General features: G+C 38.7%; 1 protein-coding gene across 6 annotated transcripts; it reads left to right on the forward strand.

The window, feature by feature from the left end:
* The first annotated feature begins 210 nt into the window (after positions 1-210).
* stat5a (signal transducer and activator of transcription 5a) lies at positions 211-82768 on the forward strand. 6 transcript variants are annotated; one of them, XR_013799090.1, is made up of 21 exons: positions 211-429; positions 46050-46114; positions 55771-55905; positions 56003-56159; positions 56583-56672; positions 58448-58622; positions 59014-59144; positions 62340-62491; positions 62676-62831; positions 65399-65578; positions 65849-65936; positions 66554-66676; positions 67226-67318; positions 69738-69944; positions 74299-74393; positions 75514-75656; positions 75923-76078; positions 77144-77195; positions 78086-78190; positions 80625-82570; positions 82685-82768. XR_013799090.1 is itself a non-coding variant. In XM_079624023.1 (21 exons), the coding sequence occupies exons 4-21, from the start codon at positions 55778-55780 to the stop codon at positions 80746-80748; spliced, it is 2355 nt and encodes a 784-aa protein (XP_079480149.1). In that variant the 5' UTR covers positions 294-429; positions 46050-46114; positions 54179-54249; positions 55771-55777; the 3' UTR covers positions 80749-82768. The 6 variants fall into 6 exon arrangements, 5 of the variants coding, with proteins under 5 accessions (XP_079480147.1, XP_079480148.1, XP_079480146.1 ...); XM_079624023.1 differs by adding an exon at positions 54179-54249 and having other exon boundaries at positions 294-429; positions 80625-82768; XM_079624021.1 differs by having other exon boundaries at positions 80625-82768.
* The last annotated feature ends 32730 nt before the right edge of the window (positions 82769-115498 follow it).

A 115498-nucleotide genomic window follows, 5' to 3' on the forward strand; every position in this document is an offset into this window, starting at 1 on the left:
TAAATGTCATTCAAATCATAAACATATTTCTATTCTTCTCGGTCCCAATGCTCTTGCTATGAGCTCACTCATGTAGGCTAATGTTGTTCATTACGAATCGGAAGTGGCCGAAAGAGACGGTTCTCAGTCCGGTGATTTGAGCTATTCAGTCCAATACATTAAAGAATCGCTCAGAGAGATCTTGTTAAACGGTTCAGCCGATTCATTGATGCGATTCGACTCAAACGAACGACTCGTTCACGATTCGGACATCGCCAAAGAGAGCGAGAGAGTGAGAGGAGGGGTAGAAGAAGCACATGAAAAACTGCATAACCCAGTGCTGGTTGAGATAGACGGGGCAGAAAGGTTGCCTTTCTGGGTCATAGGCGCTAACTGGAGCTTTGCTGTACTTTTATGCGAAACGACAGCGGATTTAGAAGACCTGCCGAGGTACGTTTCATGCATTTGTGCGAATTCAGTACGTCTTAAATGTTGTTTGTCGATGTCAAATGTTGTTGTTTTAACAGCATATTTGTTTATAAACAAATCCACGGTTGATCCCGTTGAGGATTCACTGTGCTGCACTTTTCACGCTGAATTAAAGCTGTTTACGTTGCTCTTGTTGATTCTGAGATACATGACATGTCTGAAAGAATCTAATTTAAAAGGTTCCCGTTTAGACAGTGCGCGTCTGGCACCGGTGTTTCGCAAGCCCCTAGCTCTTGCACCCTGTTTTTTTATCGGATCACCAGGCTGAGAGTCCAGCCCCCCTCCAGCACGCCTGTCAAATCTGGACAGTCCAGCTCACATTTCCAGCTCCATTCCAAAGTCGAGCGGCTTCCAGAGAATGCGGCTCCATAATTCTGCGCGTTCGACCAGTTCGCATGTGAAGAGAATTCTGACATTTATTAAACGCTCCGGGAGAAAGTTTTCACCAGGCTGTTGAATGTAGCCTACCGTTATGAGGGGAGAACTTGAGCGCTGGTCTGTAAGCAATACTTATTTTGGGCTCGTGGTTGAAGAGCCAATTGGGTTTCTGTGGGTGAAAGTTAATTACGTTACGAAGAGTTAATGATTAAAACACCGAGACAGGTCTGTCGCCATGCATGATAGGCATGCATGATAGCCGACATTGTGGTTGTCACTGGAGATTTCAATAAAGAAAGCAATTGTGTTATTAAAGCCATACATCTTGCCGAATTGTGAACTGTCCTTTCGTTTTGAGGTGTCGCATTCATTTGGCAATGAGTCAGGCAAGTCGATTACAAGTCGTGCGTATGTAGTAGGCTACTACTCGCATTTAGATGAGTTTTAACCGTTATGTGAAGGGTATTGGGTGTTTTTTAATCATAGCGCAGTTTGTCAACATGTAAATGTAAATCTTTATTAAAAAATAATTTATTAGTTCCTGACACACGACCGTTACCCTTGTGAGAAAGTTGAAGCCATGCTCTTTGTTTTCCCCTTTGATATAATCTTCCACAGCAGATTTTTTTTATCTCCCATCATGCAATTTGTTTAGTTTCCGTTCAGCAGTGAAAGTGTGTGTGTGCACGCGTGCGTGCGCTTTTGTACATTCACACCGGCTGTAGTAGCTAGGCTATGTTACACATGTGCGTTTATTGTATTTTTGTTAATGTTTGTGAACACATTGCGTTTTAATATGCTCTTAAAGTGTACAGAACACGATATAGTTATGCATGATGCATCTGTCAGCTTTATAGACGCTACTAGAGCATTATATAAACCCTGTACCTGTAGCATATAGTTTTTTATTAAACGGTAAAAATCTATAATGTATTGTGGACATTTTTTTTTTGTGTGAATGTGTGGCAGGATTATTAAGAGCGAAAGCTTAAAGTCAAGCTTCATTTAAGAGCATGTTGAAAATGACCAGAGTACTTCTGAGTACTTAAAATACAGTAGGCTACTCTTCTGTAAATGTAAAAATGGCCAATCAACCATTATTTTAATATTGCAGTATTTATTATAAATGATTTAGGCCTATCCGTGCGCATCAGTAAAAAGATTAATAACAAATTAATGTGCCCATGTCATTTTTAATCAAAATAACCTCTCCTCCCCAGACATGGATTTTGACCTGCAAAGGCCCCAGGGCCAAATATCTCCAAGAGCCCCTCCCCACAGACCCCCCATTTTTTCAGTTCTTTCCATTTAACTGTAGAGAGTGGAAGTTATGATGATCATGAATATTCAAACTGTTCTCACTCTGAGCCATTAAATCCAGCCACAGATTCATAATGAATTTAAAATATTTGTATATCTCTAATGTTGCTTTTGCAAAGTTTCTGTCAAATGAACTAAAATAGATGGTTTAGCGCTAAAAGGCTGTGATTGAATTAAATACGTATTTATTTGAACTACTTTTTAAAGCTTTCCTTTCTTCGTGTTAAAGCAAGGTATTGGAAAAAGTACTAATTATTATAACTGCCCGCATCTTCCTTGAAGTTATAATACATGAAAGAAAGAAAGAAAGAAAGAAAGAAAGAAAGAAAGAAAGAAAGAAAGAAAGAAAGAAAGAAAGAAAGAAAGAAGGAAAAGAAAGACCAGTGTGCCGGCCCACCACCCCGTCATTATAATTTTTTCCCCGCCTATATTGACTCTTCTAAAAAAATGACCCAACAAAATGGGCCTAGAGAGATCTATAGAGTATGTTTTAGTACACTCCTGATTTTATATCAGAATATTTTTGTACATTTTAAAGTTAAATGCGTCAATTCGGTGCACCTACATTCATGTTCCAAATGTAACAGTAAAAAGTCTTTACACTGACTTGTGCCTGGACTTTAAAAGTGGACTCAAACCTCTTTTTTTTTATTTGTAATATAAGTAATAATAATAATAACAATGTTGTTATTATTATCCCTATAAGACAGATAGATCAAATAAATGTAAATTAAAAATCTATATTTCATAATAAGTAGTCTACCTATATTATATTATTTTACTTTCACTACTGGAAAGGAAAAATAACACTTGTCTTAATTTCTGCACTTGCTTTTTTGGGCGAAAAGCTGAAGTTTCTGTGAAAACAGGTTTACAAACGTGTCATCATTACAAATCTTGTGAAATGCTGTAATCATCTGACCGCAAAATGTTTTGTTATAATGTCCACAAATGTGAAAATAAAGCATACCTGTGCCTGCTGTGTTCCACAGGACATGCAGAGGCAAGGATCACAAGCTGATCGCGCGAGTGAGCAAAGTGTGTGCTTCTAATTTAAATGCCAATTCACACCGCACAGACAAACGACCAATAAACAAGTTAGAATCTAGAATTTAATGAAAAATAACTGTCATGTTCACACTGCCCCGACACCGAAAAACACTGAGTGACGCTGATGTTCAGTCGGGTGAAAACACACTGATCTCACAAAACCAAACAAACGTGTTGTTTGTTGCCGTTTGTCTGTGCGGTTTGAATTGGCCTTAAAACAGGATTGGACAATAGTCCTATAAGAGGTCTGTGGGCATTCATTTAAGGCCCGTATAGCAGTACCAGGATTGCCAGGGAGCCTTCATAGTTCAAGAGTCTCGTTTTAAAAGGCTGTAGGACCCGTATATCACGTCTTGGTTCATGTTTCATTTCAGTCATGTTTTCCACTGATTCCCTGTGTTAGTCATGTGATCCTGCCACGTGTTCCCCATGTGATTGTGTCATGTTGTCATTCAACTAATATTCAATGAAACTTTTGATTTCATTGTTGATGGGTTTTCTGTACCAAACTATTGTGCTGCCTTAAAGCCCTGGGGCCCCCGGAGTCCTGGCCCCATTGGCCAGGTCTGCAATTCATCCCTGTTCCTTCCAATCTCTTCTCTCCTCTTCTCTTCTCTTCTCTTCTCTTCTCTTCTCTTCTCTTCTCTTCTCTTCTCTTCTCTTCTCTTCTCTTCTCTTCTCTGATGATGATGTGATCACTCACATGGAATCGCAATAGCAAATGACAATTTATTTTGATTTTGAACATTTTCAGTTGCGAATGGACATTATAATCAAATTCAACTGTCCATAATGTGATTGAAAAGTGTTCTTTAATTGTGGCCTTTATTTAGTACCTGGCCAACAGGTTATTTGCAGGCAGATTATTGGTAAGCTGTACCTAGTTTAGCAAATGATTGATGACGACTCATCAAATAGCCACAGTAACAAGTCAGTTTTTTTTTTGTGCATTCCAAGAATCATTTGGACTTTCAAATCAATATTTTATTGCTAAACTGACAAACATACTTTAACATTGTCTTCTGTTGTCATGCAATGTGAACAATGAAAATGATGTTTGCTGTCAAATGATTTAATGCAAGTATGATTAGTAATTACCAATGCCATTAGCCAGAAATAGGCTATCCATTAGATATGAATCATTATATGAAGACCGGGAAGGACGAAAAGGGAAAATATTTGATACATGATTTACCATTCCTGAGTGTATATTAATAAATGACAAGAAACAGTCTGTCTGCTCAGTCACATTTTTGTTGCAATAAAGCACTCCCTTCTGGAAATGGATAATACATCCACGTTTGGTAAAAATGTCACTATAGTGTAACTGGCTGTGATGTCGTAAATTGATTAGATTAGATTTTTAGCCAAGTTTTTTTTTACTAAGTCTGAAGTGTGCCTTTGTTTTACATTGAGTCCCATGTTCTGTATCAGCTCCACTGGAGGAGGATTATGAAGTTTTGCATTTCAAGCTGGAGAAATATGGCACTTGATGAGCATTTAAGAGCCGCTTAAGCTGAGTGTTTATGTACTTGACCAGTGCAGTCATTCATTGATCTTACGTTGTACTAGCTGTACTTAAAGATGCGTTTTCAGTTGGCAGTAATTTAACACTTGAGGTGATTACTAAAGACCACACAAGCTTTGAAACAGCTGGCCTGTCCTGACAACAAAGAGTAAACACACAAATTGGTGGGTGTTTGCAACAAAAAAATCTGTATATGGTTAAGGCTGAACCATTTGGTTTCTTGTCAGTAAGGTACACTAAGGGTACAAATGTGTTATTTAAATGTTTAATGTATTTTCGTAATTGTTTCTACTTGCTAATTCTCACACTTACATTTACATACTGTATAATTATCTCTATCGTGCTAGAAAATTGTGTTTGTTTTGCTTTTTGTCTACTTGTAGAAAAAAGGGGCAGATCTCTTTCTCGCTCTCTTAGTTTGCGTCTCTTCCCACCACTGGAAGTGAGTGTGAAATGCCCGTTTAGCGAAATTGTTTGGCCAACCCTGACTATGAGAAATCAGGAATGTAGAGGATCTGGTGTGGGATTAGAGGTGAAACTCTGGTGAACCCCAGGTCTGTTGAAATATTATATTTCATAAATAATTGAACTTGAGGTGCATTTGGACATTTAACCTTGTTGGCACACAGTACGTTTGTTTACCTGGACTACACAACCTAGTTTGACCTGCTGCCAAAGTTTGTGCGGTTGATGCCCTCTTGTCTGAGTCGACGCACAGCGTTTGAGAGAGTTGACTGGGATGGGATTGCTGTACAGGGAAAGTTCAACGTGTTGACCAGCACACTGTGTACTTAGAGAAAAGGAAAAGATAGAAAGGCAGAGAGAGGTGACAGAAGGTCTGTAAACCGAAGTAGAGGGCAGAGTTGTGTTTTTTTTATTTGGTTACACATTTGTGTATTTTCTTGGAAATATCTTCTTTAAAGAGCACCTGGAAATATGAGAGCGAATCAAAGTTCTGTGCAGCAAGATCAGCACATTTGTCTTGTTTAATGGTTAGGATCTTTTTAACCAACATCAGTGGTCATGTACTTATGTCGTGATACACAAAGAAAGTTAAGCTTATTGTATTCGATAATAATGAAATTCATAAAGGCAACCATATGCTTCATTACAGCTTTTCAAAAAAAATTCAATCACTGTCGGCTTTAAATAAACCTGCAGGAGATATCACTGCCAAATGAGCGAAATGTTACTCTAGGTTTCCTTGATACAAGGCCAATTAATCCTATTCTGTAGCCTGGGAAAACCCCGACCACTTCAGGCAAATTTAGATTTGCTCTGCAAGTGGGTCTGGCAAAGAGCCCATTGAAACCCATTTCCAATCCGTCGAAATCGCGGCACCAATCAGAAACGTTGGGACGGGCTTTACACGATGACGACAGAGCAGCGACGGTCACGCAGATTTTGTACATTACAAAGATGGATGCCGCCGTGGAACATCACTCGTTCGAATCAGCTATCGCGTCTGTTTCAAGCGATTTAAAATTGTCATTTACAAAAACGGCAAAGTCGTCAGAAGCCATTGCTACATCTTCCTGAAAAACACAAACAGAGAATTGACCGTTCCCAAAAGCCACGCCCCTTAGTTATTGTTACTACGCCCGTCATTAAGTGATTGTTTTTAGAGTAATGAAGCAGACATATCCTCCAGTGCACGACAGAAAGTATAGACAGAATAGCGCACGGGAGCACATGCACAAAACAGTTTTGTAAAATTATATATCAATCATTTTTATTTGATCATATATCATTTTACAAAACTGTTTTGCGCATGTGCTCCCGTGCGCGCTATTTCAGTCGTAAAGTTTCGTAATTAGTAAGTCCGTGCTTTTTCTCTTTTTTTCTCTTGTTTGCTGACTGATGAGGGGGCCGCAGTGCCGTACGGTGTTAGTAGGCTACATGTAGCCTATTTTTTTAATTATAGTTGCAAGCAATCATAAAATACAGCATATGAAAAAAAAAAAAGGAAAAAAAAAAGGTGAGAAACGGACCTCGGGTCGGGCTTAAAATATAACCGTAATGTTCGGGTCGGGTCAGGTTAAATTATTTCGGGTACGGGCCGGGTTCGGGCTTAAGTTTTAAGCCCGTGCAGACCTCACTGCCATAGACGCATCGTTTCACTATCTTGCTGAAATCGCAATGTTTGACGGAGGTCCTTCTCCTTACAGTTGCTGAGCTAGGATTGGACGAGAACCGTTCGAGGGCGGGGTTTTGCAAACGGTAAATTGCTGAGAGTCTCAGATGTTTCTCCGTCGCTCTGATTGGTTTTAGATCTATCCAATTGCGCCCAGAGCCATTTGAGCGACGTCCATTGGTGACCCCCTGTGGAAATGAATTGTCTATGGAGCTTTGCCAGACCCTAACTCAGTTACAACTTTTCCAAGCTACCTATTCTGTATTCCAGCTTTCGGGATGACCGTTGTTGTGAAGCCTGTGGAATGTGTGCCTATTGATTATGTTGTGGGATTTACAATAACCAGAATCAAATGATGTTCTAAAGACTCTTATGAGCCGGCTCATTTTAGTGAATCAAACTGTATAGTTAATGATTGTCTGTTCATTTGACTGCTAAAACTGCAGTAATAGTGTGAAATATAATAATTACATTTGAACTTTTCTATTGAATATATTTGACAGTGTAATTTATTCCTGTGATCAAATCATTAGGCTACTCTAGTCTTCAGTGTCGCATGATCCTTCAGAAATCATTCTAATACGCTGATTTGTTGCTCAAGAAACATTTCATATTATTGTCAATGTTACTATTCTTATTGAAACAATATTATTGTCAAACCCAGATATTTTTTTGATGAATAGAGTATAATATAATAATATAATTTCTTTCCGAAGAAAACTAAAATTCTTACTGACCCCAAACATTTGAACGATGGATGATCTTACCACATTTGTGCTTGTCTAGTATTGGTGTTTAGTAATTAGTTATGGCACAACATTTTCAAGATTTGCTTTAAATATATTTGTTATTGAAATGATCTTGTCATGTGACAGTGGAAGTGCATTATCCCCCTACATGTTTAAACGCTAAAATAATTGTTAACGGAATCATATGTGTGGTGTTTTATTTGATATTTAATTTAAAATAGTCCTTTCAAAGGGCTGCCACTTTTTTGAGACGACTTTCCACTATATTTTATAATTACTGGTGGTATTTGCTCCCATTCACGGCCATCGGTAAGGACAAGGCACCAGTTAGGTGATGAGATCTGGTTTACATCAGGCAAAGTTCCAGTCCATGTCAAGTTCTTCTCATCAAACTCAGTAAATCATTTCTTTACTGACCTTGCTTTGTGCACAGAGACACTGTCTTGCGAACAGAAAAAGGCCGTCCACAAACTGTTGCCACAAATTTGGAAGCGAGCCAGTGTATCCTGTAGCACTAAGATTCAGATGGGCTGGCCAAACTCATTATTTAGATGTTTGTGCCCACATCCTTTTGGCTATGTGGTGTGCATATGCATGTTCGCAGAGCACTTGTGTTGTTTTAAACCCTACATTAATCAATTCAGAGAGTTTGAGGAAACGAAAGTAAGGGAAATTTAGTGAGTGATGGAGCGGTTTCCTCAATCCTTGTCCATTCTGAAACTAGTGCTGGGTTTGTGCAGTTACACTCAGCAGCTTTACAAGAAACTTTGTGGTGTATATTAAATGAATTCAAAGTGCACCAACTAGACTGTAAGCTCTTGAAATCTCTGAGAACAGCTAAACAGAATATATTTACAATTGAGCAACATCAGAGCATTGCAAGAGTTTGTTCTACTTTTTAGTTTCCTCTAAATCTATATTTAACTAGCTCTTTTATGCGCTTTCGCTTTCTGTTTGAGCTATCTCTGCGCTACTTTGCTGGAGTCTTCCTCGACTTTCTTTACACATTATCTGTTTGTTTTGGGTTTTTCACGATCTGCTAACTGACCTTGACTGCCATCCAGCGCTCGGGTAGACAGAAAGATAACAGAGCATCAGATGAGAAAGAGAGAGACTGCTGTGGTTAATGTGCGCCTGTTAGCAGTCACTCCCAATGAACTGGTGCTTTTTGTAAAAGAGAAAAGTCTTTGATCTTTAGTTCTGATGCTCATGCCTCTTTAGTCAGCCCTATACACTCATCAGTTCAGCGACCTATCAGAAGTAGCCACAGCGTATGGGGAGTAAACGTATAGTAAAATGTTCAGTGGTTTACACAGTGATGCCATATAAGAACCATTTTTGGTTCCCCCAAAGAACCCGTGAACAGGTCTTAATATAACCTTTTTTTTTTTTTTTTTTTAGTCAGAAGAATATTTAAAAAATCTAAGAATATTTTTCACAATAAAGAAACTCTTGTGGAATGAAAATGTTCCATGGATCATGTTAAAGGTTCTTCATGGAACCATAGATGCCGATGAAGAACCTTTATTTTTAGAGTGTACATTATTATGTCAACTATTTAAATTATTGTCTTGTTTAAGGTAAAAAAAATAAAAAATAAACTATTGCAAAACTGAGTTTCGACATAATATATAACAGGACGAAAGCAACAGATTTAGTCTGTAATGCTAAAGGAAAAGCACATTTTTAAAGATGTCTTGATATTTAGCCTATACTATCATTATCAGTCACTCTGGTTACAGGTGCTGCTCATTGTTGCTGCGAGTTTGAGAATGTGACTGACTTTAGTTACCGATAAAAGGTGTTCGAGCCATTCCTGTTGTCAATACGTTTGTCAAGCCCCACAGAGTTTGATGAATTATTATTGACTGGTTCTGTCCACTCCATAAATGTCCTCTGATTATTTATTTTTTTGCTCTTGCTGTTCACAAACTCACACAGGCAATTCATACCTAAATATAGACATAATTGAATTCAATAATTACCTGCCTTTTATCCTGAGTATAAGTGAATCATCTGAAAATCTGAAGGATTTTTTAATTTTTTGGAAAGGCAAAGTCTAAAGGCAAAGTTTTAATTCATTTTAGACCACCAACATGTTCCTGGAATATCTTTTATTTTCTCTTTTAATAAGCAACAGTAAATAAAAGTACTTTAGGAACAGAAAAAAATATAGACGTGCTGAAATGTAGGAATGTCATACACTACGGTTCAAAAATATGAGGTTGGTAATAATGTTTTTGAAAGAAGCCTTTTATGCTCACATTTATTTGATCAGAAATACAGCAAATCAGTAATATTGTGAAATATAATTTTTAAAAATTCAGTGTAATTTATTCCTGTGATGTCAAAGCTGAATTTTCAGCATAATTACTCGTGTCTTCATGATCCTTCAGAAATCATTCTGATATGATGATTTGGTGCTCCAGAAACATTTCTGATTATTATCAGTGTTGAAGACAGTTGTGCTGCTTAATATTTTTGTGGAAACTGTGATATTTGTTCAGGAATCTTTGATGAATAGAAAGTTCAAAAGAACAGCATTTATTTGAGATAGAAATCTTTTGTAACATTATAAATGTCTTAACTGATCTAATGCATCCTGAATAAAAGTACTGACCCCGAACTTTTGAGCAGTATAGTGTTTGTAAAATAATATATTTAAAAATTCATTCGTTCACCCTCAAAGAGAAAGTGCAGAGGACGAGTGACATTACTGTGACATTGATGTTCAGAAGACTAAAGAGCCGGAGACCTCCTGGGAGCTTCCCACAGGGAAAAAACCATTGACTGACTGAATGAAGACCAACCTGAATCAGTGAAGTGAAACTAAGTTTTGACTGGCCAGAATAGGGATGTGGAGTGGACTGCGTGCATTTTAGAGATCTACAGTATACTAGTATAGGTGAATCAACTGGATTTAAATGTGGCCTGGGTATTTGTATGAATATGAACTCAGTACATGTGATATACCTACTTTTATCGCTTGGTTGAATATTTATTAGTAATTTATATTGTTCGTTCTGTGCCTATATTTTAAAGCTCATTTCAATGTCATGGTTGTGAAACAAGCGTTTTTAGGAATTGTTTGTGAGACGCTGGGGGAGGGGCGACTGATGTCTAAGTTCAGGGCAGAGTCCTAATTAGATAATCTGACTATCAGGTTCATAGAGCAGTCAGTACAACTAAAATGCAGATGACCTAATGCAGTTACTTTTAATTTAATATCTATCTGTCTGCCTTTCTGTCTGTCCGTCAGCACACTTTTATTTGCTCGTTTAGTTTCCGCCTCTGTATGCATCAGTGTGCATGTGGCCAACATTTTAGATCTGTTCCAGTTGACTTGAATGAGTAAATCTCTACTGACTGCTCACTGTCCACCATGCTCTCTCTCTCTCTCTCTCTCTCTCTCTCTCTCTCTCTCTCTCTCTCTCTCTCTCTCTCTCTCTCTCTCTCTCTCTCTCTCTCTCTCTCTCTCTCCTCTCTCTCTCTCTGAGAATAAATCACTGATAGAGAGGCTGGCCATAAAGCTACAGTGTGAGAGCAGAGAGGACAGTGTTTCTGTCCTGCTTAAGCCTATTACAAGCTTACTAGCAGTGCCCCTTCAGCACATAGAAAGAGAGAACGCAAGACAGCGAGAGACAGATGTTTAGTTATTCATCTGAGAGTATTAAAAAGGTAAAAACACTCCATTAAGCTGTCAGCTCTGAGCTTAACATAATTATCATATATCAACAACAATTTGTGTGTGTGTGATAGAGAGAAACCAAAAAGTTGTTATTCACAATAATCTGGGTTCGAAAACATAAAATCATTCAGACATAAAAGAGTCATTTAGACAAACGGTTTATTCAGTGTTTTGTGAACCGGATCAACTATTCATTGAAAAGATCCCGTTCATTAATAGGACATTGCTCATGAACTACTGCAGAGTGTGAATCTCAGTCGGTACCTCACACAGCTATAATATGACTTCTATGACATTTGACATTCACAGCCCCAGTCCTCATTCATTATATTGAAAAAAAGGGGCTTACAATACTGTATATTATAGGATATCTTTTATATAAGCAACTTTTATGTTCCCCATTGAGATCTGACACTGATTTTAGGCATTTCAGTTAATGCCGAAGGTGTTGAATGTAGTAGGTTGCTGAAATAACCTCCAGTTCAATAGAAGGGGCTGAACTTTACTGTATGTTTACTGTATTCTTGGACCATGTATTCTTGGGTACCTCAAAGAAAGTCATGATAATACCATAGTACGTTTTTGTTAGAGAAATAAATATCATCGTTGAAGAATGAGGGCTAAGGATAGTGAGCGTCTGAGAGAAGTGCTGATGTTCCATTCACTAACCTTGTATACATATTTGTGCACAAAACCTTATTGTGAACTTTTCACACATTTAACTTAATTTGCAATTAAATATATTCTAAATGCAATTTAAATAAACAAATGGTTTTAAACAATTAAATTAAACAACACATTCTGTTTTGTGTTTCCTGGAGTCACAAACATCTAATAAAGGTCATGGCGTTTGCCGTTTGGACCAAGGGATTGTGGAAGTCCTTCAAGAGATTAACTTAACGCAAGACAATCTTACAGCAGCGCTGAGGATAATAATGAAAGCGGTACATGATCCATAAGCTTTTGTGATTAGCACTAGCTGCCCAGACGTGTTGCTGGTCTTCTAATCTGCCAACAGACATCAGCAGGCAGTTATGCAGATTGATTGTAATGCTCTTCTAATGATCTCTTCTCTCCTCTCCTTTTTTAGGTCTTCTTCTCCCATTAGATGACTTACAAAACGAAACAGTCTAGGCCTCAGTGCATTAAAGTTGAATGGTAATGAATGGTTAGTTAGTACAAATACTCTAATATGATGCCGTGTAAAACATGTATGATATAACCAGCCACAGTCTTGACAGAATCACCTCATGGCTAATTTAACGCCCCACTTACAGAGATTAAAAATGTTTTCTGATGAGAGCGTGTGCTGTGCTCAGGGACCGGGAAAAAGTTTCATTGAGGAGATTTAAACTTTTTTGAACTGTTTTGAAGATGTTTTGAAATGCATTTAATATGCAGACAAAAAAAGAATGACTTTTTAAAGCTTACCGGTACTTAATTTGTAGTCACATTCCTAGTGTAGCTTGTTGTGCTAGGTGCTTGGCTTTGCTAATGCTAGTAGCCCTAGCTAGCTGGTGCATTCACTTCAAATCTAGGTCTATTATTTATTAGATGCGTAATATGCCCCATAAATCAGTAACTGTGGGCCGTGAAATTTTATATCTGCAAACTCCCCCCAAAAATAGAAATAGAAATCACAAAATTATGCTACGAAGTACGAAGTGATCTACAATCAAATCTCGCATTGTGCGGAGTGCCATTTGCTTCTCCGTTTGGATTGGATGCTATTATAGTATAACTACAGCAACACCAGAAGCACATGATGTTTTGAAATGCATCAACTTTCCTTTGATTATATGTATGCACGTGGTCCGCTTAAGGGCTCTTTTAGTCCTCTTACCCCAAGCTCATAAAATGCATTTTGTTTAATCTGCCTCTACATATTCTCCCCCTCCCTCTCTTTCTCTCTGTCTCTTTCGTTATCTCTCTCTTTTGGCTTGCTGTAAACAGGTCAACACTAGAGTTCTGTCCTGTGCGGCAGCAGCCAATCAATTCTTTGTTGGTACTGGTGACTGTGCAGCTCAACCAATCAGCTCTCTCACACTGACATCCTCCTGCACAGATTGTGATAGGCTGGAAGAAGGAACAAACTCTGGCTTGAGAGGTGGTCTCTGTGATCTCTCTTATTTAGATTAAAAGTGTGAATTAAAAATTAATGTTAAGGCATGAGAAGGAGTAACGAGTGCCTGCGGCATCAAACATCAATGATTTATCACAGTAAAGTATCTCATATCTCACGCCAAAAGAAGAATTGAAGCTGTTTTTCAGCGATGAGGACTAGAGAATGATATGGATGCACAAAACGTGTGTGTGTGTGTGTGTGTGTGTGTGTGTGTGTGTGTGTGTGTGTGTGTGTGTGTGTGTGTGTGTGTGTGTGTGTGTGTGTGTGTGTGTGTGTGTGTGTGTGTGTGTGTGTGTGTGTGTGTGTGTGTGTGTGTGTGTGTGTGTGTGTGTGTGTGTGTGTGTGTGTGTGTGTGTGTGTGAGTTTACATGTATGTATATGAGTGCACCTGATTCTATAGATAAATATTTCAAATGGGCTTCTGTGTAACTTTCCTTAATACATTGAGTATCACTGCACCAATTAAAAATGTAATGCTCTCTAAGTCTTGGCACAATATGGGGGGAATGGGGAACTGAGAGGACCTAATTTGTCTTGCTTGTTTGTGTGTATACCATAGAAGAAGTGGTATCCAAATGTTCAAGACCACTGGTGAAAATGTTATTCATAAAAATCCCAAATATGTTGCATCATAATTTGATCATAAGCATAGTTATGTAAAGGGAGAAGTTGAATGTTTGTGTCTGAACAATGTGACAAAGATTTAGCTTTTTCAAATGTTTTTGAAAATATATCTTAAATCCCTTAAAAATATGTTTTTGTTGTTCCAAGCAGTAAACCTCACACAAATTAATATAAATGCATTTTGAAAATGCTTAAATTACAATACTAACTACTGTTCAAATGTGTGGAGTCTGCAAAAAAAAAAAAAGAAGTTTTTAAAAGAAGACTTAAAAAATACAGTAAAACAGTTATTTATATATATTTATATATATATTGCTTTTATTGACTCAGAAAATGGTTAATTTGCAGTGCTGAATCTGACTAGACATTAGTACATTAGTGGTGTTATATAGGGACACTAGGACAGTTTGCGGTTTGTTTGCTCTAACAGTTTTCACTCTGTTGTCCCTGTCCTCAGTTCTGATTACAGCTGACCTTGTGCTTTCAGAAGAGCTGTGGAGTGGAGTCCATTTTTACTTGTTTTTTGTTTGAATTTTTGATTACTTATATTATTTATTCCCTATAAAGGAGTGAATGTGTTTATGTGACATTAGGGTGACAGTGAATAGGACATATATGTAAAAAGTTCAATATACATTTCTCAGGTAATATGGTGAATTATCTTCTAGTGTGTGGGGGTGTGGAGGTGAGTTGTGTGTATACTATATATTGGTACTCTAAATTGTATGTTGTACACACAGACACACATAAAAAAGAGGTCTGACTAGTTGTCAGTGGCCCTTGTTGTATGTGTGTATGCTCCAGTGGACCAAACAGGTCATGCAATTGATTCATTTGGACGTCATAGCAACTAGTCTTGCTGTTTACACTATAACAGTGGAGAGCCGTTGAGAAAAGTGAAGATGTGCCACAGTATACACTTCTCTAGCACTTTCTCTAACTGCAGCACACAAACAAATAATGCCGAACAGACCGTTAATTCTGCTAATGCTAGCCTGTCCTGAGTGTTGGGTGCATTAGCTGAGATTACCTGGCTACACTTATTGTAGGCGAAGCTAATACTTTAGAAGCTAATCTGTGTTAGGGAAATCATGTGACTGATGTAAACGTTGATTCACCTGCCTTTGTTGTCACAATAGTCTCGCATCGTTTGCCCAGTCAAATTAACCTCTGCTCTTTGGCATCATAACAGTCAAATCAATGACCAGGTCATGTGCAGTACGTCACTAAGCACTCCAAGATTTTACAAATAATGTATCTGACAACATATATATTAATATAAGTATGTCATAATTTATCACCGATGCATTGAGAAAACAAGTGAACGAGTGAAACTAGCATATATAATACTTTAATATTTTGTATGTTTTTATATATTAAATATTTATCTATGCATATACTGTATATTAATATAAATATATTTAAATTATATTTTTATTTAAATATATATTATGTACAAACGTGTGAGCAAGACCCTGTTAGTTTTGCTTTTTGTAGGTGACCATCATGTATTTAAGAGCGCTGTTCCATTGATGGACACATTTCCGCAGGATTAGTCCTAATCTGCTCCGGGTGTGTTGACACGAATGTGGTTTGATCTAATGCTGGTGCCGTTCGTTATTTATTTGACACAGTGACTGGCATTACTAAAACATTAAAAAATAAGCAGACAACCTAGCTGTACTTAAAGTATGTCACAGTAAAACCTGTTTGGATCGTTTTGACCCAATAATCTGAAGTGTGCGTGTGCGTGTGCGTGTGCGCGTGTGCGTGTGCGTGTGTGTGTGTGTGTGTGTGTGTGTGTGTGTGTGTGTGTGTGTGTGTGTGTGAGAAGATGTGATCCGGTTACCATGAGAGACAGTGTGGGTAACTGAGGATGCAGCTATTTGACCTCTGGTACATCACAAACTGTTAAAGGTTAAAGTTCATTGACAAAAATTGTGATTGTGAAATTGTGAAAGTGTAAAGAAAAAAACTGATCATGTATCGAAACCAAACGAAGAACAGTCACATGTCCATAATGAAGTAAGATTCACTGTGGGCTATAGATATTCACTTTCAGTTTCTTGACCTGCAAAGACCTAGTGTGACACAGATCATTTAGACCATTAGATCATCATTTTTAGATTATTTTAGTGTGTATTTATTAGGGGTGTAACTATTCACTCGTTTTCTCAATGCATCGTGATAAATTATGACATGCACAAATGAATGAAGACGTTGTATGGCTTTGTCCCTAGCATGATTTTCAGCAGCCTATGGCTGGATCCGAAAACTTAGGGAGCTGGTTTGTTGCCTCGCTGCCTTGACTTTGCAGGCAGCGTTTATGTATTATGGTAGCTACCTCACGAAACAGACTTCTGAGGTAGCGTAACTTTTTAATGATCTAAGTGGTCTAAAACTAAGCGAATATTTAATAGCTACAATAGTAATTTCTCGCTAGAAATTACATAAAATTTGCACACAAACTGACCAGCAACCGCAACTTTCAGACGCCATCTTTATTTTTTAGCTCAAATGTCACAGAATGGAAAACACTTGATTGTGGGATATTAAAGACAGTTAAGGAAACATCTATGCCTTAAAAAATCCATCAGATGAAGGTATCTCAGGAGACAGGAAGTGAAGCTGACATTGGTTTCGGACGTGCCTTGGTGCCTTCCTACCTTGAAATGCGTCCTCCGAAGGCATCATTTATCAGTTTTCGGACGCAGCCCATGTTTGATATCTCCTCAGGACGGCCACTGCTATCTCATTGAGAAGATGACCGCTCTCTCACAATAGCACTATTCTCTCTAGTAAAACCACTGATAAAATCATGGAAATAGATAGAATCCCGCAAAATTAAGCTTTACTTGTAAGTATGAAGATACATTTCTATAGCTCAATACTGATTTTAAATTGTAATTTTGGCTACACCTGAAATGGGTCATATACTATTGTCATTACCTGAGATGTTGAAGTAAAACCATGCTTATTCAAGGACGTGCATTTATTGCATCGAAGCATAATGTAAGTGTCTAAAATGCCGCCCCTGTTCCGTTGAGAAAAAAGAGGGCTTTTTTTTACTATTCTGTGAAGAAAAGTTTAGGATTAGTTGGGAAAGTGCCAGATATAGGGTAGTCTATCCATTGGAAGGATTGTATATTTAATGCATCTGGAAAACTGTAATAAGGGTGTCTAGCCCATTAACACATAGTAAACATGAACTAAAAATACTTTTAAAGCCATTTTAAATCTTGGTTTAAATTTTGATTCAAATGTCTACCAATTTGTATAGGCTATTTAATAACGTGATGCAGCATATGAACTATCATCTAACAATGAACAAAGGGGTTTCTTTTGGGCCTCACTCTCTGACCCCATGAGAGTCGCTGTGTATTTCACACCCTGACTTAATCAATAATCGAATCGCCTTGAATCTCATTGTGAATTTTCTCAAATCGAATCCTTCTGAATTCGCAAAAATCGCTCTTGAATCAAATGAAAAACCTAAACCTTCGAATCCTTGAATTAAATCGATTTGCTCTCTACCCAAAGATTAACAGCATTTATGATCTTTGTGTAAAAAAGTGGTATATTTCTTTATGAGATGATGCAGGTGTTTGTGTTTCTGTGGAGGAGGGATGCACGTCTGCAGAAAAGGCACACAACGGAAGGGTATAGCAACCTCTATAAGAATAGTTCTATGGTGCTTCTTTTAGTCCTATTATGATTATAAATCAGTCTCAAGTGCTTCTGTTGGATTCAAATCAGTTTTATCTCACTTCCTGACTTCATCAGTGTGGGTGCATATAAGTTACATATCTCCATTCAGATGTGATCATTCCTGCAGTGTGTTCTCTCTGAGGGCTTCATCCTCCACAGCGGGAGCTTCAGGGGGTTAAAAGATGCAGGGGTCAGAAATAACAGGCATTCAGAATGCAAAGTTACATCAAGACAAAGGAGCTGTTGTTATTGTCTCACAAAGGCAACATTACTTGAAGGCTACTTATCCTGCATTCTGAATTGAATTCTTATTCTGAATAACTTTTAAAATGCAAACCAAAAATAAATGCTTTAAAACATTCAAACTTCATATAGATTTGGGACGAAATGATGGAGAGTTAATGACAGAATTTTTTGAGCTATCCCTTTAAAGTTTGAAACCTCACTGTGGACGATACTTTAATATTTTTCTTTCTTTTATTAGTTGTTTTGAAATGGCATTTTGACGTAGTTCTTTTCTGATCGGAATGACACCACATCATTGAAGTGCCTTATGCACAGTAAAGAGATGGAGATTAGCGTGCGTGCGTGTGTGTGCTTGTGCGTGCGTGTGTGTGTGTGCGTGTGTGTGTGTTTAATGCCCACATGTTGTGTGTTGAAAACAGACAGTATTTAGATGGATTTTAAATGAACCCAGATTAAGCTGTCCGTGAAAGTGCTGTCTAGATTCACTTGTGCTCAGTCAAACCTGAAGAACCATGCTGCATGTATGTTGGCTTAAAATAATTTGGGTATGTTTATTTTTTATGTATGTGTGCTTGATATTCTATATGATATATATTTTTACTAATTTCACACCAGATTAAATTCTGAATGGACACTCCATATTATGTTCCTGTGAAACTCGACTAGAGCTTTCAGATAAACCTGAATAACCAGTGGTGAGTGTTTTTAATCTTTGTATCGGTGTTTACAAGTTTGTGTGCCTGTTTGTGTTTGAAAACAGGAAACTGTTTTGTTGTAATTCTTAGTTGGATTTTTAAAATAGCATGAGTTTTATTGATTTCACTCTGTTGAATGAGCACACATTATTCCTTGTCAGAATGTTGAGTTTTCACTCTTAAATATTGTAATCAGAATAACCTGTGCTACTACTGTATATTTAACCCAGTCACTGTTACATGGATGATGGGTTCGATTAACATGGACGTAATCAACGTAATTACAACATTCACCTGCATGTTTGTTACCATTAGCTAAAGCAAAAATTATTTTTTATAGACTAAAATAGGATTGTAGTATCAACCACCAGGGCAAGTTACAACAAGGCATTATCAACAGTACGACAGACAGAAACAATAAGAACTGAGTTCAGACACCCAAGGCCTGACAGATCACTTTCACTTCAGACATTTACTAGATACATCTTCTGTATTTGAACTTTTTAGTAAATACTCATTAATAACAAGTAAGATTTGTTTTCCATTTACCTTTATTTATTTTTGTATTAATTCATAAAACACAGATCAAGTATGTAGTCGAGCTCATCTATGAGATGCTGAAACTGACATATTGTTCACTATTTAACAAGATACAACATACAATATTCATTAATTTGAATTGAAATGACTTAAGCATACAAGTTGACTTAAATTTAAGGCTGCAAGTTTTTTTTTTTTTTTTTACAGTGTACTAATATATATTAGGGCTGTCAAAATATTAATCGTGATTAATCGCATCCAAAATAAAAGTTTGTGTTTACATAATATATGTGTGTGTACTGTGTATAATTATTGTGTATAAATACACACACATTCATGTATATATTTAAGAAATAATTGCATTTATATACTGTATATAGATTTATATAATTTATATTATATATACATATTTTATATATAAATATAACCAATTTTTCTTAAATATATACATGATTGTGTGTTTTTTTATATATATATCTAAATAATTACACACAGTACACACACATATATTATGTAAACACAAACTTTTATTTTGGATGCGATTAATCACGATTAATCTTTTGACAGCCCTAATATATATATATATATATATATATATATATATATATATATATATATATATATATATATATATATATATATATATAAGTTGGTCTATGGACCACTGTTTGGATCTGACTGGGGGCAAAAATGCTTTACCCTGTATGAAATAATATAAAACTAAAAACGAGTTATAAGAAATGTGTATTTAATGTGAGCTCTCTCCACTCTATCAAGACAAATGAGTTGCAGAGTGCATAAAATACAGAGCATTCATTGAGAGTGTGTTTACCTCTGCTTAGGATTATTCTGGAGTTGCCGTGTGTTCAGGGCTCCCAGGCAAGAAACCAGACAGCATTGTTCATTAGTATTAATTAGGTCTTTCTCTGTTAGCGCTGCTTCCTCTCTGGCACTTCAACCTCACAGGTCCTTGTTACCACACTGTCACGCACATGTGTGTGTGTGTGAGAGAGAGAGAGAGAGAGAGAGAGAGAGTAAAGACTTAAAGGATAATCTTGAAGGTCCTTGTTGGCCTATTTGTATAAGCAAGTAAAGTTCGACAGGATTTGTAACCTATGGGCCTTTGTTACTATCACGTCCTATGGGCCCTTTTTCAGTGCACCTGAAAGTCACCTAAAAGGTCTGTGTGTGTGTGTGTGTGTGTGTGCGTGTGTGTGTGTGTGTGTGTGTGCGTGTGCGTGTGCGTGTGCGTGTGCGTGTGTGTGTGTGTGTGTGTGTGTGTGTGTGTGTGTGTGTGTGTGTGTGTGTGTGTGTGTGTGTGTGTGTGTGTGTGTGTGTGTGTGTGTGTGTGTGTGTGTGTGGTCACAATAGGACAAATATTTGCTAATATATTCACATTATTTTGGGCTAATCCTATTATGGTTTTTATGCAGACAGTAAAAGATTGTTCATCAAAGTCTGTCAGTTATCAAACGCCAGTATATTGAATCATTGCTGACTCGTGCAGTTTCATTATGTCTCAGAAGTTCAGCTAGTTTCTGTGAAACAGTGTCACATCTATTAGAGTTTGAGGCATCATTTAGAGCAAACGCTCCACTCATGCACTTTACATCGTTCTATTTGTAATGGATTTCTTGAATCAATTCTCTATTACAGTAGGCCTAGATAACAATTATGATATTTGTGGCTTTAAAGCAGTGCTTAGTTGGCTATAAATATGTGACGTGACTTTTTTGCAGATGTCATGCAAACATATCAACATCACTGTGATCAGATGGTTTCTTAACTGCTGCTTTCTCACCGCTGTTATTTTTGTTGTATGTTTATTTTGTTATTGAGAGGAAAGCGTGCATATTCATCTAAACGGCACTCTCATCGGTGTGGACGTCAGGATGTTAGTTAACAGTATAGCCAGGTATTTCAAACTTAGTTTTATCCATAAGCAAAAAACGCTTTCAATTTCCCTTTCAATTTCTTCTCATTCTTCGCTCCTTAACTTTGATGTTTACTGTGCATTTAGGCTATAGTTCACAACTTCATTAAAGCAATATTATAACTCCATAACCTTAGACCTATTGCTTATTTCCCTACTCACTAAGAATTTTCTGGATTGAGCGTGCGGCCCTGAGCGGATTGAGCAAGCAGAGAAAGGCGTTCAGAAAGAATATTGCCCTCCGCTTATGCTTTGGTCCAGTTATGACATTATGAACTGTTCACAATAAGGTTTATAATATTCATGTAGAAAATAGAAAGTGTGGATTTTAATTTCATACCGACTTTAAAATGTATAATCAAAGGCTTTAGTGAACTTGAATGATTGAAAATGTGTAGGTAAGATCTCTTGGAAAAAGAAGCGTTTCCTTTTTGATAAACAAGGGATTGGAGTGTATTTCAGACTGTGGTTTGCTGTCCATGTAACCTCTTCACACTGAATAACCAAGGAGAGGAAAATAGTTTTTTCCCCTATCTTGCTTGTTTGTAGCATGATTGTGTGTTTTCAAGTTGTTTTGCAAACCTGGTCTACCAAAGAGCTTTATTGAAATTCAATAGGCTGTGAAAATGACATCTATGAGGAGATGGGGCCCTTGTGAACCAGCCCTTTCCAAAGTGATTGTGTGTGTGTGTGTGTGTGTGTGTGTGTGTGTGTGTGTGTGTGTGTGTGTGTGTGTGTGTGTGTGTGTGTGTGTGTGTGTGTGTGTGTGTGTGTGTGTGTGTGTGTGTGTGTGTGTGTGTGTGTGTGTGTGTGTGTGTGTGTGTGTGTGTGTGTGTGTGTGTGTGTGTGTGTGTGTGTGTGTGTGTGTGTGTGTGTGTGTGTGTGTGTGTGTGTGTGTGTGTGTGTGTGTGTGTGTGTGTGTGTGTGTGTGTGTGTGTGTGTGTGTGTGTGTGTGTGTGTGTGTGTGTGTGTGTGTGTGTGTGTGTGTGTGTGTGTGTGTGTGTGTGTGTGTGTGTGTGTGTGTGTGTGTGTGTGTGTGTGTGTGTGTGTGTGTGTGTGTGTGTGTGTGTGTGTGTGTGTGTGTGTGTGTGTGTGTGTGTGTGTGTGTGTGTGTGTGTGTGTGTGTGTGTGTGTGTGTGTGTGTGTGTGTGTGTGTGTGTGTGTGTGTGTGTGTGTGTGTGTGCTTTTGTTTATATTACATTGTGGGAACCAAATGTCCCCACAAGGATAGTAAAACCTGAAATCACCTCCATTGTGGGGACCAGCCAGCGGTCCCCATGAGGGGAACGGGTTAATAAACATACTAAATTATATTTTTTGGAAAATGTAAAAATGCAGAATGTCTCCTGTGATGGTTGGGTTTAGGGATAGGGGCAGTGTAAGGGGATAGAATATACAGTTTGTACAGTATAAAAACCATTACGCCTATGGAATGTCCTCACAAAGATAGCAAAACACCCTTGTGTGTGTGTGTGTGTGTGTGTGTGTGTGTACTTGGTATACATTACATTGTGGGAACCATAATGTCCCCACAAGGATAGTAAAACCTGAGATCACCTCCATTGTGGGGACCAGTCAGCGGTCCCCATGAGGGGAATGGGTTAATAAACATACTAAATTATATATTTTTGAAAATGTAAAAATGCAGAATGTCTCCTGTGATGGTTGGGTTTAGGGATAGGGGCAGTGTAAGGGGATAGAATATACAGTTTGTACAGTATAAAAACCATTACGCCTATGGAATGTCCTCACAAGGATAGAAATGAAAGCTTGTGTGTGTGTGTGTGTGTGTGTGTGTGTGTGTGTGTGTGTGTGTGTGTGTGTGTGTGTGTGTGTGTAATTATAAAAGTATAAATGCGTCAGTGTGCACAAGCATGCAGCATTGAACAGTAAACCCTCTTTATATACGAGATGGGTAAAAATGGAAAAAGATTAATAAATAGATATTGATTCCTATTCACTTACATTCCTCTCATAAAGACATTTATTCTCTCCTGAGTCCTGATTATGTTTCTTTGCGGGTAGCCTAAATGCTGTTGAATTGAGATAGGCATGCAGTGGCTGATTGATTTAGAAATATGACGACGATCAAATGTTGCTTTGTAATACTGTCAGCATATTAAAGTTTAACTTCTACCATATCAAAACATTCATAAAAAATATATTGAAACTTTTTTTGTGTGTGCATGTGTGTGCATTTTGAGTAGGCATACATGGGTTATAATAATCACCTACTGTAACTGACTAGTCAATTAGGTGACCATCATGACTAATTTCTACTCAAAACACACAAATGCATGCACAAAAACAAAAATAAATACAACCTGCTCCAAAAATTATTTTCAACATTCATGTCCTGAGGACGGAAAAAAAAAAGTGTTCATTTATATATGCACATGTTAAAAGGGTTGGACAGTCTTTTAGCACCAGAACCTCAGCTGTCTCTCTGTGTTTCTAGAGGGTGTGTGTGTTTGTGTGTGTCGTTGGCCCCTCTGCTTTTTGGTTATATAAGAAGATTAACTCACTGCTCCCTCCCTCTCTTGTGGCACTACACACTCGCTCGTGCACAAATCACTCATGCGCTTGTTGGTACTGTTCTCATTCCTCTTCTAATGAAGTTCATTTCAGGTGACAACGGGAAAACCAAAAGAATTCGGTACCCCCTTCTCGTCAGGGATGTGCACCGTACAGAAATGAATTTCTTTATTAAATGAATCATTTCATTTAACACCAATTTCTTTTAAATTCCTTTTCATTTCCTGAATTAAAATAGAATTTCAATTGACGCCGCTACAGTATCAGGATGCTGAATTTGATTTTGAAGCTAGAAGAATTAAAATGATCTGAAATGAAGAAATTCTAAGAAATGATATATGATTGATTGCCAGTCATCTTTCATCCAGTATGAATGGTAATGTATTTTATGTGTCGCTATACATATTATAATCTGTTGCTAATGTTACACAAGCCATGCCTTCTAAAAATCAGTATACTTAAATGCTTTGAACATCTTAGAACGTCAGTGGAGACAGGCATATAGTTCATCATAACCTTGTAATATCATTATCATATACATAATTCACCGGCTATATTGCTAAATGCATACCCGGTTTTTCATATTAATAGAAAATGTACCTGGCTTCTCTTGAGACTCCCCTGCTTTAGAGCAGTTAATGATATGCCAAAGCCTGCTTCTCTCGTGACACGTGACGTGACAAGGTAGTTTGTGATGTCAGAAACACCAGCGATTTCAAACCGCGTCTTTTTTTCACTGCAGTTTTAAGGAGAAAATACTCAGCAATTTTGTTATGAATTTGTGCATGGTTTGCCTTAAGGCGTATTTAAGATTTTCTTAGATTTTCACCACAGGGGGTCTTTAGAATTTTAGAAATATTTCTAATAATATCTAATCATAAAGTGTGTTCTCCATAACAAGAAATTAAACATGGAGAATTAATAGGGCATAGTTATGGAATTATTTGTTTTATCTGAAAACAGGTTCCAATTCAGAATCCATCAACATGCTGTGGGTCAATACAAATTCCAGCTCATGAATTGAAAAGGAGCCAAATTTTCCATTCTGTCACAGTCAAACAGAGCTTGCACCAGTGGCGAGGCCAGTCATTTTAAAGTGAGGTCTGTATGCTCACAAATTATAACAAAGTGTAGACATTATGCAAGTCAGACAGTCACTGTGAGATAAACTAAGATGAGTGACAGCTTTTTATTGATTATAAAGGTACCACTCTTTGCACACTTTGGTCGATATAATCAATTCATAATTTGAATAAAACTTTTGTTTTTTATGCTTGACCACCGGCCATGTACCCGCTGTTTCGTGAGTGACATCTGCTAAAATCATGTATTTAAACGATTATTATTGTCATGTTTGAAGTTTTTTTTCTCCTTTCTCACAAAAAAGTGATCAATCTGAGAGGGATAGTGTCACTTATGTAGCCTCACCACTGGCTTATACACACATACACTAAACTATATTTTTTTTTTAATCTAATCTACCATTGTAACGTTGTGGTAGTTGTGGAAAGCACACGACGAAAGTGAAGGTGAAACAGTCTTTACTGATCAAACTCAGGCAGGACAGATACAACCACGTAAAACATTAACGAGAACCAACAAGCGACTGAACAGAACTGGGAGTGTAAATACACAGGATGAAATGAGGGAACTAACTTGGCACAGGTGGAGGAAGATGAACTAATCAGGGACTAACGAGAACAAGTGCAGACAAGACAGAACATAATTGTGACATTACGCCCACCCTTCGGAAAGGCGCGTTCTGTGATGACGAAAGGCTTGTTCGACTTGAACCGCCGCTGCACAGACCGATCGGTTTATGACATCAAAGTACCGCGATAGTGATTCAAAAGCATAAGGAGACATCTATTCTCGATTTGCTCTCACGGTTCTTTGATGTCATTCACCGATCGGTCTGTGCAGTGCTGGTTCAAGTCGAACAAGCCTAAAACCTTACAGGAGGTAGTAATGAGGCGGAGGCTTTGGTGGAGGGCGTGGAGCTGGTGACGGATGCTGATGAGGAGGAGTCGGTGGAGTTGCTGACCATGGTGGAGCTGAAGGTGGGAGGAACCAGGGAGGAGTCCTGACAGAGGGGACGGGCAGAACCCTGGGCCGATCGGCGGAGGCAGAACCATGGTGAGTGGTGGTGGAACAGAGAAGCCGACGGACCAGGGCGACTCCGATGGTCTGGAAGTGTGGCGCTGCTGCCTCGCGGGACTGAGGCGGCGATGTGGACTCGGAAGCCCCGGAGAGTTGACGATGTGGCCAACGGGGAGGTTGGAGGCAGGGAGAAGCTCGATGACGCCGTAGGGGTGCAGGGTGTAGGCGCTGCCGGTCCATGGTGAAAGCTGGAAGCATGGTGGACCGCCGGAGGCCAACCTGGAGTGACGAGGGAGCCCAGCTGAGTTTCCGGGCAGATGGAAGCGGAGGCGATGAGGGAGTGGTGAGCCGAGGCTATGGCGACGGGCTGACAGGCCGAGGTGGAGATATGGGCCTGGAGGCCCGAGGTGCAGTCGGGGACTCTGCCTCACGCCAAGCTGGTGGAGGGGAAGCTTGAGGCGAGGGCAGAGCCGAGGAGATGGACCACACCAGTGGTGCCGACGGATCCAGGAGACTGGCCGTGACCAGCGATGAAGACGGGACTAGGAATTCAGGCAAGGATACAGAAGATTTTCGGACGGGATCGGCGAGGTAGATGAAGACGCGAGGGTGGGGACTTGGGAATTGGATCCGTGGACCACAGGTCTATCAGGTCCGCTCCTGGGTCTGAGATGGACTGACCCGCATGCGTCGACTCCGGGGCTTTGATGTTCTCCAGCTCCTCTGTGGGTACCTCAAGCTCGCTGGCAATGAAGGAGAGGTTGCCATTCCGGAGCAACCAGGCCAAGTATCCCAGATACTTCCTGTTCTCCGGGAGGAGGACACGTATCGCTGGTGGTGAGTCCATCTTCTTTCTCGTTTTTTGAGCGGTCGGTTCTTCTGTAACGTTGTGGTAGTTGTGGGAAGCTTACGAGTCACGACGAAGGTGAAACACAGTCTTTACTGATCAAACTCAGGCAGGACAGAAACAACCATTTAAAACATCAACGAGAACCGACAAGGGACTGACTAGAACTGGGAGTATAAATACACAGGAAATGAGGGAACTAACTTGGCACTGGTGGAGGAAGATGAACTCATCAGGGAATAACGAGAACAGGTGCAGACAAGACAGAACATAATATTGTGACAACCATAACTGTTTATAATTTTATGATAAGATATCATCATATTTCATGACAATCTTCATTCTGAATATAGTAGATGTTGTTTGTTTCAGATACCCGGCATCTCATTGTTGCTCTTTGGAGATTCGCTTAAATAGGCATTTACTAGTGTAATAATCTGTTTTGTGAGTGTTTGTTTTCTAAATGTTCTGTCGATGTTCCAGGTCATGGTGAGTTGTTTTCCAGTATAAATTCCTGGGAACAGTAGCCTGACCAGATGGTCTTTGAAGTCAGTATCCTGACATAAACTCAGGAACCTCAACAAGGTGTGCGTGTGCGAGGGTGTATGTGTGTGTGTGTAGGAGAGGGAAGATTTAAATGGCAATCAGGTCAACTCACAGAAAAGGGTTAAATCCAGTTTATCCAGATCGGCCCAGTGTCCTGTCACACTGTGAACCTGCTTTATGTATCAAATGCATGTGTTTATGTCAGTGTTCTAATTAGGGATCCTTTTTATAGGCTATTTTATTGACAAAGTTGTTGTTATGCAGTGAATGATTATGTTAAAGTAAAGCTGTCTGTCTTAGAAATGGTTCAATGCTTTCAGGCCAGGTTAGTCAAGTTAGGGAAATCACTAACTAAAATGGAACCAGGTTAGACCAACTCTTACATCCACTAGGATATAATTTCAGTTTTACTTGATTATAAAAGGGGTTGGACTTAAAAGTATTTGTATCAAGTACAAAAGGAATACATTTTATTTTCTTGCCCCTTTATTAATATTTTGGCATTTGAAGGTTTAAACAAAATATAATTTCAATTTGAAAAAATATTTTAAAATAATTTAGCTGCATTGTTTACTATATTTGTTTACCATACATTTGATAGTGCCTTCTTATTGTCTAAATGACTGAATAACTTGTCTCATCATCAGATTTTATTCACTCACACCATCTCATGCTCTGAAAAGTTTTAAGTTTCTCTCATTCATCTCACTTAAGGGAAAAAAGAAGACTGAAACATAACCTTATGTTCCTGTTGTGTGACCTCTGTGTTGTTTTACTGTCAATCATTCAGTGTTCCATCACTATAAGAGTCTATTGCAGTGGACAGACTGCATACTCTATCAAACGAAGTGTAAACTTTGTTTGCTCATGCTCCTGTCTGTTTAGCACTTTTGCTTGTCTCTAGCCCGTCTGTGCTTAACATTCATTCAGATCAGTGAGCAACACAACTCTGTTCCCACAAAAAAAAACATTTTTTATATTCAGTGAGCAGTGTCATGTGAAAATAAGAATTGATTCTGTTGCGCAAGTAGTTTTGAGAATGCATAATCTCTTTGACATGCTCACTCAGGACAGATTTTTGTTATGGCTGTTAGGAATTTTGTTAGGAACAAATATCATTACAGATTTTCTCTGTTACAATAATCATAGTTTAAGGAATGCTTGTAGTCGCTCATTTTCTTGAATAAGATGCATGTGGTCATCTCTTGCAATAGTGATTCTCTGAAAAGGTAAATAAGGTATCATGACCTCCATGACAACTCGATTTTGACATTTTGGGAAACCAAAACCAAAGTTCCATGAAGGCAAGGCAATTCAGTTCGATTGGCCATCTTAGTAACATCTTCGGGCCGGGCTGCTATTTGGATGTAATGTTAGCATAAAAGTACAGCTTTGATCTACTTGAATCAGTAAAGTTTGAAACTCTCTAAAAGAGTCTATCTGTTAAGATTAAGTGTTAATAATATGACAACAATAATATGCTGCTATAATGCTCAAATCGTGTTAAAGAAACTGCTTTCAAATTGCTCTATTGTGCATATATTGGCTTTTGCAATTTGTTCGCATTTGTCCCACTCGTTTCTGACTGATTGCTTGTAAAACGCGGTGGTTGTTGTGTGATTAAAATAATGTTTATTTTTAGTGTTGACCAAGGTAAAAACCTGATAGTATTAGTGCACCTCTCCTAAACAAACTGTTTTGAGGTATCATTCTTGCCAAGTACAGTACATTTTATGTGCAGGACTAATAGTGATGCAGAGCTTAGAAAATATCACTTAAATGCTTATGAATTCATTTGATTTGCCAATTTTTTTTAAACAGGGCAGAGTAAGACTTAGTGCTTTACAAATAGATCAGAAGAACATCACCTCCAAGACCAAACGTAATGTCCCTCAACAGAAGATAAACCAAAACCCAAGACCCTGGCCTAAAGTAACAATATATTCTGATCTTTGCACATTGAAAAGTTGTAAATCTCAAGTTATTGGGAAATACAGGATCATTTGCATAATGACTGTTGCCCAAAGGAAATTGGGCAACTGTTGTACTTGTTTGGCAAGCTGCACTGATACTCAGTCCCCCTCTGATACTGTTTTTCTGACTAAACAGTAACCAGATGTTATGAAAAATGTGTGTTCAGTATTGGCTCACTTTGACTTTGTCTGAGCGAAATGGTGTTTTTTTTGTTTTTGATTTTTGTTATGTGAATAATGTAACCAGGGTCTAAGGTCTAAAAAGTTTGCTTTAAACTATCTGGTGTAAGTTCTAGTGAAGAGTCAAACTCCAGCATTGCACCTGGTGAAAAGAGCTTTTAATGTTCATTGTCTGGGTTTCTGGTGATGGATTCTTGATGGTTGGGTCTGGTGACTGCATGACCATTTTGTCATAAATGTGGTCATGATTTCCAAATTCTGTCTCCCTACTATAACACTAATGGATTCCTGAAACTTCAGCAATTAGTTTGTGGATTACCGAAATCACTTCCCACAAACAGCAGAAGATGACTCGGTATGCCATTGAATGGTGATGTGTGGTTGTAAAGCGCTCACATTTCTGTGTCACAACAACTCATAGCTTTGACCTTCTCAGTATCATTTGAGGAATTTACGAGGACATTCACAAACTTGACATTCACAAGTTTTCAATGGGATTTTTGTGTTTAAATATTTTCGTTTTCAGCATTCATTTGATATTTTAAGGGAACTGATCTCATAAAAGAAAGTTTTTTCATAACTTTTGTCAGTCAAAAGTGGTCAGTCTTTGTTGGACAGCATTAGATAATATAATGCCAAGATTAACAGCGGTAGATGGTCTATTTCATCACAGCTTCTGGCACAACTGTAGCCTGTAGAAAAAAATAATACTGGAACTAACATCACAGAATGACAAAGTTTTACACAACTTACCAAACATTGTAATACCACAGACAGGATTTATTGTAAGAAACTAAGCCAGGTTCAATTTGAATGGGAAGTGCAATAATCTATACAGTACATGATAAATTATCATGGAATCATTAGCCAATATTCAGTTGGTACTTCCACAAATATTAACAGTTGCAGAAAATGATCAACAAATCTGAGTAATGAAAGAGATGGATGGCCAATATTCCTGTAACTGCACCTTACTTTTCATTCTGGGTGAACGCTATAGTGAGTGAAGTTTTTTTTTTCTTTTCTTTTTTCTTCTTCAGTTAAGTGAATAATGACACATTCGGTTTATTGCAGTTCTACTTGGTGTCAATAGCGTTACATTTTATAATATTTATATTCATAAAAGATTCCTCAATTAAATAAGTCCAGTTTTTTATACTCTATGGTAAAGGATGCACAGCATGCAGTCTAAGTTTTAGCCTGCTGTATCTGTGGATTCTCTAGACTATCATCAGTCAGTGTTGTTGCATTCTGGGTGATTTACTGGGTGACAGACCTAATGGATTGGGTCTTGGTCTGGCTGGATTAAAGTGCGGCTGGAATTTGATGATTTCGCATATGGTGGCAGGCGCTCCCTGCTTCAAGGCAGTAGCTTGATACATGGCCTCATGTTAAACCGGTCAGGATTTTTCCCTGGGACTTTCTGTCAGTTGATTTTGCTGCAAGGTGTCTTTCTACTTAGGCTTGTTTAAAGACCGAGAAGGAAGGATTTTGGCATTTCCTATTATTAAATGCTTTTGTGTCATTTTACAGTTTCAACCAGTAATGATTTAAAATGGAAGTGTATTTTTCTGTGCCCAAAAATGAAATTGCAAAAATAACGACAGTTTTCAAATAGGTTTTTTTCAAACACACCCCATCTGCCATTTGTTAAACAAACAGATAGTCCCGCCCCACGATCTCACGCCATTGGTTGAGCGATGTTGCTGGGCTGGGCTGGTCAAACAACAGAGAAATGTTTTGTCATGTTTACTTACAGCTGTTCTGGAAATCAGCCTACAAATGGCTTACTTATTGTCTCTGCATATATAACTAGGACAGGAGCAAGTATTTTAAAATCTTAAAAGATTACACTTACACACAGCTTTGACTCTTTGTCATGTGTTTTTAAGTTGGATGTGTGAATACAACAAGGGTTTGCAAAAGCATGTAGTGTATTATATAATAATGTTCCTCTCTGACCAGGCCAGGACTCAAGCAGTGACTTACTAAATGGATAGAACACAGTGAAAAATTTGCTCTAAAAAGGCGTGGTAATTTTTGTGGCTGACCTTATTGCATATGCATTCAGGAGATTCCCTTTCAGATGCAAAATCTATGGGAGGCGAGTATTTAAATGAATCATGCAAGGTGGTTTACTAAGGTTTCGGCTAGTCAATTTACTTGTATTTGCACCATTATTTAACGCCCAAAAAAGCATGTCTTTAAGTCAGTAATTTGCGCAGCTCTTCATAGATTGCCTTGGTCATTATGTAAATGATCCGGTTGCGTCTGTGTTCTTTAATTTGCACATACAGTAGTCAGTACTATATCACGTGCAGTAGGGATGCACCGAAATTTCAGTGCCGAAAATTATTGTTTTTGGCGAAAGAGAAAAAAAGGCCGAAAATATGCCGCTGTGTTCGGCGATCAGGTTTCACACTCGCACAGCATGTTTAGTAACTTCACGAGCAGCTCCGCTTTTCCGCTTCGTGTGTGCGCTGCGCTCTCGTGTGTGCGCTGCACTTTCCCATATGTGTGTGCGCACTCTGCTCAATGTTCCGCTCCGTGTGTGCGCTGCGCCCTCTGCTCTGTCCATCATGGCCCAAACTCTCCACTCATGTACCGATCACGCTCAACAGAAAAGTCTGCTCTAATAGCGTGCCGACATGAAATTTCTGTGTAGTAGTTCTGTTTGCCACGGTTTGCAATAGCCCTACTGTGCTGTAACATGGTATAGCCGTTCTGTGCAAGGCTGGTAAAATGACACTACACTCTTGTTCACTGATCTGTTCACATACATGCTCTGAAAATAGCCTAATAGCTTTAATATTATATGAAGACTATAAAGTATAAGGTCATTATGTATAAGTACTATAGCCTACTTTATTTTGATAATCAGTCAAAAAATAAATCGGTTCAATATGAGTCTGTTGCATAGAACTGAATGAAGAATAATATTGATATATTTATATTTAATATAAATTTAATATAGGGCTATTTTCTGTCAAATTTTTGTGTTATTTTAAATAAAAGTGTGGTTGTTTTATTGGCTTGTATTTTTTTAAATTCAGATTCAGTAAAATTATTTTATGTAATTTAAAACTCTAATAATAATACAATCATTGAAAAAAAAGAGAAGAAAGTAATAATAATTTTTTCAAATTTATTTTCGGTTTTGGTTTCGGTTTTCGGCCTTCGGCCGAGTGCATCCTGTTTCGGTGCATAACGCGCATAACTTTCCACTCCCTGCTCCCTTCTGCCTTACACTCCCATCTTATATTTAGGTTGAAACTAGGAGTTAACCCAGAATCACATAATTAATTTCATAGCTGGCTCATAGTGACCAAGAAAATTCCATACTGTGTTGTGAAATTGTGTGCTGCCTAAAGCCCTTACTAATAATACACTGTTGAGAATGTGTCTAATCAAAATATGTCCTTTTTGTAATGGAATTGTTAAATTACATTTATTATATTGGGCTGATGCCATCTAAAGCAACCTATAAATGAGGGAAATTATGATTGTAATTGCTGCTTTACAAAATTTCAAATGACCTGAAAGTTCACATACTGTACTATGTAGCTCAATTAACTTTCTAACAACTAACTTGATTATCTTTTTAGTCCGACTTTATATAACTGTATTAGTCTATCAGCAACCACTGTACACTTTGAGTTGTGCACTTTTATAGCAGTGCACTTGTAATAGTACAGACTGTACTCTAAAAAGTACACTACTATAAAAAGCGGTCCTGATTTTCCTGTATGCAACACATTATATAAATATATTTTTAATAAGTATTTATTACTTTTATGGACCTTTTTACAGTATATGTTATATTCCAAACCCAATTTGTACTTTAAGATTGGAAATGCATTTTCTTGCCCTATAAAGTATTTGGCCATTTGAAGGTTTGAATCAAATATACTTTTAATTTAAAAAAAAATTCAAACCATGCTGGTTATGGTATATTAACTATGATTTTGAAATATATTTTGGCCAGAATTTTATGCATATGTTTTCCAGTTTCCTTCTACTTTTTAGCTTTTTTTTTGGTTCAAAATGTTGTCACTATTCAAGCATGCTGATGGCTATATCATTATTTATATGTATAGGGCCTATAATAACCTCAAAACAAGTTACTAATAGAGAAGTATCAGTTGTACTGTACTACTGAATGTTCCTTTAGCTTATAATCAGTTCAAGTGATTGCCAGAGCATGCTATATTGATCCTTTTACAGCATTAGCTGGTGTACATCTAGGAACTTGCTTCTCTTTTTTAGATTGACCTCTTCTTGACTACTCTTCTTACAGCGGCAACGGTCACAGATGCTAGCAGTCATCAGCAGATGACATGTGGTTCACAGCACTATAGCACTGACCTGCTCTGAGCCTTGAACCTGCAATTTGTTAGCATGCCAGCCACACTTACACCTTTGCTTTACAAGCAATGTACCTCCTTCTGCAAGCATCAAGTTACAAGCTGTTAGAAGCTGTTAGAAGCTTTTATTGGAAATGTAGGTACACTGATGAGTTGCCTGAACCTGTGCTCTCCCTCATTATGCTGGAACTCATCAAACTCAAACGTTTGTTACCCATATTTGAGTGAATGAAAATAGTTTTCAAAAATTGCTAATGTTTTACAAGCACCTTCCATTTCATACTGATGTAATAGTGTTATGCCTGATGTATCTTGACAACTTCTGGGTTACTAGGGTAAAATAGGCTTTTGACGTGCGTGTGACAGTCCTGAAATGAAATGTAAGCGTCACTATTATTATTTAGCATAATTGGAAACAAACAATCTATAATTATTAAACTTAAATTACAGTTCAAAGGTTTGTTGTTGGTAAGATTTGTTAATGTTGTTAAAAGAAGTATCTAATGCTCACCAAGACTGTATTTATCAGTAAAAAAAATCTTATATATACATATAAATAAATTATTGTGAATTATTATTATTATTATTATTATTAGAAATTTTTTATATGCTGAATTTTCAGCATCATTACTCCAGTCTTCAGTGTCACGTGATCCTTCAGAAATCATTCTAATGTGATGATTTGTTGCTCAGGAAACATTTATTATTATTAATGTTGAAAACAGTTGTGCTGCTTAATGTTTTTACGGAAACTGATATACATCTTTTCAGGATTCAAAAGAACAGCATTTATTTGAAATAGATCTTTTGTAGCAATGTTAAAATCTTTACTATTTTTTTTTTATCAGTTTAATACAGCTTTTCTGAATAAATGAAAGTATACATATATTTAAAAACAGGTGTGTTCTCTTTTGACTTAAGCCAGTAAGCAAACATAGCAACCGCCCAGAACACAATAGCAACTGATCAACTGACCAAATGAGTGGATGAGCACGCATCCACACTCATTCAGGTTTATGCTGAGGAGCCGAGATGAGGGCCCCGGGCCATTCAGCGGTGGTTCAGGCTTGTAGCAGGGGGGGCATAACGTCTCCAGTCTCTCCATCGGGAAAGTACAGGCAGTACAGGTATAACTGGCTCCAAGGGTCCCGCGAAGGGATGGTCAGAGATGCATGAGGAGGCAACATGTCCTCGAAACGTCACTTCTTGGCTCGTGGCAAATGTGGAAGGAGAGGCTGGGAACGAGGGAAAATAGTATCACTCACTGCCTGACCACGCCCTGTATGGCCCAGAGATTGAAGAAACTGCTCTTTTATTGAAAATATGGGTAATTTTGGAACAGTTTAAAGAAAAAAAGCAAATATTCTACACCCAGCCCTCCTCCGGGGGAAGGAGCAGTTTCCACCTCCTGGTTGAGAGCAGCTTTGCACATCTCTGGGCTGCCTGTAGTATCAGAGCCGCATCGATGAATGGACGTTTGGAGGGTTTAGTGGCCTGAGGGACGGGCTGCGTCACCATCCTGTGGTAAGCTCGACGGGGCGGTCGGGGTGTTGTCTCTTGTTCCGCTGGAGCAGATGTAGAATCTGCTCCAGCCCCCGGCAACGAGCCGGGGCAACGAGCAGACTGGGGGCCAGCCCGCGGTGACCTGGTGACAGAGGTGTCATGCTGGGGCAGGATGCGCTTGATCGCCTTAGGCTGCTTCTGGACTGCCGAGAACTGTTGGCCAAAGTCTTTGACAGTGTTGCCAAAGAGGCCATCTTGCGAGGCGGTGGTGTCAAGAAAGCGTACTTTGTCGGCCTCCTGCATCTCAGCAAGGTTCAGCCAGAGATTACATTCCTGGACCACCAGAGTGGACATCATCTGGCCGAGGGCCCTGTGCTTGACTTTTGTCAGTCGCAGTGCATAGTTCCAGCATCAACCCTGGCTCAGAACTACCCTTGTGCATTTCTTTGAGTGCTTTGGCCTGGCCGTCAACTCTGCATCCAACTCAAGTCTGAGCTACCATGCCCGAAGCTTCATCTTCTTCTGCAGAGGATAAATAATAGCCCATTAATGGAGCTATCGACATCTGATACTCACCTGGAGCACCAAATGACACGCTGGGTCCGCCGCAAGAAGGAACCATCCTCGAACGCCGTCTCAGCCCAGGCATGTGTGACAGTGATAGTGGCCGTCAGATGAAGACTGGAAATGACCGCATCCGGAAACACACGCACGGAAAGGCATCTTTAAAAATATGCTGGCCGACCTTGCTCTTTTAGGGAAATCTGCTCTTTGCGCTGAAGCACCCAGGGAAATTTCACTGCACTTCTGAATGAGTGCAGATGCTTGCTGCCATCTTGTATGCCCATATGTACGGGGGAGTGGCTCGGTATGCAAATTCCACTCACCAATTCCATTGTTGTTTTTTTCTAAAACTCAGAGGTGATTGGGGCTCCCAAATGAGACCCCATTAGTCAGTCGACATAACGTTGTAGTGACTGACAGATGCTGAACTTTTGATAAAACTATTAAATTATTTAAATTGCTAATTTTGGTGCAAATAATGGCACAACTCTATGACAGTTGTAATGTAATTCATATCTTTTAAAGGCTCTTCAGAATTTAAGATAAAAATTCTGGGTAAAGTTGCTTAAAAAGTAGGAAAAATAAATGATGATATCTGTTAGTTTTAATAAAAATCAAGCCCTGAAAAATGAAAGTGGCCAATGTTAAAGGTGCGTGCGTGCGTGCGTGCGTGTGTGCGTGCGTGTGTGTGTGTAAAACCCTACATTGTGAGGACCAAATGCCCCCACAAGCTTAGTAATATCGCTAAGTTTTTAAATGTTTTGTTCCCCATGAGAAAAACGTCTTATATAAGTCAAACAAGCTTATAAATCATACAGAATAACTGTTTTTAAAAAATTGTGTTTTACATTTTTTTTATGGGGATAGAATATACAGTTTGTACAGTATAAAAAACATAAAACATAAAAACACAATATGTGTGTGTGTATGCCAGTTTCTCTTTCTGACCGTGTCTCCGGCACGCTTTAAACTTAAGCGTTTTCTATGGCAACCAGTAGTTATGAAGTTACTTATTGATCATTTCGTATTAACAGCTCTCCTTCCACCAGCGTTCAGCGTTACACACCTGCATGTCCAGACAGCGCAATTTCCATTTCACTTTCTTTCTTCATTCTTGAGCTCTCTGCTCTATTTTTAACATTCATTCGCTACTACCTTCCCCAGTCTGTCTTTGTATGTTCTTTTGGAAAGTGCACTGAACTTGAATTTTTATCATTCAGGGAAAATTGGGCTTTTAGATGGTTATGTGCACCTTTGTTAAAAGTGTGCATGTAGAAATGTGTGCAGGACAGCTGTATTTTCCATGGAACAGAACTGGACCATCTGTCCATAGTTCAATTCAGCTGTTTGTCTTGCATGCATGTAAGATACTTTACTAACTGGTTGCTCCACCTACAGTACAGACTGATCTAGTTCAACGGAAGTTAAATGGAAATCACATACTGTAACACACAAACATGCAGATAGAGACATTTACTGTACCATATACATATATACTTTCCCCTTTCACACACGTATTCTAGACTCTAACAGAAACATGATCAGATGTTGTGCATTTAAAAACTGTGTGAGGTTTAAAATAAGCTTCACAAAGGACCTGTTAATAGACAGACAGACACAAATGCACAGAGACACTCCACATACCAGTCTTGCTAAGCATCTGTCGCTGTTCTCGCAGAACACTTTCAAAGTTTAATAGCCCTATTATGCTATTTTAAAGGCTCCTAATTTTGTTTTGAAGGTATCCAACAATAGGTTTACATTACATTACAAGGTCAAAAAACATCACATCACATCACCACAAAAATGATTCTCAAACGACTCATCCAATAATTCCGTCTCTCTAAATCCCTCCTTTTCGAGAGCATACTCTGCTCTGATTGGTTAGACCACTGTTGTGATTGATCTACCTCTTACCACACGTGTCGGAAACTAACCTCCCATTACCATAAAATAAATTAACTTCTGCTCCGGAGGCTTCCTAAATCCTCAGTGATTGTAGGCCTACACACTGTAAAGACAGTAACAATGGAGTCGATTTCACCTTATCAATCTGAGCGCGAGTCCGATGCTGAAACGTTGGAAGAACTAGTAATATATCTAAAAAAATAAATAAAAAATTATTTGGGCACTTTAAATTTAGAGCAAATGAAGATAATTAGGCTATAAAGTACTGAAGTTGCAAAGCTTTTGGCACAGTCAGCCTCAGCATCCCAATAAACAGTATGATGGGTCTCATAAATGTCACTGGTATGCTGCTCATTTGGCTGAGGCCCTTCCTATCAGTCAGACAACAGCTTGCTCTCAAAGTCCAAGTTGCTTGGCCACATTCATTGACATTTTCTGAATTTACAGAATTAAATTAAATCCTTGACTTGATGCCAAAACATATCAGCAATTTAAAAATAAAAAAATGCTTTGAAAATAATCACAATTATTGAGTAATGGGAAATTTAAGAATAAAAAAATAATTTTATGTTTATATATATTATTTTATTATTATAAATTATTTTTAGTCAAAGTATTAGTAAGTGTGTGAATTATTTAGTGACTTTCACTAGCTAACTAACCTTCAGATTGCTTTTTTGCTATGTCTTGAGCAGATTGCTCAAGACATTCTAAACTAAGAACTAAATGTTTTTGATAGATTTTTTGTATTTTAAATGGCAAAGCTTTAAATAATGACTGTACTTATGTTTTGTTGAATTAATTTAATTGATCCTAACAGAAAGTGCTATAGTTGCCTACCGTTTCTATGGTTACATCCTCCTCAGGCGAATGCTTCTTCTCTTTGCTGTGTTTAGTGCACTCTTAGTAGTTTCTGAAATTATACACACACATATATATATATCATATTTCAGCAGCTTTTTAAAAATGGAAATATTTAAATCTGTATTTAGTTTAGTAATGTGCAAAACATAGTTTTTTGTCGTTCATTTTGCTGTTGCTGGGATTAGTATGCGAGGTCTGGTTGTTTGTGTTTATTAATGGTGATATAATTTGAAACAGGCAACGAGAGAATATATGACACATATTTGTATCCACCCAGTTTCAAGCGCTGTGATGTTGCTGTCCACCTAGTCCCAAGAAAACAATCCATTCACTTGACTAATTAAATCAATGAACATCCCTATTAAAGTCACGTTGGCCTTGGTCTTAATAGGGCCCAAGAGAGCCGTGCATATTATTGTACACATTCTCTTTAAAGGAACACTCCACTTTCTTGGAAATAGGCTCATTTTCCAACTCCCATAGAGTTAAACAGTTGAATTTTACCGTTTTTGAATCCATTCAGCCGATCTCCGGGTCTGGCGGTAGCACTTTTAGCATAGCTTAGCATAGATCATTGAATCTGATTAGACCTTTAGCATCTCTCTCAAAAAAATTACCAAAGAGTTTAGATATTTTTCCTATTTAAAACTTGACTCTTCTGTAGTTACATCGTGTACTAAGACTGACAGAAATTAAAAGTTGTGATTTTCTAGGCCAATATGACTAGGAACTACTCTCATTCCTGCGTAATAATCAAGGAACTGTGCTGCTGTACCAGCAGGCGCAATGATATTATGCAGTACCTGAAAATAGTCCCCAGCTCGGTAACTTCTAACGTGACCGGCACAAAGTTTGTAATATCATTGCGCCTGCTGGTTTTTTGAGAGAGATGCTAACGGTCTACGATTCAATGATCTATGCTAAGCTATGCTAAAAGTGCTACCGCCAGACCCGGAGATCGGCTGAATGGATTAGAAAACTGAATGGATTAAAAATCCCAAAAGATAAATGGATAAAATTTATCCATTTATCCTGAATGGATAAAACTCAACTGTTTAACTGGGGAGTTGGAAAATGAGCCTATTTCCAAAAAAGTGGAGTGTTCCTTTTAAAGCATTACAGATGAACTGGGGAACAGCGCAGTGGAATCAATAAGTCAACATATGCTCTGAATAATATTGCTTAGCTATATAGTCATTAATCATTGATCATTTAGAGAAAATAGACTAATAGCGAGTTTCCCCATTTTGGCCTTATGTTATGTGTTCGTGGGATTCAGTAAAAGAGTGAATTAATCTGTTGCTTTGTGTTCCTCCTGTGCTTTAATGCTTTAATTATTGTATCCACTTCACAGAACACTTCAAGCTATTCATACTGTGTACGATATATTGTGTGTGTGTGTCTGTCTGTCTGGTGTAAGGATCAGTGAGTTTAAACACTTCACCTTCGGAATTCCATGTTCCATCCATCCATCCATCCATCCATCCATCCATCCATCCATCCATCCATCCATCCATCCATCCATCCATCCATCCATCCATCCATCCATCCATCCATCCATCCATCCATCCATCCATCCATCCATCCATCCATCCATCCATCCATCCATCCATCCATCCATCCATCCATCCATCCATCCATCCATCCATCCATCCATCCATCCTCTTAAAAATGTGAAAAGCCGATTCCATTCGTTGTGCTAATGGACATATGATGCAGGTAATCAGAGTGGATTCATTCAAACATGATGTCTTTTTTCGTGCTCATCCAAACAGAAACAAACAGCCTGTTAAGTGTTCATATTTTCTTGTGGGTGTGTGTGTTGTTTTCTTGGTGAGTAAGTGCAACCGGCTGATAGCCTCCAGGCCTAATGCACCTTTCACAAGTGCTTCATCGCCATGGCAACCGGAGGTTAGTGGTAGGCGTGGCGATTGCAGCGGTTGAATCGGCTGCTATTGTTACCTGCACAGGAAGTTTGATGCTCGCATTATCTTCTCACAGATTAATCTGCATTAGATGCGTGACATAATAATTCCTGTTTGTTGATTATGATTTTCTGACTTTTTCTTTTCAGTCTTGGAAATAGTCTTGGTTTTATATTGTTTTAGGGTATTTTAGAGACCAAGGTATTTATAGATGTCATGAGGGCCTCTCTGGAGGGTTTGTCTAACTTGATCAGATATGCAATGGCAGATGGTATGCAAACACACACACACACACACAAATTCATCAGCTCACACACAGGCATGAGTCACTGCCTGTGCTCGCTCAGATAGACTGACCTTTTAATAAGGATTTAGACTAATGATACCAAACACACAAACAGACACGGATTCTGTTCCGAAGAGTTTTTTAAATTGTAATCTGTAAATAAACTGTCTCCATGTCTTCTACAGGGACTCAATAAATTATTTCAGCTCAAAAATTTGCCTGGTTGTGAAATTTAGCCTACAGGTGAAACTGAAAATTTGAATATGGTGCAAAAGTTCATTTATTTCAGTAATTCAACTTAAAAGGGGTGAAAATAATATATTATATAGACTCTACATGCAAAGTGAGATATTTCAAGCTTTTATTTGTGATATTTTTGATGATTCTGGCTTACAGCTTATGAAAACATTTTCACAATATTCTAATTTTGAATTTGGGGTTTTCATAAGCTGTAAGTCATAATCATCAAAATGATCACAAATAAAAGCTTGAAATATCTCACTTTGCATGTATTGAGTCTATATAATATATTAGTTTCTCCTTTTAAGTTGAATTACTGAAATAAATTAACTTTTGCACCATATTCTAATTTTTTGAATTTCACCTGTACTTTCTAATGATTTCAACATAACAATCTTGTTTTACTGCTTTGTTCTCCTTTTTTTCTCATCTCTCCTGAGTCCTGACACTTTGACATGTTTAATGTGGAAGACGTCTGCATGAAGTCAGAGAAATAGCAAGTGCTTGAGGACATTTATGTATATTGTTTTGTTTCTATGGTCATCTTCCTTCCTGACAACCTGACTTCTTGTAATGGAGGGCTGTGAGACTGAGGCTTTCAGTTCGTTTGCTTATTCTCATAATGCTTCTCTAGATTCAGTAGTTCAAGTAGCGTACCACTTTTGATTGATTGTTTGTAAACCGTTTTAATTATTCTTATTTCTTTTGATTATTTTAATTTCTATGTAAAGCACTGTGAATTACTATTGTGTATGAAATGTGCTATATAAATAAACTTGTCTTGCCTTAGGGTGAAGTCAAACAACACACTGTAATTCATATTACATTTATACCATGGTCTGTGTGAATACTCGATTCTGATTGGCTGGAATGTGTACAATAAAACTGTTCAATGCACAGGTAGTTCCAAGTGAGTTTAATCACGTTCTATATTAATGTGCAGTTTTCATTGAAGCGCACACACAACAGAAGTCACTCACACACAGAGAGCAGAGATTGCGCTGCGCACACACAGAAACATTCAGGAGCACAGCAGAAACGTATCAACACTGCCCGGAACTTTTAGTAGCAACATAGCTTTTCTACTGAATCACTACATTATATTCTGAATCACTATAAACATCAGTCAAATAAACATCAATAACAGCTTTAAGTTGTCAATGCTGGCAAATGACCATGGTATAATGGATTATCCACGACGTGGAGACAAAGAACCGCCTGACGTAATTCGGAGTTATCCCTTACTTATCAGAGTGGAACTTGGGTGCTGAATTAATTGTAGGCCTACTGTGTCATGTCCATGTTTATTACAGTGCTCTGTTGTCCCGGATGGTTTGTTTTTATATGTGGCAAGTAGATTTTTATGAACAAACTACTCACCTGACTCCAAAAGTTGGTTCACCAAAAAATGAAATTCTTTCATCATTTACCCTCGTGCCGTTCTAACTTGTATGGCATTCTTTCTTCCGTGCAATGCTAAAGTTTGCAGTTCACTCTGCGGTTTTTCATAATATATAAAGTGAATGGTGAGACGGGCTGTCAATCTCCATAAATGACAAAAATTACCATAACCAGTAGCTTATTTGACTGCTATGCTGTATTTAACGTAGTCAAAAATGTAAGTAATTATTCACCTTTAATCACATCTCCCATATTCATAATCAAACTGCACTATTGAAATTAAGCGAATATGCATGAATTTTCAGTACGTTTAATTTGAGTATGTTCCCATCACAGACTGGTTGTATAGACTAGACTACACTACACTATAGACTATAGACTACACTACGACAAAGATGTAAGTCTTTCATTAATAATCCTCAATGAGTAATATGAAGATAAAGACAGGCAAAATAACAACCATCAAACATAGACAAGAGACAAAGAACTGAACTAATGAGATAATGGATGGGCAACAGGTGAATACAATGAATGACTAAATCAAACACACAGGAAAACTGGGTCAAACTAGCAGACAATGAACAAACATGACCATAACAGAACATAACGACAGTACCTCACACAAAGCGATAAAATTACTTCAGAAAATGGTGCACAAGTCGAATAGACTACTTTAAAGTTTTTATTTATTTAGCTTTTTTGTCTGTTTTGATGCTATAGCTGCTTGTCACTTTTCTCTTCCATTGTATGGAAAAGATCGTCTTTGTTGGTCTATGGAAGAAAGTACATCATACGGCCTCAGAAATGAGTACATAACAGCTGAATTATTTATCTTAAGAGAAAAGTACTCTTTTATTGATTCACTCTTCTTTTATTCTTTGCACCATGAGTCTAAGTTCTGTCAATCGAGAGGGAAAATTGCTTGTTTATTCCAAGAAAGCAAGGTGTGTGTGTGCGTGTGTGTGTGTGTGTGTGTGTGTGTGTGTGTGTGTGTGTGGCTTGGTTTATTATGCATTGTGGGAACCGAATGTCCCCACAAGGATAGTAAAACCTGAGATCACCTCCATTGTGGGGACCAGCCAGCGGTCCCCATGAGGGGAATGGGTTAATAAACATACTAAATTATATATTTTTGAAAATGTAAAAATGCAGAATGTCTCCTGTGATGGGTAGGTTTAGGGATAGGGGCAGTGTAAGGGGATAGAATATACAGTTTGTACAGTATAAAAACCATCACGCCTATGGAATGTCCCCACAAGGATAGAAATGAAAAACTGTGTGTGTGTGTGTGTGTGTGTGCGCGTGTGTGCGTGTGTGCGTGTGTGCGTGTGTGCGTGTGTGCGTGTGCGTGTGTGTGTGATATTATATTATGTTGTTGTATAAGGTCAGCTGGCACCAGTCCCTCTCTGCTGTCGGGTCTGCGACATCCTCAGCCATAAATATGCTTTTATTCATCCTCAGTGTAGAGAAAGCGAGTGATAGTCAGTGTGGAAATGGTGGGGGATTCATTTGGTGTTGCTTCATCATATTCGCCTTTTTAGCTGGAGGGATGGAAGAGTGTGAAAGAGCGAGGAATGCTCTTTTGGATATCAGCTTGAAAGTATTTGTGCAGTGTGAGTGGCGCGACAGCTTCAGGGTTGTCTTTGTGCGGCCGTCAATAAATGCAATAAAAACACAGATGGTGTTTGTGCCCGTTTGAACATTGCCTCCTTAAGAAAGTAGCCCTCGGCCCAGTTCCAGCTGCCTGCAAAGTGTCAGATGAGTGTGTTTGTGTTGATGTGTGTGACAGTTCACGCTGTATAAACTTGTCACCCCTGCATGCAGCATGAAACTGCATTCAAATGCCTCTTTGCCATCTAAAGCAGTGTTTGTATTCTCTTCCCTGCTTATCTGTTCCTCCTCACAAGCACTCACTTAAATGTTTATGTTCGTCTTCCTCTCTCGGCGCTATCACATCAGATCACGCACAAATTTCCCCTCCTCGCCTCATTAACATCTGTCGCGCATGGTTTTCTACATGGATTTCCTCTTATCTTACCATGGCCTCTGTCAAGAGAGAATTTCTCTGTGAGATTACATAATCCTCCCTATGGGGTCTAATCCTGGCTGGCTTTCTAAAGTCAGTTGTGTTGAAAATGGGCAAGAATGTGTACCTTTGGGTTTCACGCTTGTGTCGAAAGTGATAATTGTCGACGGAGTTGTCGATAGCTGTTGATCAAAACATTTTTTTTTTTCTGGGCTAAAAGGAAATGGAGTTATATATAGATAGGAGTGTTTTGGCTGATCTTTTCCATAGAATGCAAGTGAATTGTGACCAAATGTTGTAGATAAAATGCACACAAATCTCATTGAGTGACAAACCGCGCATGTCATTGTGCGGGTCACTTGACTTGCAGCATCGTAAACAAGCTGGTGACAGCTCCATCTGTCAGTGAAATTGCACAAAAACGTGAAGAAGACGCATTGTGAATTTATTCCTTTTTCATTTTGAATGCGAGGAATGTCCCATGTTTTTTAGCCACATGGAATTCTAGAGGGGAAAAATGACTCAAGGCATCCTAGAGGAGGAAGTTGTTAGAAGCCAAGGCACATGTGGGTTTTTTTCAGCAGACTGTTTCATTTGAATCAAGCTAGTCTCTTGCATAAGAGGGTTGACTCTCATTCTTACAATGTGATTTACACCAATGCTGTTTCAAACAAAATGATCAGCCAATTGGTGAGCAACTTTATTTAATATTGGTGCTTGGCAAGTTTTGAACCCTGCTCTCATCATGTGCAGTGCAGACAAAATACACAGCCAAAACTGACATAAGCTGGTCATATTTTTGATTTCTTAGTTCATGGCAGAAAATCAGGCGATTTTCAGGGATCATTCCAGAATGCACCACTGCTGTTATTTTTTTTATTTTTTTATTTTTTTTGTAGAAAATAATCACATTTTGCTTCTAATATGAGTGTTCATTTTGCATATGTTTAGTTATCCAATCAGTTGATTTTTCTCTGTCCAGAGAATGTGGTTTTCCCCTCCATCGTTTGTGAATGCACCCAGATCAAGATTTAATGCTTCACATTTAACCTTTCAACTGTCAACAGACATATCTCTCTCTCTCTCTCTCTCTCTCTCTCTCTCTCTCTCTCTCTCTCTCTCTCTCCCTCCCTCTCCCTCTCCCTCTCCCTCTGAGGAAAGAACAACAGACTGAGATGAAGTAACAGTTTTGTCAGACCTTAAAGGGATAGTCACCCAAAATGTTTAATTATGTCATCATTTACTTAAGTTATTCAAATCCTGTATGAGTTTCTTTCTTCTGCTGAACACAAAGGAAGATATTTTGAAGAATGTTGATAACTATGGAAGTCGATGAGGACCATCAACTGTTTGGTTGCAAACATTCTTCAAAATATCTTCCTTTGTGTTCATACAGGTTTGAAAAGGCGTGTTCAGTGTGTATATCTCTGTTTAATTAAATAGCCTAGTTTAAAAAGGAGCATTGTGTACTTCTTCATACATAAATGTGTACTTCTTTTTCTCAACGTTTTTTTTCTTTTTTTCTCTCAAAATTGTACAAGCTAAGGCAAAAATGCTTATACAGTTCTCTCCTTCTCTCTTTCTGTCTCTCTACCACGCAGGTTTTCCAGGTTTCCTCTCCAAAAGTTCCTGTTCTTAGATGGTAACAGAGAGCTTGAGATAAGAGGTAAAATTAATGTCTGCATGTGTGTGTGAATGATTGTCTTTTTTATTCTGATGTGATTTTAACTGCAATGTGAGTTGTTTGTTATTGTTTGTTATTGCTTTTATAATGATGGAATGATGGAGATTAGTAGAAAACGTCTCCGGTTAATAAACGTAACCTCATTTCCCTGATATGAGGGAATGAGACATTACATCAAAAGCTAAGGTACTTTTTTTAACAGCTATAACAGACAATCAGATTTCATCTACACGTTATTGTGATTCAGGAACAAACTGCCTTTTTTAATAAACAATTATCTCAATATGGCACTAATAAGAGTACCATGATGGCCATGTTTAAAACTAAACTAAATTAAACTAAAATAAACTAAACTAAACTAAATTAAACTGGTATCACTATATCATTATCGTCCAAAAATGCCCAAATAGATGCATCCATAGATAAAACAATAGACTAAAACAGATTCCAATATATTATATATTATTATATTATAAATCAGGTAAATGAAAAGTAGAAAATTGTCAATGCCCTTTGTGGAAAAAATCTAGCGTCTTTATTTTGATGGTCCTTTTAAAGGTGCTGTATGTAAATTTTTGAACCATAAAATAGCATAATACATTTGCATATATTTAGGAAACAGTATAGGTTCACAGTCTACGTTTTATCCGAAAAACAATGCTACAGCCAGTTACTTTATTACACTGCTCTGTGGAATACTTGATTCTGATTGGTCAATCGCGCCTGCATTTAAGCGGTATGTTATTCGCAGATTACGACCAATCAAAACAGATAACACAGGCTCATCCAGGGCACTGAACTCAGCAGTGCTATACATTGCTGGGAACATTTTTCCTTCGTGGAAGTTTTGCGTTTGGTGAGCTAATAAATTATTAAAACTCTAATCAATATTTTGTTTACAGTTATTTAATCATGCCACCCAGTATTGTGGACTCACTCTCTCTTGTTTCATACAAATGCAGATGCTGCCATTTTGTGACTATTGTTTTGTACACTGTTGGATTGTAAGATACAAACAGGTACAATTTTAAAACAGTTTAATCTGAAATTAATATCTCTTATCTCCATAATTATTTATACTGTGAAATGCGATGTAATAAGCTGTATGACTGTAAACCGTATCTCTTAAATCTCCATCTAGTTTTAACTTGCAACTGCTCTCTCCGCAGAAGCTTTGCGTTTAAAGACCTAAGAAAATATTTCAACTCCGATCAATATTTTGTGTCTAGTTATTTACTTATGTGGCAAGTAGCCGTGTACTAAGCGGGATAATGTACATCCAGCTTGACGTAGCATCCTCATCACCCTGTCTGGGTTTATTTTGAGAGAACAACCGACTGGATGTACACTATCCCTTACTTGAAATATAAGTTCCGTGACGGAATGTCTGCTTTTGTGTTGGTCTGTGGGATCTCGCCCACTGTCAGTTTACCCAATAGTATTTCGACACCGCGGGTTGCCAGCTGGCGGAAAACACAGTGTATTGTAGTCACGGAAGTCAACAAACAAACTAGGTCAGAGATTGCAGATTCTACCTGACCTAAAAAGCCTTGGCATCCATCTGAAAAGCTCTATGTCCAGAGGCATATTAAAATACGGATCAATCTTACAAGTGTAAGTGCTCATCGCCTTCCATTGCGCAACCCGTGTGAAACTACGTAGAAACCCGCGTGAGCGTTGAGCCCGAGGAGGAGGTGGCGGGGAAACGACCCTTTCCAATATTTTGAATTTGGACTGCAGTACCCATTTGAACCGCTGGTTGAATATAATACATACTGCACATTTAACACATTCTGTTGACTAAAATTAACGTTGCACTTTCATTAGAGTTCAAAATAAAGTGTTACCAAAATTTCGATCAAATAAAAATTCCAGATATGTCTGTAAAATGTTATGATAAAATACAATACCATTTATTGCACATTGGCTTTTGGCACATATTATAGCCTAACCCATAAGACAAATACTAGACAAATCATAGTAAAACAGGGACTGACAATATGCACTCAGTTCCCTCCCCCATGGTGCACATCCCCTCACAGAGTCAGGCATTGTCCCTATTTAAAGGCTTACAGCTACGGGAATGAAATAATGCCTTTGTAATTTGTTTTTACTGAGAGGAGGAATTATCTACCTCTTCCCTGAAGGTGGAGGTTCAAGGTATTTGAGAAGTGTACTGTTTGTGTATTTTTATTTTCTTAGCCTCCTCAACAACTAAGAGGTCATAAAGGTCCTGAGGCCAAGGAAGGCCACAGTGCTTCATACACAGCCTAACTTTTACTATTAATGATTTATTAAAAGTTTTCACTCTGTTTAAGCAACACAAATAATGTTTTTTGTTGTTGTTGTTGTTGTTGTTGTTGTTTTTCCTCATATTTTTTGCTAGTTTACTTTTTGAACCTACTGACCTGAAGTGTTGATCCCTAAATAGACCTAAATAATGCTGTAGACATTGTTCATATTATAGATTTACAGATATTGAAATTTACCTCTATGTATGTTTACTAACACTGTTAGTTTGGTTAGTCCCTGACCAGAATTTACAGTGGAAAGCAATTTGTCTGTCCACGATGGACATGAAACCATGAGATGCAACAGTTGCAGACAATCAGAATAGGTTTGATGTTTAATATACAGCTATTTGTCGTGGGACTTTCAACCAATGAGATTTTACTGTAGGCAGAGCTGCCAAGTATGATTCTGCAGAAATAGATACAGAGAGGTCAATAAAATGTAATTTTGGTTGCCACTGCTTATCCAGAACTCTATACTGTACCTTACCACACTTTCTGTCTGCACTCTATCTGAGTTTCAGAGTAGGTTTAATGTTGATCAAACCATACAGATCCCACCTGTTTTCGATCAGGTTCAGTGGGCTCACAACGCTCGGTTTATCGTTACCTGTCAACTCCGGGTTTGACCCAGAGTTTGTGATTAACTCTAGAGCGTGTGTAGCTGAAAGTATGTCACGTGCAGCAAACAGCCAATCACATGGAACATGGAGAGGAGTCAGTAAAGCAACTTGTAGACAAGCCTGCACGGTTAGCAAAAAAAGCATACAGTAACTCTTGCTGCCGTACGCAGGGAAGGAGACCAGAGGCCTTTTTTTTTTTTGGACTTCATTTTTTATGGACTTCAATGCGCTGAATAAACCGCTTTTGTGAGGATTGAGGAAACAGCCTATCATTAAATGAATCGATAGCCCATCGGCTAATCTTAAACATGTTTGCTTTTAAACATTACTTTTGGATTGATCTATTTTTAGAGTTTACATTACATAGAGTTTACGAAAAAAAAATGCTGTTTTATAAGAGAAGTCACAGACAATTGCATGACAGGTAGGATTCAGTTTACGGCTCTTCTATGGTGTCCGCAAAGAGTGATTGACTGTCGCAAAACTCTGAATGAAATTTAATGACATCAAGGCTGTAATGTGATTGGTTATCAATGCACACGTGATCCAAGTAATGCTTTCTCCAATCGTAGAGTCACGGACCCTCGTATCTCCTAATAATAAGACTATCTCTGACATCAGTTTGATTCACTTTTCGCGAGAGAGCTGGTGCAATTCACTTCTATAAATATCAAGAATTTATAAATGTATAAACACTGCTGCTGCAGCGAGAGTTTGAGAAGGCAGCTTAATGAAAAAATAAATGCATGTATCAACTGAATTTAAATAATAATTTATACAGATTCACAAAGAGCTCAGAAGAATACACGTAAACTCAAAGAGAGATGTATGTATACAATGAAGGGGAGTGTGCATTGTGTTAAATTTATTTTGTTTTTGTTTTTTTCTCTTTCTCCCCTATTGTATAGTTATATTCAATTCAATTCAATTCAAGTTTATTTGTATAGCGCTTTTCACAATACATATTGTTTCAAAGCAGCTTTACAGAAAATGCATTTCAAAAATGTACAAACAAAAATACAGTTAGTTAATCATAAATTTAGGGCATAACATATCGCCGGCGTTGGGTCGTCTCTTCACAGGCGTCGAGTCGTCTCATCACAGGCGTTGGGGCATCTGAAGTCTCCATGAGAGGCTGGATACATAACTGGAGCTGACGAACTCTATTTGAGTTATCTCGGGACAGGCGTCCCGAGATAACAACAAAAAAGGCAGATGGGAAATGTTATATGATCATATTTTCTTGACCTAGTAAGAACTCTAGCGGCTGCATTTTGGACTAACTGTAGCTTGTTTACGGAGGATGCAGGACAACCAGCTAATAGAGCATTACAGTAATCTAGTCTCGAGGTCATGAATGCATGAACTAACTTTTCTGCATCAGAAACAGAGCATGTTACGTAGCTTAGCAATGTTTCTAAGGTGGAAAAAGGCTGTTCTTGTGACATTTGAAATATGATTTTCAAAAGACAAGTTGCGGTCTAGTATAACACCCAGGTCTTTTACTGTAGAGGATAAAGTAACAGCACATCCTTCTAGATTAAGGTTGTATTGTAAGAGGTTTTGTGGGCAGTTTTTTGGACCAATCAGTAATACCTCCGTTTTATCTGAATTTAATCGAAGAAAATTACACGTCATCCAATATTTTATATCTTTAACACACTCTGTCATTTTAGATAATTTAGTGTTATCATCTGGTCGTGATGAAATATATAATTGAGTGTCATCAGCATGACAGTGGAAACTTATTCCATGTTTTCTTATAATATTACCAAGTGGCAGCATATGAATTGAGAATAGCAGAGGGCCTAATACAGATCCTTGCGGCAATCCATAGTTTACTGACGTTATCTTTGATTTTTTTTTTCCTTACAATTCCTTATATGGAGGTTATTGTTTAGTACTGGTTAATATTTGAATGGAATTGGCTGGAAAACCAGGTTGTTTATTGCATTGTCTCTCTGTTTTCTTTGTACTTGCATAATAAAAACAATTCTAAAAAAAAAAAAAAAAAAAAAGAATACACGTAAACTTAATCAGATTAAAAACTTTATATATTAAAGATTATATTTATATTAATTTAAATGCAAGATTTAATATTGATTGACTATATATATATATATATATATATATATATATATATATATATATATATATATATATATATATTATATGAATTATACGTAATTAGAATTCATATAATGTAAATAAAATAAATAGCAGCAAAAGATTTTCACTAAACTGCTTTAATATGGGGCGAGATATATGAGGGGTGAGTGACTATATATTGCATCAGATACATGTCAGAGTTTGAGAAGGTTAGCCGTCAGCCAGCTAAAAACAATTCACCTTCTTGGGCCCGAAAAAGTTTGCTCAAACTAATCTCAAACTTGCCTGGCAGTTTCCCAAAAGCAACGTTAGCCAACTGTGTTGTATTGTATACATCTGTATTAAATTTCGCAGTTAACGATGGAACTTGGGTAGGAAATAAAACCAGTTTCATGCAACTGGCCTCAGATGTTCAGGATATGTCTACCAGAGCTGTATCATCTACAATTTAAAAGTTCTTATTTGAATCCCTCGTGTTATGTGTATACTTATGGACAATAGCACTGGGAGGATCGCAGTTCCTTGAGGAGCCCCAGTAGAAACAAACAAGTTTGAGACGGTAGTTTCTGTTGTTTTAACATGCTGCTCTCAGCAGGAGAGAAAGTCCAGAATTCACAATGTGATGGAATCACAGCTTGATCTATGCTTTAGCCTCAAGGGAACTAGGTACTGTAGGTAAATGCAGATGAGAAGTCTGGAAGAAGAGCATCTTTGTGTAAAATGGCCTCATCAGATGTATTATGTATGATGTTCACAGCTGCACTGAAAACCTTGTTTGACCCTTATAGTCACAAAGCTCTGGCCTAGGACTACATGTGCGGTGCACATTCTGTGTGCAAATGTGAGACGCTGCGTTATGTGACTCGATGATCAAAGATGTCGGAATTGTAATTTAATTCGTAATTTTGAAAACACAAACTTTTGAAAACGGGTTTCAAAGTCGTTTTTGAAAGCAATACTGTTATCGTCTCCGTGTAAACAAAAAAAAACGTGAATCTTTGAAAACGGTGATGTCATGCATGCATTTTACTGTTCAGTCTATAGCCCGTTTGCCGCAAGTGCTCTGTATAGGAATGCTTATGTACGCAGGCGCATAGTCTTTCTTTACAAAGTGACCGCCAACTACTGCCCTGGCATGCATAATACAGAGTTTTTAGTAATTTTCTCGGATCCGTGTGAACGATGTCATTGTACAAAGAAAAAAAATTCTGTCATGCTCTAAAGGGTTAAATCTTTGCCATAATCTATTGCTATCCCTTAGGTTAGTGCTACAGGATGACGATCTAAATGCTAAAATATGTGTAAACAATTCAACATCACATACACTCTTACAAAAAAAAAAGGTCTTTATTGGCATCAATGGTTCCTTGAAGAACCTTTAACATCCATGATGAAACCTTTCAATTGTCAAAAGGTTTTTCATAGTGGAAAATGTTCTTTAGATCAGGGATGTCCAAACTCGTTCCTGGAGGGCCTCTGTCCGGCAGATTTTAGCTCCAACTAGCCTCAAAACACCTGTCTGGAAGTTTTTTAGTATGCCTTGATTATTGGTTCAGGCGTGTTTAATTGTGCAGGACAGTGTGGCCCTCCAGGAACAGGATTGAACACCCCTGCATTAGATTATTAAAATGTTCTTACAAAAAAATGGTTCTTTCAAGAACTTTTCATTGAACGATTAGGGGAACCAAAAACGGTTCTTCTATGGCATCGCTGTGAAAACCTAGCCTGGTTTCCGCCCTCCTACGTACTTCCGCTCAATTTTCATTTTCTTCAGTACTAAGTCTGGGATTGTGGTGTATTCTTTGGTTTTCTGAAATCAAAATTTCACCGCTCCAATCAGCAAACAGAGGGAGTGGCTGAGAACGATGACGTTGATGTTGTGCGTTAGTTTGAGTTGTAGTTCAGTAATGGCAGCGGAGAAAGATGCGAGCGATCACAGATCACTACACAGCATTTGCGGCAGATCCGAACCGAGCGCAGCGGCGTATTGTTAATGATTAGACCCAGCTTCGACAGTTGACTGAATACATTATCCACTGTCCTCAGTGTCAAATATACATTTAGAATTTGTAATTGTTCCTTGAATTCTTAAATTCGAAGAACAAAACCTGCAGCTCTCGTTGACAGACATCTTATTCTAAACACAATCCTCTGATCATTCGGATACGTGTTTACGGCCGGCGCATGACATACGTCACGACCAAACGTTAGCGATTGGTTATGGCAGATCCTGAGTGGCTCTGGGCAGATCCAATAGTTTTAAACTTCAACAGAGTACCCGCCTACAAGGAAGTTAACGCTTGTCAATGGAGAGAGGCCAGACTCTGTACAAATGAAATGCACGAGAGTCTGGTAGAACCAGGCTAGTGAAAACCCCCTTTTGCAACTTTTAATTTTAAGAGTGTAGGCCTATCAGCAGCCAACAAATATCTAATAGGATTGAATGAGTGGTGAAGAGAGCAGGCCAAATGTGAGGTGTGAGAGGAAGTGATAATGTGTACAGTGAGCTGTCAGGGTCAGGAGTGCTTCATAAGATCAGAGAGACATCTGACCTGATTTCAGCAGCAGCAACCATCCAAAATCACATCAAACATCCGTCTCCTTAATCCATCACATCAACCGGAATCAAGTGTTTGTCTTTGTGGTTAGTTGACTGGCAATGAGTGGCTTTTGCGTCTGCCTTTTTTACAAGTGTAGTGTTCGCATGTGTGGCAAGCTGACTGGAAATCAGTGGTTTTTGTGTCTCTGTGTAGGTGTGCAGCTTTCAATACATGTACATGTCTGTGTGGTTGCACTGCTTGGAAACACACACATGTTCACACTTATGTGAACACACACACAACGAGTTGGACAGGAAGAGGCGGGCTGTGAACTCTCTTCTCTTACAAGTTACTTCCGTTTTGATTTGAAGCTCATATGCTCATAGGTGGCAGCTCAAGCAAATCAAATGCAACGGTTTCTCACATGGCTCATTTGAATTGCTGCTTTGTCTTACATGTTTATGTTCTTTATGTTCTTTGAAGACACTTTCTTACCACAGCAACTTCCGAGCAGGGGATTTTCAAACTGAAGTCTCAAAATAAAATATATCAAGGTATTAATCTTGTGAATTTCTATTGAAAATTACTTTATTTACAGCCGTGTGTGTGTGTGTGTGTGTGTGTGTGTGTGTCACGAAACCTTGACTTAGTGCAATTCAGGGGGAAGCATTATGAAAAAAAATGCTACTGAGGTGCAAAATATGTCCAATTTAACGCATGATGCCTCAGTCTAACATCGCTGGTTCCTTTCAGCATGTGCAGTCATCACCATAAAAACTGTCAGCGGACTGATCAGATGACCCTGCCAGGAGTGATGTTTGAATATGTAGTTTCAAGTATGTTTATGCGCATAGAATTTGATGCTTTATGCAGTGCCTGTTGTTGAGAGACAAGCAAGTCATGCGTGGATGTTATATTGACGGCTTAAACAAATAAGATTAACACACACAAACACAGATACAACAAGCTAACACTTCTGCACACACAAATGAATGGTGGTCAACCAATATATGAATATTAATAATCATTATAATTCTATTATAGGACTTTATCAAATTTATTTTACTTAATTTTTTTTATTTGCATTGGTAAATGTATTTGTATTTTCATTACAAATAAAGCACACATTTTAGGTCACATTCTCATTATGACAATGGATCTGGATTCTGTTCATATGAACTATTTTATAATACATATTATTTACAAAAAAAATATCTTTACCATCAAAGGAATAAATACATTTTAAAATATAGGAAAATAGAAAACGATTATTTGCAACCCTCATTTTGACCCTCTATGTCATTGAAATGACAATGCCCACTCGCTATTGCATCTGAATGTTTTGTCATTTACAGACAAAACATTATGAAATTATTTATTTATGGTTTGTGATGCAGCTGTCGGATCAAATACAGTTGGCTTCTTCAGCTTTCAAAAAAGTTTATTTGTGAACTCTCCATTATTAATCTGTACCTCGTTTACAAAACAAAATGCTCCTAACAAACATATAATCCTCCGACGCAATCCCGAATGCCATTAAAATAAACCATCCACTTGCTTCTGACTCTGAGGACTTTCTGAACTCTGTACAGAGATGTGAACGAGCTTTTTAAACTGGACGTACGACTCGTCCTGTTGTCGACAGATGCAAGCACGTGGAGTATCTCAGAAAATGAATGCGCATCTATTTTATGTATCCAGTGTAGACTGCGTCAGTGATTATAATTGGTTGTATTTACTGGATGACATAATTAAATAACTGTTCACAAAATATTGATTCGACTGAGTTTTAACATTTTTTTTTAGCTCACCAAACGTAAAACTTACATGAAGAAAAACCGCTGGATGGCGCGATTGACCAATCAGAATCAAGTATTCCGCAGAGCCGTGTAATACATATTTATGATTCTAAAAATATTTCTTATTTCTTCATTTTAAGTTTTGGGTTGAAATGTGACCTAAACATGTTCATGGCAATGTGAGCATCTCTTTGGTTCCCCCCTTTTTTTGTTTAGCATTTCTAATTTTCCCTAACTCTCACTGTTGTAGTGTACCTGACGATGTGTCTCTGACAGAGTGAAAATGGCGGTGTGGATCCAGGCCCAGCAGCTGCAGGGAGATGCTCTGCACCAGATGCAGTCTCTCTACGGGCAACACTTCCCCATAGAGGTGCGACACTACCTGTCCCAGTGGATAGAGGGACAACTCTGGTATGTGAAGAGTTTGCCTGAGCTCATTTGAACTATAACTGATTTGCAGATTTTTATTTTTTTTATTTTCATTCTGTGTCTGTATGCCCTCTGTCAGGGATGCAATAGATTTAGAGAACCCTCAAGAAGAGATTAAAGCCAAGCGTTTATTGGACAACCTGATCCAGGAACTACAGAAGAAAGCAGAGCATCAAGTGGGAGAGGACGGCTTCTTACTCAAGATCAAATTAGGACATTATGCTTCACAGCTGAAGGTTCTGCTTGTTCTTTGTTTGCGAGTACAGTTCAGGAATGATGACTTAAAAAAAGGGATAAAAGATCAGACTTTTGATTTTCACACATTCAAAAGCTCTGAAATAAATGACTGTTTTGACTCACAGAGATCTCTTTTATATGTTTGTTTGAGATGTTTCTCTTAAAGGATATTTGGGGGAATAAAATGAGAGAATATAGATAGAATTTTTTTTAAATAAATGAGAGCTGTTGACATACAGTATATCAGTGCATGATGATAAAGCCATTATTAAGAACAGGCCAGTCAGGAAAGTGCAGCCGCAGTGTTTACTGTCATTAGTGTTGCACAGTGTATTTGAGTGTGTTAATGTAAACAAGACCGAGTAGATGGAGGTGTGTGTTTGTGTTTACTTTCCTCTCATTCTGACTCCGTGTGTTTTCAGAGCACATATGACCGCTGTCCCCTGGAGTTGGTGAGATGTATCAAACACATCCTGTACACGGAGCAAAGACTCGTCAGAGAGGCGACTAATGTGAGTGGACAGAGTAGGCAGTCGGTTTATTTGGACAGTTCATTTGTAATAACGGGTGATTTAAAATTAATTGTATGTGTTCGTTATCTTTATTTCGTATATATATCAAATAAATGCAGACTTGGCGAGCAGAAGAGACTTCTTATCTAATCTTAATGACACCAAACTTTGTGTGTGTGTGAGTGTGTGAGTGTGTGTGTGTGTGTGTGTGTGTGTGTGTGTGTGTGTGTGTGTGTGTGTGTGTGTGTGTGTGTGTGTGTGTGTGTGTGTGTGTGTGTGTGTGTGTGTGTGCACTGCGCGCACACACACACACACACACACACACACACACACACACACACACACACACACACACACACACACACACACACACACACACACACAGTTAAGATTAGATAAGAAGTCTCTTCTGCTCTCCAAGTCTGATTTGATCATAAATACAGTAAACACATTCATATTGTGAAATAGTATTACAATTTAAAATAACTGCTTTCTATATTAATATACTGTAAAATCTATCATATGATCCTTCAGAAATCATTCTAATATACTGATTTGATGCTCAAGAAACATTTCGTATTATTATCATTGTTGTAAACTGTTGTGCTGCTTAATTTTTTTTTTTGTCGAAACTGTGATTCATTTTTTCAAGATTCTTTTATGAATAGAAAGAACGCATTTGAAATAGATTTTTTTTGTAACAACATGAAAGTCTTTACTGTCACTGTTACTGTTTATCAATTTAATGCGTCCTTGCTGAATAAAAGTAATAAAAGGTCATAAAAAGTTTTTTAAATCTTTTGTCAAAATTATTGGCCTCTATTATTTCAAGAATTGATACCTGATATGAAGATTTTTTTAAATTTACAATATTAATCATGTAAAATACACAGAATTGCATTGGTCAAAATGTGTGGGAACCCAGGACCTCATAATTTTTCTCCCAGAGTTCTCTCTACATTCGACTGATTTATAAACACTTTGTTTGAACAAGCCATTAAAAATAGTTTGTACAATTTATAAAAAGAAAGAACTACGTTGTCGTCTTGGTTTAAATCATGGGCATGGAGTAATAAACAGGGCTGCTCCTGTAAATGAGACTGACTTTTATAATCCTCAGCATTTGCATTGTGCATGTGTAGATGAACATACATAGCTAAATATACACATACTTATCTACACACAAATTCATGATACCTGCCAAGAAAGTGCTCAGTTTTATGAGAGTAAAAGAGGAAATTTCAGATTTTATTAACTGAACTGACATCCCATAAAATCATAAAACTAAAGACAATATCAGTAAATCTAGAGGCTCACATACACATGAAAATGCCCACTCATGCCTTTTGTTCTTAGGCACACCTGCACATCCACTCAACGCATAATATTTATGTTCACATACCATGTATGCACTACACAAAACAATATTTAGTTTGCTCAAACACACATATACGTGCACCCAGTCTTACGTGGGCATAGAGGAATAACCTCACCTGCGTGGGTTATTCATACACAATGGGACAGAGATGATAAGGACAGTATACATATTGAAGCTTTGGTTTGTGGGATTTTCGTAGAAGAATCGTTGATCAGGTTGTTTTAAAAGTATCTACAAACTTTCTTCATGCTGCTAGTTTATCAAAACTAAAACAAAAACATACAAAAAGTTGAATTATATCATGCTCCTATGCTTTTCTGAAATATTCTGTTATAATTTTGTGAAACATAGTTTTAGTGAAACTGAACGTTGAACCATGTGTGTCTGTGATTGGCAGTCAAGCTCACCGGTGGGTGGGGTGATGGACAGCATGTCGCAGAAGTACCATCAGATAAACCAGGCGTTTGAGGAGCTCAGAATTTTGACTCAGGACACAGAGAATGACCTCAGAAAACTACAGCACAACCAGGAGTACTTCATTATACAATACCAGGAGAGCCTCAGAATACAGGGTATACGTCCACACACATTTACAGTTATACACGCAGCAAACGCTGTTTTGCTTGCATTCAAAATATATTTAAGTATTTCCTGGAAATCAAACTTTGCCATTGCAAGAGCCATGCTTTGCTGTTTGAGATACAGGACACACACACACACACACACATACACACACACACACACACACACACACACACACACACACACACACACAACTGAAAATACGTCAGCTCAGGAAAGAAATTGCTAGATTCACAACCCACTTGTGGCTTTTTTCATACCCAGATGGCTCTTCTACATACAATAATATGGGAATTTTATTTTTATATTTTTTATTTTACTTCTGTTAGAATTTATATTTTACTTCTGTTTGTGGACTAAATCTTTGTCTGCTTTGTGCAGCTCAGTTATCAAGCCTGGCCACGCTGCCTCCAGCCGACCGACAGCTACGAGAGCCCAGCCTGCTCAGCAAGAGAGCCACAGTAGAGGCCTGGCTGACCCGAGAGGCCAACACCCTGCAGAAATACAGACTGGTACTCACACATACACACTCGGAATGAATTGTATAGCATTAGCATTAGCATAATGCAACACTCAAACTGTAACATTAGTAGCACATGCTTTTAAGAGCCACGTCTTAAACATTTATAGCAAGTTTTTGTTTAAGAAATTTAAACTTTTATTCAGCAAGAATGCATTAAATGAATAGAAAAAGGTAAAGACAACAATGGTACAAAGACAACAATGGTAAAAAAATGATCTTTGATAATCCATTTCATTTGGGTGTACGTCACAATACAGAAGAAAATGTTGTTACTTTTGTTTTATCACGATTTATACAAATTACCTCTGTTTTGATTGGCGAACCCGGTAAAAAGAGGAACACATTAATTTCAAAAGATGCTGTTTACCATTATAATATGTCTTCTTTAACCCTCTGGGGACCAAAAACGCGCCGGCGCGCGTTTCGGTTTTTTTCACATAGCAGCAAAATAGACTTGATATATTAAATAAATAAATATGAAAAAATAAACTGTTAAATGTCTTATTTATGGGTTCACTTACAATCGAAATAAAACATTGTGCTTTTGTAAAATAAAGAAAGTAAACAGGGTGTGCTTTCTGCTTCTCCGTCTCCGTTTTTCTAGTGCACGTCTGTAAACTTAAACAAAACTCAGCGAATACTATTCACTCAGACATGAGCTATATATCTCTATAATCATTTAAGTGTGTAGTTTTAAATTATCTAATTCAAAACTAAAACAAATATTCTCTGTTTATGTAATCTATATAAAAAGAGCGAGAGATCAGCCGTTCTCATTATCGTTCTGGCACCCATTACTCTATTTGACACGCCCATGGAGAGCGCACGCTATTCAAGCGCAGATAATCTGAAGCAACACATCAGTCAACGCCCACAACAGCTGGAAAACACACTGTAGTGAGGAATAATAATATCGTGATAATCCTGGAAAATTTTACCTCAAACGTGCTGGAGTAGCCTAACAACGGATCCAGCTGCAGATGATCAGTAAGTGCTTTGTTCTAATCGCGATATGAAATGGTGTCTGTAAACCGCAAAACACTGTTTAAATTTGAATCGCGTTTCTGTGTTTGAATGAATACACGGCACAGATGCATGCTGTTGTTTACTACAGCTCGCGTGTGTGTGAATGAATTAACCTTTAGTTTAGCTTTTAGCAAACTATCTATATTGCCTACTGAGATGAGTAAAAATCGACTGAATACGTTGAAATAAAATGTCTTTGTATAAGCAACATATTAAACTGCAAATGAACATTTATGCCCTAATATATATTATAAAAGACGATATGTTACAGACGAAATATGAAAGACAACATTTCGTTTTGGATAGATTATAAAGTTTTTACTGCCACATCAAAACCTAATTTACAAGGTGCAAACAAAATCTTAAAAGATCAATATAAGCCTTCTCTTTAAATTATTTTTGTGTTTTATTAGTGACAAATTTGGGGAGAGGATAGCCTACATATTCCAAAACTTTCTGAAAATACGAATGAGAATTAACTGTACAATTACTAGAAATGTTTACCTTGGATATTATACAATTATACAATTCCACAGTTTGTGGAAAAATACACTTTTTTTCAAGATGTTTCCAACTCTGAACCAATTCTGTAGTAATATATATATATATATATATATATATATATATATATATATACATACATATATACATATTAGGGCTGAACGATACATCGAATTTTCATCGTCATCGCGATATGAACTCCCGCGATGAACACATCGCTACAGACAGCCTGACACGATGAATAATGCCTGGTTCAGATTACACGTTTTTGACTCCTAAAATCTTGTCATGTCGTGGACAAGAAACATGTCAGACTACACGTTGCTTTCCGACCAGTCATCGCGTGCCGTCACACACACACATTCACTCGCACGCACAGACACACAAACACACACACACTCACTGTCCCTCGCTCACTCACTTGCTCACTCACTCACTCGCGCACACACACACACACTGGCGCACACACACAATCACTGTTGCACTCTCACTCACTCACTCTCGCCTCGCTCACATATTCAACCCGTCGTGGAGGACCGTTAAAGAATGAAACATGCGATAGTCTTTCTGTCGTGAAGCATCGCAGACGCGACGTAGGTTGTCGCCCACTATGACACACTATACGAGATGAAACGATCGAATCTTGCGTCCCGACGCCCGTTGTCGTTATTACGAATCTCCATGACACCATACGTCAAACGGATCGTGCCAAAATCGCGTTAAAATCGTGTATTCTGAACCAGGCAGGTAATAAACGTTTGACCTATCACGCAAATAACCTATTAAAGCACTAAGACATGGGAACAGTATAGTTAACAATCACATTTATCGCAAGTCATATCGTCATCGCAATATTAAACAATGTTATCGCACATCGCAGCTTTTCCTCATATCGTGCAGCCCTAATACATATATACATATATGAATGTATATATATATATATATATATATATATATATGTGTGTGTGTGTTGTCTTTGCATTCTTTCTTGTGGCTCAGTGACACCTGAATGAAAGCTCATTAGTATGCAGCATTAGCAGGTCTTTGTCTTCTCTCAGGTGTGAATTAGGACATCATTCATGACCTTGTTGGATCATTCACGCCCACCTGTATTTTGCTTTTCCAAACAAAAAGTGTCTTACAAAATTTAAATCAATCTATTGTTTAATGTGAACGATTAGCCCGGATGATTTTCAGATCATTTTGAAGTAAAAACTCTAGGCGACAACATCCATTAGTCAAAAGTATTGTGGGAATATGTGAAGTTGGTCTTATGTGGTCTTATATCAGAAAATTTAAGTTTGAGTTTTTTTAATAACCACGCATAAATAATATTCTCTCAAAAATGCAAACATGTACATACATGTTGCTCACATATTATGATAGCCATGTTTGTGCTAAATAGAGTGTGATTACACCTTTGCCATTAATATGTTTATAAGCAACTGAAAAAAATACAAATATCAGGGCATGTCAAAACATCTCAAGGACCCCAAAAACACCTTGATCCCCAGAGGGTTAAAATGAAAACATTTGTTTTCAAGTACAGTACTAAACTTGAGGGCCGTTGTCATTTACATGAGTACAGTACATATGTTCATATCTGTTCATGTGATGTCATATGAGCTAGTGTGTGTGTGTGTGTGTCTGTGCTCAGGGCTTGGCAGAGAAACACCAGAAGACACTGGCATTGCTACGGAAACAGCAGACGGTTATTCTTGATGATGAGCTGATTCAGTGGAAGAGACGTCAACAGCTGGCTGGCAACGGAGGGCCACCCGAGGGAGGACTGGACATACTGCAGTCATGGTGCGCACACACACTTGCTTAGGATGTATCATAGACTTCTATTGTTTTTAAAGCTAAAGTTAATTATAATTACTACAGATTAACCCAAACACTGCATTTACATTACACATACACAACTTGTTCACACAGCAGATCTTTCATTCATGTTTTCGTTACACATTTCTGCTTGTGTGCATGTGCACAGGTGTGAGAAGCTAGCAGAAACCATTTGGCAGAATCGTCAGCAGATCCGGAGGGCGGAGCATCTGAGACAGCAGCTGCCCATTCCTGGCCCCATCGAAGAGCTGCTGACCGAACTCAACAGCACCATCACAGATATCATCTCAGCTTTAGTCACCAGGTGTGTGTGTGTGTGTGTGTGTGTGTGTGTGTTCTCGAGAGGGAGAGAGAGTAGCAGTTCAGTTAAGGTCAAGTGATAAAGTGGAGTAACACAACCAATATTCTCACTCTAATCAACATCATGCATTTTTATTATATGCACTCTTTCTAGCCATTGCTGCTATTTAAGTGTTGACTTCACAATGCATTTGAAAGCATCATATCAGTTGCCATGGTGACATGTACCACATTCAAGTCATACATCAGCTTCCTTTCAGTTTTCTGTATGTGTGTTTATTTTGTCACTCAGTATAGAGCCTCCAAGTGGGTTAAACAGTTACATTTAATTATTTAGCAGACGCTTTTAACCAAAGCGACTTACAAATGAGGAGAGCAACGGAAGCAAACAAACTAACAATATACGGCAGCAATATGCAAGTGCCGTGACCAGTCTCAAGTTTGTCCAGCTCAGTACACGTAGCAAGGTGCTTCTTTTTTCTTTTTGTTTTTTAAACAGATATAGAATAGTAAGTGTTAGTATTAATGGGTCAAGTGTTGCCGGAAAATATGCGTCTTCAGCAGTTTCTTGAAAATGGCTATAGACTCAGCTGCTCGGGTTGAGTTAGGCTGGTCATTCCTCGAGCGGGGAACAGTCCAGGTGAAGGTCCATGAAAGTGATTTTCTGCCTCTTTGAGATGGCACCACAAGGCACCATACACTTGCAGAACGCAAGCCTCTGGAGGGCACATGAGTCTAGTTCTACCAGAAAGACTCGGGAGATAAATTGATATAACAGCGTATATTTATTAACAGCCCAGCAAGCATGAATTTATAAAGTTCTTTGGCGTAGGCCCCGTCCTTAGAGAGCAATGCGAGGGTAGCGGAATCTGCATATCCTGCCTGAAGACGAAGGCAGGGGCGCAGCCGACCCCCCTGGAGGTTAAGGAAGGGACCATCCTGGTGGTGGTGGGGAGGATGAGGGGGAAGGTACCATCTTGGTGGTGGTTGGGGAGGATGGAGGTAATTGGCAGCGTCAGCATCTGCGAACTCAGACAAATGTAAGTACCGATCTTTTATACTGTGAGTGTTAGCACATGATTGGTTAAGAGAAATAATACGTGGCACGCTGATTGAGTCTTCCTGGCAGAACTTACGCTAAAGCTGTCATTTCTATAGGCAGACATCAGTGCCTTGAATTTGATGCGATCAGCAATTGGCAACCAGTGCAATTTTATGAGGAGAGGTGTGATGTCCGCTCTCTTCAGCTCATTAAAGACCGCTCTTGCTGCTGCATTCTGGATCATTTGCAGAGGTTTGAGAGTACATGCAGGAAGGCCTGCCAAGAGAGCATTACAATAGTTCAGTCTTGATAAAACAAGATCATGGACAAGGAATTGTGTAGCATGCTCTGATAGAAAGGCCCTGATCCTCCTAATGTTGTATAAGGCAAATCTGCAGGACCCGGCAGTTTTAGCAATGTGGTCTGTGAAGTTCAACTGATCATAAATCACAGCTCCGAGGTTCCTGGCTGTCCTGGAAGAAGTTATGGATGACGAACCTAGCTGAATGGAAGTTGTGATGAAATGTTGGGTTGGCCGAGCGAGATCACAAGCAGCTCTGTCTTTGCAGGGTTTAGTTTAAGGTGGTGGTCCTTCATCCAGTCCGAAATATCTGTCAGGCTGAGATGCGAGTAGCTACAGTCGGATTATTTCGTTAGAATGAGAGGTAGAGTTGTGTGTCATCAGCATAGCATTGATAGGAACAACCATGTTTCTGAATGACTGTGTAGATGGGAAAGAGAAGTGGTCCAGGCATTAAGCCCTGAGGCACCCCCATAGCTAGATGTCGCAACCTACAGTAGCTATATGAGTAAAATACTTACTCTCATGCCATTCCAAACTGTATGACTTTCTTTAATATTATGTTACACAAAATGTGCCAGTCCCTTTTTCCACCATGAAATGACAATAAATGGCCTTCAAAAAGGATGCAAAAGCATTATAAACATATCAAAGTGGGCCATACACAACTCATGCACTATGTTCCTAGTTTTGTAAAGCCAAACAGTACAGTAGCTTTGTGTGTGAAACAGATGGAAATTCAAGTCATTATTCACAGAAAATCTATGCCTTAGTTCATGAAAGTTCATTCTTCATGAAATTGCTACTTCTATCATAAACTATTATTTATGCTCCTAGGAAAACTAGGGCATATGTCAAGAGTTTCAGTGACTAGCAACTTAAATGTCCTCTACTCTTCTAAAAGTTTTGGGCCAGTAAGATGCTCACCAAGGCTGCTTTTGTTTGATCGAAAAAACATATACAGAAAAATATGATATATTGTGAAATATAACAATATAAAATACAATACAAAACAAAATAAGTGTTTTCTGTTTTCCTATATTTTGCAATGTTATTTATTCCTGTGTGTGTGTGTGTGTGTGTGTGTGTGTGTGTGTGTGTGTGTGTGTGTGTGTGTGTGTGTGTGTGTGTGTGTGTGTGTGTGTGTGTGTGTGTGTGTGTGTGTGTGTGTGTGTGTGTGTGTGTGTGTGTGTGTGTGTGTGTGTGTGTGTGTGTGTTTTATCTGCAGTACCTTTATCATCGAAAAGCAGCCTCCTCAGGTGCTGAAAACACAAACTAAGTTTGCTGCGACAGTGCGTTTGCTGGTAGGTGGGAAACTCAACGTGCACATGAACCCACCGCAGGTCAAAGCCACCATCATCAGTGAACAACAGGCCAAGGCCTTGCTCAAGAATGAAAACACCAGAAAGTGAGCAGAAACACAAAACATTGGATTTAGTAACTTCTTTGAGTGTTGTTGATTACTCATTGTGAATTAGACTAATATGTCAACATGTTTCATCAGGCACCCTGATACACCATCCTACATTTACGAACACACACACATTTTTATGCACAAACCCAATTTTTAGCTGCATTTTCTGCTTAATGGACTCTGATCTTGGTTAAAAAGCTTATCTCCATTATCTTTACATCTACATGCTGAATAATATTCTCTGTATATGTGTCTGTCTAACAGTGACAGCAGTGGCGAGATCTTGAATAACAACTGTGTGATGGAGTACCACCAGACCACAGGCACCCTCAGTGCACACTTTAGAAACATGGTGAGTGCACCGTGGCCGTCTAGGGGCTAACTTTAGAAAAAATGTCTGTAAGAGTGTGTGAATGTTTCAAAGTACGCTGTAAGCCACCAAGTTTATTCATAATTTACTCCGTGCCTTTAGAGAACAGAGATCTACTCTAGGTTACAATATCAACCATGACAAACAATAACAAAATAATTATATTATTTCTGTACATTTGTTAACCAGAAAGTGTAACAATTACTTGTTACCCAAGTAATTCTGTCTTACTTTTGTACACTATATTGTATTTGTTTATAATAAAAGGAAGTTTAAATGTTTTAAAAGTTTAAAAACTTTCTTTATTATAAACACTTGGATAGGCAATTTTATAATATATTCATATAATGTGAATGACATTTGTAGATGTAGCTTAAGTATTTTTGTGTGAAAGTGACTCATGTTAAATGGGAAGAAGAACTTGACTATATTTCTCTCTCTCTCTCTCTCTCTCTCTCTCTCTCTCTCTCTCTCTCTCTCTCTCTCTCTCTCTCTCTCTCTCTCTCTCTCTCTCTCTCTCTCTCTCTCTCTCTCTCTCTCTCTCTCTCTCTCTCTCTCTCTCTCTCTCTCTCTCTCTCTCTCTCTCTCTCGTTCTATAGTCTCTGAAGCGGATCAGGCGTTCAGACCGCCGAGGAGCGGAGTCTGTTACAGAGGAGAAGTTCACCATTTTGTTTGAATCACAGTTCAGTGTTGGCGGAAATGAGCTGGTATTTCAGGTTAAGGTAAGATTGAGATGTCTCATGAACTGTTACGAACCACATATATGGATGTAGAAATAATTATAACTGAGACATTTCTTTGATAATCACATAGATTGTCATTCATTTTCATACAAACATGCCTTAATGACTATGTACATTTTAGACTGGAGTTGCTTTTTGGTTTACTACAAAACTTTTCTATTATTTATTTCTTTAATGGCAGCAATTACTCCTGTCTTCAGTCACATGATCCTTCCGAAATCATACTGATATACTTATTTGCCGTGCAATATTTTTTGTAGATACATTTTTTTGAATTCTTTAAAAAAACAGATAAAAAACAGCATTCATTTTTTTTAACAATATAAACGTTTTTACTGTCACTTTTGATCAATTGAATGCATCCTTGCTGAACAAAAGTATAATTTATTTATTTCAAAAGAAAAAAATCTTACTGACCCCCAATTTTTGAATGGTATTGTACAATTATTATTATTAAAGTAATTATGTATAATAAAGTAAATTGCAACTTGGTTCATTCATTTTTCTCATCCACACATTTCCCCCCAGACTCTCTCTTTGCCTGTGGTGGTAATTGTCCATGGAAGTCAAGACAACAATGCTACAGCCACAGTTCTATGGGACAATGCATTTGCTGAACCGGTTAGTTCCTGATAACATCAGTGCATCTTTGGTTGGGTGATGTGGTGTGGTGGTTAAAGTTCAGGCCATCATTATTGTGCAAATTACTTAATACCAGGGAGGCTGCCCCTGTAATAAGCTCTTGAGGCCGTTGTATGGCGACATCACAAGAAAGTAGTGGAAATAAATTCCCAGGTCATGTGGCGATAAATAAAGTTCCTATAACTTAACCGTGTAGAACATCAAAAATCAGCCCTGACTTGACAACAGACGAGACTTATTCTTTAAACCATACGTAATGTAATGTCTCTCCCACTCAAACAAACAACTCCCCACAACAAACAAACAAAACTGTCACTTTTCATAGCGTGGGTGTTGATTGGATGGCTAATGACATATGACTAACATTCCTTTACTGTACCCTTATTCTCCTTAAAGGTTGTATTAGCGATTTCAGGCTCAAACATAAATGATCACATTCATCTTATCTTTCTTAACGATCCGCTAGCTGCCCGCCCCATAAGCACGCCGTCAAAAAAACGTGTCTCTGTAGGCAGCCTAGGCTCTGAGATCTGCACACAAAAACAATTGGTTTCACCAACCACTCAAAACCAAAATAAATAGTGTTCAACCAATCACCGCCAGGGGCTGGGTGTTGTGAGGTTTTGCGCTCGTGCACGGTGACGGCTGCACGCGAAGTCGGAGCTGAAGAAGAAGCCAGCTTCTATCAATGAACAAGAGAAATTGAGCATGGCTGAGTCAATCCCAAAGAGGAGGAGGATTAGGGCGAGGGAATACCATCGTGTTTATTCGAAGACACTAATAGTTAACGGGAAGGCTTTTGAAAGGTGGAGAGAACTTAAAGAACTGAATTTTTTTTAAATCAGACGCCAAGGTTGCACTGTTTCTTCTGGACAGGTGAGTAGCTGCTAGTTCCACTTTTTTGGATGTGAACTGTGTGAAAATATCTTTTAGAAATGCGCGTGCATGATCATTTTTTTCATGATGTATGAAACGGGAGGGAGGGAGGGGCGAGCTAACTTGGTTTGTTTGGGATCTCGCTTCAAACACAAACAGAAGTGACGTCACCCACAATCGCTGATACAACCTTTAAAAGAGCATTTACTCACCCTCATGTCATTCCAAACCCGTATTACTTTTTCTTCCGTGGAACACAAAAGGAGAAGTGAGTGAATGGTGACCAGTGGCTGTCAAACTACAAAAAAACACAATAAAAGCATCATACATGTAGTTCATATTAGGTTTTTCAAGAGATGTCTAGTTAGTATCATATCATTACTAATAAATTTTTCTTAAGGGCAGCAGTGAATGGCATGCGTACAGAACATGTTAGATACTTATGCAAATCAAGCAGGATATGGTGAGTGAAGGAGTTGATGTAATATATCCCTCTATATTGTCATGCAATTTCTTTGTTCTTTTCCTAAAACCAAGGGCGTAGTAGGTTTCATTTTGAGATTGGTGGGGACATTTTTGCACTTTTGACTACAATTTCTAGTAATCTAAAGCCTTTATTTATAGACATGGTAGCCAACACACTCATTACAATATTAGCTTTCTGTACTTTATAATAGAATATCATAATCATAAATAATAAACAAGCATGCATTCATAACAGCAAAAAAGTGATCAGAGATTTGAGGTTTTGAGTCTATATTGACTTCAATTAATCAATTCTGTAATTTTAAAAGTTAAAAGTCAGTAATGACGACAAGGAGGCTGTTTAACAGATACTTAACTTTACTCTGTCCATATAGTGCATTCGTCAACATACAGTACATCAGCATCAGAGTACATATACATAATGTATGTAGAGCACTTGCAGGCAGTGTGCAAATTGCAGTGTTTTTAGGGGTCAGGATGCTCTTATTGACGCTGTAGTGTATATTCTGAACTGGACCATCAATGATTTTAGAAGAAATGCAACCAGGAGTCTACTGTTGCTAATGTAACAAACAACTTTCACGTGCATCTGATCGAAAGATAAACCACATGCTCTTATTTCAGTGTTGTTTTTAATTTTGTGGATATTTCAGTTTGCCATTTAGTTAAAGAGGGTAAACTTTACCATTCAACTGAACTGTTCACGTTTTAAAAACTTACCTTACTTTATGCATTAAATGCACATCCTTGAAAGATTGCAGTTTTCTAACGCATTTACTTTAACTTCTCATGTAATGTCAAGGGTACGACCCCTATATTTCAGATGCGGACAAAAATTTACAACAACAGTGGTTATATAAATGTATTTTAATTGTTTGATCAAAATTATTGCTAGGGGCAATTCAGTAGTCGCTGGATATTGCTTCCCTACTAAATTCTATGCCCTTGCTTAAAACCAAAGTGATTGTGACCCACTGAGAACCTGCCTGATGAATAAAGTTTTTGATAAGGTCCTATATTTTTCATTCTCTCTCAGGGACGGGTGCCCTTTATTGTGCCTGACAAGGTGTTATGGCCGCAGTTGTGTGAGGCTCTGAATATGAAGTACAAGGCAGAAGTGCAGTCAAATCGAGGCCTGTCCGAGGAGAATCTCGTCTTCCTCGCTCAGAAAGCTTTCTGCAGCTCCAGCGTCAACCCGGAGGAATACCGCAACATGACCATGACCTGGTCACAGTTTAACAGGGTAAATACACAACTCGATCTCAACCACAGTGCTGGACTGACTTAGTGACTTAGTGACTGACTCTTCTGTAAAATCTGTTCTTCCTTGTCTATCCATACCAGTGAAAAATATGCATAGAAGGAAATACTTATCAAAGAAAACACAAAAAATAAATAGATAAACAGCCAACAACCTATGCAAGATAAAGACTAATGGACTGTTGGTTTAGTGAGGTCAAATATTTAGTTAATTTTGACACACACACACACACTACCGTTCAAAAGTTTGGGGTCTGTAACATTTTAGATTTTTAATGGAGTAAATTTTGCTCACAGAGGCTATATTTATTTGATCAAAAATACAGTAAAATGGTAATTTTGTGAAATATTAAAATTTAAAATAACTGTTTTCTATTTTAATACATTTTAAAATGCAATATATTCCTGTGATGGCAAAGCTGAATTGTCTCCTGTGTCACATGATCCAGAAATCATAATATGCTGATTTGGTGCTCAAGAAACATTTCTTATTATTATCAGTTGATTTTTTTTTACATTTTACATACATTCATACATTTTTTTTTCAGGATAATTTGATGAATAGAACATTTAAAAGAACTGCATTTATTTGATTCATTTATTTTGTAACCATGTATAAGTATTTAATGTCACTCATACTGTATAAGTATATAAAAAGCATTAACTGACCCAAACTTTTGAGCTATTTTCATTGGTGAAGCAAAATGCAAATTGACTGCCAATATTGGGTCTAAAATGTAAATCATCCAGTTATCAGTCATAATGACGTGTCCCATGCTGTTTTCGAAAGCCATCTCGAAATTCCTGCATCTCGAAATCTCTAAACCCTTGCGTTTAGTTGCGCTCCATCTAGCTGTTCTTCGATACAAGTATTTTTGTACTTCCCTACTGCTCATGAGCTTTATGAGCTTCAGTTAAGCCGAAAGCAACATGGCCAGTTCTTTTGTAACAATTTTTTGGACCATGACTGTGACCTGCTGCTCTGTTACCCAACAGCACTGCCTTTATCGAGCAATGTTCTCACAGATGGCTTAATCCTAAACTAGTCTCTCATCATTCTGGCTTTGTTTTCTTCATTTTAAGTGGCGATCCGCCGACCCGGGGCAGCATGTTAGCCGATCAAATTGACATTGCTTCTCGACCATTGCAATAGTTAATGGTTATTCAGAACGTGAGGTTTGATCGCAGAGCTTTTGATGTGCAGGCAGGCCTAAGGCTGTGGCTGCCTTTGAAAATGGCCATGTGCTGATCTGCTACATTAAGCGGGCAGTGTTCCCAACGGAGGCCTTTGGAAATTTAGGCATTGTATGCGTTTATGGCTTTGTTTATTTACACATAAGTCACTGATACTCACTATGCACACACTTGCACAGATAGACACCAAGTAATCTTCATGATTGATGCTTTCATGCAGTGGGGTCCAAAAGTCTGTGAACACTAGTGGAAATGCTTGAATCAAAAGTTCAATGTATGTGAAAAATGAGTTAATGTATTAACTAACATTAACTAACAATGAGCATTTGTTACAGTATTTATTAATCTTTGTCAATGTTAGTTAATACAATATTAGCTACAGATTAACTAAATATTAATAATATTTACAGAGTTGTTCATTGTTTGTTCATGTTAGTTCACATTGTATGATTCAATGTTAACAAATACAACATTTGATTTTAATAATGTATTAGTAAATGTTGGCATTAACATTAGATAAGATTAATAAATGCTGTAGAAGTATTGTTTATTAATAGTTCATGTTAACTAAAGTAGTGTATTTTTGTATTATTGTAAATGAAACCTGTAGTGTTACCAATAATTTTTTTATACATTTGATTAATCATTTAGACTATTAATTAAATATATTTTAGTGATGCGTTAGTAGGCTAAATGTTGAAATTAATCCACTGTCATCCACAAACACAGTACAAAAAAAGTACAAAAGCACAATACTGACAATAAAACCAAATAAATGCATAAACCACTTGTAATATAAACTTATGCTATTTATTTATTAAATAAAAACATAATCACTGTCAGGACAGACCATAAGACAAAGTGCTTAGAACTATTTTATATTTAAATATTAGTAATAAAAAAACGAACAAAGTAACACATTACATAGAAAAAGTGGCAAGTCTTTTATTTTGCATTTACACTTAATGCACTGATCATTTGACATACAGTATCATTGTATTGTTCAATCAGATTCAGTTGCACATTTAAATATGGTTGTCAATCCAGAAACTTAGCCATGTGCAGTTAGCAGCATGAAAAACATATACTATACACTAGGGGTGTAACAGTACACAGAAGTCACTGTTCGGTACGTACCTCGGTTTTGGGGTCGCGTTTCGATGCGAGTTCAGTACAACAGGAAAAAGCTACAAATTCCCAATGCTAGTTTTCTTTTCATTTGAACAGACAGTAGAGCAAATTACAATTTGTTCCACTTGGTGGCATTTATTCCCCTAGTTCGTATAGTACAGCATCCTTTATTGTTTTACAGCTGCAGTAGGGGATCTGGGAAATGCTAACGTTAGCCTGCTAGCATTGCAAGCATACAAACCCAAACCTGTCCAAAGCTACGCCTCATCCAAAACTCATGAAGGCACACACATACACACACACACACACACACACACAGCTGCTCTCAGCAAAGCGTCACAAGAGACGGCGTTAAACTACCTCATGTCTCAAAGCACATAACATTACAATAATAATAAATGTAAACAACTTAGAAAGCTACCTGACTGCTGCAGATTCATTGTACCATGGACTGGAGTTGAAAATTAGCAGTAGCTATAAACTCCTTTTGCATAGCATCAGTCACAGACTTGTTTTGTACTATGTTTAATTGCAATGTCCATGTCAAATAAATGAATAAATTAAAAAAAAATTGCGGTGTTGATACTGCTGACATGGGGAACATTTTCTGTTTGGGTGTTGATTTAAATTTTCAAAAGCGTTTTTTTAGAAATGGCTTACTGTACCTTCAACAAATCAAACCTTATTGTAAAGTGTTACCAAATATTCAATTTATTTCCATGTTTAAATTAGATTCCAAATTTTCACATCTAAACCCCATTGTCCGTTCAAGAGACATCAGTGCATCCGTGTGTTTGTGTGTCTCTGTGTGGTCTGCCATGCTAACTACTGAAGCGGTCAGGGCACGGGACACCATGTTCTAAGAAATACAGTGATTAAAGTGAAAGAGATGGAGACAGGACTGATAATGTAATGTGACTTTGCTTTTGGATCACTGATTAAAAACAGAATGAACATGTAGTAGAGGATCGTGCTCTGATTTAAGCAGTCTGCGTTTCATAAACCCTGAACGTTCACTGTAGCACACACTCTTAGCTGTTTACTCTCTGATTCATGCCAACTCCATGTCCATTTCCAATGAACACATCACTTGTGAGGAACACGTACCAGAAATACAGCAGATTTTGTTTTTTCATACTTTAATTATTATTCTTTTTTTATGTTCAGCATCTGTGAGGAAACAAGCTTCATACAGTACATGCATTTAAGAGGTTCTAGTCTACAACATGCTACTATGTCTTATTTAACACTGGCTCTTTACACACTCTATAGATGTAGTCCTAGAAAAATAGATGTGGCAAAAAAAGAAAGGCAATAGTTTGCATTAGCTTTTTACTAATTATGTTCAATTGCATAATTATTTTAACTTAATAAGTGAATTTACTCTCCATTATGAGTAAATATCTCCAACTTTTCTACTTCAATATTCTTTTCCTTCTTCAATATTTTGAAGAATGTTGGAGTTATGGAGACCAGTTACTTACATTGCATGGACAAAAAAAAAATTCTCAAAATATATTTTTATATTCTATTAAGAAAGAAAATCATACAAGTTTAAAACAACATGAGGATGAGTAAATGATGACATAATTGCCTTATTTGGGTGAATTATCCCTTTAAAATGTTAAGTTGACATGATTTAAAATCTACAATCATTGTAACAATAACAAGTCACTGAAAGAAAAGTTCTTAAGTTGTATCAGCTCTATGCAAAGTTTTCCATTTGTTTTCTCACATTATTTCACATTTCTCAAGTTATTAAATGTGACAACAAAATCAGCAATCAATCAATCAATCAGTGTCGACCTATTTGAAAAAAAAAAGTATTTTATATTGACTGCATTGAGTTGCTTTAATTTTGTTTTTGAAAGTTGTATTGTTAGAACTCTACAATACAACTTTAGGTAAATCTTTGTTTTTGTTTTCCCCAACACGATTTACTTGATCTAAGAATATATATATAATATATCATGTTAGTAAATTAAAACCCGATTTGCTTCTTCTCACTATAGGAGAGTTTACCAGGCAGGAACTTCACATTTTGGCAGTGGTTTGATGGTGTCATGGAACTTACTAAAAAACACCTGAAGCCCCACTGGAATGATGGGTAAGAAGTGACTTCTGTGAGAACACGAAGAAATGTTGACATCACACTCCTACAGATTCAATGTTGAAGATAACAATTCATCCATGTGTAAAGCCTAAAAAGAAAATCTCTCTTTGTTGCTCAGTCAATGAACAAACAGACAGAAAAAGGATAAATGCTGTTTCTCCTCACATAACAAAGACATCTCTCACACTCATCTGAAAACAGTGCCGTTTACACAGTCTGACCTAGTGAATCTCATGAAAAAATATTTTTTTTAATGTACTTTAACCTCCCTTTAAATATTTTGGCCAGTTCAAGAATAATTTATGCAATTTTATATTAGTTTAATTTTATTTTTTAGATATAAAAGTTTCATGTCTATCCTCGCATGTTCAACTGGTAGAGGTTGATATGGGATTTAGAAAGCAATTAGTAATAAGTAATGCAATACATTTTTTAGACAGAGTAATTAGTACATTAATCTAATTATACTGTTGAAGATGTAATCACTATCTAGTAATTAATGACTTTTTAGAGCAACTTTCCCAACACTGGTCATAACACAGGGTTGTCCAGTCCTGCTCCCGGACGGCCCCTGTCCTGCAAAGTTTAGCTCCAACCCCAATTAAACACACCTGAAGCAGCTAGTAAAGGTCTTACTAGGCATACTAGAATCTTCCAGACAGGTGTTTTGAGGCTAGTTGGGGCCAAACTCTCCTCCAAGAACGAGTTTGGACAACCCCTGTCATAACGTATCACATTCTTGTTGGATTCTGGTCATTTTGTTCCTTTTTGATTGATATATAATAGATGTATTCATTATGAAGTGCTCTTTGCCATGGTAACTGGCTGATTGAGAGATAGTCCCGGTTAAGACTATACATTAAGACATTGAACTATGGATGGATTAACAAAGGAGTAAGGTCTGAGAGACCTCTTGTGGGTTTGATAAGATCCGACTCGCTCTCTTTTATTTTCTTATCTTTTTTCCTGTTCAATCCCCAGTCGCCCATAACTTGTATTCCTTTGTATACAAATCATGATAAAACTGAACAGTACACACACGATAACGATGTGCAAATGCCCTTTTCTGCATGCGTTGGTGTTCACGTGTGTTTGTGTTGCTTGTACTTCCCAGAGCAATTCTTGGCTTTGTGAATAAACAGCAAGCTCAGGACATGCTGATGTCCAAACCCAACGGAACCTTCCTGTTGCGCTTCAGTGACTCGGAAATCGGTGGCATCACCATAGCCTGGGTGGCAGAGAACCCTAACAAAGCAGGTAGAACCATTACTTTGCTCATCCACTGCCATGGCTTGATTGTGCTTTATAATATTCTGATTTATTAAAAAATTCTTATAAAAATGGATCAATGAAGGGTTCTTTGGGGAACCAAAAATGGAACCTTTTAGAACCTTTATTTTTAAGAGTGTAGGGACATTTTATGTCCTGTATTCCAAAAAATACCATAAAGTGGCTTTAAATGCACATACTGTACAACTGTTTCAAAGCTTCTACAAAATAGTGTGTATGTGTGTTCTTCACAGGGGAAAGGATGGTGTGGAACCTCATGCCATACACAACCAAAGACTTCTCTATCCGCTCCCTGGCAGATCGCATCAGTGACCTGAATCATCTACTGTACCTCTATCCCGACCGTCCCAAAGATGAGGTCTTCTCCAAATACTACACCCCTCCGCTGTGTAAGCTTGATCTTTAATCTGTCTATTTTAAATAAAATATGAAAGTTGATCCTTTTTGAAATTACTGAATTTATTCATTCAAAGGTTTGGTGTCAGTATGATTTTTTTTTTAAAGAAATTGATACTTTTATTCAGCAAGGATGCAAGTGACAGGAAAGACATTTATAATTATACAAAAGATTACAATTTCAAATCAACGCTGTTCTTTTGAGCTTTCTATTCATCGAAGAATCCAGTTTTTTTTTAATCATGTTTCCACAAAAATATGAATCAGCACAACTCTTTTCAACATTGTGAATAATAAGAAATGTTTTGCTGTATTTATTTATGTATTTATTTTTTCAAATAAATGCAGCCTTGGTGAGCATAAGAGACTTCTTTCACAAACCTAGAAAAAATTCACTAGTCCCTAACTTTTGAATGGTAGTGTATATATTTACTTATTTATTCATATATTTATTCTCAATTATTTATATGCACTAATATTACATTACATATTTTAAGAGAATTTCTAAGAACATTAGGAGTTGAGAATTTTGAAAAGATTCATTTAAAAAGACTGAATGAAACGATTAATGAAAATTAATTAAACTTACCAATTTGAACTTACCAATACTGTTTTGCAAGTTTTACTTCTGTCTTAACACCATACTCAGAAGTCACAAGACAAGGAAGGATTGTGAAATTAGTATAATTATGCAGTCTTTAGGAAACTTAATAATCATATTAAAAAACACATTCAAAACATTCATGCGTTATGGGGACAATTTTTGGGTCCCCATGAAGAAAACAGCTTATGAATCATAATAATTGATGAGAATATACAGTTTGTACAGTATAAAAACCATTACATCTATGGAATGTCCCCATTTAGATAGCTGTGTGTGTGCGTGCGTGTGTGCGTGCGTTCGTGGATTTAAATGAAAGTGTATCACTCTGGGTAATCTAGAATGTTTATCTGTGTGTGCTCTCTTTCACATTTGTATTCATGTGTACATATAGCAGTGTGAGCCAGTGTTATGTTATGGTTTAGGAATAATCTGTTTATCTTTTCCACTTCTCTAGCTAAAGCTGTGGATGGATACGTCAAACCACAGATCAAACAAGTAGTGCCAGAGTAAGTACACACACTCACACCACTGCGTCTGTGTGTTTTTCTGACCTCAGTACATGTCTTTAAATCTCTTATATTTTGGACCTAACCTGTCATCTCAGAGCGGTAAATCTAATTGCACGCATTGCATTAGCCCTGGCCTGGCTCAGCGGCAGTTACAGGTTGCCACAGATACTTGAGACTCTGCTCTCATTCCGCTCTTCAGAATATACTTAGCTCTGTTAGCTTCATTAGCAGCATTATTTGGCCATAGGTGGACGACTCCGTCTGTCTTGTTAGCAAGCCGTCCACTTCGGTCAAACTCAGCAGGGAGTTATACACCATCAGACTCAGATAATTAAGTTCTTCTCATCAGCATTCTGAGGGAGTGATTTAATAAACAAGCTCTTACTTTTTACAAGGGTTAGCCTCTGACCGCTAGCACCCAACTGGTGTGTGTAGCAAGCTGTGCACTAGAGCCGAATAGAATGATTGCCTTTGGTTAATTATTTATTGAGCTTACTGACATTCTATTGAGGAATAGAGTAGAAAGATGACAGGAAATGTTACAGGAAGCTGTATCAATACATATTGCACCACGGACTGGATTCAAACTCGTTTCTCAACAATAGATGAAAAAATTTTTTTTTAAAGAAATATTAAAATCGCAAGCGTTGCCTTCATAAAATCATTTTAAGTTGAAGTACCGCAGTAAAATGACTAAAACTAGATTTTTTTTAAACTAATTAAATTGACAAACAAAACAAAATCACTAAATCAAACTGAAATGAAAACATAAAACTAAAATAATAATTCAAAATATTAATAAATACATTAATAGTATATAAATAATACTACAATAACAGATGATGTTAAATATTTGTCTATCTGTGTGTGCGTTTCTGTTGACATAGGTTTGCGACACCTAACCCTGACCCTGCAGCAAACCCCGGCTACATGGACCATGCGGCATCTCCAGCGGTCAATCCTCAACACACTTATGGACTCTATCCTCCCATGTGAGCAGTGCGCACAGATATATGTTTCCGTCTGTCTTTATGTTTCTGCATCAGTGTTGTTATAAGTGCCTCTATAATACTATTTTAAAGCTTCCTAATTTTGCTTTGGAAGTCTCCTACAAAATTTACATTCACAGTCTGTTGTGATTGGTCTACCAATAAATTGAGAAACACTGGTTTAACTAAACCAGGTGTGTGACAAGCTAATGCTTGACGCCTTTAGACATTTTTTTTTCTATACATTTAGCATTATTAATCAGCATATTAAAGGGATAGTTCACCCAAAAATGAAAATTCTGTCAGTAATTACTCACCCTCATGTTGTTCCAACCCCGCAACACTTTCGTTCATCTTCGGAACACCAATTAAGATATTTTTTTATGAAATCTGAGAGCTGTCTCACTCCTCCATAGGCTTCTTAAAGGGCACCTATTAGGCAAAATTCACTTTTACATGGTGTTTGAACATAAATGTGTGTTGGCAGTGAGTGTACACAACCACCCTATAACCACCCTATAAGTGATGAAACACCCTATGTTTTTTTTAAATCCCCATAAATCATAAGCACTGTCTCAGAACGAGCTGTTCTCAGAATCAATGCAATGTGACGTAGAATTGCACAAGCCCCGCCCACGACTGTTGATTGACACTGCAGTTTGAGCATAGACCCGCCCTGAGTGAGCTGGACACAGTCCGCCATTGTTTCGACGCTGGAGCAGCTGTAGAATGTCTCCTAAAGCGATTGAGGTGTTTTGTTTTTTGGGATGTTAGAATAAACATAGCAGTCTTCATTTACTCTCGTTGTTACTCGAGGATTGATCAGTAAAACTGCTCTCGTGATCCAGCTCATAGTCTCCGGAGCGACAGGACTAACGTTACTGATCACGCAGAAATGAAAGTGAGCGCGAGCACTTTATCTCATCGAGTCGTTTTACAGATATACAGTTTACCAGTTTATAAAGCACCCACTGAAAAGGTGTGTATATATTTGTTTACTGTTAGTTGTAATGAGTGTTTTGAGAGTTTATGGATAAGACTTAATGCGCACTTCTTATACTGTGTTTATTCTCACAGTGATTGTCTGCAGTAAAACTGACGCTTCATCTTTTGTGTGATGTACAATAAACTTAATTGAACTCATCAGTATATTTTGGTCATCATTCAGACGGGGTTAACTACAGCAGGCTTGTACTAATAGTGGAGCAGATGGCATATATAAGATATAAACGTAATTAAAATAAACATACCTCTTCTATTTATTCTCTAGCTCTGTGGGCATTTTGTCCGACTCGAACACCGTTACTGTGAGTTTCTGTTTTGATATTATCATCTTTCTGTGAGATGAGATTGTCCTGGCTCTGAGGGTGAGCTGGTTAGGCTCCGCCCCCTGTGCGTGGGACCGCATCTCATTAACTTTTAAAGGAGACACACTAAAACGGTGCATTTTTTTTCTTAGCCCCCCAAAAAATGACCATTTAAACATGCTGTAAAAAATGATCTGTGGGGTATTTTGAGCTAAAACGTCACATACACACTCTGGGGACATCAGAGACTTATTTTACATCTTGTGAAAAGGGGCATAATAGGTGCCCTTTAAGGGATTGAAACTTGCCGGCCCAGAAAGTTATTAACGACATCGTTAAAATAGTCAAAGTGACTACAGTGGCTCAACCATATGTTTAACAAGCGACGAGCGCAAAAAACAAACAAAACTAACGACTTTATTCCACTATTCATTATATTCTCCGTGGGCCTGAGTGTGTTTATGTAGTATAACTGCGCAGCGCGTCTGTGTTGCACGTCACCACGTAGGCTCACTATTGGCCGATGCTGGTCATGTGTGTGATGCGTGTGACATACAACACAGAAGCGCTGCTAAGTCTTACATGGTTGGAATAACATGAGGGTGAGTAATTGCTGACCAAATTTTCATTTTTGGGTGGACTATCCCTTTAAGAGCATTTCATAATAAACAAAGTTATAATTTTGAAAATTATTTAGAGATGGCAAGGGAATACAAAAAAAATTAAATTACTAGTTAACTTTGTTTTGTGCTCATGATGAGAGGTTTCTATTATTAGATTATGTGCATTGTTTTTAGTAGTTTATTACTTCGTGCAAAATATAAAAATAGCTCATACTTTTCTTACATGTAATATTTTTGTTAGTTAAGTCATTATGATTCCAATATGTATTTAGAACTTTTAAACATTTAAATCAATACTGCTTTTTTTTTTGACCCAGCACAGAATATATTGATGTCACCTGGACTAGATAGTAACATCTATTATAGTAAATATTCAATATAATTACTTCTTAAATAAGGTGTATGCTATAGAATTGTGCGTGAGTTACTAAGAGCTCTCTCTCTCTCTCTCTCTCTCTCTCTCTCTCTCTCTCTCTCTCTCTCTCTCTCTCTCTCTCTCTCTCTCAGTGTTGACCCTATGCTGGACCCTGATGGCGATTTCGATCTGGACGACACCATGGATGTAGCGAGGCATGTAGAGGAACTGCTCCGTCGACCGATGGAGGGCCAGTGGAGCGGCCAGCAGTCATGACCTCTTGACCTTCATCTGTGACTTCTCTCGCTGAATAATGTTTGTTTTTTTTATCACATTTTCTTCTCCTCCTCTTAGTGTATTTTCCCCATTTGTTTCTCAGTTTGGGTCTTTATGACTTTCGGTTCTTTTTCTTTATCTGTTATTTTTTCCTATCATCATACCTCTTTATTTTCCCATCCCTTGTTTCTATAGAATAGAAAGGAACTAATGGAAAAAAAAAATACCATGAGCCTTCCTCTAATAAAATACCACCAAACAGTATTGTAGAAAAAAGAGAGAGATGCATGTTATCTCTTTTCCTTTGTGCTTTGTGTGTTGTTGTTTTTTGTGTTGTTTTTATTTTCAAATTGACTTTTCGCAGGACAAGTCTGTGAAACCCTTAAAACGAAATGTACTACTGTAAGGAACATTTAATTTTTTTATGTTGTATGTTTTATGGTTGTCATTTTATTTCGGGGGTGTTGAGATATCTATTGCATCTGAAAAAATGCATAATATCCTTTACGCTCTTAAACGAATGCTTTGTTGCAGACGACGACATTATTGTTACCATGGCAATTGCAATGTATTGCTTCTGTACACTAAAGAGTGTTAAGGTTGCAAGGCTGTTCGGTGCACCTACATGAGCACCGACAGGCTGAATGGGTCTTACCATCCCCTCACCGTCTGTGTTTAATCTGAACCGTTACACCCGCATCCAAACCAGCAGCACACAACCTGTCACTCACATCATTGAAACTGCGGCACTCGTGGGAAATGCCACACACACCCGCTCTCATCCGTCCCACGAAAACTGATGGAAACACTTTGGGGAGAGAGAGGTCTGCTGACCATCTCGGCTCACACTACACTACACAGGCCATCACAGTCTCTCTCTCTCTCTCTCTCTCTCTCTCTCTCTCTCTCCAGTGTAACAGGTGGTGACCTCATCTGTTCTTATGCTTTCCTCTTCAGAATGTGCAAAACAAGAGAACCGGTTGTCATGGTTACACATGCTCTTAACTGGCCATCCTATAGGTTAGCATTTCTTCGTGTCAGCTCGTTCCCAACCGGCATCTTTTTTTCTCTCCTACTCGTACACCTGCACAAAAGCCTTGCCCACTCAGGACATTACGTAGAGCTGATGTAAAACACAAATAATACATCAATAAATAACCAACAGAAAGTACCTATATCCAGTAGCATATATATGAATTTATTTTTTGTTAACATATTTCTATTTTATTACTGTAGGACGCTAGAGAGCTCCGTCCGTCTGTGTAATGCAAAATGCTGTGTTACTGTGTCCGATTCTCAGTAAAAGCCCTTACGTACTGATCCAAAATCAGTTTCAGCCATCCCCAAAACCTCTATCGGCGCAAAGGGGCTGATTGCTGGTTTTCTGTAGTTTCATTTCAAATTTCAGCTGAGCTTTCGCATGGAAGAAAAAGCCAAACAGTGAAGTTAACACGGAGAGACGTTTCCTGATTGCTTACTGTATGTTAGCTGCAAACCTGACTTGTGACGCCCACTTTTAGATGCCTGTCTCTTGTTCATTCTCAAACGATTTTTTTGTTTGTTCCTCTCAGTGGATGTTTTTTTATTTGTGAAGTTTCTCTTTTTTTTTTTTTTTTTTTTTCCAACTCTATTTCTCTGCCATGGCAGAGCCGCATAGGAAGTTGTGTGATTTTACTTAATCTTTTTTATTGTCATGTTGTTGTGTAGACTGTTTCACACTGTAGGGGTTTGTGTGTGTGTGTGTGTGTGTGTGTGTGTGTGTGTGTGTGTGTGTGTGTGTGTGTGTGTGTGTGTGTGTGTGTGTGTGTGTGTGTGTGTGTGTGTGTGTGTGTGTGTGTGTGTGTGTGTGTGTGTGTGTGTGTGTGTGTGTGTGTGTGTGTGTGTGTGTGTGTGTGTGTGTGTGTGTGTGTGTGTGTGTGTGTGTGTGTGTGTGTAGCTCTGCTCTGTTATTCGTCACATGTTTGTGGTTTGGCTGTAGAGAAGAGTAATTGAATTGACAATAAAGATTTTTTTAAATACTTTTTTAATACTTTCCTTTAATAGCTACAATTACTGTGAGAATGAAATGAACTTGGGTTCAAAATTGGTGTAATTTTAATTTGGTGCGCCTTAACATTTTAAAATTACAATCTATTTGTTGCCTTTTGATCTGGATCTCGTAACGCTTTCTAAAAGAGTGACATTAATCACTGTGTACTTTGCAACCACTCTTTATAACAGCATTTTTCTGAGAAAACTCAAATTTTTACACAAGTTTGTCTTTTTCTTTATAAACTAAAAACAGGCCGTCTCTTTTATGGGCTCCAGTTGTTGGATTCTTCAGGCTGGGAAGTAGTGTTGTGCAATGTAGAAAACAAACATCATATTGATCGATTTCAAATATGTAAACGGAAAAGATATTACAACCCTGATTTTCAGAGCTGTTTTCCTGATTTTGAAAGTGAAAAGTTCCCATACAGTGTGAAGTATCATGATGGCGCATCAATGTCGCACTGCAATAATGGCTGCCGATGGTGAACATGAATCAACATGCAACAGCTGCACTGTCATTTTTGCCAAATCTGAGCCACTCTCACACTCAGCATGAAAAAGTCATGTGTGCATGAGGAAACGCACGCAATGACACAATGAAAATAGTCAAAGCTATAGTATGATGTTTCTGATATTGAATCAAAAAGGTTGTCTCGATTTTGATAAGAGTGGGGGTCTTCGTATGAGTAATACAATACAAATTCAAAAGGGTTTACAAATGTTTAAATATAACAAAAGTTAGATTAAGTTAGTCGTGTATAAAAAATAAAAAAAAACTTTTAACATAAAAATGTAAATGGAATATAGCTAGCGAACAAAAGTAGCATTTGTAAACCTTATTCAGATCAGTGCCATGACAGGTAGGCCTATATGAAAGTGAGGGATAGACTTGCTGTGTTTTCAATGGCATCCGCTGTATAAAGCTTTTCCATATCTCATGTTGTCTGGAGTTTTAAGACCTACATTTCTTGGAAATATATTTTTGCAGTGTTTTGTCAGCAGAACAATCCAAAAACACATTAAATAACAGTGCAACCAACGGAAGAGTTGCATGTCCCCTCACAGCCTCGCTCTCATATGTTAAAAATCAAAGATGGCGCTTCTGTGAATAAAGTGCTCGCCCTGCTCGGAAGCGATCAGTTGTAAGAAACCTCGACAAAACATAATGGCCAAAGTATTGGAGAAATGGAAACCATTGAGCGCAGCACATGCAAAGAAACTCTCTTAACAACATACTGCCGATAAAATTAATTTCAAATTTTATATTTTTAACATGATAGCCTACAGATAAGCAACCTCATGATGAGTGCTGTTTTCCTGAATACCATCATTGAAAGTGTGACTTTGATTTCATACAACAGTTCAATAAACAGTTAAAATGAAGTCACTTAGACTACATTTTAGACACAATATTGTCTGTTTTTGTTCTGTTTTGGTCAGATAGCCTGTCAATCAAACTCCCTGCGAAGGGTGAATTTATGCTAATTTAAAAGTGAAAGTAAAATACCGAGCTGCACCAGCTTTTTATAGGCCTAAGCGATGTAAACCCATCCAAAAAATATTTAAAGGGGTGCTTGAGTATGATTTCACTTTTCAAACTTTAGTTGGTGTGTAATGTTGCTGTTTGAGCATAAACAACATCTGCATTAACCCTCAAAAAGTGACAACTTTAGCATGCTATATAAAAATATCTGTGAGGTATTTTGAGCTAAAACTCACACACACACACACTCTGGGGACATCAGTGATTTATTTCACATCTTGTGAAAAGGGCATTTTACCACCCCTTTAAAACAATCTCATAACATTATTTGATGCAGTTGTAATTTTTCAGTGTAAATTATTTAATTTGATCAGCCCTATAGGGTAACAGCATAGTGTCCTGTTATTCTCATTTAATTTATTGATGAAATTTAGGAATTTAAAATAAAAGATGAAGCATACATTTAATAAGATTAGGGGGAAATGCTTTTTAAATGTGCAGATATGACAATATACAGATTTAGTTATATCAAAGCTGATTGAACACTGATAAGAATATTGCTTCAGAATATATTATATTTACAAAACAATAAAAAACATTCCGGACAAGTAAATTACATATTTAAAAGGCTTAATGTCGAGGCCTGCAAGTGCTTATAGGCCGACTAAGTGCACATATTTATTAAATGTATAAATTGTTGTATACACATTTGCTTTCCCTTCTATTAAATTCACAGGATAACACAAATACAGATTTGCCATTTTGATTCGGATTCCGGTCCCTTGAAATGAAGTAAACTTGCCCCCTCTTTTGGTCAAAGTGGATAAAAACAATTCCGATGAGAAGCAAGCAGCGAGAGAACGAATCAACGGATACTGCTCAAACCTTTTCTCTTCACACGGAAATTGTTATCCTTTCAGGGATGGTTTATAAAACAAAATGGAAGTTTTCCGTCAGGGAGTAACACTTGTTTTATGTCTCTAATTGCAAAGAGAATATTGCTTAAGGAAAGAGCTGTTGCTTGGATACGGAAATATGCGCTTAAAAGAGCCATAGAAGAGCAGTGGACTGAGCCATAAATTAGATCAGAGTCAACTGATCCGTTTGACCTGATGGAGAATCAAATAAATTCATTGACTCGAAAAATTCAATCACTGCAGAAAAGACATTCAACTGTGATTGGTTTGAATGGATCTTTGGCAGCAGGCTACATCCTAAAATAATTAGTGCCACTAAACCTAAACACGTGTTTGTTTTTTATTTATTTATTATCTGCATTTAAGATAATATGATTAAGACAACATAGTATGAATTTAAACTAGCAATCTGAAATAGGACACTACATGGACATATTATTTTATATCAAGCTAAATTATGATCACTAACCCAAATACTAGACCTAAAAGAAAATGTCTTGCATTCAGAATTTAAAGAGCACGATTTAGTTTTTTCTTTTGAATGGATATTGTCATTTTTGTTAATTCTAAGACACAAAAGGAAATGTATTACCAACAAATTAACAAAATAGGCCTACGTTTTCTTATCAATAATGTTTTAATTGTTAATACATTTCTAGGTTAAATTTCATTCATGTCTTTTTAAATAACAAAAGCCAGTTCCTTTGCATCCAACAGGGCTACATCATTTTTGTATAGGGAAAACAACAGTGCCAAATTTTATTGGTATAAGTATTACGTATTAGTAGACTAGACATTCTCTGGTATTAGCAATGGCTTCTCTGTCTGAATTAGGCTATGTGATGTTTTGTGGCATTGGCTGGTTTGTTAACTCTATCAGTATGATGATATCAACATTTCGAAAGTTAATTTAAAATAATATCAAAATGAACCAAAACGGCACACACACACACACTTCCTGTGTCTCTGGATTATGTTGTGGGCAGTGGTAAGAAATTAATAGTTCGATTTGCTAAAAGAGATCAAAGTGAATACAATTATCTTTAGGCTATCTATTGTTTCTTACCTGCCTCATTTGAATGAGTTTATATGTAAATACACGCCTTTTTACCACCAGATGTCACTGAAACACTACTTGAGAGTGGACTGACAAGATTCGTTAAATTTCTTGAGCTGTAGCGGTTGCCGCGTCTCCATATCAGCAAAAAGACGATTGCATATTCTTGTAGGCCTACCTATCCACTTTAATTAATATCTAATTATAAAATATTGCATAGTGTTGAAGATTGATTCGGGTGATAGGCGTTCTTTGTTGTTCTGACGTCTCCCCGTTGATATATTTTTCCTCTCAATTTTGCAAGTCTTCCAAGGTCAGGGGCCTCATTTAACCGTTGCGTACTACGCACAAAACAGGCCCTGAAAGAGACGTAGCCTACGCCACTTTCGACGCATAAGTTGTGATTTATAAAAAAACAAACTTGACGGGAAAATGTGCGCACCTGCACGCAAACTCTGACCCATCCGTACGAACGTTTTGGAGATGGAGCAGTTTGGCGACACCGATGGTGAGCTGGAGTTAAATGTCTTTTTGGTCACCGACTGAAAATCGAAAGAAAATTAGACACATACCCAGCCAGCAATGACACGTGGGGCCCAGATGGGTTAACTACGGGTTCCATGGGTACTGTGTGGGCATGGGCTTTGGCTGGGTGAAATCAGCGGGTCCCATGTAGGTTTTGTAGTACGAGTCCCACATAGGAAGCCCATATGAGCTGATTACATGGGCCCCATAAGGGACTGGCATGGGCCATCTGGGCATGGGTTTGATCTGGGAACACATAAATGGGTCTTGCATGACATATTTATGGGCCAAGTGGGCATGGGTTTGATCTGGGAACACATAAATGGGTCTTGCATGACATATTTATGGGCCAAGTGGGCATGGGTTTGAACTGGGAACACATATATGGGTCTTGCATGACATATTTATGGGCCAAGTGGGCATGGGTTTGAACTGGGAACACATATATGGGTCTTGCATGACATTTTTATGGGCCAAGTGGGCATGGGTTTGAACTGGGAACACATAAATGGGTCTTGCGTGACATATTTATGGGCCAAGTGGGCATGGGTTTGAACTGGGAACACATATATGGGTCTTGCATGACATATTTATGGGCCAAGTGGGCATGGGTTTGAACTGGGAACACATAAATGGGTCTTGCATGACATTTTTATGGGCCAAGTGGGCATGGGTTTGATCTGGGAACACATAAATGGGTCTTGCATGACATTTTTATGGGCCAAGTGGGCATGGGTTTGAACTGGGAACACATATATGGGTCTTGCATGACATTTTTATGGGCCAAGTGGGGATGGGTTTGAACTGGGAACACATATATGGGTCTTGCATGACATATTTATGGGCCAAGTGGGCATGGGTTTGATCTGGGAAGACATATATGGGTCTTGAATGGCATATTTATGGGCCAAGTGGGCATGGGTTTGAACTGGGAACACATATATGGGTCTTGCATGACATATTTATGGGCCAAGTGGGCATGGGTTTGAACTGGGAACACATATATGGGTCTTGCATGACATTTTTATGGGCCAAGTGGGGATGGGTTTGAACTGGGAACACATATATGGGTCTTGCATGACATATTTATGGGCCAAGTGGGCATGGGTTTGAACTGGGAACACATATATGGGTCTTGCATGACATTTTTATGGGCCAAGTGGGCATGGGTTTGAACTGGGAACACATATATGGGTCTTGCATGACATATTTATGGGCCAAGTGGGCATGGGTTTGAACTGGGAACACATATATGGGTCTTGCATGACATATTTATGGGCCAAGTGGGCATGGGTTTGAACTGGGAACACATATATGGGTCTTGCATGACATATTTATGAGCCAAGTGGACATGGGTTTGAACTGGGAATGCACATATGGGTTCTGCATGACATATTTATGGGCCAAGTGGCCATGGGTTTGAACTGGGAATGCACATATGGGTCCTGCATATATTTTTATGGGCCAAGTGGGCATGGGTTCGATCTGGGAACACATATATGGATCTTGAATGGCATATTTATGGGCCAAGTGAACATGGGTTTGAACTGGGAATGCACATATGGGTCCTGCATAGAAATTGTATGGGCCAAGTGGGCATGGGTTTGAACTGGGAACACATATTTGGGTCTTGAATGGCATATTTATGGGCCAAGTGGGCATGGGTTTGGGTGATTGGTTCAGGTCCAGCAATATTATGTAAAGCTCATCTACAAACAAGCATCAAAAATAAAATAAAATAAAATAAGCTTAACTTAGGATATCAAGGGGAGCCTGTCATTCAAGCTCCTCTTGGCAAAGCAAAATCTGCTCGTCACAACATGGCAGACAGAGCATCATTCTGCTTGCTTCGATGCTGGACAGGACAAGAGGAAAAAAGAAAAAAAAAGGACTTGCAGGAGGCCTCATCATTAATCTGTCTCCCACTTCTGTGTTGTTAGATGTCCTTGGACTAAGAAGTAGCATGTGTTTCTATCAAGCTGTAGCTCATACACCAACAATGACTGATGTGTTGGCTGTAAAAGGTACAGTAGATCTGTTTGGTTAGGCTATCTGAAGATCTTCAGGATGCATTGACATATACATGGTTTATGGTTTAAGATGGTAAAGAGAGGGGCTGATGTAGTTAAAGAAGTAGGCCTGTAAGGACAGAGGCCCTTTCAATTTAAGTAAAAGAATAAAGCTGCAGAAAGCCTCCCGACAGTGCATGGAGCATTCACATAAACACTTTCATTGGTGCAGTGACCCAGATTGGGACAGATTTATGGGGATAAGTGTAAAGGAGACAGCATTGCTACTGCTGGAATTTGAATATTTACAATATTCATATTGTATGAATATTTTGCTAACTTAACATAAGTTGCTTATAACATATAGTTGCCTGTAGATGTTGGGTAAATCCCTCCCTGATGTCTCATAGGACCCATTTTGCTTCCCGATTGGCTTTTGGTCAGTTTGCACATTGGGGACCAGTTTCTGGTAGGTGGAAGTCATTACAAATACTCAGATTACTGTAATAAAGTAGTTTTTTGGGGTACTTGTACTTTTATGAGTAGATTTTCAAGCCTGTACTTTTACTTGTAATTAAGTATTCATTAATCCATGTATTCTACTAAATTACCTTTAAAATCATAGTTGAGTACTGAGTACAATTTTAATTCATATCCAAACCTTTTATCTGCATTTTTGTAGCCAGTAGGTGATTTGATAGCAAACAAGCTGATGAAAACCGGGTCATGGGGACGGAAAACAAAACAAAACAAAAAAAGGATTAATGATTGATATTTCATTGATTCTGAATGAAGAATTTAACCAGTTAAAAATGTATTCATGGATATTTAATCAATAGTCGTGGCTCCTCATGTAATTTAGTTTTTTGTCTGCCGGAGACATTTGCATAATAAGGAAATAAAAATTTAAATGAGAAAAAAACACTTGTTAGCATCTTATCAATTATTAATGATTAATAGATTGTTGGCATGTTAACTTCTGGTAAAGGAAAACATACAATTTCAAGCCCTAGTCTGGAGAAGTGACGGTGACATCGGTGATTAAAAGTAACTACTCTGAATATTTTCTTTTTAATTTTTTGTTTAGTTTGTTTACATTTTTTTAATTTTTTTTTACAAACTGTACTTTTACTTGAGTATTTCTCTAACACCGGTACTTTTACTCGTAATTGAGTAATATTTTAGCAATGCACTTAAAGGGATAGTTCACTTTAAAATTAAAATTCTGTCATCATTTACTCACCCTCAAGTTGTTTCAAACCTGTATTAATTTATTTCTTCTGCTGAACACAAAGAAAGATATTTTGAAGAATGTTGGTAACCAAACAGTAGACTGTACCCATTGACTTCCATAGTAGGAAAAAAAATACTATGGAAGTCAATGGGTACAGTCTACTGTTTGGTTACCAACATTCTTCAAAATATTTTTCTTTGTGTTCAGCAGAAGAAATAAATTAATACAGGTTTGAAACAACTTGAGGGTGAGTAAATGATGACAGAATTTTAATTTTAAAGTGAACTATCCCTTTAATTGTACTTGACTACAGATTTTCAGTACTCTCCACCACTGCCTGTTATGCACAACAACACCTAATTAGGCTCATTCATAATGAAGCCAGCGACCCAGTTAAGTCGTTTGTTAATTTTCTCACATATCCTTTAATTTACGAATTTTACTGTATTAAATTGTTATTTGGTCAGGCAGTTCGGACATCTCTGGGGCCTGTATGCAAAGGCCGTGTTTCGCGCTCAAAACGTTAACAGTCCATTCGGAAAGCAAGCTGGCTGTGACTTGGAGGTGAAGTGCATATTTCTTCCGACCAACGCCGAATTTCCATAAAATTAAGGTAAGTTGAAATATTATGTTGCCATAAAAATAACACTACAGATTGTACAGTAGTCTGTATTTTTGGTTTGTGCTGTTTGATGTAACGTTAGAATCTAACCAAAAGGAAAAACAGCGGGTTCTCTTTCATCATCTCGTGTTCGAGATCCACCTATGGGAAGGGCATCCGTACCTGACCTCTGCAGAAGCATCCAATTGCACCAAGTCTGGCTAGACAGACAGAAGCGCGCAGCCAATGCCAGGTAAGGCCCCGCCCCCTTACCTAGTGGCATATAACGCCTGCAAGCGCTGCTATTCTCCAGTTGACATTCGCTTCTCGCGATCTCTGCACTGACACAGTTCGGTTGGATTACGCTGCTCACTTTCGTGTCTTCAGGAGGACATATCGCCTGATCAGCCTCCGTCAGACGTGACAGTCGTTTTTTCAGCCTTTCTGCTGTGTTCTGCATTCGGAGCCGCCCGCGCTCTCGCCGTTTTTCACCTGCTCCTCCTTCCACGGCTGCCCGCCACGGATTTTTCCGAGTTCTTCTCCGGAATGTCGCTGTCTAAACCTTCCGCTTCTCCGGGGAACAGCCTATCACGGGCCTGCCCGGCCGCGTGTGGTGCGCTCATCGCCGCTAAGGACCTTCACCCGTTCTGCGTGGTCTGCTTGGGCCTTAAACACGCTCAAGAAGCCTTGGAGAACCCGGAAAATTGCAGTCACTGCCTTATGCTGCCCAAGAAGCTTTTACGACGTCGTCTGAAAGTTGCAGCGACCCAGTGCTCCGAGCTCGGCCTCTCTGACTCGGATGGGGGACACGGTGACGACGACGCGCTACCGGGGGACTCCCGGGGCGCCGCCTCTCTCATTTGGGCTGACCAGCCCAATCCCGCATTCCCCGAAGAGGACATCTTCGCGGGCAACCTCACGCTCGTCGACGAACCGGCCGGTTCCGGCGATGAGGATGACGCGGCCCTTCTTGGGGTCTCAGAGGACGAGGAGGCCATCCCGCCCTCTGGCTTTCCCCAGGCTAGCGCCCACACGGCCTTGCCTCAGTCCATCCTCCTGGAAGTTTGTGAGCGAGCGGCCGCTCGCCTCAACATGGAATGGCCGGCTCCACAGAGCGCCACCGACCAGGAGAGGGATATTTACGACGGGAAAGTGCTGGGACCCCCTCCCGGTCCGAGAAAACAACTCTTCCCCGTCCTTCCAGCGTGCGCGAAGCACATGAGGCACAATTGGAGCGACCCCCTCGACTTCAAACACGGTCTCACGGGTCTTGAGGTGAAGGACATGGCAGCTCATGGTATGGGTGACCCCCCCGCTATCGAGCCTTCCATCGCCAGGCACCTTAACCCCGCTCAGGGAGGGCTGCTCGCTCCCCCGAAGCCGGTCTTGCCCAACAAGATGGACCGTTTTTCTGCCTCAGTTCACCAGGCCGCATACAAATCCTCGGCCTTGGCTGTCAGGGCCCTGAACGTCTCTTCACTCCTCTCCGCTTACCAGGCGGAGATTTTGGACGAATTAGGGCAACAGCTGGAAAAGGGAACTCCTTCTCTAACCTTGTGGAAGGAGATCCTCACGGTGAACGACCTCGTCCTCCGTAACGCTCGGCAGGCCGTCCAAGCCTGCGGGCGCTCTATGGCGCTTTCTGTGGTGGGAGAGCGCGCGCTCTGGCTTAACCTGTCGGGCCTTCCTGACAGTGAGAAGCGGCGCATCGCGGGCGCATCGGTGGAGCCCGGCCGGGCTCTCTTCGGCCCCGCCGTCGCATTGATGCAACAACGGTGTGACGACAAAAAGAAGTAGGATGAGGCCTTCAAGTTATGCCTTCCTAGGAAGGCGGCCCCACGCCAGGCACCCCCTGCGCGTTTGCCTAACCCACCTGCCATGGGACGACATTTCCACCAGGGCAAGGAAAGGCCCCGCAACAGACCCCCCGCCCCACGGCAGAATAACCCACCGCCTGCTAAGCACTGGGGAAAATCTACTCCCGCCGCGGCCGCGGCCGCGGCTGGAAGACCATCTAACCCTACCCCCACCGACTCGAAACGCAAGCGGCCTGCCTGATGTTCGGCCGGTGGGGGCATCGAGTCCACTTTCACGGGCTACGAGCCCTTTGGACTCTCTTCATGTCCAAGAACCCCTGTCCAAAAGACGCAGGGTCTCTCGCGAGGCTGCCCAGCCCATGTGTTTGTTGAACGTGTGTTCCCCCCTCACGTTCGAGGGGTCTGTTGTGAGGAAAAGTCACAAAGCAGTGTCACCACACCGCACACACTCACTTCCCCTCACCAAATTATTAAAGGCTTCGGCCCCAGTGTTCCCCCAACACAAAACACACAAAAACACATTAAAACAAACGAATCAAATGAATTCGTTACGGAGAGAGGATCTCTCTCCGCAGAGAGAATTCATCTCCCTGCAGAGAGAGAACATCTTTCTAAACCCCGGCATGCCGCCCCTAGTTCATCCACTAGATGGCGCCATTGCATCACAAATGAGTCAGCTGGGCTTACACAGCTCCGCTGCGGCTCGGGTGGGAACACTCGCGAGTCACGAACGGGCTTGGCAAGCGGTTTCGGCTCCCGAGTGGGTGATGCGCACTATAATGCAGGGCTACAGATTGCAGTTTGCAATGAAACCCCCGCATTTCAACGGCGTTCTCTCTTCACACACGGAAGAGAACGCTTCACACATTCTGAAAGAGGAAATATCCTCCCTCCTAAACAAGGAAGCTATTCAGGTGGTGCCCCCCAGTCTGATGAATCAGGGATTTTATTCTCGTTATTTCCTGGTCCCAAAGAAGGACGGCTCTCTCCGCCCTATCTTGGACCTTCGTGTGTTGAACAAACATTTGAGGAAATACAATTTCAGAATGCTAACTCATGGCTCGCTCGCCCGCGCCATAAAACAGAACGACTGGTTCACATCGGTAGACCTGAAAGATGCTTTCTTCCATATAAGCATTTATCCGCCACACAGGAAGTTTCTTCGTTTCGCCTACCAAGGCACATGTTACGAATTCACAGTTCTGCCGTTTGGGCTCAGTCTAAGTCCTCGCAGTTTTTGTCTGTGTGCGGAGGCGGGTTTAGCACCCATGAGAATGTCTGGTCTGAGGATTCTGACATACATAGACGATTGGCTCATAATAGCCGAATCGAAGGAGAAAGTGTTGCAGGACACCTGCCGTGTGCTCGCGCACGTCACATCTCTCGGGTTCAGAGTGAATGTGAGCAAGAGCAATTTTACACCCAGTCAGAATGTCATTTTCCTGGGCTTGGAGTTGAACTCAGTCTCCATGCGAGCGCGTCTCTCTCAAGAACGCGTTCTCTCTCTAATGAACTGTCTATCGCAGTTCAGAGAGGGGGCGAGAGTGCAATATCGCACATGCCTCAGGCTGCAGGGTCTTATGGCTTCATCCATCCAAGTTGTGCCACTGGGACTCCTGAGAATGAGAGCGTTCATGAAATGGGTTTTGTCACTACATTTCAGCCCGATTCGCGATCTTTGCCGCTCTGTAATAGTGACGCGCGCCTGCTCGGCAGCCGTGCGACACTGGAAGAGCGCAGACTTTTACGCACAGGGAACCCCTCTGGGGACGGTTATGATGCGGAAAGTTGTGACGACAGATGCGTCCTTAACAGGCTGGGGTGCCACCCAGGAGGGCAGAACGGTGAACGGTCTGTGGCCGAGCAGACTACGTTCAGCGCACATAAATTATTTAGAGCTGTTGACCATTTGGAAAGCTCTGAATCATTTTCTGCCTCGCCTGCAGGGACATCATGTTCTCGTACGCTGCGACAATACCACGGCTGTGGCTTATATCAACCGTCAGGGCGGCGTGCGCTCGTCGAAACTTCACGCTCTAGCTTACAAGCTTTTGGTGTGGAGCAGACGGGTTTTCCTGTCGTTACGCGCGACTCATGTTCCGGGCATTCTGAACAGAGGTGCGGATCTTCTATCAAGGGGAAATCCAATCTACGGAGATTGGCGCCTTCACCCCCAGATAGTGGATATGTTATGGATGAGATTCGGACAGGCAACCGTAGATCTATTCGCCTCGCGCGAAAACTACCATTGTCCTATGTTCTTCTCGCTAAAGGACGTGGACGCACCCCTCGGGGTAGATGCACTGGCCCACCCATGGCCCAGAGTGCTGCTGTATGCTTTTCCTCCCCTGTGCCTGATAATTCCAACACTGGCCAGGGTGAGAGAGCAGAGCCTGTCTCTCATTCTGATAGCACCCAGGTGGCCCAAGGCACCGTGGCTGGCGGAGATAATCCCTCTGTTATATGCCGAGCCGTGGCGCCTCCCCCCACGCACGGACCTATTGTCCCAAGCGAACGGGGAGATTTACCACCCACACCCGGACAGGGTGGCTCTCTGGGCCTGGCCCGTGAGAGGACGAACCTAAGCGCACTGGGGCTTTCGCCGCGTGTGATTGCCACTATACAGAATGCCAGAGCCGTTTCTACACGGTCCTTATATGGCTGTAAGTGGCAAGTGTTCGAAGGGTGGTGCGATGGGCGTGGTCTCACATCTTATCAGTGCTCAGTTCCTGATATTTTGTGTTTCCTTCAAGACCTCATGGAAAAAGGGAGGTCTTTTTCCACCATTAAGGTCTACCTGGCTGCGATTTCGGCCTGTCATGTGGGCTTTGAGGGCTCAACAGTCGGGCAGCATCCTCTAATCCGCAGATTTATGAAGGGTGCCCGTCGCTCTTTGCCAGTCGTCAGGAGAACTGTTCCTGAGTGGGACCTCTCCATGGTGCTGGAGGCTCTGTCTCAACATCCTTTTGAGCCTCTGGGAAGTATTTCCCTTAAGCTGCTGTCCTTCAAGACAGCTTTGCTCTTGGCCTTGGCATCAGCTAAACGTGTCAGTGAGCTACATGCACTCTCGGTTCATCCCTCGTGCACTAAATTCTCTCTTAGTGGAGATAAGGTTTCCCTTAAGCCTAATCCGGCCTTCATGCCGAAGTGCTTCCCTGCGTTCACTTCGGAGGTGTTGGAGCTCTCCGCTTTTCACCCTCCACCGTTTTCCTCCCCGGAGGATCAGAGGCTAAATGCTCTGTGTCCTGTCCGTGCTTTACAGACATATATGACCAGGACCAGTGCGTTCCGGAAGAGCGACCAGCTCTTTATTTCATGGGCGCCCCCTCACAAAGAGAGTCCCATATCTAAGCAACGCCTCTCACATTGGCTTGTGAATGCTATAGCTGTGGCTTATGAATCAAAAGGAGTGCAGCCCCCAGGGGGCATCAGAGCTCATTCCACAAGGGGCTTAGCCGCCTCTTGGGCTTTGTTTAGGGGAGTGTCACTGCAGGACATCTGCTCCGCTGCCAGTTGGGCTTCTCCTCATACCTTTGTGCGTTACTACCGGCTGGATGTCACCAGAATTTCGGTAGCACATTCGGTTTTAGGGGTGGGGTCTTCTTAGCCCTTCCCTGTAACCCCGTTGGAAGTAACGAATAAGGAGTGAATGGGCCGGCTGGCCATGCACATTCCTCTCACCAAGCACGTATTTCCAATCCTTCCTGGGTGTATATATGCACATTGGTGTTGCTGGGGTTATTACCACATACATGTTTCATGTCCTGCATGTGCACAGCAGTTATGTGTGTGCGTCAGGATTGCAGGTTCATGATTATGGGACGTGTCTGGCACCGCCCCCCTGGGGCGACCGTCCTTCTCTGGCTTTCAGAACCTCACTGTGAGTGTATTGGGCAATCGGGGAGCTGTCCATGTCTCTCCCATAGGTGGATCTCGAACACGAGATGATGAAAGAGAACAATAGGTTACTGTCGTAACCCCGGTTCTCTGAAACATCGAGTGGAGAGATCCACCAGCTTTGCCCCGCTTGCCGCACGAGAAGCGAATATACTTACTGGAGAATAGCAGCGCTTGCAGGCGTTATATGCCACTAGGTAAGGGGGCGGGGCCTTACCTGGCATTGGCTGCGCGCTTCTGTCTGTCTAGCCAGACTTGGTGCAATTGGATGCTTCTGCAGAGGTCAGGTACGGATGCCCTTCCCATAGGTGGATCTCTCCACTCGATGTTTCAGAGAACCGGGGTTACGACAGTAACCTATTGTTTGGTTTAGCTATAGGGCTGGACAATAATTCAGTATCAATAAAATCACAATATACTTTTATTCAATAATGGTGATATGATAAAATATATTCATCATTATTTCACTTCAAATTCATCTGAGTCAATATCATCAGAGTTGGGTTCCCTCCCGAACCCTTAAGACGTTGACAAATTATGTTAATTTCAAATGCTTATGACTAGGGCTGGTCCGAATACCATTTTTTGAGCTTCTAAGCATCGGTAGTAATGAACATCGAGAATATTCGAAGCTTCGGAGAGAGGGTGCTGAACATAATCTTCTCTCTAATAAAAGCAGGAATCATGTGTCTGTATGTCTGTTTGCATTTTGATTATTTCGAGAACCGTTCATCCAATCGACTTCACAAGGGAGTGCAGTGTCGATTTGGTGCAATATAGATAGACACGTGAGACGCCACACGTTCAGAATTAATAAACTTTTAATAAACTATAGAACAGCGTGAGCGGGAAGCGGCGCGCCTCAACGCGGGCTGGGCTTATGCTCTGAGAACGCGGACACTGCACTATAGTGATAAAACGCACACACACAGGTCTGTTAAATTAAGCAATACTTTTAAGGTAGTCCAATATTTTTCTGACTAACAAATTACTGACAGAGTAAAGGGTAGATTTAAATAAAGAAAAACGAAATTTAAATATAGAAAAAACGAAATTTAAATGCAGAAAAAACGAGTTAAATAAAGAAAAAGCGAAATTTAAATAAAGAAAAACAAAATTTAAATATAGAAAAAACGAAATTTAAATAAAGAAAAAACGAAAGTTAAATAAAGAAAAAACGAAATTTAAATTAAGAAAAACGAAATTTAAATAAAGAAAAAACGAAATTTAAATAAAGAAAAAAACGAAATTTAAACTAAGAAAAAAATGAAATTTACATAAAGAAAAATGAAATTTAAATAAAGAAAAAACGAAATTTAAATAAAGAAAAAAACGAAATTTAAACTAAGAAAAAAATGAAATTTACATAAAGAAAAATGAAATTTAAATAAAGAAAAAACGAAATTTACATAAAGAAAAAACGAAATTTAAATAAAGAAAAACAAAATTAAGTTAAATTAAAAACAAGATTAATTTAGATTGATAATAATCTGCAGTGGTACGTTTTTGGAGGCCAGATCCTATTGTTTTCCTGTGTTTTCTTTTTCTTTCTTCTGACAAAATCCTTCCCATGCATAATCACTAAACTTTGCAGAGTTCAAGTCTCATGCCAGGTTGCTTCAAATCAACCATGTCTGCTACAACTTAACATTTTTCACCTACATGTAGTCCCAATACGGAAGAGACTTAAGTATACTTGAACATCAGTTCACTGCTGCATTGACTAATCTTAATTTCAAATCTGATGGTAATTGTCTTCAACAAAACAGTCCTTAGCTAAATAGACAAGTTATTAAGACCATTATACTTGTATAGCTACAGTTGGCAAAATTGGATACGCCCCAACAGCCTTGCTCCCGCCCCCACCACGTGCACCATATTGGGGAAAACAATGCTGATTTGCCCATTGACTCCCGTGTTATAATAGGCATAATAGGCCGAACGCAGGATTGAGGACCCACGGTGATATTTTTTCTCAGCAACCCACCCCCTCAATAACCGGATAACCCCAACAACAAAATTGTCGTCGCTGACTGGTAATCCTCCGATTTCCACCAATTTGACTGGTGTAAAAGAAGAGTGGTAGGCACTAGGTAGGGATCACAAACAATATAGTCGTACAAGACTTCAACATTACATGACTACTGATTGAAATCGCCATAGCGTTTGGCGGGGTGCACAATTTTGACCTAATTGCAGTTTTTCTGACAAATATTGGGATGCGATTTTGGATTTTTATATTCAATACTTTTAAGTGCATAAAACTAAAATGATGAATGAAATATTATATCATTACTTACAAAACACAGTCTTGTACAACTTGACACACATGAGAACAATATACAATAACCTAAAAAATATTTGTGTGGCCAGCACCCTCTTCTGGCTTTTGTCTGCTGTTTAACCTGAAAAATCTCTAATATTAACTACGCACATAATTGGTTTAACACTCTATTATTATTATTATTATTATTATTATTATTGACATGCCAAAAATAAGGATGCCAGGTTTAAAGCGGGGTGTTTGGCTATGTAATGGGGACAGAGAATATTTTATGATATTTACTGACTTAATATGGTGTTTTCTGATCCTGTGACTTTAAATGTACTGTGCTCTATTACTGTATACTCTTAAGGTTGCCATGGTTGCAGACATAGATAGGGGGTTCCTCACTTGAAGATGCCACTAGGAGGATGACGAAGTTCATGATGGTGCCAGAACTGCAACGGCAGTACAATGTGACCGGACGGATGGGCAAGCTGTGCTTCAAAGATCTGCGTCTTTTTGAAGTTTTCTATGGTAAAGTCAGTTTTTTAATTGCTCAATGAAACTTGTCTTTGGCCTTTCTTTTATTTATCCAAAGTTAAATGATACAGTAGTTTGTCAAAACACAATTTAGTTGGAGATTATCAACATTTTAACATAACATTAAGGACAATTTCAGCCTTACTGGTCTGTTCCACATGCAACTCTCTAACCACTCGCCCAATCGATCTCAAATTTGGTAGGTTTCGTTCTACTGGCATGAGTGTAGTGCCCATTTTCGTGTCTTGTGAAAATATGCCAAATTTATGACTTGAATTATTACATTAATTTGCCTTAATGGGCGACAAATCAACTTCAAGAATTGTTCTCGCAGAATCAGGATTCTTCTCTGCAAAATCCACACTTTAACAGTTAGTATTATCTTTGAAGTATATTACAACTTTTCTCCAATACACTGTTTAAAAAATTAAAAAATGTGTAAGTGAACTGAACTACTCCAGTGATACTTTAATTGTTTCTAAGGGGGGCCCGTCAACACTTTAGCAACATTGTGCCTATACTGTGTGCAGGTCTCCTACCTAAATCACTGGCGAATAAAATGTAGGCCTATAGACCCATTTTGGACCTACGTCATTGTGACGTTCCGATGGCATTTAGTAACGGAAGTAAGAGCCCCTCCATAGACTCTCGATAAGATTTGTTTAAGACTAAGGCAGTCAAAATCAAAAATGTTAACTTTTTAAAACAACATTCATGGTCTTGGAGAGATAAGATAAGAAAAACTTTATTGTCTGAAAGGATTGGTGAAGAGGGTGGGTGGGGTCTTGTGTGATGGTGGTGGCTTTCTTAAGTACTGAGTGAGTGTAAATATCTGATAGGGGGGTTTAGGGGGAGCCAATTATTTTGCCAGCCTGTGTTATTTGTGTGAAGTTTGTTTTGTATTTAGTGGTGAGTGCATTGTACCAAGAAGTGATGTTAAATGTGAGAGTGGATTCTATCAGTGATGTATAGACTGTGGTTAAAATGTCCTTGCTGACATTAAAAGTCCTGAGCTTTCTCGGGTGGAGGCGCTGCTGGGCCTTCTTGTACACATATTCTGTGTGTTCGAAGAAAGAGAGGGATCCGTCTATTTCTGTTCCGAGGTATCTAAAAGATTTGACCTGTTCTACAGGTTGGCCATAAATGCTGATTGGCTGGAAAAGCTGTGTTTGTGTCGTGGTGTTCCTCTGCTACCACAACACAGTTCCTTGGTCTTTCCAATGTTGAGCTCGAGGAAACTTGCCTTAAAAGTCCTGGCCAGATTGCTAACTGCCTGATGGTAGTCAGACAGCGCATTGGCACATGTCAGATGGGCTACTAAGGCCATGTCGTCTGCATATTTAAAGAGTCATTCATTCACTGCTGCAAGAGATGGACAGAGAAGAGAATGGGAGATAAAACGCAACCTTGTGGGAGTCCTGAGTTTAAAAACAGCTTACTGGATTTAAAACCATTAACTAAAACCTGCTATTCTGTAAAAAAAAAAAAAATCCATAAAATCAGTGCTGGATGGACCTGGAGCTCTACTAAAATCTGCGTTCTTGTGAAGTTTCACAAACCTGAAGTTGTCACCAAATATGAATGTCAAGCAGAATATTTTAAAATATTTCATTTTCAACTGCTACCTATTATGCCTGAACACAGCGGGATTGCATTTAGCCTACACATCATTGGAATTCTCACATTTCAAACAGTTTCCCTGTATTTGAAATAGCCTAGTCAAGTGTAGGAATGTAAATGCAATAAAGTAACGAGCATTCTATCTTGCGTCTAAGCGGTTTGGCATTTCTTGTGACACATCCGATGAAAAAATGACTGCATCACGTCCTTTTCTCCCTCGTTGTCATGGTGAATCGCTGTATCCGAGCTCCATTGATGATAGCTTTCCTTAGGCTGCGGACACAAGAACAACCTAGGGTTTTTGTTTGCAGGGTAAATCAGCTCAGAGATCGGGGTTGGTTTTACAATTTGTTAAACCTTCTACTTGGAATGGGGCCCAGGACTTTTGACTGATTATGTGTAAGGTTTATATAGGTAGTATGTTATTCATTCTGTTTTATTGTTGTGATTCTACAGCAAGGGAATAATAGAATTTAATCAGAACATCAAACGATTTATAACACACTATTTACATATTTTGGGCTCCTGTGAGTTTTACTCGCACACAGACATCAAGAATCAGCATATGAATCTCAACAATGGTGACATGCTTCAATGGTGCAATGCATTCTGGGAGCCGTGGATAAGTTTCGTATGATGCACTCAGAGGGTGCTTCTCAATATCCCTCCTCGTCTCCTCGCTCCTCTCTCCTCAATCCTATGACTCGGAAACCGATCGAGCTCAGCCATCTTGAAGGACATCTAAATTCTCTAATTGCACCACGAGCAGTCTAGGATGGAGGAGTGAGGAGGCTTCCTGAGGAGTCATAAGCGAGGATACACAGGTGTATCCTATGCGGAAGAGTTTTATCGACTAAACGTGACGCACGTATCAATTCTCCTCCCCCTTCACATCGGTCACCATCATTTTTATTTATAATTTACCTATGCAGTTTATATAAACCACACATCACACATATTTCAACAGGGTACCTTGCTTTATTATTATTTATTATGAATTTCTTAAATAACCAAACGTTAACAACATAAGGGCAGATCCTTTGAGCGTTGCTGATGACGCTTTGAAGTGACGCTCGAGTGATCAAGTATTCCAATGTATAAAAACCATTTCATTCGATTCCTCCGCCCTCCTTTTCTTTCCTTGCAGCCTTCCCTGGCGTCCTACAGGGGGTGGAGCTGAGACGCGAGGAAAGGAAACGAGGATGCACAAATAAGAATTGAGAAGCACCCAGAATGCATTGCACCATGAAGCATATCACTATTGTTGAGATTCATATGCTGATTCTTGATGTCTGTGTGCGAGTAAAACTCATAGGAGCCCAAAATATGTAAATGGTGTGTTATAAATAGTTTGATGTTCTGATTAAATTATATTATTCTCTTGCTGTAGAATCATAACAATAAAACAGAATTAATAACCCGTATAAACCTCCAACATAATATCAATGAGTTAAGCCAATATATGATGATTATATTCTTATCATCAATCAGCTTATAACATCTGATTATATTTTCTCTTGCTGTTCTCACCATAACAAACAGACACAGCTGCCTGAGAAAAACAAATGTTAAAAAGTCAAGAGCCTGACTAAAGCACACACTGATCGCCACAATGGTAACATCAAATCAAACTATTACTTTCAAATAAGTAATCAACATCTAAGCCTCTTCTTAATTCTTAATACGAACTTCTGTAGATGTCTGACAGAAATAAAGTCAGTCTGGTTAGTAATAAGTGAAGTTGGTAATGCTGTTTGTGGAGTTGTTTAATCAGATCTTGAGAGATGTAATGTATTTTATCTTCAGTTGATTTCATCCAAGGCTGTGGCTGGAAGTAGTTCTTGTGTTTCTCTTTCCTTCAGTGATTATGCTTGTTAACAGCAGGTGTTCTTCTCTAATACAAAATCATTATTCAATCACTTAATTATTTCATTACCTCCAACACTGATTAAGTGTTACATTAAACACCCTGTAGTGTGCACACTAAGCAGTGTTAATTTCATCTGGGCAAATCCATGTGGGGCCTACATGGAAACTGGGTGCAAAACTGGCTGGGTCCCAGTTAGGTAGCCCAGGTTAAACCCATTTGGGCCCCACATGGCTCTGCTGGCTGGGCCATATTCAGCCTAAATATATAGGGATATGACTTTTGGTCCACATCGCAGTAGTATCGCCTAGACGCAGTATATGTAAACAAACTTAAGGTCCTCACTGGAAGCGGCAGTGCACAAACATCACTATAAGCAGAAGTACTACGTTTCAGCGTGATAATCCCCTATTGTTGATCAAGTCGAAGACAAATTTGTGATAGACAAAGTTTTGCTTATCTTAAAACAACTACTTTACATACCCCGCAATCACTTCCAAAGGTTAAGTTAGCTGTTAGACAGAAACATTGAATAAAATAATCAAACTTGCAATATAAACTGTTCATCACCCTACGGTGGCTTCAATGTAGTAATTTGGAATGAGCAGCATACGGAGTCATCTCACCTAAAAAGCACTGCATGTATGCGCACATCCTTATCAATTTGTTCTGAGTCTCCAGATGTATATGATCTCCGCTGGTGTTGAACATCTGACAGCGCTTCACATTTCACTGGCAGCTGTCGTGTCTGTGATTCGACTGGAAGTTATGTGATATGACATGATATATTCATGGTAAACTGTTTCTAATGTCGCTCAAATCTGGTGTGCATTTGAGGCTAAATTTCAACATGTAATGGAAAAAGGGTTATAGGTTGGCATAAAACTCCATGGTAAATGTCACCCTAGGGGTAACATTTTAGCTTACCACATGTGGAAATGTTACTTGAATGAATGATTTGAAGAGTTGCAAGTTGGAGCAAAAAAGAACCTTGCTAAATTGACTTATGCTCCCTTGTTTTTAGGTGCACCGAAGAATAACGCTATTACACAGAATGTGAACCGAAAGGATGTGGAAATGGCACTGGGGAAATGGTTCACAGGCGCACGTGACCGTGGCGGGGAGAGGGCTGCTAGAGCCCTAAGAGAAAAAAGAACATCAACACAAACGCCATGACTGTTTTAGATGTATTTTTGGAGAGATGTTTTGTTTTGGGGTTTTTTCAGACATTTTACGTTGTAAAATTTAAATTGTTAAAGATTATGTTTATTGTTCAATGTATTATATAATGTGTATTTTGTATTGTATTTTTGGAGGTTTTTTTAAAATATATTTTTTAGTTTACTGTATGTTGTGACTGTTTTTTAAAGATAATTTTTGTTGTTCAATTTAATATATTTCTTGCAGTTCAAAGCATCAAGTGTCTTGTATTTATTTAAATTTTTCTTAGATTGTTTCCTTAAATGAATGGTTGGGCTTACCTTGCATTAATTGCCCAGTTAGGACCAACATAAGATCCTTACAGAGCCCACTTTAAGCCCATATGGGCATTCACGGTTGAATCCTGGTGCAAGCCCACTTTAAACCCCTTTAGGCAGGTGTGGCCCAAATGGGTCTGACACAAATTGCCCGGTTAAGACCCACATAAGATCCTTACAGATCCCACTTAAAACCCACCTGGGCATCCTAGACTGGCCCCCATGTGGATCCCGGGTGTAAACCCACTTTAAACCCCTTTAAGCAGGTGGGGCCCAAATGGGTCTGACATGAATTGCCCAGTTAAGACCCACATAAGACCCCTACAGATCCCACTTAAAACCCATCTGGGCATCTACGGCTGGCCCCATATGCATCCCGGTTGCAAACCCACTTTAAACCCCTTTGGGCAGGTGGGGCCCAAATGGGTTTGGCATGAATTGCCCAGTTAGGACCCACATAAGACTCTTACAGATCCAATTTAAAGCCCATCTGTGTAGCCATGTTGCAAAGCCCACTTTGGACCCCTTTGGGCAGGTGGGGCCCAAATGGGTCTGACATGAATTGCCCAATTAAGACCCATGCAGTACCCTTACAGGTCCCACTTTTAGTACGTCTGGGCTTCCACGGCTTGCCCCAATGTGGATCCCGGGTGCAAGCCCATAATGGGGCCCACATTTGCCGCCCATGAAGCCCTCATCTGGGCCCCACATGTCATTGCTGGCTGGGTATGCTACAGAAAGATAATACAAATATCACTTGAAGCAAATATCCACACCTTAAATGTCCACACCAACGGGCGCGTCCCGTTTAGTGAAACTGACGCATAGCCTATCTAACGGCAGGTGAAGTAAAACCGTAAATCTTCATCATGAGTCCCAATCATAAATAGCCTACAGTGCATGTTCATAATAACAGTTTTAATTAAATAATTATTTAAACTATGTTTTACTTCTGGTATAAACATTTAGATTAATGGAGTTAAACACTTAAACTAGGCCTACATGAAATTTACTGGAAAGTCAATATATATATATATATATATATATATATATATATATATATATATATATATATATATATATTATTTTATTATTTTTTTTTTTTTTCAATATATAGATAGGCCTACATATTTGTCGTGGATGCAATGCTTTTGAACACTTTCCTTTGGCATGCTGTGTTTTAATGTTTTAGCTACAGAGATAATTGCTTAGGCTATCATGGTAATAGCAGATTGTGCAAATATAATGCACAACAAGGTCTATCTGTTTCCATTAAAAATATAAATCAATTAAAAATACTATTTGGTCAGTGGAAAAGATTGAGAAAAACTTTATCTGAAATGTATTTTTACACTATTTGATTTATTTATTTATTTATTCAAAAACAAGGCAAGGATAGTCAATTATTTTTATTAATGTAATGTGACAGCACATCCGTATTTCATATTTTCCTAATGTCTTGTACCGTTAAACGTGTTATCACGTGGATGAATAATCATATGCAAATTATATGCTGATGAGGATAATATGCAATGTAAAACTAGGCGTTGTAAGCTCCATATATGGTTATTTCGGGGAGGAGACGCATGTGCGCACAATCTTCCGCTGCCTGGGATTTATAAAGTGAATTCTGCGCAGGTTTTATAAGTCTGAATATTTTTTTGCGCACGCCATTTTTGGCTTTCGGGCGAACGTACACTTTTAGTAAAGATCCTACGCACAGTTTTATAAATGAGGCCCCTGGGGATCCTACGCACAGTTTTACGAAGGGACACTGATTTTAAATTATTTAAAGGTTTGCGTAACCAAGTTAGTAAAGAACTCAGAATGTCCAAATCAAATTACTATATTCAAACTCTATCAGAGGCTAAAGGGAATGGCAAATTAATTTGGAAGCAATTGAACAGCCTATTAAATCCAAAGGGTAACGCCACCCAAAACAAATATGAACTTAAAATGGGTGAACACAACATCACTGATAGTGCACAAGTTGCTAATGAATTCAACAGCTTCTTTATACAATCTGTTAACAACCTTGTATCAAGCTTTCCATGCTGGAACGATATAAACTTAACAACAATAGACCTGTTAGAAGATCAAGATAAATCATTTCAGCTCAGGGAGGTCAGCCAGACAGCTGTTCTGAAAGCTATACAGGATCTAAACACCACCTTCTCAAAAGATATTTTTAATTTAGATACAGTTTTTCTTAAAAAATATAGTAGCATTTTAGTCCAGCCTCTCACCAACCTTGTTAATATTTCCATTAAATCCGGGCAATTCCCAGATGGATGGAAAAATGCTCTAGTAATACCGATTTTTAAATCGGGAGATGACAAAATGTCTTGTAATTATAGACCTATTAGTCTTCTTCCAGTTTTTTCAAAAGTTCTAGAGAAGATTGTCTCAGAACAACTTATGCACTATCTTGAGACAAACCAATATCTGAGTCCTCTGCAATTTGGATTCAGGAACAACCATTCCACAGAATCCGCTACATGTTTATTAATAGAGAATATCAAACAATCACTTGATAAGAGAAATGTAGTTGGTGCAGTATTCCTAGATTTAAAAAAGGCATTTGATACGGTAAATCACAACGCCTTGATTTCAAAATTAGCTAAGTTTAATTTATCCAAACAGTCTTTGTCCTGGTTTGCATCATATTTAAATGGCCGTGAACAGTGTGTTGTGATTAATAATGTGAGATCCACTTTCCTTAAAATTAAAACTGGGATTCCGCAGGGCACGGTCTTGGGACCCATACTCTTCAGCCTTTACATTAATGACTTGCCAGATGTAGTATGCCCAGATATAGGTCTACAGATGTATGCAGATGACACAGTGGTGTACGCATCTGGCAATACCTGTATTTCTGTGGCTGACAAACTAAATTTTAACTTAGAAAAAATATCATCTTGGCTGGCCTCATCTTGTTTAACTTTAAACACCAATAAAACGAACTCTGTCTGCTTTTCCATTAAAAAGTTACCTCTAACACAACTCTTGAATGTAAAAGTGAATGGGGAAATTATTGAACAAGTACCTGAAGTGAAGTATCTTGGAATAATTATAGACTATCAGTTGAATTTTAAAAGTCATATTAAGAAAATTTGCAAAACCATTAAGGCCAACTTGAGCTGTTTCATGATGATAAGAAACTGCCTCACTCTTGATTGTGCTTTTATTTTTTTCAATTCTATGATTCTTTCACATATATCTTATGGCTTAACCACATGGTCCCAAGCTCATCAGTCATCCGTCAAAATCATAGAGTGTATGTACAATCGAGCCTTAAAAGTTCTGGACAAGAAGGGAATAAGGTACCATCATTGCCTAATTCAAAGTAAATATAAGATTTTAAGTTTTGCTAATTTTATTTCCCTGCATCTGGTTAAACTGGTCTTCAAATGCTTAAATGACGCTGCTCCATTACTGCTTTGTAAAATAATAACTAGACAGCAAAGTACTAGAGTCACCACCCGATCAGCGTCAAAAGGCAATTGTAGAATTCCTTTTCGAAGAACATCCTTTGCCCAGGCTGCCTTTTCAGTAAAAGGAACAAAATTATGGAATTCTCTGCCAGACCATTTGAAGTGTATCCCGATATTAGCCACCTTCAAAAAACACACCAAATCGTGGTTAATACAAGAACAATGCTGTACTCATATCTAGTCTTTACATTTTGCCCTGTCTGTATGCTTTTTGTCTTTTTTAATTTTCTTACATCATATCTCATTTGTTTTTAATATTGTTAAACTGTATTTTTTATCAAAAAGCTCTACTAGGGACAAGTGTCGAGAATTAGCTTTAGCTAAAAACACTATGATATATACATCGGATGACTGTTAAGTTTATCTATTGTATCTGTCCCTATTTAAATAAACTGAATAATAATAATACAAAGTTTATAAAACTGTGCGTAGGATCCTTACTAAAAGTGTACGTGCGCCTGAAAGCCAAAAATCTATAGTATCCAGCTGCAGACCCGCAGCACCACCAGTTTCAGAACCCCAGCGCCAGAACCGGAAGCAAGGGGCGGAGCTTACGTTCTAACACCAGCGCCAGAACCGGAAGTGAGGTGCGGAGCATACGTTCTAAACCGAGTAACGCGTTTTGGAGCGTAATTTGCTTAGACACAAAACGGTATACTTTTATTACACACGAAACGTCATACTTTATACGTATGTTATAATGATACGTTAAGGTAGGCTACAGAAACATTGGGCTTCACCATATTTTTAATATCGTGGTCCGTTGTATGCATTTATATTTACTATGGTTATTTTTTTATAATAATTTTTACAATGTATTTACCTACATATTGTAAATACAGTTGTTATGATAACACATTTATTTCTATTTGTATATAGGACAGTTAAGCTGTCATTTGTAACTATACAAGAATATAGAAACTATTTAGTTATTTTAGTAAAATGTTCTTATTAAAGTGGTACTACTTACAAGCAGGAGTATGTTGTTTGTGCACCACAAATTGACACTTACCAATCAGGTATTTCAAATAATTGTAAACTAGCATGAGAGAAAATGCCACAAACTATTGTAAAGTGACACATACCATTGTTAAAGTAATTATGAAAACTGTCACCAATCATTCAGAAGTGTGCTGGACCTTGACACTGGCTTTTCACAATGCAGAGTAGTGTACATCTGTAGATCCTATATTATAATGTGGATACAGCAAGTCAAATATTTGAACAAAACATTTGGGAATCTTCAGAAGGAATATATATTAAATTAATTTGTAGTTATTGTAGACTAATCCCCAATGTTTAGTCAATGGTAGCTTATACAATGTATAGCCTACACCTTTTTCAGTAAGCAGAGACAGAAAAGAGACTCAACAAATATGTAAGTTGAAGTAATGAATATTTAGAATAAAAAAGGAAAAATTACATAAAAGCAGATCATCATTCATTCAGCGCTGTGTTGTGGTTGCGCTGTGTCACGTGACAAGCAGTGACGCGTCACCATGGAAACCATAAAGTGACAGATTCGAAATAACGGTCGCCTTGAAAAACTCACGCTGGGGGGGTCAATTAGAATATTTTAAACTTACGTGTGAAAGGGTTAACATTCTTCAAATTAGTGAAAATTCTGTCATCGTTTACATGCTTGTCTCATTGTAAATAACTCACTTCCGGTTCTGGCGCTGGGGTTCTGGCGCTGGGGTTCTGAAACTGGTGGTGCTGCGGGTCTGCAGCTGGATATGTCTCCCAAAAATGGCGTGCGCAAAAAAATATTCAGACTTATAAAACCGTGCGTACGTCAGAACCTGCGCAGGATTCACTTTATAAATCCCAGGCAGCGGAAGATTGTGCGCACATGCGTCTCCTCCCCGAAATAACCATATATGGAGCTTACAACGCCTAGTTTTACTATGCATATCCTCATCTGCATATCATTTGCATATGATTATTCATCCACGTGATGACATGTTCAGTGCATGTTCACAATAACAGTTTAAATAAAATAATACTTCTGATATAAACATTTAGATTAAATATGCCACTCTCATTAATGGAGTTAAACACTAGGCTACATGACATTTACTGAAAAGTTAAAAAATATATAAATATTCAATAAATAGCCTATAAATATTTGCAATGCTTTTGAACACTTTTCCTCTGGCATGCTGTGTTTTAATGTTTTAACTACAGAGATAATTGCTTGTCTTGATAATAGCATATTCTGCAAATATAATGCACAACAGGGTCTATCTGTTTCCATTAAAAATATAAATCAATTAAAAAGACTATTTGGCCAGTGGAAAAGATTGAGAAAAACTTTATCTGAAATGTTTTTTACACTATTAGATTTATTTATTTAAAAACAAGGCAGGCTACTAAATGATTTTTATTAACGTAATGTTACGGCACATCCGTATTTCATATTTTCCTAATGTCTTGTACCGTTAAACATGTTATCACGTGGATGAATAATCATATGCAAATGATATGCAGACGAGGATATGCATAGTAAAACTAGGCGTTATAAGCTCCATATATTGTTATTTCGGGGAGGAGACGCATGTGCGCACAATCTTCCGCTGAGTGGGATTTATAAAGTGAATCCTGCGCAGGTTCTGGCGTACGCACGGTTTTATAAGTCTGAATATTTTTTTGCGCACGCCATTTTTGCCTTTTGGGCGCACGTACACTTTTAGTAAGGATTCTACGCACAGTTTTATAAATGAGGCCCCAGGTCTGTGAAAGATTGTGTTGTTTTCGATTCCTCATTCTGTGAAGAGCAGTTGACTGGAAATTATGCTTTTCTCTCACAGTGTTGTTTCTTTTCCTCTTTAGCCTTTCAGCAGTTGCCTAGTAGCCTAGAGTTCATAGATTTGATCAGTTAGGAATAAGAAAATAGTTAACTGTTTACTAAAAATGAATATTATGAGAGTTACTTTTGACCCTTAATCTGCTTAAACTCCATGCATTTTGCGGAAGCTAAGTGTTTTGGTTGTGTTTCAGCTCTGACTGTGTGGATGAATGGTTATCCTATAGCCTACTGCAAGAAAAAACATTCACTACTAGGCTTAAAGTCGTCATGAAATCAAACTTGATTAACCTATTTAATTTGTTAGCGCACATTATTAGTCTTGTGAACAATTAATCTGTGCAAGTTAATACTTAGGGGGAAAAAACCTGTTGTGGTAATCTTTAATCAAAATATTAAAATTTGCTTCCGCTCTGGAATGGCCTCTGATGATGTCAGTTTGACGGATTGGGTTAAATCAAAGTCCCTTTAAGTGTTATTCTATAGCCTTTGGTTGATTCTTAACTATTCCCCTCCAACCATCAGTCTATGAGCGAGGGATGGAAACTAAGGAGGTGTGCTCGCTAAAATAAACCCCACCCTTTACGAAGTAAAGTTGGTTGCAACTTCCTATTTACTGGGACTATAGTTCACCCAAATAGGCCGCTCTCACGCCAAATCATGTTCTCATACAGTGAAAAATACACAGCGGAGCAGAGAGGACACTGACAACACACTGACAGACAGGACAGACCATCTTACTTTTGGGTTTCTTTTGATATTAAACAAAGTCTCACCCATCAAGTTTCATCTCAAGGGATTTTGCGAGATTTCCCGTCTGACCTGGGAATGCTCAGGAGTCAAATCACCACACACTGTACGACCAAAACTGTTAGACCTATGATTTTTTTATCGCCGTGTGTGGGGTCTCTCAGGTTTGGAAAATCGGCCGACAATTTTAAAATCGTCTCGTGTGAACCAGGCTTAAAAGAGTGCGGGCATCCTTTGGGAGATATGGATGATATTTTCTCAGGATGCCCAACAGCCCATTTAGATGGCATTGTGGTATTTGGCTGTCTATTGCCCAACCTCTGAGCTCCTCCCCAAGACACTCTGCAGACTCAACAAATTCGTCATCACTTGAGTCAGTTTCTGTCAGAGTATGACAGAAGATATGGAGGCGCGATCTTGCATTTTCCTTTCAACAGTGGAAACAACCTAAAATTCTCCATTTCTGGTCATACAGAAAACTACTGGTCATATACGCAACTACTTTTATTTGTGCAAACTCACAATAACAAGAAAACGTTGTGCTTTTGTAAAATAAAGAAAACAAACAGGGCGCGCTTTCATGGTCTCCGTGAACTGGAGCACGTCTCTAAAATTTACTGAAACACAGCGTATACTTGCCTCACTTTACATGAGAAATATATCTATATAAAGCTTGAAATATCTACTTTTAAACAAACAATTTCGAATCAAAAGCAAATATAGCAAATCTAATCCGTATGAAAGGTGCATTTCTCTCTAAAGCCGCATCCACTTTACAGCGGAGATGTATGGAGATATGTTTGCAGCCGACACTGACTAATACAGTTTATTAATAAACAATTAAAAGGCCTCCTTGTTATTTTTTCAGACACATTTATTATCATTAGGCTACATTTGTGGCAAGATGTATGCTTGCGCTTGAGAGCGGAAGAGGCTATATACCTCCATCCACCCAGTATTTAAGCAGAAATGGTCTTACATGGTCTTTGGACATAAATGTGTGTTGGCAGTGTGTGAACACAATCAGCCTACAATGATACAAATCCACCCTCGCCTTTTATTTTAATCCCCATTAACCCAAAGCAGTCTCAGGCCCCATCCACACTACTGCGTTTTCGTTTAGAAACGGAGACCTTTTGCTACGTTTGCACCTCCCGTCCAGACTACAACGGCAAAAAACGAAGACCTAAAACGGAAAAGTTAAAAAATGTTGCCGATCCCGTTTTGCATTTTAAATCTCCGGAGGGCGTTTTAGTGAAGACGGTCAAAACGGAGGACATTAGAAACGATGACGCAGAGGCTCACGCTCGGCTCTATGATTGAGTGTCATCAGTCATGGCATATCCTTCCCTGATTCGTCAGCCACCCATCACATGACCCGTCCCCGGGAAGAAAACATACAAAAACAGCCTGGACTACGTAACGTTAGTGACTGCAACATAGATAACGAATTACAAGCGTTACTGATGTTGATGTCTTTGCTAGCAGCTGTTGTGCAAATAAATTCTGCATTTTACAATGCTAACTGCCTACATGCGCCTGTTTACACCGGCACGTGCATGCCCAGTGTTGGTGAATGGTCACGTCATCCGTGTTTTCAGTCGTTTTAATGTGGACGGAGATCAATTCTAATACGCAGCTAAAACGCTGGTGTGGACGGAGATCGTATTCGTTTTAATTCTCCGTTTCTAAACTAAAACGCAGTAGTGTGGATGAGGCCTCATTAGACATGCCGTTTTGATTCTCTGAGCAGTGTGACATCATACTGCTCTGGCCCTGCCCACGGCCACTGACTGACAGGCTTTCATTACCATAGTTTCCACCCTCAGCGAGTTGTACACTCTTTTTTCCACAACAAAGAAGGTAACGATGAATTTAACCATCAATCATTGATTGTTGAAGGCACACAATGTACTATACAAAATTTTAAAGAGGTTTATTTTAACATACATATCAATATTTTACAACCTACTACAGTGACAACATAAGTTAAACTGTAGATTTAAATTGGGAGAGTGTGTCTGAGCCCTGAACATTATCAGGAAGGTTATTTATGAAGCTAAACGAGTAGCAAAACTCGAGAGCATATAGATGTGAATTTGATAACTTGTCCAATAAATATTTGTACGCAAAAATTTACACTCACAGCTCCAATGTAAAAAACCTGTAAAATACAAATCTAAAGTTGAATTTTGAATTTCGTCACTATGTTGTTCTTCGTGCAAAGAAGCTAGCTAAAGTCAGCGAATAAAACACTGACACAATGATGAACAAGTAACAATAATATTCGCAATAACATAGTTTTGCTGAATAATTAAGTAAACATAATTTATTAATTTATCTTTGTAAAGAAACCACTCTTACTGTCGGCCACACCGTAACTTCTGTTGGTTGCAATTCGCAACCTCACCACTAGATGCTGCTAAAACAATAGTAAGATTAATAAAAAAAAAATATTATATGATTTACACATGTTTATTGTTTTGTTTGAATGAGTCTTTGCATGGCGGGTTCAGGGTGGAGTCTGTGATGAGATGTTTTGCTGTGAATCGTTGGAGGGTGTAAGATTGAAACATGGCACACTTCCTCTCTCAGGATGTTGTTGTGGGCAATGGTGAGAAATGAATAGCCTATACAATTTGCTAAAGAGAGATCAAAGTGATAATTTTTTTCTCTCTTTATCTGTTGTTTCCTATCTGCCTTACTCAAATGAGTGAACCCCTTGCAAAGTGTTTTAGGCATGGTTTTGTATGTATCAGTTGCATCAGGATGTGGATGAGGGATAGAGATTTTTACATTTAAAAAAAAGTATATTTGTTGTGCACATTATGTATTTTTCACATTAAAGGCCCTGTCCCAAACGGAACCCTAAGCCCTTGCGATCTTCCTCCGAGCCCACACTTTTGTGACGTAATGCTGCTTTGACTTTAAGGTAGAAGTCTGTAGTGAAGCTTGCGGGCTCTGCAAAAGTGTGCATCGAGGGCATATTGGCGGCGAAGAAGGTGCTGGTAAGTACCCTTCCAAAACCTAAAATAACAAATGGGCCACCCTTTGGTCTTGTGGACTTTATAAGACACGCTGTGGCCAATGTAAGGCCACAAGTGCACATGAAGTGTGCCATTTGGGACAGGACCAAAGTCCGAAAGAAGTATAGCGACATTTCTTTTGTATTATGACGTACATCCATGTGTAATGGAACATGAGCTTGCAGCCTGTTGTTTTTACCGGAAGATACGGTTATGGCATTTTGAGATAGCTCTCTCGCTATCTCTCTCTCTCTCTCTAGTTGAGCATACTAGAGCATACTGTGTGGAGTTTTGTCTGTCTGTCATAAACTTCCTGGTTTTCTCTTGCTAGTCTCCCTTCATCAATCACTCTTCAGTATTCTCACACCAAGACAAACACACCATTCAATAAATCACTGCATTTCTTAGAGAACTCCTAATGAATTGGTGCACTGCATGATGGTGGGAGTGGGGTGTCATCTGCAAGGATGTTTTGGAGTCACGGCAAGGCTGCTGTACTTATTCAGCTCTAGAGAAAGAAAAAAAGGGGATGAAACCAAAGTATTTTTCAGCCTTATTAGAACAGAAGGGCTTCATTGTGAAAGGAAACATGATGTCAAACCCTGGCCAGAAAATGTATTACAGACAGTGTTTTGATGGCATCAACTGATTGTGCAGAGGGAATTACGACTTTGCCACATTCTTCATAAACAAAACAACCATCAGCGCCCAGTTCTCCACACCACAAACTGACAAACACATCTTAACAGTAAACATACACACTCTCCCCTCCTTCTCTCTGCTTTCAGAGGCAGAAGTCTCCAAACTCATCCTTTCCAATCACCCTACTACCTTTCCACTTGATCCTATCCCCACTCATCTCATTCAAGCCATTTCTTTTTCAGTTGTACCCGCACTCACTCATATCTTCAACACCTCTCTTCATACTGGTACTTTTTCTGTACTTTTACATACTGGTGTCGGATGCTTTTGACACGGTTAACCATGTCACATCCTATCAATCCACATGACAATGGGCATCTAAGCAATTGCATTCCAGTGGTTCAAGTCTTACCTCTCAGGTAGGTCCTTCAGGGTGTTTTGGAAGGGTGGGGTCGGGTGTCTAAGTCGTAACAGTACTTGGACCAATTCTCTTCTCCATCTACATGTCATCAATAGGATCTCTCATACAGAAACAGGTTTTTCCCCCATCACTGCTATGCTGATATCAGAGGAGTTGTGACTGATAATCAGTTAAACTTTACAGGCCACATTGCTACTGTAGAACTGACCAGTCCTGCAGATTTGGCTTATACAACATTAGGAAAATCAGGCCCTTCTTATTAGAGCATG

This window comes from Phoxinus phoxinus, assembly GCF_949152265.1.
Source record: "Phoxinus phoxinus genome assembly, chromosome: 1".
Lineage (NCBI taxonomy): Eukaryota > Metazoa > Chordata > Actinopteri > Cypriniformes > Leuciscidae > Phoxinus > Phoxinus phoxinus.

Excerpts from the sequence above, each read along its gene's own strand:
- stat5a (XM_079624021.1), top strand. The coding sequence starts at position 55,778 with ATGGCGGTGTGGATCCAGGCCCAGCAGCTGCAGGGAGATGCTCTGCAC. Across the intron at positions 58,623-59,013 it reads GGAGAGCCTCAGAATACAGG|CTCAGTTATCAAGCCTGGCC; the intron begins GTATACGTCCAC and ends TGCTTTGTGCAG. Across the intron at positions 67,319-69,737 it reads ACAATGCATTTGCTGAACCG|GGACGGGTGCCCTTTATTGT; the intron begins GTTAGTTCCTGA and ends ATTCTCTCTCAG.